Here is a 144,179-nt window from a genome sequence, read left to right as displayed (position 1 = left end):
CATGCATGCCTCATATTTGAAAAATGGTTGATGAGAGTGAACTCATTAAAAATGATGGAAGCTAGTTAAAGGGATCATTAACTACACAATGATGTACGAAAACAGGAGTAAATTTACAAGTCATTTGGTCTGATTACAAGAAAATATTAGGGAAGGTAAATATGCAAAACAGATTTCTTAAATAACATTGTTAATGTGACCCTCCTGACCTATATATCAAATCATATGTTATTCTCTTGTTGTGTAATTATCCTAGGATAATTTCCAACAAGAAAACTATTACTGATAGACTAGGCTTATTCTGTTTGTGCTGAAAGAATAATGATTTTCAGGTAAAGGATATACAATGTACTGGATTAGCATTGTATTTAGTTAAAAAAAAAAAAGCTTCTAGATATCTTGGTTTTGTTTTGTTTTTATTTTTGCCGAAGTCTAGGAGTGCATTTGGCAATGTCTTTAGAATTTTTTCAGGAAAAGAAATAATTTATAGAACTGGCTGGAAATATTTTGATCAATAATGTTTCCATTGGAAAGTGCAAATTTATCAAGATTGTAGGGAAAAAGTGAGTTTCATCAAATGTCCTGTTTAAATCTTTAAAAAAAGTTAAAATTTTCAAATATCCACTGGTGACGTTTTGAAAAAAAATGGTTCAAAGGGATTTTGTTTAATCATTTAAGTCATTTTTATATTAACACGTTAGAATAGCTGAAATCAAAGCAAAATATTTCAATTAAGCCAATATAAGTTTTTTTCCAGATTTCCAATTGACAATTTTTTAAACAATTTTGACTTTTTTGAACTGATTTAGAATGGAGAAAGTTTTCAATATATTGAAAATTCTCATGACAGAAAACCACCCATCTCTCATCATTTAGATTTCTTAGTACAAACTTTCAAAAAAAGACACCTGAATTGCATACTCAAAATATACATGAGAGCTCAAACAGGTTCATATACAAAACTCAGAGCTGAGCTATTTGTTTCGAAGGACTAGGATGTTTTCATTCTTAAGGATAAGGTTGGCAAATGGGCACTTCGTCTGTATTACTGCCGTGTAGCTCTTTCAACAATAGTGCTGGTTGTGTAAAATATTCATATAGCTATGAAACTGTCAGATTTTCAGAACTACACATTTACACTCAAAGTAATTGCATATGGAAATACTTGAAAGCAGAAATACATCTTTGCATGGTCATCTACCATATTTATGAAATGTAGATGTAAATTAGACCATAGCTGTACTTGCACAGTACTGAAAACCTCTCTAATCATCCTCAAATAAAATACATCGTTAAACTGCAACATTAAAGATCTGAATAAAACTAACACTTGTACTAGTGCTTTTAAGTGTCTGACTAATATCTAGGTTTTTTGGTCTGTTAATCATCTATATGTTTCCATATTTAGACATTGATGTTTAATTCATTTTTTCTTTGGAAACAGTGCTTTGTGTGCTCTCTGAAACTACATCCAATATACTACTCACTCATAGTTTTCATGTATCTCCATAGCATGTTTATGGCATATTCTATAATTGATTTTTTATAACTTATAGATGTAGACCTTACCAGATCTTAACATGTAGCATAGAGCTTAAAGCAACCACTTTTATTCATCTGACTACCCTTCTCTGTAGACTCCATGGGCCAAATACTAATCTCATTTACAGTGATGTAATTCACTGATGTAATTGTCTCTAATTGAGCTATTAGGCATTTATATCCACATATATGAGATCAAAATTTGGTGCATAGGGATCACACAAAGTCAGCTTTTTACAGCCTTATTTTGACATTTTGTCTATCACAGGCCATGTCATTTTACCTGGTGATTCCTGTGTCATGGCTGTTCAATTTTGATTGAGCTAAACCACACCTTTTTTGAAAAAACATCCTATCTTCAAGACTCCAAGCGATGAGAATCTATTATATCCCGGAGTAATCTTGTTCATTTACTGAATAATCTTGTTAAGTACTTTCACTGTTAAAATTTGTGTATTATCTCTAGTTTAAGTTTTTTTTTTTTACTTTTCCTTCCGGCTGCAGGATCTAATTATGCCTCTGTTTGCTACATTAAAAATCCCCATAGTACCAGATAGTTAACTCATTGCATCTGGTTCAAGACTGAAATTAAGTTCAGATGAAAACTTCTTCAGTAGCAAGCATTTCAAACATAATTATGAATAAATATTTTAATTATTTTTATGAATAGTTTTCTATATATTTTAAAAGTGGGTGATAAGAGTATGCACTCACTTGCCTAAAATCAGCTTGATGTTCTTTTTTACAAATCAGTATTGCAGGCACAAAATAGACAATGACTTGAGGAATTAGGCCGTGTCCACACTCAGGGGTTCTTTCGAAAAAAGTACCCTTTTTTCGAAAGAACTTCCCCTGCATCCAGACTCAAGCCGCGTTCTTTCGAAATTATTTCGAAAGAACGCGGCTTTTCTTTCGATGGCGGTAAACCTCGTTTCACGAGGAAGAACGCCTTCCTTCGAAAGTTCTTCTTTCGAAGGAAGGCGTTCTTCAATGTAAAGAGGCCGTCTTCGAAAGAGAGCATCGAGACTCGCTGGGTGCTCTCTTTCGAAAAAGCGGATTTCCTCTATCGAAAGATCCGCCTGCAGTCTAGACGCGATCTTTCGAAAGAGGCTCTTTCGAAAGATGCTTTCGAAAGAGCCTCTTTCGAAAGAAGCCTGCAGTCTAGACACACCCCTAATGAATTTAAAACAATCAATATACTTGTTTTCAATTACATGATAACTTATAATGGTATAAATAGACATAGCCAAATCATCATTCTAATGGCTGAGAACCAAGGACTGGCCAAAATCCATCATAATGGGTTTGAAGGAATTTCTATGATGTCATGTCAAAAAGGCATTGAAGTGTATCAAAGAGCACCCAATTCTCAGTTCACTTTGACATACCTCAAAGCAGTATTGAAGAGGATGAAAAGGACATACTTGCAAGCAATTTTATATCTGGGGAATATGTGAATTTGTGCCTCTATTTAATACTACATTTCAAAGAATGAATATTGGAAACAAAATAAATATTGTTTGTGTTCAGACTTAAACTAGCAAGCAACAAGGAGATGCTATGGTTTGTGTCTAACACGTTTGAGACTGGAAATCCTCCACACAGAGCTAAGGTTTTTGTGCTTTATTTAAACTATTTTATATTGGAAATATAACAAGAATATGCTTGTACACTGTTTCCCCCCGCCACTTTTTTCTGTAATACATCTAAATCAAATGGAGGGTTGCATTATACCTATATAATGCTAAATAGATATAAAACCATAAGGGAAGGGGTAATATGATTGCTAATTAATTTTAAAAAATTAGTTTTTTGCTACTTCCTTTTAGTCTCATCTGAGTTCTGTATAATTCTTGCTGACCCTTGCTCCATTATAAGGTTTGTTCTGAGTAGATTCAACCGTACAGTCCTTTGTAGTCCTGCTGGGTTCACCATGCCATCAGGATTGCCTTTGGGCCAGGATAATATAATGCTTATTCCAATGCTTAGATTAAGAAGCCAACAAAAAAAGCATCATCATTACCGAGAAGCCAATAACACAGTTATCTTAAAGTGACCGAGCCATAGGCCTCTGTCCAGTTACCCCAATCAAATATAATGATGATCACTGAAGATCTTATTAATCATACAGGAAAGTTTTACCAATCCCAAATGACTGGAAACATTACCTCCCAGGATAATAAATATTTCAGATATTACCCTAAATACATGTGTATACACATTTTTTATTAACTAAATTTAAATTTATTGAAAAAGAGAATTGGTTAAAAATTCATTATACATACAGATGAGTATAGTTCTGAGATCAGATTGATAGTAGAGATGGCGAGGTTTGTGGTTGCCAAAGACTTCTTTCAATGTTAGTCCATAGGTTACAATCCATCTGATGACTGGAAATCTCAATCCATGACAAAGATTTTCCTGATAAATCATCAAACATATTTTAGATAAGAAAGATCTGATCTCAACAGTTTTATACAATTTCTTAGGCTTCTCTTCACAGTTAAGTCCTATCTCCCAAAACATACAGATATGAGCATAGACCAAATAGACCTATCTCCCAAGCATCACCAGTAATTATTTTTACCAATTAACATAAGGTAATTGATTTCTATTATTCATAAATGATTTGCTATACAGTTCAAAGAGAGATGAATACAGTATAGGCAGGAACCATTTGACTACTTTGTTATCCTCTAACAATATACTTGCAAATACACAAACATCTACGAGTATGTCTCTAAGGCTGAATTTGGATAATTTATTTTTTAAACTTACTTTGCCCTTTCTGCCCATGTTCCACAGAAGTATATACAAAGGAATATAGCGCTACCACTGTTTCTGCATTGTCAATAAGAGGACAAATATCAGAAGGGTAGCTGTGTTAGTCTGAATCTGCAAAAACAATGAGAAGTCCTGTGGCACCTTATAGACTAACAGATTTATTGGAGCATAAGCTTTCATGGGCAAAGACCCACTTCATCAGATGCGTGTAGTGGAAATTCCAGAGGCAGGTATAAATATACAGGAACAAGAAAAGAGTTCCAATCAAGAATAAGAGAACAGTGCATCTTGTCATTGCCTATTTGAATCTGATTAACGGGATAAATTGTGGTATGTTAATAGTGAGATTAAATCATAAAAGTATAAGACTTCATTAGAGGTACAGTGCCCCTTGGAGATCCTGAGGTTTGCAGCTATTTTCCCTCTGCACCCCTTTTGCTTGTTGGCGCCTCTTAGAAAGTGAGTCTTGTGTGACTCTCTATTCAGATGAGCATGAGGGTGCAATTTTGACATTCATCTGAATGGCCCAAGTGGGAAAAGGCTCTCTTCCCCATGTCACATTTGACTGTTGTACTCATAATTTGACTGTTAGGCAGAACTAACCTCTCAAATAAAAAGGATTGTGATTCACTGAAAATGCAACTTTACCCTGGAATAATTTCTAATGCTTGCTGATCTTCCTTTAATTATCTAATATCCTCAGGGGTTCGAAGCAGCAATATTCCACTCTGCTTTAACTTTCTATTCTTGTACTCTTAATTTCAGCAGAACATAAGATGATGCACTAAGCCTTCAATTACAGCAGGAAGTCTCTCTAAGAAAGAATTATAGGGAAGAGATGGATGACTTGTACAAACACTGAAGGAATAAAGAGAGCTGAGATGGGCAAACTTTCAGAATGGAATGCTCTTATAGCAGAATTTTATTTTTGGATAATTACAAACAACTGCCCCTTGTTTTAGCTTCATTTTTATGCAAGTTTGAAGTTCTCTATGTTATCGTAAATTATGCATTTAAAATAGTCACATTAAAAATAGACTATACAGAGGCTCTGTCTACACTGCCGTCTTTTGCCAGCAGAGAGTATGCAAATGAAGCACTGATTATCATATTGTTGTGCTTCATTTGCATAATCTATTTGAGCTGTTTTTGCGCAAGGGGTTTTTACACAAAAAGAAGCAGTGTGGATGTTCCTTTTTGCACAAAAAATCCTTGTGCAAAAACAAGCAGTGTGGACATTTCCTTGTTGTGCAAAAACAGCTCGAATAGATTAGGCAAATGAAGTGCAACAATATGCTAATCAGCGCTTCATTTGCATACTCACTGCCGGCAAAAGCTGGCAGTATAGACATAGCCTGAATGTTGGTTACGTAATAAATCAATGTAATCTTTTCAGCATTCTGCAGCTATTATTTTTTCTTTTCCTTTTTTCCTTTTTGGTCTTTCACATATGGGCCTTGGCAGGTTAAAGTGTTTCTGACACTGATGTAATTCTCTAGGAGAGAGGATTTCTGTTTCAGTTCAAATGATTCTTTGGACTATTAGCAGTATGGCAGAGATACAAGGGATGCATCACTGCTGAGATGGGGCTAAAGGAACAGTTCTAAATAGCAGATGGGAGTTGTGTTGAACTTGGTAATTAGCCCATTTCTGGAATTTTTCAAGCTGACATCTAGCAATGCTGAAATAAAACATCATTTTAGCAGTGAAGTGAAGAGTACGTTATCTTGACATGGCAGAATAGATAATCTTTTAATTCCAATATAAACATTGCTTTCAAAATACTATACAGATATCAAACCCAGAACTGTTCTAATATACATGTCCCTTAAAATTGGGCATAACACTTGAGCTATCATAAAGTAACCACACTTAGGCAGTAGTAAGAAATATACAATGCCACTTTTCTTGTTCATGTTCCCATGAATACAGTGACAAAGTTTATAATCTAAATTTTGTAAATGCAATCTCTTGTTCGGATGGTCCCTGGCCATTCAATAGACAATTCGGACACTTCTGTCCCTAAAAAAATCTAGCACTACTGGTGTTGTGAAAATAATAAGTAGCAAATGTCATCTTGCTGTTGCTAAACAGTGTGGTCTAGAGCAATGGTTCTCAAACGGTGTGACCTTCCCCCCCACATTAAATTAAAAACACTTTTGGATATATTTAACACCACTGTAAATGCTTGAGGAAAGCAGGGTTTGGAGGTGAAGGTTGTCCTGAAATCCCCTCCCCCAGTTTGAGAACCCCTGGTCTAGAAGATGAGCTCCTGGATTCTAATAATGGTTCTATTTGTACCTCCAAATCCCTAAGGAGCCAAAAGTGTGCCTGATATATGTCATCTCAGAGGCAAGCACAGTAATAGTTTCAGCAGCTAAACCTTATAGGTGCTAGCTGTTGGTCCAACTAATCACTCAAATCACTCAGGCACATGGCTGGGGGGAGTGGGGCGTTTACTAGAAGTGTCGGGAAAGGGAAAAGGTTGTAAGTACCCTCAGTACAGAGGCTGAAACATGTAGGCCTGGTCTATGCTGGACCAGGCAGGTCGGCATAAGGTATGCCAGATAGCTATGCACAAGGTCACACAAGAAACTGCAGCAGCATCTACACTGCGTGATGCCGAAGGGAGCCCACGTTCCTGTCAGCTTCCCTTAGGGTATGTCTACACTACATGGCTCTGTCGATGGAGCAATGTAGATGAGCTTTGTGGACATAGCAAAATGAAGCATCAATTTAAATAATCGCCGCTTCATTTACATCAAAATGGCTGCCCCACTTTGCCGATCAGCTGTTAGTCAGCTCAGCGCGGTAGTCTGGGCGCTCGGCGGTCGACATCAAAAGCCTTTGTCGACCACCCCTGTAAACCTCATCCCACGAGGCATAATGGGGCAGTCAACAAAGACTTTTGATGTCAACCGCCAAGAGTCCAGACTACCACGCTGAGCTGACAAACAGCTGATCAGCACAGTAGAGCAGCCATTTTGATGTAAATGAAGCGGCGATTATTTAAATCACTGCTTCATTTTGCTATGTCCACTAAGCTCATCTACATGGCTCGGTTGACGGAGCCATGTAGTGTAGATATACCCTGACTCCTCACAGAAGGAGTGTTCAATGTGGGGGTCTACACTAGACCCGCTAAATTGAACACTAGAAGATCGACCTCCAGAGGATCGCTCTTCTCTGTAGTGTAGACATACCCGTATAGTTCAAAGGTAGCAGTAGCTCATCCAGCAGAGACTCAGGACTTCTCTCAGCCTAGTCTCTAGTCAAGTGGTTGAGCATTGTGGGATTTCAAATGTTGAATCAACATTTCCTATGGGGAACCCCTTTGCACCAGTTCCCTGCACACTTAGCTGCTCCCCTGTGTGTCAGACCTGCACTCAACTGTAATGTCTGGCACTCTCAGCCTGTTCCACATGCATCTCTCCTTTATACACAGCTCCTTAGGTCTACTTTCTAGCTCCCTGTTGCTGTATGGCTCCCACTCCCAAATGGAACACTTTGCTTCAGGAGTGTTCCCCTTAGCTGGGCAGAAGGGGCTGTACAGTAACGAGGCAGATGATGGGAACTGTAATCTCCTGTTTCACAGATCCGTTACATACCATTGATTTGCTGTGTAACAATCTAATCACTTCACCTACTTGATTGGGATGTTTCAAGGATTAGTGGGTTACAGTCATAGAACGCAAAAAAGTGTTAAGTGTGATTATTGTTAAATCTCAGCCAGTTTCAAATTCGATGGCTCCTCCCTTGCTGAAGAGGCCTCCAAAGTATTTTAAGAGCTGTATTTTCATTTGACTCAGTCTAGAAGATCAAAGATGTTCAAATGAAAAAGGACGCTGTATTGTCGGAAGGAGATTTCTGCAGACCTGTGAGACAGAGGCAGAGTCGGCGGGGAAGGGTTGGACGGAAAAGCTGCTAGTGTGTTCCAAGAGTGTATGTGTACAAAACTGCTCAGAAAGAGAACAATAGTTGGCTCTGTGACTATTTCCCATATCTTAGTTGCAGCTTGGCTATGTGGATTCCTTAGCTAGCTGGAACTGAAAGTTCAGTCCTCGGCAATGTGATGTCAAGGAAAGTCCATCTTATTCAGGTTTTGCTTAGTGTTCCAGAAACTTTCTCCACATGAACAGTGACTGCACGCTAGGCTCCCAATGTAAATCATGAGAGGGATAAACAGTTCCGTGAAAAGTTAGAGCAATCTAAATATGCTGTTTCATGGATCCAGATCCTTTCCTTCGGAACCATTGTCATACAAAATTTACTGCTACCATGTGCATCATAAACATGTCTCTATTGGGGATCTAGGGCCAAATTCAGGTGCTCACTTGCACACATGGCTTCAATGGGACTGTGAATCAGCACTGAAAAATAGCCCCTAGGATGTTAGAGGTATGCCTGCAATAACACTAACAACTGTCAATTCAATAAGATTTTTCAGGCATAGAAAAGCATCATTAACTTGCAGCCACTGGGATGTAATTTTTTAAGAATTGTTCTTAGTTTCTACAATTGAATAGCCGTGCAATGAATTAAGCTAATGTAAAAACGTTACTCCCCTCAGAATAGTCCTTTCCTGCTAAAAAGAAAGAAATGAAACATCACTTTTGCAGACTTCTTTCCAGCAGAGGAGCTCATTGCTGTGTACATTTTTGTTCTTGCTGTGGTGATACCAGTACCTGCAGAGAATATTTTCTTTAATCTCAGAGTGCTTGTAAAACCTGGAGAGTGAGGACATTGATGGATGAAGGCCTTTTAGAGGCTTGACATTCAGTTTGAGAGAGGCAGTGGAGAATGAAGCAGACTGCTATAAGGCAGGACATAGGAAGAATTACCTGTTAGCCACACTGATGAGAGCTTTCAGAATCAGAAAGTTGATTCTGAAGTTCTAATCAGGGATGAGACTAGAAAGCCTTAGAAACAAGTTCTTTGAACGCCCTCTTACATAGAGGTTTAAGCTGAGAATTTTTCCAAATCTCTTGTTGTCACAATATAAATAGACACAATCCTAATACAGAATAATTTATCTATAATTCCATATTACTTTATTTCAATAAATAAATGTCTATAAAATTATGTGATAGTTAGGTTTATGTAAGTTTCTACATGATTCTTCCTGAGTTTTGGTCACTCATATCCTTTTGAAACTTTCACCCATGGGGGCAGAATATTTCCATCCATGGTCTCTGTAGGAAGGGGTATATTTATAAGTTTGAGAAAAAGTTGTTCAGACATTTTTGATGGAAGAAGGTGGGAGGGGCAGTGGAAGTAAGATACTGTTTTTCATTATAAATAAACTCTCAAGGAGGCTACGTTTAGACTGGCATGATTTTTCAGAAATGCTTTTAACGGAAAAGTTTTCCATTAAAAGCATTTTCGGAAAAGAGCGTCTAGATTGTCATGGACGCTTTTCCGCAAAAGCACTTTTTGCGGAAAAGCTTCCTTGCCAATCTAGACACGCTTTTGCGCAAAAAAGCTCCAATCACCTGATTTGCGCAAGAGGGCTTTTGCCCGAACGGGAGCAGCATAGTATTTCCGCAAGAACACTGACGATCTTACATGAGATCGTCAGTGTTCTTGAGGAAATTCAAGCTGCCAGTGTAGACAGCTGGCAAGTTTTTCCGCAAAAGCAGATGATTTTGCGGAAAAACTTGCCAGTGTAGACACAGCCGGGCTGAACAATGTAGAACAGCTTGGAAAGAAAGGTGAAATGTGAGTATTAAGTGTTCTAGCAAGATCTTATCTTCCTTAGAAAACTCACATCACATTAGAAAGTGACCAGAGGAGTCATGTTAGCTAAAATAATATTGACCATAACTTTTAAGTTCATGTAGACAGGGCTGAATTACATTCAACAATGTATTAGCTGGTCAGTGGAGATAATGACAATCAGGTCATCTTTGTGCCAGCTGATCTTAAGTAAACTTCTCAATGTCATGTTCTGACACCAAAATCCTAGTTATGGGACTGTGCTTGTTCAGGACCTTAGCACAATGTGATTCTGCTTCATGACTGGCTGTCTGAGGTGCTATGATAATACAAACAATATAACAAGACTTCTCATGATCTTAGTCTAATTCAACATAAATGTCTTGTGGGGAAAGATATGTCCATTGGTGAGTATTATACAGCTTTGCTGTGGAAAAAACTATTTCATAAAGTATGCGCCTAAGCAAGGCTGTGTAGGCCATTCCAGCTTCGATTGTCCTTCTGTACAATCTTGCACCATTCTACCATTCAGCTTAGCAACAGGTTTAGTTTTGTTTAGTAATATGTACCTAGCAGAGATCAGACATTTGACAGAGTTTGGTATGTTCAGAAAAGATTACAAGGGTTGTGTGTATGTGTGGAGGGGACTAATACTCTATAAAAAGAACAAGTAGTCTTGTGGCACTAAAAATAAATAGAATCATGAGCTTTCGTGGGTAAAACCCACTTCATCTCAGGACTACTCCTTGTTTTTAAAGTTTCAGACTAACATGGCTATCCCTCTGGGACTAATCTATGTTGTTTCAAATTAAATGGCTCAGGTGAGAATTGTTTTTTATTCAACTTCACCTCTGTTTATAGTTATGAAATACATTTTGGGATGAAACAGCTTATCTCCTGATTTTAGCACCAAAGTTGGTTAGGCACAGTTTCTGTTGGTTTCTTGACTTTCATATGTAGATTGCCAAGCACCTCAAGTCTAGGCCTGTTTCACAGATGGGAAACTGAGGCACGGAGCAGCTAAATGACTTGCCCAAGGTCCCATAAGAAATGTATGGCAGATCAGGGACTGAACCCAGGTCTTCTGTGTCCTAGGTCATGACCTCACAGGTTATCCTTCCTTTCCCCCAAAATATTAGCCAGAGATACTAAATACCATACTCCTTCCATATCCTATCAAATTGGCCAAGATAGATTAACAAATCAGAATGATTTGGGATTGGCCCAATAGGGCTAGAAATAGAAATTTTTTATTTACATTAATCTCTCAAAGGAAGAATACAGTATATTATGTTTTAGGGATGTAACACTCTAATATGGGTAGTTGCCTTAGGGAAAGGGGGGAACTGAACCCTTTTGTGATCTTGACTGGAATACAATTCACATCAGGAACTAACCCATTTTGAATAATGTTGTGGCTGAGAAGTTAAATTATACCATTTGATGTCATCAGCTCATAGGCCTTTCCCACCTTTATTGTGACTTAAGTTAGCTACCCTCAAGCTTTTCTGTTTGCTCTCTAAATATAGTTTGAAAACAAATTTCTTTGTCTTTTAAAGTCTTTGAACACTGTGATCAGCATCAGTTGTAGAATATATAGCAAATGGGGCATAGGTGTCATTCTTAAGAGATTAATTCTCCTTACTAATGAGGAGCTTGCAGCCACCTTGACAAGTCATCCCTAACTGTGTTAATTAAGAGAGGGATGCTACATCCATACAGATAAGAGACTGTTAGGAATCCTAGTGCTGAGAACAGCTGTTTCTGTTCATTGACTTAAAATGAGGACATCCTTGTTCCTCTGGGCGTGGATGGAATCAAATAGTCTGGGAACAAGATCCTCAAAATGATCAGCATTGAACCTGAAACCAACAAGAACCAAAACATCCAACAAGAGAAGTCATACAAGGGAGAAGGCTCTGGATTTGTCATATGACTTTAATGTGCTGTACTCTTAATGTGAAACTTTCAGCATGCCTCTTCCCACTTCAATGCCTGAGATTCATTTACCTGTCTAAGGGCTTCCATTAAGAATTTCTACTTGCTAGGCAAACAGCATTGAAGGAAAGATGGTAACTTGTCTTGTTCCTTTTTCCCCAGAGCAAAATATTCAGAGCACAGAACTCTAGCTTTGGAGAACGCATGAAAGACCTGGCTCCATTTTAAATGTTGTGCCCTCAATTAAAGTGATGTACTGCTTTGAGAAGATAGCCTAATTCCTCTCTCCCTAAGACCTTCTCTTTGTTCAGCGATACCGCAGAGTGTACTACAGGTTGGAGAATTAACTACATAGAGCAATTACCTATCATGATCTGTTATGCTTATAAGAAGAACATAGGAAAAGTCAATATACTGTGTTTATTGAGAATACAATGGCAAAGCGGTTAGCATATGCTTACATAGACACACAGACAGACACACACACATTTGAGGTTATATCTCCCAGTCCATGGTTTGTGATCATGGGTGGAGAAGCAGGGTTCTATCAGTCTGGGCTAATACTCCAGTCATGGCAGGACATCTCCTCTCTTAAAGCAAATCAGTTCTCCTTTTATAGTAGTTCTTTCCCATCAGGATCAGCAGGTTTTGCATCATCCTGCTGTTTTCCTGATGGATGTTCATTAACCTCAGTTATTTCTGTTGGTCCTTATCATCTTTGTTCTGCCATGTTCAGCTAGTTTTGATCACAAGTATTTTGTTCCAGTTGGTAAATGCTTGCCTTCTTTCAGAGCCATGGATTTGCTTAATGCTTAAATGGGGATACACGGCAATCTTCAGTGTCTTTGTTCTTGGCTTCTTCCTAAAACATTTGGTTTGGTGGCCTTTGCACTTATCTCTCATTCATTCCTCACTTTCTCACACATAACCAGGTTGACTTGGTTACAGAGAAGAAGCCTTTGTTACAGAGAAGCAATATGCACATTTGAACAAGGACATCAAATTAAAAACCCAATCATCATACCCTTTTACTTCCTTTATAATACTAATTTCAAAACTTAAAACAGAATTATAAGATTCTATCCATGCCTTGGAATCAGCTTTAAATACACAATTCTGGCTGGTGCACCTTTGCTAATGGTAAGGTAAAGGTTCTTTCTGCTTTCAGAATGGGTGGCTGTCAAAGTACACCAAGGCACATTACTTTGCACAATGCTACATTTTAGCAACATGACTACAGATGAACACAGCAACTTAAACAAATGGTAGTGAAAACAACATTAGTCAGAATCTTGAAAAATAATTGACTCTGCTTTAATGAGTGAAATTAGATTAAATGTCTTACCAAAGCCAATGAATCTTAATTAGACTTTAAAATGAACAAAATGGAAAAAAAAATTCCATAACCTACAGTATGGAAATTCATCATGGCTTTGCCAGGGCTTAGTGGAACTACCAGAATTGGTCTTTTGCAGTTAGATTTGTTCATTCATCTCATTTTGGAGCCTAAGTCTAATTGAATGAGGGAAGTATCTGTTCTGCAAAGACATGAGGCATTTGTCACCACATCCTGAAATAAAGGCCTTCCTCTCACATCCCTGAGTCTCAAGCTCATATCCCTGCTTCCTTGAAGGAACTGTAGTGCTTTGTTCTGTGGAAAACTAATACTTGGTCTAAAAGCAGGGCTACATTAACCTTTGCTAACACCCCACTATTCCAAAATCTAGATCTGAATTTGACATAATTGAACTCATGGTAATAGGTTTGCAGTGGATACTGTCCCTATCTGTCCTATACTCCCCCCAACATTTGAATCCAAATTTCTGAAGATTTCAGTGGTATTCAGATTGGAAATGTCATTTTTGGTACATCTTAGATTAATATGCTATCCACTTCCATTGTTTGCTGTCCCCGTTGCTCTCTGATCTTTTCAGGTCACTTGGTACTTTGATTCTACCTTTCTCTGAGTTTGTAACTGCAGCAATGATAGTACTTTTCGAAAACATGATCACAGCTAAACTCACTTCATAGCCACACATGACAAAGTACTTAATTCACTTCTGCTGAGACACAGATGTGTCTAGCTAGCCTGGTAAATCCCCTACCCATTATTGTCCATTTCACGGGGGCTGGGCATTTTGAGACACCTTGTGCTACCTTGAACCCAGCCTCTAATTGGAATTTCAACAATAGGGGCCTGTGACAGGGCGCCTGCCCTGCACTGGCCCTTTAAGACCAGGACTCAGGCCTTGAGCCAGGGCTAGAAAGAAAGAGGCCAGCTGGAGCTGTTTGGGCCAGGGAGAGCCCAGCTGGCAACTATCTAGGGCAGCACAATTGGCTTGTGGAAGCCAGCTGAAGCCGTTAGGGCTAGTGAGAGCCCAGCAGGCAGCTATACAGAGAAGCCCGGTTGGCTTGGAGAGCTCAGCTGAAGCTGTTAGGGCAAGTGAAAGCCCAGCTGATGACTATAAATAGAGAAGCACAGTTTGCTTAAGGGGGAGCCAGTGGAGGGCTGATTGCAGAGGAAGTAGGAGCTCCTTAGAGGGGGATAAGCTGGAGAGGACCAGCCAAAACTCCCCCTGGCTAGGTGCTGGAAACAAAGCCTCTGGCTTGCGGGCAGATCATGAGACTGACTAGGTAAGCTGAGCCATTGAGACAAATGCCTATGATGAGTAACCCCAAACAGACTGTAACAGCCCCTGTGAGGGGCTATATGAGGACAGTCAAGGGGCACTGAGGCACACTGGGGGTGTGCACCCCCTGACAGGGCCTCACAACTTTGGTTTCAGTAGGCTCCATTTCTGAAATGAGTTCAGGGAGATGAAGCAGCTGTGTTGGGCTCAGTAAAGTGTTTGACATTTTCTGCTTTTTTTTCAGCTGATCCAAAAAATCCTTTAGAGTTTCCCCAAAGGGGTCTGATGTGGGCTATAATTACAGGAAACATCTGACTGGAAGCTGACAGATGCTTTACCAATGTAACAGAATCAGCTCTGTAGTCCACCTACTAGTGTTCTTCAGGCCATGGTGTGTGAAATGCTGGTCAATAGCCATCACTGATAAATTCTGCTCTGGTGTGCCTGGACTGCTCCACTGACTTCAGTGAGTCTTTATCCACAGAGCAAGTATCACTGGACCAGAGAGAATGTGTGCATACACTGAGAATGACTGACTCTCTTGCTCCCTGCTAAGGGTATTCTCCTGGGCGGGGAGACTCTTGACAATCTTTCCTCTCCCTCAGGTGGAGGGGATAATAGGATGTGGGGTCACCAACACACAGAGTTAAGATAGTCCACCCCCCCTTGTCTGGCTAGATTTTGAATGGGACCCAGATCAAAGGGCTTGCTCAGAGGCTCCCTACGTAATCATTCATCTAAGTTACATACAGGCTCGTAGTGCTTATTTTCTCCCCTCCCTGCAGTTTGTGAATCTCTCTGGAGCTTAGAGAGAAGACAGGTACTGGGGCTTAGAGGAAGGCTGCAGTGGTCATGCCCCTAAATCTAAAACATAAGGAGCTAGGAAACTTTTACAGTGGAGAGTTAGGCACAGAATGAGTTTAGAAGCTTATGAAGTGAGTCAGTAAACAAGCTGGAGTTACAGTGCTGCCGTGACTGGGGACTTAGGTGCCTAACATTGACGTTAGATAATAAATTGCTCCATGGACCACACTCCAAACTTGGTTTCTCCACTGCAAATATTGAGGGATAGTTGTACATCCCTATACAAGAGAAATGTTGAGACTAAATAAATGTGAGGTGCTCAGATGCTATAGAGATGAATGGCCTAGAATATCTATAAATACATACATCTATAGATAATATACCAATTAATGTTGTTACTCATAACTCACATTTATCCATTGCTAGAGGCACATATAAAGGTGCAATCAGTGTTATTTTTTACTTAATATCCCTAACAAATTTATTCTAATGAAAGCAACTCAAATTTGGCAGAGAAACTGGCTAATAATACATTAGAAATAAATTGTGCTGCATTAGGTGTAGATTAAGAGAACTTCTCCACTGTGCATGCAATAAAAGAGCTGAGAAAATCAACCCCCGACTGTATTGCAGTCTTATACTGATCCCAATTTTGTGCAACATGTATAAAGTTGGGATTCCACAACTTGGTATTTTATTAAATCCTCTAAACAACTTTTTCAAAGTCTTTCACCTAAAAGCCAGTGCCCAATAATTAGTGGAGTTTATAATAAAAATATTTTAAAACATAAAACCTTGATATTGTGTTAAATGGATAAGGTTCTTTGGTTTCAATGAATGAGTACAGGTAATGGCATCAGTACAGGTACATTTGCCTTTGACAGTGGCATCAATTAATAATCCTCCTAAAACATGTTCTTCTGCACCTACAAAGGGAAATTCATAAAATGTCTTCATTCTTGTTAGATGCAGCCTTACCCCAAGCATATGAAAGATGTTATAGTGAAGGTGCATAACTTCTAATGGTGGGTGAGCTTCTAAGTTTGCTTTGGCATAGCGACTGATCCAAGCTTATTCCAATCTCTTTGGTTTGGAAAAGAAAAGTCTTCCTTTATCAGACCTGAAGAGCAGCTCTGCATAGATTAGCGATCACAAATTTACGGCCTGCAGTCCCATCTACTGCTGGAGCATTTTCGCAATCAGGCTCAGGAATCCCAGTGGCACTGGAGGTGGGTATTCATACCTATTCCCCAAGTCGCACCCCTTTTTGCCACTGTCGTACCTTTCCCTCCATTGCATCCTATCCCCCACACTCCCTGTGGCTCCCACCACCATGGTGAGTGCACGGTGCCTGACCCCTGCTGACATCCTGTGCTAAGCCCCCTCAGTAATTCTCAAGGTTGCATTCCTCAGGAAGAGGGTGCAATGGGGAGGGGAAAGAAGGCGGGGTAACAGTGAAAAGGGGCAGGCTTTAGGGGACAAGGATGGACAGTTCCCTGCCCCAGTACTGCTCAAAAAAAGAAAAACAAACAAGAAACCTTCTTGTACCATCCATCAACAGAAGTTGGTCCAATAAAAGATATTATCTCACCTACCTAGTCTCTCTATTTCTGTGGCAAATAGCTGTTTTTCCCACAAGCACACCAATCTTTTTCTGAAGGAAACATATTTGCCACTTTTATTCCAAACTATCTTTTTTTAAAGCAAAATGGATGGAGGCTTAACATAAACACAACCAAATAAAATAAACACAAATACACAAAAAAAAAAAAGCCAATGGGAATGGAGGGTAAGAGAGAAGGAGACTAACTGATTTTTCAATTTTTGCTAGCATTGGCATTGTCACACAGCTCTAGTCTATAGATATACTATTCACTCTGTCAAGTTGGGGAAAAATCTTGAATGGATTGCAGCAAGAGAACAAATTGCAACAATATTGTCTAACATCAGACATTCTAGTACATTGGTTTTTTTGTGTGTGCTGTACGCTTGCGCTTCCCCTGAAACATTAAGCAAAATGTGCAGATAGAAGTACCCCACAGACCACAGGCTGGGCCTTAGCAGAAAACTTGCAGTAGTGAGACCAGGTCTACTCTAAAGGTCAAATCAAGATGTACAAGTTCAGTTACAATAATTACATAGATGAAGTCGATGTACCTTGTTTCGAGTTTCCCTGCCGTCCTCACAGTGGAAGGTCAACAGGAGCAAACACTCCCATCAGCTTCCCTTCCTCCTTGCAGAAGCAGGAATACTGGCTGCTGACAGGTGCATCCTCTGAGTTTGATATAGTGGGTCTTAACTAGATCCGCTAAATTGAATTCCAGTAGATCAATTGTGGCAGTGTCAGTCTTCCATTTAGTGAAGATGTGGCCTAAGTGAGGGTAAAAGGGGCATAATAACAGTGCCAATGGACAAGCAGGATATAACTTAATTTCAAAAACTCTTATTTTGGGTCACCTGCCCAAACTTGAATCATTACTGAGCTACAGAAAAGGCAGGTTAATCCTGTATTTTCATTCTCAAATGCTTCAGCAAATTTTAATTCCACCTGAAAACCAAAATTCTGAAATTCATAGACAGGAATAGTTTTGTAGCATTTCTTGCCTGAGCTGAAACAAGATAGGCTGAAAGTGGCTCATGCAGAGGCTCTCTTGTGATATTTCCTGTCCAATATTCCAACCTCAGGACATTTGGATGAAATTCATATAAGCATCTAGACATTGGTTGCTTCTGCAATCTAGAACTCCATATATTTGGAGGATCACTAACCACTCCTTATTAACATCAATAGAATCTACTTCCAAGAATCATTGCTCTGACTCAGTCCAGAGTTGCTTCTTTCTATTGGCTGTTTCTAGGAGGGCAAGTATGTAGATACTCTAGTCAATCTAAGATAGTTAGGCATCCATTTAATAGTGGCACTATACGTCTTTTCTATAGACAAACTGTGCTCAGCCATAATGTCCAGACAACATGTGGTATGAGAAATGCTATATCACTATAGCATGTAACTATGCTTCTGTGTCCTGTCCAGGCCTGTACAGAGGAATTTTGGTTGTATGTGCTTTTGTGTAAATGTGGACCACAAGGGTGTGAATGCACCCGCCATTGTCCCCCAAGTAAGTGGGGAAATCAGTCTCAGCTTTCCACTGGCTGTCCAGACCGTGGGGAAGGGAGGCTGCTCCTGCTTTCCCCTGGATGGGCAAAGCATGCTTACTTGGAGGACCATGGGAGAGGTGTTCTCACACCCTTTGCACTGGTAGCGTTTTAAATAATTGCATAGCTCAGGGTCATCCTTAGTTGAATGCAAGTTACATGGCTCTGTAACTCTCTTATACTGTAGGAATTCAAGAACTCAGTCAAGAGCCAAATCTAGTAGTTCATACTCAGTCTTTTCTCCCATTCATTTTATTGGGAGCTTTTCCTAAGTAAGACATGAGGACTAGTTGTATGTTGATTTCAGTGAGACAACTTACATGAATAAGATGAGTAGAGTGAGTTTCTGTGTGAAATCATTTATGAACGTGCAGAGATACTATGGGGAAGGGCTTAATAATAAGAGACAAAATACTTGATTCCTTTTTATTATTAGTGTGAATCATGGGTCATACTATAGATGTGAATGGTGTTCTACCTGTGTAAGTGAGATGAGAATCAGGCCAATAATCTATTACAGCTTTTTTTAAAGGAAACATTTGTGCTGTAGTTTATTATTGTACAGAACTAATTGTACTATTGGCAAGTAGCTGGACTGACAAGTTAATTTTATAATAAAGAGATCAAAGCAGTGTAAAACTAATTTGAAGCAACAAAACTATCTAGTCTTTGTTATTGGCTGGGTGGCAGAGAGGCAGGCTAAGTAAGAACATGAAACATGTAGTATAAATTGTTCTCTTTAGCAAAAGACAGAAAGAAAGGTAAACATATACAATTACACTGTAGGTATGTCAACAAGTTTATTTTGCTTTTATTATCTCTGATGAAAAGTAATATTGTGGAACTAAATTGAATCCTGACCATTAAACAAACAGAAGACTGATTTTATTTGACACAAGCAAACAAATATACACATGCAAACTTTTATACCACTTACCATCATTATCACAGGAATGCAGTTGTAACCCATGTTCTCTGTAAACTGAGTGATTGGGAGGTACTCCCAGGAGAGATTCAAATGCTGCCCAGCTGAGTAGCAAAGTGCCCATAGCTCCCATGACTGGCAACATGTGTTTCTACTGGTCTACATATCTGCACATTCCTGGATGCACATAACAAAATGTTTTCCACACATGCATGGAAAAAATTAGAGAGAATATTGGTTGTAATCTCTAGTTAATGTGAAATAAACATTGCCCATTAATCTAATAAATAAACAGAACTGTCACACATGAAACTGTGACTCAAATGAAAATTAGATCCAGTGTGCACAATGTATAATAGATGTGTAGAACTTTGGTACTTCAGTCTCCTTATGTTGGGCTTGAACATGCCAGATGTTCAGTGCCTCTTGTGAGATGCTAAGCACTCTTGCACTCAGAGTGTCACTGGTATTTCTTAATACCGAAGCAGCTACAAAACTACTAGTGGAACTTTTTTGCTTTTCAAGTCACATTCCAGCCTCTCTAATGCTGTGTGATTGAATAAAACCATTTATAGCATTTATATCCCCTTATTATATAGTTACAACAAATCTTGTCATGTAAGGTTTTAATGGAAAAGTTATGATTTGCTAAGCATTATTATCCTTGCATATGTGTGTATCGTTTTTGTATTTGAAGTTGTGAATACTGACTAGATAACTGGCATTAATACATATGTGCTCTATTCCTGGGCAATACCCAATAGAAAAGATGTACATTCAGGTCAGACAGGTATGTATTGATGGTCCATCCAGGACATTAAGTTCTCTCAATGGCCACAGAAGACACCCACTCTGTCAAGATACCTGTTCCTGTGGATGACTCATCAAGAATATGGGCAACAGATATCCCCTGTAAATCAAATCCTGTAAGGACATGTGATTTGCTCATGTGACCCTAGTCTCCATTTTAGGCCAGTAATTTCCCACACAGACAGTAAATTTCCAGGCACATTGTAAAGGATATAAAAGACCAATGAGATCTCCATTTTGCCTCTTTGCCGCCCTGATTCTCTGGATTGTGGATTTACAACTAAAAGGGACACTTTGAACAATGGACTGAGAACCTTCCAATCTTTAAATTACCAAAGAAACTTTACAAGCCAGCAGCCTTTTTCATCACTTCTACAAATCTGATAAAAGGACTTCACAATTATTTGTATGTATATGGTCTGTTAATGTTGGTTAACTATCTTCTTTTCTTTTATTATCAAACCTTCATCTCTTAGGGTATGTCTACACTTGCACCCTCTTTTGAGAGAGGGATGCAAATGACGACATTCAAAATTGCAAATGAAGCAAGGATTTAAATATTCCATGCTTCATTTGCATATGTGCATTTTGGCACTGTTTTGAAATAGCAGATGCTGTTAAGACGCGGTTATTTCAAGAGAAAACCCTTCTCTCGAAATAACCCTTATTCCTCATACAATGAGGTTTACCAGTTATTTCAAGAAAAGGGTTTTCTCTCGAATTAACTGCGTCTTAACAGCGTCTGTTATTTTGAAATAGCACCATAATGTGAATATGCAAATGAAGCATGGGATATTTAAATCCTGGCTTCATTTGCAATTTTGAATGACGACATTTGAATCCCTCTCTCGAAAAAGGATGCAAGTGTAGACATACCCTTAGTTACTAAAGGATTGGTAGCAGCCTAATCATTAGGTAATTGCTTGGGATTAGCAAAACCCTATATTTGATTAAATTGATTTCCAGTAAACTTCAAGAGTGTAGGTGGTGAGACAGAGGGTGAAATTGGCAAGAAGGCTGAATTTTTGACGACTTGTGGTGAGACAGAAGTTTATTTTTGTTACTGCCTGGGTGTAATCTAATGATAGCATAGCCACCAGTGTGGGGTTGGTCTGCCTTTTTTATCAGTGGTTTGCCTGAAATTGGAATCCTCAGATGTGAACCACGGATGCACTATGACACTCCCCCCCATGTGATACTGTGGCAGTTGCAATTTATCAAGGCACTTGAGTCAGCTAAACTGGAGGAGACTAGTGGCAGGGCACAATCAGTGAGGTGCTGATGATGCAGAAAGGAACCTAGTGTGATATTCAGAAATGTCTAGGCATCTAACTCCCAATGAAAAAAATCACTTCTGAAAATGGGATTTAGGTTTCTGTGTTATCTAGGTACTTCTGAAAATTTTCCCTCTATCTATTATGGCTGCTTAGAATGCTTTTAGAAATGACATAGCTGTCTGTCTGAGTTTGCAGAGAACCTGAAATAATAGTTCAAGGTGTATATTGTTTCATTCAATTCAATGGTGCAGTTCATATACTTAAGATTATTCTTAGACATCAGTGTTGTTAACTATGTCACTGCTTTTTAAAACATGAGAGACTATTTTACATGCAAATTTAACAGACCTTAAAAGCAAAAAGCACTTTAAAATGTTGGACTGTTTTTTAATTGCTATAGGCTGCCTTTGGCTGCAGAAGGTGATGTGTTGGGATGATTCTAGAAGTCCTATTTTACTATTCAATGCTTAAGAGAAAAGACAATCAAGTCACCTTTTGAGTTATAAAATTTCCCTGAAATGCAAGTCTGGTTCTACTCTAAAATATGATTCTGTAAAAATGGCCTTGTGGCATTCCATGATCATTGTTGGTGAAATCTCACTGCTTGCTTATCAAAGGTACTTAGTTTGCAAGTAAAAATGTGTGTTTTCCAGATGGTCCCACAAAGTCATCTTGGATTCTGACAATCAACCTAGGTTTTTTTTCTATCTTATTCAACACACCAATAATAGGTGTTCTACAGGACAGATCATGCTCTTTTCTTCCTTTGGCCAAGCCATTGTTTTCAGACTGTCACCAGTGACATGCATATCCAATGTTTCCCTGTTTTCGAAGTTTCTAACCTAATCAGGTGATAAAAACATCTCTTCCACCTCTTAGTTCCTCATACCAGGTTCTTGAAAATACGGTTTTCCCTTGTTCCTTCCTGGAAGTGTCTTCTATATCTTTTTGTTCTCAGAAACTGCTTACTTTAAGAACCTCTGTCTCAGACCCCAACCTCTGTCTCAGACCTCTGTCTCAGAACCCCTAGTCATGCACTTCTAGGCTGAAGCCTGGATTCCCTGGTACACTTGTCTGGATCATTCCCTTCTTTGCATCTTCTCTCAGCTAAAACAGGATGCAGCATGCATCTCATGTGAGTTCCCTTTCAATTGGTTCTGTGATTCTGTTCTTGGGGAGATTGTGTGAGGGAAACACTCGGTTTCTGTCTAGTCTATGGTTACAAACCTGAGCAGCAGTGGCATTTCCTCTGTGTGCTACTGTAGCGGTATCCAGAGAAAGAGCAAGTACATAGCACTAAACCAGGGTGAGATTTTTTTTTTAACAAAAATTAGTTTTTGAAAATGTGTTATGATTTTTTTCAAATCGGTTAGGTTGGAAAAGGAAATTCTGAAAAAATGGAAATGCTCCTTTTAACCTTTTTTACACTCAAACGTTTTGAGTCACAGCGACTTTTGGTTTTGAAATCTCCCCTATTTTTTAAAAGTGCAAAAAATGAAAGTGCTTGAAATCATAATGAAATGTTTAATTCATCCTGATTTTTTTAATTGCCTGCGAACCAAAACAGTATATTATTCACCAGCTCTACTCAGCACTGCTGCATAGAGAAGGTCCTGTCTTTCTCTTGAAATGTACACGTTTGAGGAGCCAGAGCAGGAAGGGAAAACATGAATTGCACAAAGTCGTGTGTGGCTCTGTCTAAGACATTTCTCATGCATTAGAGAAATTCACTGATTCCCTCTTTGAGGGAGGTTGTGGAAGCTCCTTTGTGGGAAGTTTTCCAAAGGAGGCTGGATGGCCTTCTGTTTTGGATAATTTGGACATAACAAATCATGTAGTTTTGCAGGAGGGGAGACCGAATGACCCTTCTGGACCCTTTTGATCCTATGATTGGACAGGAACAGTGGGTGGGAGAGTCACAAGCTGATTTGGCTGATTGGAAATAAGTGGGATCAAGTGTGGGCTTAAGCAGGAGCTAAAAGACTATTCCTTCCCTACCCCTAACATTCCTCATAAGGCAGTAATGAAGCATGTGGTCAGTGAAGTGAATTCACATAAAGGAGATGTGATTGGGAGGGGAAGCCTGAGGCAGCTGTGTAGGTGGCAGCGGCTGTTAGTGTGCTTTGAGGAAGAGTAGGGGTACGTCTAAACTACATGGCTCTGTCGACGGAGCCATGTAGATTTGTTGTTTTGGCAAAGGCAAATGAAGCCGCGATTTAAACGATTGCGGCTTCATTTACGTTTACATGGCTGCCGCGCTGAGCCAACAAACAGCTGATCAGCTGTTTGTCCGCTCAGCGCACTAGTCTGGACGCTCCCCTGCCGACATCAAAGCCCTTTGTCGGCAGCCCCGGTAAACCTCATCCCACGAGGAATAACGGGGCTGCCGACAAAGGGCTTTGATGTCGGCAGGGGAGCATCCAGACTAGCGCGCTGAGCGGACAAACAGCTGATCAGCTGTTTGTCGGCTCAGCGCGGCAGCCATGTAAACGTAAATGAAGCCGCGATCATTTAAATCGCGGCTTCATTTGCCTTTGCCTATGTGTCTAATCTACATGCCTCTGATGACAGAGGCATGTACAGGCAGTCCCCGAGTTACGCGGATCCGACTTATCCCCGATTTAAATGACTTATGTCGGATCCGCAGTTACGACTGGGGCTTTTCTCGCCCCGGAGGACTGGAGCGGCGGGACCAGGGAGATGCAGACCAGGGAGATGCGGAGCAAAGCCTTGGAGCATGCCCGCAGCGGGACAGCCCAGGCGCGCCCGGGCTGTCCTGCTGTGGGCGTGCTCCGCGGCTTTGCTCCCGGTCTCCCTGCAGACCAGGGAGATGCAGAGCAGAGCCGCAGAGCACGCCTGCAGCAGGACAGCCCGGGCGTGCCTGGGCTGTCCCACTGCGGGCGTGCTCCGCGGCTTTGCTCCCCGTCTCCCTGCAAACCACGGAGACGGAGCAAAGCCATGGAGGACGCGGGCGGTCCGCCACCCACGTCTCCCTGGTCTGCTGGAGGGGGGGTGCAGCTAGTGTCCCCCCTACCCCCCCAGCAGACCAGGCTTTTCTTGCCTACGCCTGGGGTAGAGCAGCTGGGGTGCTGGCGGGTTGGTCCCGCAGTGCCGCTCCTCAGCGCTACTGTATCAACCCGGCAGCACCCCAGCTGCTCTGCCCCAGGCGTCCCCACATCAGCCGCTGCTGAAACTGACCAGGGGCTGACTACAGGAAGCCCGAGGCAGAGTTGCTCTGCCCCGGGCTTCCTGGAATCAGCCGTTGATCAGTTTCAGCAGCAGCTGACTTGGGGACGCCTGGGTTTCTTAAGTTGAATCTGTATGTAAGTCAGAACTGGCATCCAGATTCAGCCACGGTTGAAACTGATCAGTTTCAGCAGCGGTTGATGCCAGTTCCGACTTACATACAGATTCAACTTAAGAACAAACCTACAGTCCCTATCTTGTACATAACCCGGGGACTGCCTGTAGTCTAGACACAGCCTAGATGTATGCTTAGAGCCGCTGACTGAGTTGTTGATGGGGGGAGCATGGCTATTTGGTTTCATGAGAAAGGAGAAGAGTTTCTTGGCTATTTTAGATCAACTGTTTACAGATGAGAGGAGAACTAGAGGTAGTTGAGCATGTGGTAGGTTCCATTTTGCCAGTACTGAGCCTTCCCACCTTCTGTACAACCTATAGTTACTGTCTCCTCAGGTATATTCTATCCCTTGCTCCTGGTTGTTACTCCACTGAAGCTCTCCTTTAGTGGCAGCTGCAACTGCTTCACATTCCTGTAGAATTTAGTCCCCAGTGACTAAGATCAGAATGCTAGTGTGCAATGTCTTTATAACCCATCATAGACAAAGTATAATTTATGCTTCCATTTACATCACTGCTGAATTTGACCCAGGATCATTAGCTTTGTGTAAAAATATCTCTTCCAGTTTAATACAACATGTTTGTTTGTAATGAAAGTTTCAAGAGCTCGTGCTGGGTGGCTCTTTTGTTCAATGGAGCACTGCATAATATTTTATATTATCCAATTATTTTACAATATGGGTGAAAAGCAGTACTTCTGGAAAAGAAAAGGGGGGAAGCTACAAGAGTAAGAGAACTATGAATAATTTAATTAGAAAACATCAAAGTAGAGAGAACATTAGCTTCAGCCTTTTATGCTTGAATTCACGTTAAATGCAAATGTCTGAAAAAAAAGCTAGAGGGTTAGACGGCAAGTCAAAATTGTATGGTTTCAAAAGGTTTTAATGGGATGAACAACTTGCTCTTGCTGTTGATATCAGTGGTTTACTCTTATTCTGCTTCTTAACAAAATATAGTATAACTTACATATTAATTTCAGTTCAATACCCTGAGGTTTATATGGCATAATACATAATAACAAGATGAGCATCAATTTATAGTGTTAGAAGTCAGAACAGACCTCAAGAAATGTTCTATTCTAAATGTAATAGTAGAAGGACATTTAAGCAACAGATAACAAGGTAGCACAGTAAAGCCCCAACCACTACAAAATCATGTCTAAAATGAGTTAAGAACAAAACAGACTTTGAGGGGGAAGAAAGCACTGAAAAATATTAATCCTGATTAAAAAATTTTTTTTTAGTGCATAGGTATTTGAGAAGTTATTATTTGGAAGCAAGCTGTAAAACCAGGAACTAAAGTTGTAATGTGCATAATATGGAATGGTATTTATGAGAAATGCCACTAGAAAAAGAGTCAGAGTGATTACAAAAGAGAATATGAACCATAAAATATTTTAGCAAAGTCTTGGTGATTTTTCTCCAAAGATTTTTGAAGAGTCTGTGGCGATCTGAACCAGTGTTTGGGTTTTTCCTCCTAATATTTAGCTAATTATCTATCTAAGTATCTGTTACGCAATACTCAGGTAGGTAATTTTGTACATTAATGATTTGTGGTTAAATAGCAACCTGCATCCAGTGATCTGAAATAAACTAAGTTAAAGTTGCTACAGTGTTTGTATACCAAGAGACATCACAGCTAAACAAACAACAAAAGTAAGGCTTTAAAAGTTTAACTGGTAAGGAAAGATAAGTATTCAAATTGACTCTCAGTTTACAATCTCTAAAATAACGTACTTGTGTAAAATTTCATGTTGCAAATTTTTAAAATCAACCTCATATCTACCTTTTTATCTTAGCCCAACATTTATCTACCTCAGATAAATGTACATTACCCAATGAGATTTACATGCTCTCAAAATGCCACATATTATTCACATTCATTTGCCACATATTACTCACAAATCCAGCCTTCATGGACCCAAACCCATCTATTGTTAAACTCCACAAAATTACCTTTTACCCTCCACATATACCAACTACAGATTTGCACTCCAAATCACAATTTCTGTGAAGGAGTGACCTTAGTGTCACTATGTAGAACACACAAATCATCTTGTGTATCCCCAATTAGATGTTTCATCCTCAAAATTATTCAGTTAATCTACTTATCCAGTGTATGACCCAGGGAGCTGATGGCATCACTTAAACCCAACTCTCTGCACTGTTTGGTTGCAATTGGCTTGAAGCTGTACCCATAGCTAAGGTTAGTAATAAGCTGACAGTAAGAACTGAAGCTCTTAGAAATGTGTTCCCTATTGCTGTAGGTTACTTTTTGGTAACTGACAGTCACATGAGTTATATCCTGCTGATGGCCCAGACATCATAATTGAGGACAAGATCAATTATCAAGCTGGTTGAACTGTTTGAGACAAGGGTCATTCGGTATTTGTAAAAGGTAGCATTTAATATTTTAAATGATAAAATCTGTTAAAAGTAATATGTTCCAATAGCAATATTCACACTGTTCATTTTTTAAAACAGCATGTCCAGGGCTGCCTGAGTAGCAAAATAACCCAATCTGAGGGTAGCAAGCTGCTTAAAAATTCAGATCCTTCTAGCAGGATTATGAAATGAGTTACAGCCTACTGGAAACTAAATGAAATTTGATTTGGGTCATTTGTGTTTGGGAATGTTCTAATATTAGACACCAAGGAGATATCTTCTCCATAAGAATCCCTTAGAGCTAAGCGTCCAAGTTCTTTCTAATCGAGGTCTCCTGTTTCCATTAAAAGGAATTACAGGCACTCAAGAAGGGGGAAAAAAAATCCGTATTGAGTCTGTTGGATGAGAAGATTTTAATTTGTAATTCTTAGGGACTGAAAACCCCAGTGTGTCAGTTGCATAGAACTTATGTGGTAAGTCAAATTGGGATTATGCCACCACTAATTAATCAGGTAAAAGCAGGAAGGCAAAATTCAGAGCATTAAAAAGCCTGATTCCGCCGGGCACCTTGTGTATTATTGACACCTACTCAAAATGAGGGCTGTTGTTAGAACTCTAGGGTTATGTCTACGCTGCCTTCTCTTGTGCCAAAACAATATGCAAATGAAGCAAAGCATGGAATATCGCTGTGACTAATTTGCATAATTAATGAGGCTCCGTTTTTGCACAAGAAGCTTTTGTGCAAGAGTCATTCTTCCTGAAAAAAAGCGGAAGAACGGCTATTGCGCAAGAGAGGGTTTTTGCGCAAAAAGGAGCTGTGAAGATGGCTCCTTTTTGCACAAAAGTCTCTTGCGCAAAAACGGAGCCTAATTAATTATGCAAATGAGGCATGGCAATGTTCCACGCTTTGCCTCATTTGCATATTTTTTGTGCAAGAGAGGGCAGTAGGTAGCCCAGAAGTAGGCATTATCACAGAGTACACATGCTGCTGGGAATTAGTGCCATTCAAGTCCCATACCCCTTCCGTGGTTTAATCTCATACCATGTAGCCTCTTTTTCTCCCTATGCAGTTCAGGGTGTAGTTCTGTGTTTGTGTGGCTTGGCCTTCTGCCCAGTTCATTATGTTTTATCACTTCTGGGGTCTCAAAGCCCCACAGCACAAAGTCCCACAGCACTGTGCCATTTTCCCAGTTGGGACCCAGAGTCACCCTATACTCCACATTCTACATCAGGGACCCTCTAATCCCTGCCCAGGCCTGCAAAGTCCCACCTTTCTGACATTTCCCTGAGCCTTTTTCTGCTCCATCTTTCTCAGGGTTCTGTTCTACCATCATTATTGGTGACCTTTTCTTCAGAGCCTAGATTCCTAGAGTTGGGTTTGGCCTTAGCTGGCTTACCAGCCTGCCACCTATGCTGCCTATCACACAGGGGGGTGAGATAGCTCAGTGGTTTGCACATTGGCCTGCTAAACCTAGGGTTGTGAGTTCAATTCTTGAGGGGGCCGTTTAGAGATCTGGGGCAAATCTGTCAGGGATGGTATTTGGTCCTGCTGTGAAGCTCTATGAGATGGTGAAAGTGACTACACAGATCCTTGTTGCTGCTCTTTTCTGCTGCCAACTTACTGACTTCAGACCTTCCTGTTCCTTCTCAGCTGGGCTCCATCATAGTTCAGGGTTTTTTTGGATAGCCTAATTTCCTCCAGGTGTGGCCTCCCTGGTTAATTGGCTCCACCTCAGTCTTTTAAACACTTTCCTAGCAAGTGTGGGGTACACACTCCACCACAGACTATTCAAAAGTATATGAGAACATTTTCAAATAAATCCCTTAGATCACATTGCAGTACAAACATCTGAAAATTTTCAAATATATTTTAGTTAATTACATGCAAAGGTCTTATTTTTGCCTGAATTGGTTCCTTCTGAAGAATATCTTCACTAAATAACTATTAGCTAGAAATATACAGACTGAATAGACTACCTCTTTTAAGGTCTTCTATTTCTTCTGCTGGGTTAATCCTCCAACAGCAAATAGCAGCTCCAGAACTAAGGTAGGATCTGAAGTTCTAATTTTAAGGTGTCTATAATGGACTGAATTCAAACACTGGATCTTGGAAAAATGTGGATCTGGATTTTGACATAGGAATATATTCAGGAATGTTTGGAACCAGTCTTTTGGCTCTGCCCAGCAGGTGAAATTCTGGACACATTAGAGTCAATGATAAAACTCCTACAAAATTCAAAGGACCAAGATTTTCCTCCAGGAAGTTCAGATTTGAAATCTAGATGTGAAGATTTGGTTTGGGCCCTGGTGAACAGTATTCTTCTTGCTCCACAGTAATTGATGATATTGAAGTAGGAAGGAATCTTTCTGAGATTGCTGGAGATTTGCTATAGTAGCAAATATTACCACAGATATGAAAATACCAAAAATAGGTGTGGAATATAGTGTATGTCTAGGGCCCCATCCCTGTTGCCCACCCATCAGTCTCCCTCTCTCCCTGTCCTTTCTCTGTTTTGTCTCTTCACGCCCACAAGCCCGCTTCATCTTCTACCCCACTTGGGGCATGTGCCACTTCCAGTGCTGTACAGAGAACCAGACCCTGGTCAGTGTGCTCATCTCACTAATGGCCTGGCTTGCAGGCTTCTTCCTTCCCTCACTGTCTCTGGCTAGACTGGTGCCCTGGGAAAGCTCAAGGCTCTCTGATCCTGTGTGCTAGCCAGGAGAACTTGAGCCCTTCATGAACCAAAACCCTGCACAGTGCTGGAAAGGGAAAGCCTCTCCACCCCTCAGCTAAGCTCTGGAGTGGGGAGGAACTGATTACTAGTCTGCTTGCACCTTGGCCCTCTTGGCTCCTCAGCATCTCCTGGGCAGGAGCTTAGCACCTTCTCACTCACTCCCAGGGAACATGTCTGCAGTCAGGTTTCCTCTGCCTGGGTGCACAGTGTGCCCTTAGGGATTAACTCCTTTCTGCCCATGCTGAATCCCAGGGGACGGGGAGTTGGTGGGTTATGTTGATGGCTAATGACAGCTTGGAGGTATTAGTTGCCTTTCAGCATTGTGTGGACAGGATGAAGCTGCCTCGAGGCATGGGGTGGAGGCTTGAGGGAAGAGATGAGCTCTGCAAAGACATGGATCAGGTCATCTCTTGTTAGCTCCCATCCTTTTCCTTCCACACAGCACCAAAGGTTGCTGCTGACCACATGCTGGTGTGAACCCTGACAGACATCTGGGGAGGGGATCATGTGACCCTGCTTACCCCTCCCCCCTCTGTTACCTCAGGCAGATGCAGCACCAGATACCAGGAGAGGTAGGTCTGTTCCAGAGGGTGGGAAAGTGGAGCGTGCCGGGAAGGGTGAGTCCAATCAGTTGATCACCCACCTCACTTGTGTGAGAGGTATATGGGAGTGTATGTTACCTCTCCCTGTTTTTACTCTAAAGTCTTAAAGACAAGAAGGTAAATAAAAACAGTCCAGCTACATGGGATTTCTTTTCAATGGAGGCTAGTCAACTTGATGTTAATTTGAATGTTTGTACTGCATAGTTCTAATTTGGCATTGAACTTGCTTGAATATGAGTGCTTTTTACCACATGTCCCATACTCATCATAGGGAAATATGGTCACCCTACACAGCATCGAGAACTGAAACAAGGACCTTTTGCTACAGAAAATAAGCTTATTTCATACAAGCTGTAGACTCTTTCCTATCTGTCACAATATGGATATATCCTCATATTCATGGCCACTAGAGATTGTCCTCATTACTATCCCTTGACAGTCTATGCAGCAGAGGGCAGTTATGTTTTCATTTTCATTCTTATTCTATAATGTACCTTTAATTGTTTTAAAAATTCAGAAGTAAATTCATATAAGATCCCTGCCTTTAGGAGCTTCCAGTCTAAATACGCATAAACGAATAAATTACTTCACATTATGTCAAACTACATCCACTCCTGTTATATCATGTCTGGATTTTTTTATGCTGCAAAATCTACCCATGCTTCCAAAATATAAAATATCAGCTCTTTATGAAAAAAGTAGTAGGATAAGAAAACAGGTTTGATAGAGGGAAAATAATAGTTAAAAATCCTTAAATGTTTTGGAACCATACTCTTTTTCTTTCCCAAGAGTAATTATATTTCATAATGAAGCCATAAGCTTAACTCTGAGGATAATTCAAATGTTTTAATATGAAACACATTAAAAGATTCTTGTACAGTGGAAAATGGGCACCCGGGGATGTCTCCTAAATGAGATCTTATTAAATAGTTTGTTATGTGACTAGTTAGGCAATAATTTTAGAGGTGAAGGTTTGAGAATATATAGGTTTTCATTCATAAAAATTTGCAGCTTCATTAATATAATTTTCCAGCTACACCTGTGAACTCAAACCTTTATACAGGCAGTCCCCGACTTACGAACGGGGCTTTTCTCGCCCCGGAGCTCACGGGCGGCGGGTCGACACCTGTGTCCTCCGGGGCGAAAAAAGCTTCTCTCGGTCTCCCTGGTCTGCTGGGGGGGTCCAGCAAAGCTGCTGGACCCCCCCCCCCCAGCAGACCAGGGACACCCGAGCAAAGCTGCCCAGGCGGCGGGAGTCCCGCTGCCTGGGCGGCTTTGCTCGTTTGCCCCGGAGCAAAGCCAACAAGGCAGCGGGACTCCCGCCGCCTGGGCAGCTTTGCTCCTGTCCCTCTGGTCTGTTGGGGGGGGGTCCAGCAAAGCCGCTGGACCCCACCAGAAGACCACGGGGACAAGAGCAAAGCCTTGGAGCACGCCTGCAGCGGGACAGCCCGGGCGCGCCTGGGCTGTCCTGCTGCGGGCGTGCTCCAAGGCTTTGCTCCCCATCTCCCTGCAGACCAGGGAGACGGAGAGCAAAGCCGCTGAGCACGCCCGCAGGGGGACAGCCCAGGCGCGCCCAGGCTGTCCCGCTGCGGGCATGCTCAGTGGCTTTGCTCCCCGTCTCCCTGGTCTGCAGGGAGACGGGGAGCAAAGCCTTGGAGCACGCCCACAGCGGGACAGCCTGGGCGCACTTGGGCTGTCCTGCTGCGGGCGTGCTCCACGGCTTTGCTCCTGTCCCCCTGGTCTGCTGGGGGGGGGGAGCTGCAGGTAGCACCCCCCAGCAGACCAGACTTTTCTTGCCTACCCCTGGGGTAGAGCATCTGGGGGCTGCCGGGTTGGTCCCGCAGCGCCGCTCTGGAGCAACCCGGCAGCATCCCAGCTGCTCTGCCCCAGGCGTCCTGATTCAGCCACTGCTGGTCAGTTTCAGCAGCGGCTGAATCAGGACTCCTGGGGCAGAGCAGCTGGGGTGCTGCTGGGTTGCTCCAGTAGCGCTGAGGAGCCGCGCTACTGGAGCAACCCAGCAGCACCCCAGCTGCTCTGCCCCAGGTGTCCCCAAGTCAGCCGCTGCTGAAACTGACCAGCGGCTGACTACAGGAAGCCCGAGGCAGAGTTGCTGTGCCCCAGGCTTCCTGGAATCAGCCGCTGATCAGTTTCAGCAGCAGCTGACTTGGGGACGCCTGGGTTTCTTAAGTTGAATCTGTATGTAAGTCAGAACTGGCATCCAGATTCAGCCGCGGTTGAAACTGATCAGTTTCAGCAGCGGCTGACGCCAGTTCCGACTTACATTCAGATTCAACTTAAGAACAAACCTACAGTCCCTATCTTGTACGTAACCTGGGGACTGCCTGTAATGTGTGCATGTTTTAATAAAATGTCTGCACTTCATTTCCTTTGCAAAGCATTATATATAGCAACAGTTTAATGACATAAAATCAGGCCTAAACAACCTACTTAACTATGTGCAGTTCCTGGAATATGTCACTAACAGCACTTACTGCTTTCCACCTGCTGTTCAAGTACGTGGATTGTGGTGTGTTTGTGTGTTCCAGAAAGAGACAGTGCATAATCAATGGAAGAGAAAAAAAATCTCAAAAAAGGGATGATATAATCTGTTTAAAACATACTTTATTATTCCTTACTAAATTTAGATTCAGCTAAATCAAGGGGAAGAAAGGAAATTAGGGTAAGTTGGAAACTAACAATATCGGGGAAAGGCTGTTCAGTGTGCTACCTGTAGATTTAGCTAAGCAACTGTGAATGTAAATGAGAGTTGTGTATGATAAATTCCACCTCAACACACTGAAAATTATTCATTACACCTTCGAGGCCCATAGGAGCTCTAGCACCAGATTCTGGTCTCAGTTAGTGTAAATAAAGGGTAATTCAATTCATGATAATGGATTTACACCATCTAACTAAAATCAGAATCTTGTAGGTATTTGAAGGGTGACATTTAAAATAAAACTAAGAACACTCATGATCCGGAAAGATTGTTAGTAATAGCTGGTTCCTTCTAAATAAAATTAACTGAAGATGGAAATAATAATTAAAGTGTTTTTCTCTGAACTTCAGATTTATAATTGGTAAAGAACTGCATTAATTGCTAGCTTCGCTACAATAAAATGTTGTGATCCCATGAGCTTTTCATATCTACTATCTATTTGAGTGAGTTTATGTGTCTGTCTGTGTCTGTGGTTCTGTGAATCCATTTGTTCAAGAACTGCACCTAAATGGTAAGAGCTAGGACCACCAAATTTGGTAAGCAGCTTCTTGTCATAACTTAAACCAAGGTAAGGGCTTAGTTGTGCCAGGAAAATAGTGTGTGCTTGGAATGTGATTGTTCCTCCCTTAGCATTTTATGAGAAACAGTTATACTGCAGAATGACCATTGTGGGATGGAGGGTGCACCTGTAAGACTGTGGCCATCTGGGGGGAGGAGCTCTGGATGTTGCCAGCCACTGTCTATGGGTAAGATTCCAATGCTGACGCTGGACATGGTTGCTCCATCCTGTGCCGGTTCTTGTGCCTCACAAGTGGCGCCAAAGCGCTCCCACTTGACCCTAGTATTGGACACTGGGGAAGGGGGAGCCCAGGCAGGCATTGCATCCCCTGCCACCCCTGCCAGTTCAGGGGAGCAAGCACCAACCAGGCAGCACAGCTCCTGCCTCCACAAGTAGCCCTAGGGAGCCACCGCTGGTTGGCCAGCTTGGCCCCTGCCACTGAGGGTTGGGCCTGGGGAGTCACCACTGTCCAGCTAGTGTGGTGCTGGGGAGCTGCCATTGGCTAAGCAGCATGGTCCCCAACCCTGCACTGCCCTGGGTGGCCCTGTAGAGCTGCCACTGCCTGGACACCAAGGATCCTGCTGCTGAGGGCAGTCCCAGGAAGACACTGTTGGCTGGCCAGCACAGCTCCAGTGGCCTTGGGGAGTTGCCAGTGGTCAGGCACTGTGGCCCCAGGCAGCTGCAAGGAGCCACCTCAAGCTGGGCAGGGCAGCTCTCTCCCACCCCTGCCTCAGGTGGCCCCAGCGAGCTGCCACTGACAAGCCATTGTGGCCCCAGGCAGCTCTCATGTACCTCCCAACCCCCAGTCTTGAGTAACCCAACCCCTGCCCTGAGCCCCCCCATATCTCAGGCCCTCTACACCCTGTACCTGCACACCCTGCTCTTAGCCTCCCACCACCTTTCCTGACTCCTGCACCCCCAATCCTTGACTTCACTCTTGCACCCCTTATACCTCCAACCTCCTGCCCTGACTCCTGCATTCCCCACCCCTGTCCTGAACCCCCTCCCAATGTCCTGCCTGACTACTGCATCCACCACCCCTTGGCATGAGCCCCCACAAGGACCCAAGCAACACTGGGTAAATCTTCTAGTGAGTATATATAAATAAGATCATGACGATGATTAGGGATGGATATAAACATGCAGGTTTTGCACATAGACTCCAGTTTCCTCATTCCCTGCCCAAGATCTTCATTTTTGCTTTCTGCAAGAGTGATAGAGAAAGAACTATTCAGGTGTGGTATGACACAAATGATATTCCCTGATCACTTCCTAGTGGACACCATTAATATACACAGAGATTGGAAACATCTTCCTCTACACAAGAATTAATATTTGACTATACCTACAATGCATGAAAGAAGAGATTTTCCAGCTAGCCCTGTTGAGAATGAGTGCAATTTTGACTGCTTTTGAAATATCTTCCCCTGGGCTGGTTTAAATCATGCTAATCCCTTGAGACTGTCTTGCTTCTGTTGAGAATATTCACAAGTATTTGAGTTTTGGAGTAAAAAACATTTTATTATGTCGTTGGGATTTTTTTGGGGGGTGGAGGGAGAGAGGAAGAACAAGGGTGCCTTCAAAAGAACCCTTCCCCCCCCTTACTATACTGTATCTTCCTCCTCTGATTTCACTAGGCAACTTTCAGACTATAAAAGGAGTGAAAACAATTAAGCTGTTTACCACATTATCCCTGTGTTTGCACTATCCATGTTTGGGCAATTAGGATATATAAATTAATGGTAATATTTATTACACTAATTTGGAAGCTGTGGAGCCATTCTACTTAGGAAGTGATAGGATTGTATTCTTTGTTTCATTACTTCACAGGCATAGGGATATATCACTGGTCAAAATTACTCTGGGGACAAAGTTAAGCAGAATGTTTTAAAATGAATAAAAATTCTTGTGCTTCTTTTATAGGCTTTCAGGTTTGTACAAAGAAATACTGAGAGATAAATAAAGAAGCACAGACAGTGTAAGAAAATAAAAGCTTATAGTGAATCTTCAGTCAACCAGAATTCTGATGTGATGTGTACAACAGCAAGGTGCCTAGATCACAACACAACCCTATCCAGGTGGAAGGAGGTATTGGAGGGTCACTGAGTACTGTGAATTGCCCTCCACATACCACAATTATAGAAACAGCTTCTGCCAAATAACGTTAAGCTGATCTACTGTGAACATGTGAAGATTGTTCAAAAATTGGCTATTTCTCATTTGCTATGATGTGATCTAATGGTTCCTCGTGGGAGGTGAGTTTTCTTTTCTGTATCTGGGTGCATTTCCTTTGTGCATTTCCATTGTATCTAACTTACTTTAAGGAAGGATCAAATAGATTTTACAGTCATGCTGAAACAATCATAGTCAAGAATGTGCCCTGGGTTCCCTCTCCTGTGCTGGAAGGGATGCTGAGGGTGAGCATTATTTTGGAACATCCAGGATGAAATCTGACCAGCCACAATTCCTGCTGGATCTTCTCAGCCAGCCTGTGTTGGCTCAATAGCTCTGCCACTCTGTGTGCCAAACCCAGCCAGTTCTGCTAGTGAGGGACGTGGACCTGCTGTCACCTGTTTCCTTTTCAGATATTAGTAGCCACAAGGGTTGTTAACCAGGAAGAAGGGATCACACTCCTGGTCAAGATTCTGGACAGCCCTTGTACTCCCTATTACCCATTTGTTCAAGGACTGGACAGATTTTTGGTTTATATGGCTATCAGCACTTCTTTTATTTCCCCTTCAGTTTTACTTTACTGCTTTAATTGGTGAGGAAAGCAAACTTGAAATTGGTCGCACCCAGGAGAATATGGCTAGCAGAGCTGGCCAAACAATTTCTGATGTAATGATTTTCTGTCAGAAAATGCCGATTTGTTGAAATTGAAACATTCAGTGGAATAGTGTCAATTAAGATGAAATTTTGTTATGGAAAAAAATTCAAACACAGTATTTCAGTCAAGGATGTGGTCCTGTTGGAATGTTTTTGTTTTTCATTTCAAAATCACTTGTCATGGAGAAATGCATTTTATAAACAAAATAAAATAACGGGAGAGTTGCACACGCCTACACTTTTCTTCTGTATGCAGTGCATATTGCACACAGAAGAGGGTCCTTGTTCCCTTTCGTTTCTCCCCTTAACCCCAACACAAGCTACCTGTATGCCATCTTTCACCTCTCTTTATTTGAAGAACTGCAAACCCTAGCCTCCTCCCTTATGCTAGGGACTCAGTGTGTTACCTCACTTCCTCCATGGTCCCCATTCTCCTTCCTGCCAGGGACACCCTGTACCTCCTTCCCTTTTCCTTGTGCCAGGCTTGAGAATGCCGGGGGGTTATCAGGAAGGTGAAAGCAAAAATGGAATTGCGACTGGCTAAGGATGTGAAGGATAACAAGAAAGGTTTCTACAGGCATGTTAACAAGAAGTTAACAAGAAGAAGGTGATCAGAGAGGGTGTACAGCCCCAAATGGATGAAGGAGGTAACCTAGTGACAGATGACGTGGGGAAAGTTGAAGTACTCAATGCTTTCTTTGCCTCTGTATTCACAGATAAGGTGGGCTCCCTCACTAATGCGTTAAGTGATGTAAGATGGGATGAAGATGGACAGCCCTTGGTGGGTAAAGAACAGGTTAGGAACTGTTTAAAAAAGCTAAACATACACAAATTCATGGGGCCAGACTTAATGCAGCCAAGGGTACTGAGGGAGTTGGCAAATGTTATTGAGGAGCTTTTGGCCATTATCTTTGAAAAGTCATGGAGATCGGGAGAAATCCCGGATGACTGGAAAAAGGCAAATGTAGTGCCCATCTTCAAAAAAAGGAAAAAGAACGATCCAGGGAACTATAGGCCGGTCAGTCTTACCTCAGTTCCTGGAAAAATCATGGAAGGGAACCTTAAGGAATCCATTTTGAGGCACTTGGAAGAGAGGAAAGTGATTAGGAATAGTCAGCATGGATTCACAAAGGGCAAGTCGTGCCTGACCAATCTGATTAGCTTCTATGATGAGTTAACAGGCTCTGTGGATGTGGGAAAGTCAGTGGATGTGATATATCTTGACTTTAGCAAGGCTTTTGATAGTCTCCCACAATATTCTTGCCAGCAAGTTAAGGGAATGTGGATTGCATAAATGGACGGTAAGATGGGTAGAAGGTTGGGCCCAGCAGGTAGTGATCAATGGCTCGATGTCAGGATGGCAGTCGGTTTGTAGCGGAGTGCCCCAAAGTTCGGTTCTAGGACTGGTTTGGTTCAATATCTTTATTAATGATGGATTGCACCCTCAGCAAGTTCATGGATGATACTAAGCTAGGGGGAGTGGTAGATACGCTTGAGGGCAGAGATAGGGTCCAGAGTGACTTAGACAAATTGGAGGATTGGGCCACAAGAAATCTGATGAGGTTCAACAAGGACAAGTGCAGAGTCCTGCACTTGGGATGGAAGAATCCCAAGTATAGTTACAAGCTGGGGACCAACCAATTAAGTAGTAGTTCTGCAGAAAAGGACCTGGGGATTACAGTGGATGAGAAGCTGGATATGAGTCAACAGTGTGCCCTTGTAGCCAAGAAGGCTAATGGCATATTACGTTGCATTAAGAGGAGCATTGCCAGCAGATCCAGAGATGTCATTATTCTCCTTTATTTGGCTTTGGTGAGGCCACATTTGGAGTATTGTGTCCAGTTCTGGGCCCCCCACTACAAAAAGGATGTGGACTCATTGGAGAGGGTCCAGCGGAGGGCAACCAAAATGATTAGGGGGCTGGAGCATATGACCTACAAGGAGAGGCTGAGGAAGTTGGGTCTGTTTAGTCTGCAGAAGCAAAGAGTGAGGGGGGATTTGATAGCGGCCTTCAACTTCCTGAAGGGAGGTTCCAAAGAGGATGGAGAGAGGCTGTTCTCAGTAGTGACAGATGGCAGAACAAGGAGCAATGGTCTCAAGTTGTGGTGGGAGAGGTCGAGGTTGGATATTAGGAAAAATTATTTCACTAGGAGGGTAGTGAAGCACTGGAATGGGTTACCTAGGGAAGTAGTGGAGTCTCCATCCCTAGAGGTGTTTAAGTCTCGGCTTGACAAAGCCCTGGCCGGGTTCATTTAGTTGGGATTGGTCCTGCCTAGAGCAGGGGGCTGGACTTGATGACCTTCTGAGCTCTCTTCCAGCTCTATGGTTCTATGATTCTATGATTCTAGGCTCTCCCTTCCCCCCCTTCTATATTCCACTCTATTCCTCATTCTTCTTAATCCCCTTCCCCCACCATTCTTATTTCTCTTTCTGTCTGAGAGATAAGGCATGCAAGGTGTTGACTTTATAAGGAGGGTGAGATTGAGGGGAGGATATTGGGCTGCCAATCTGAATGTCAGACTTCACTTCACCAGCCAAAATAAACAAGCATACTACCAAACCCTCAAAGTTGAAATCAAAATTAAACTTTTCAGTTGACCTTTCTTTTTGGAAATTTCATTATTTGACTTTTTGTTCTAATTTGTAACTATATTTTTTAATGTCAGAATTTCTCACAGAATGGAAATGGCAAAGTTCAAGCATTTCTAATGGCTGACTTTGTCTTGGGAGTCTGTCACAATATAGGAGAACAAGAAGAGGAGGGGATCAATCTACCTTGTGGCAAATTTGCTTTTTGTGTGAAGTCTTATACACTGTCCAGCAACACTCGCCCTTGAAAGGAAAGGACTCTTGAAGAAGAAATGACATAGGCAGGCCTACTCTGGGAATTAAACTTTGTGAAATATTCTTGGGCCAGATTCTTGAGAGAGGCAGGAAGCTGTTTTAACAAGCTATTTGCAGGTTACAAAGGAGTTCTCCTTCTGACTGAATATCCCTTTTGGTTTTTCTGCCTTGTGCTGAAGAATGACACCATTTTTGACTGGTTGCATACGTAACTTAGAGCCACATTTGCTTGCCCCAAGCATGCAGCTCTTTGAGGATTCTAGGGATATGCCCACACCAGGGATGTTAAATATTGGTTAATTGAATAATCAATTAACCTCATGAATTCTTATCGGTTCATCAACTATTCTATAGTCCCCGGGTGTGGGGCCAGCAGCACACTGGTAGGTGGATGGAGGAATGCATGTAGTCTTTAGCGCTAACATAGAGGCTTTTGCTTATCGGTTAATTGACTACACTATAACATCCCTAGTCCACACTGCACGCTAAACCTGGCATCTGACTCAGTTTTGAGCCTAAGCCCCCATTCTATCTACACAGAAATCAGTCTGACTTGGGTTAGCTAGCACTCAGAATCCAAGTTGGACCCCTGCTAGATGGTTGGTCAGAGTCCTTGTCCTTCTGTGATTTTGGTCCAAACTGTCATTCATTGTCATTTTTTAAATTGTGGCCATAGCTGAAGTCTCAGGCCTGAATAAGGAAGTCTGTTTAATGCAGTAGGAACACATTAATGTGGCTGTGAGATGCAGCTGTTTTAAGCCCCAGCTTGCAACACCATGGTTTTGGAAACTCTGAGTCTATAGACACACCATTGGTTTCTATTTACTGGAGGAGAAAAAGAACAATGTTGCTGTTTATTATTAGAATTCTTATAGCAACTAGGAGCCTTAGACATGGATCAGCACCCCATTTTGCTAGGTACTGTATAAACACAGAACAAAAAAGACTACCTTTGCTCAAATGACCTCACCATCGCAGTACAAGACAACACAGAGATACAGACAGATCAGGGGAGTACAAGGAAATAATGAGCAATATTTATCAACATGATAGTCTGTGGTGTCAGCATGCCAACAGCCTAGCCATTATCAAGATTTTTGTAGGCCTCACAGCTAAGGAGAATTTAAAGGAGCATTTTGGAAAAGGATAATGAGGTAGCTGTATGAATGTTTATAGGGAACTTCTATCAGGGATGAAGGGCAACACGGGACAAAGCATGTAGATGCTTGTTTAAAAGTTTAACAAGTGAGTGATGGAGGCTGACAACATGGGCCTATTGGAGGCAGAAATCAATCTTTTGAGATTGCTTGAGAAATGATAGATAGAATGGTAACAGGTCACGAAGGGCTTGAAAGCAAAGACATGCTGCATATGCGTGGTATGTTAGAAAAGTGGGAGTTAGTGTAGACATCCAAAGAAAGTGGTGATGTGCTCAAAATGACAGGCTAGGAAAATGAACTTTTCAGCAGTGTTCTGAAAAATTTAGAATCTTGCGACTGAAGAGTTTAGTTTTGCTTGTTTTGAAAAGAGAGAACTTCCCAGAAAAAAAATAGTCAGGAAAGTGAAGGGGAATCTAACATTTTGGTCCAAAACAAAGGCAATTAGAGCGAACAGGAATTTTCATGTTGTGGGAAATTACAACATGTTGACATTTTTTCATCCCAAAGCAGGACAATGAGTTGAAGCAGCAACATATTTTTAAACAACCACAAGATCTTGATTCAAAAATTTTGAAACATTTCATTTTGGGTCAGTTTAGAATTGAGCTATGTCCATATGAATTTGCACAGTGCTTTCTGGGAGCTGTGGTTTGAATGTCTCATGTGTCTATTCAACTTTATGGTTCAGTCTTCCAGGCTGGACTACATTTCCCAGGCTGTACTGCAAACATGGGCTCGTATATGGTCACACTGACTGTGGCAGTTTAGCCAGAGGAGAAATCACCATGCAATCTGGTAAGGAGCCCACCTCACATGCTATGTCTAGACTGAAGAGCTTTTCCTGGAAAAGCAAAATGTGTTCTTTTGGCAACCCTGTATTCTCCTTGGTGAGATGAATAAGGGATGTTCCTAAAGTGGAGTTTTTTCTGAAGTTTGACCCTGTGTAGAGGGGCCAAATTTCAGAAAAGCCTCTTTTGGAAAAAAAGATACACAATTTACGTATCTTTTTCTGACTTTTCTCTGCAGTGTAGACATAGCTCCAGAGGAAAACTAGGGCATAAACCATCTGACCTTCATCTCTCTTGTGGCATTGTGGCACTTCAGGCAGACAAGTTTTACAGTGCTGTATTATTTTTAACACAAAAATTCAGTTTTCTCCAAATTTCAGTTGTGTTGACATTCCGCCCAGACTGCTCTCGAGTATCCTTAAGGGTACTTGTATCACTGTTTGAGAAACACTGGGCTAAGGAATCCATGTTCCTTTGCCTCTGATGGGCATGCTTCAGCTGGAAGCTCAGTGTAAAAGGGAGCAGTGCAGCTAAGTTTTTGGGGATGGTTGGTGAGAGAAAGGATGTATGATTTTTGTTTCCTGCTGATGTCCCAGAGATCAGACATATCAAGACCTAGGCAAATATATGGTTGGTTTTGGAAGCCTGTGAGGAGCAGGAGTTGTCAGGAGCTTTGCTATGGAGAAGGCTTATAAACCACAGTGTATGAAGAAAGGGAAGGAACTAGCCCAGATAAACCAGACACTGATCTGGTTGTGGAACTGGGGACTGTGTCAGGGTGTTTCAGATGAATCCTTGTAACCCAGTGGCAGAAATGTTTGTTACTGTTAGGACTTTGGTCTGGGACCCAGTGGAGTTAAGAAGGCTGAGGTCCCCTTACCCTGGTTGCTAACTCACTCCTGAATGGCAGTGCACTCTTCCTTGGGCCTTAAGTCATTCTGCCTTACATCCAAGGTCAGCTAGGCCACTAGAACTCACTGCCCTGCATATAAAGGCAATCCCAATTATTCTGGCCACTAGGCTTCCCTATCCTGCATATAAGGACAATTCTAGGCCTTACCATCTTGCAGCAATGGGTGATCATATTGACTCTAGCTGTTAAGCCATGCTGCCCTGAAGCTAAGGGCAGCCCTAATAACTCTGGCTACAGGGCCCTAATGCCTTTCATGGAAGGATAGTCTTGTTGACTCTGACCAAAAAGGGCATTTATTTGGACTTGTTTGTAGGGCAATACCACCCCAAGGAACTTGCCCTCCACCACCACCACCACACAACTCTTGACATTTATCTTCAGCATGTAGAGTTCCTTACACAGAGGGAACTTACACCTGAAATGCTTTTCGTACACATGGATGTTTTTCTTGGGTTAGTTTTTGAATAATCCTATGTGTGTTGACTAGAGATTTGTGTGTGGGGGATGCAGAGATTTCAAGAAGTCTGTCCTATCTTTCTAACTACTGTGCCTGTATTTGAGGTTAATGCCAATGGAGACTCTTAACTTCCTGTGTGGGGAATAGAATGAGAGTGCACAACCTTGGTCCTGATTCTTTCTTAACAGCTAGCAAAGGGCACTGCTGCACTGCTTTACCAAAATGAAACATGCCACAATTTTTCCAGTTACAGGCCTGATTCAAAGCCCATTGAAGTCAATGGGTGTCATTTCATTTACATCAGTGGGCTTTAGACCAGGCCTTTTGTGCAAAGACTGCAGCACACAAAAGTTTATTTACCCATAAAACTGGCATCCCAATTAATCTGTACCTTTAGTTGTGTCAGTTATTTGAATGATTCCAGGTTTGTTTGTGCAACTGAAAGTCTATGCTGTGGCTGTCAAATAGAACTCTGATCTGACTGGTGAAGTTGCATCTGCTACAGACATAGGCTTGTGGGTAGTAGACCTAATACCTACATTCTTCCACAAGACCTCAAACTTCACTCTCAGGCCAGTTCAGGGAAGGGGATCACTTATGGTACACTGAGAACTGAACATATGCAAATGAATATTTCCAAACATTTGCAAGCTCAGTACCACAACCTATCAGCTGCTATTAGAACACTGGGCAGTGTTGGTCAGTCTTATTGAGTGGCTGGTGTTTCTAGCTTCATTTGATGAAGTTTTCCTGAATCTCAAGCCCCATGTATCTGCTTTTATAATGCAAGTCTTTCTTGGGCCCCTCAAATAAAGTGTTTTATGCTGAAAATCTGTTTAATGAGTGTGGTAGAGGGGTAAAAGTACAATTGCTTACTGGACACAGGATACGATAAACATGATGCTGGCGTCTTTACTGTTATCTTTTGTGCAGGGAGAAATAATTTACAAATGAGTGGTGGGGAAGAAGATGAAAGGTATGGGGTAGATGGACACAATATTTTAAGTGTTAAGTAGGTAAAATGTACTAAGTATCAGAAAAAAGCATGGCTATGTCTAGATTGCATCCCTTTTTCGTAAAAGGGATGCAAATTAGACTTATCGCAATTGCTAATGAAGCAGGGATTTAAATCTCCCCCTCTTCATTAGCATAAAAATGGCTGCCGCTTTTTTTCTGCACGGAGCTTTGCCGGAAGAAAGCGCCAGTCCAGATGCAGATCTTTCGGAAAATAAAGCCTTTTCCGAAAGATCTCTTATCCCTCTTAAAATAAAAAAAAGGCTTTATTTTCCGAAAGATCCGCGTCTAGACTGGAGCTTTTTTCCGGAAAAGCTCCGTGCAGAGAAAAAGCGGCAGCCATTTTTATGCTAATGAAGTGGGGGAGATTTAAATCCCCGCTTCATTTTCAATTATGATATGTCTAATTTGCATCCCTTTTACGGAAAAGGGATGCAGTCTAGACACAGCCCATGTGTGTTATGCTGAGCAAAATCTTCTGGGATCAGCATCTATAGTTATAAACACAGCTATAGAGAGTAGTTTAGGCAGATCATGATAACAAGAGGGAATTTAACTTCCAAAATCTCCAATTCATGCAAATGGCATGTTGGCATGCCAAAGGAAATTTGCGGACAGAAAATGATGCACAAGTTACCATCAGACACTCAGCGTGGAGGAAGATTTCAAGAATGTTTTGTTCAGCAGGAAAATGTGCTTCCAAATGACATGTTGGGAGGTAAAACACAAAGCGTTTAGCAAGGCAGTGTTAGAGAGACCTAGTCATGAAACAATGATGAGCTTTACTCATCATTTACTTTAAGCCATTACTACTTTAACTTTTTCTTATCAACTTCTTGCTTTGATAACCCTGGGAGTGAGGTGAAGACTCATTTTATCTGAAAAGATTAACCTTGGGACTTATATCTTGTGAATAATTGTGAACATTTTCCTTCTTTTTTTCTATTCTCTTTACAGTGTGGACTAAGTGGTAGATTTCTTGCTTACTGTTTACTTGGAGAAGTTTTGTCTTGAGATCTTTAACTATTTGTTCTTAAAATCTCCTCTTTGCCCTCATAATAGCCATGGTACATTTTACAGTACTATCTTGAGGATAATACATTCTTGAGGCATAAACAGGCTCAACACTATTTATTGGCAGCGCTCCAGGAATCTGCCTTGAAGTTGGTGACAGTTGTAGAGATGCTACCAGCAATAGCAGAATGTGTTGAGGGGTTACAGGTTTATAGTGACCATACAGGAACACACAATTCTACTCACTGGCCAGAGTATGTTCTGTTCTATAACCATTACTTAGCCTTGATTTACATACTAGGAAAGATACTATTTTGGGGCTGAATGCATTAATGTTGTTTAATTGTTTCAGTTGCATATGGCGGGTTTCCTTTTTAAAAGCTTTTCTTTTTTTATAAAATCAAAGAAAGATTAGGAAACAAGACTGTAGTAGTAGTGCTACCTGCAAGTATCTTTGCAGGTTTGTGAAAATATGAAATCATGAAGTGCTATATTGTAGGCTTGTCCTCTGCCCTGAGTGGGGAGCAGTATGTACTTGTGCTTCCTCAGGAATGAACTGTGACAATTCACTCACACAGGTGAGTTCCATAGTGATAGAAATGTAGCCGTGTTAATCTGGTGTAGCTGAAGAAAAACAGGACTATGTAGCACTTTAAAGTGGTTTTAATAAACCATCTTGTTAGTCTTCAAAGTGCTACATAGTCCTGTTTTTTGTTTCAGGTGAATTCCAGTGTTTCTTCCTAGGCTAAGGGGGTTGTCTTGTGAATCTGCCTTGTACCAGGTGGAGAATGCTTCCCTTTTGGTGTTTGCTCAGTAGCACTATCTGGGATGCTGAGGTTGATGTCAAATCTTTTCCTTACTCTCTGCTCACTTGTGCAAGTAGCAGCCCTGCAAGGAGGAGGACTGGAAACTTGCCTCTGGTAGCGGGAAACAAGTAGAGGGAGCTGATCTTCAGTTAACTGCCACCGCAATGGTTTTGTGGGAGGCTGCAGTGAAGAGGAAGTTACTCTATGGATACGTCTAGTCTGGCATGATTTTCCGCAAATGCTTTTAACGGAAAAGTTTTTCCGTTAAAAGCATTTGTGGAAAAGAGCATCTAGATTGTCACGGATCCTTTTCCGCAAAACCACTTTTTGCGGAAAAGCATCCGTGCCAATCTTGACGCGGTTTTGTGCAAGAAAGCCCCGATCGCCATTTTCACCATCGGGGCTTTTTTGCGCAAAACGCTTCTCAGCTGTCTACACTGGCTCTCTTGCGCAAAAGCATTTGCGCAAGAGGGCTTTTTCCCAAATGAGAGAGTCATTATATTTGCGGAAGAACACAGACAATCTTACATTAGATCGTCAGTGTTCTTGCGCAAATTCAAAGCGGCCAGTTTAGACAGCTGGCCAATTTTTTCACAAAAGCGGGGGCTTTTGCGGAAAAACTTGCCAGTCTAGACTCGCCTATGTGTTGTATTCAAAAGCCTGGTGACTTGGCTGTAATAGGGCAGAGCTGCCACAGCCCTTTCTTATCCTAGTTCTGAGACTTAAACTTATTGCGAGGGCCATTCCATGTGCTACTTGTACCTTTATCTTAGCCCAGCAGGAGAAACTGAGAGTTTTGGCCTTTGATGGAAGCGTATATGTTGGAGCCAAAAATATGTTCCCTTCCATCATGGACTCTTCTGTACCAGTAGTACTGGGAACAGCAAGATGCTTCTGCTTCCAAATTGACTGATGCTGAGCATCATTGGAATCTCAGCTCCAGTCTCAAATCTGTTGCTTGGATTTACAAGCATGTGGCTATTGTAGCTCTGTACCCCTGGCCATGCAACATCAGTAGTGCAGGTTGCTGAGTGTTTCAGGTACCACTAACAAAATGGTATTTGGAAGATATATTTTTAAATAAACTTGTTATTTCTCCTTGCTCCTCCCTCTCAGTTCAGGGTTCCTTCTCCCTCACTTCAGGCTTCCTTGTATCAGCTGACTTTTTTTTTTTTGTATCCCTTCTGCTGGGTAGGCCTGGCAGTAACCAGGGCTGGGTTCAATATCTTGGGGTCCATCTCACACAGAACCGGCTCGAGCCCCCACCCAGTAATCTGGGAAATTCACACACCCCTGGGTCCCTCTGAGAGGCAATGCTTCTTCCCCTCTCGCAAGCACTGAGTCTGAGTGTAGGAAAGAAACATTTAATGAGACACAGAGAGAAGTCATATGGCATTAACTTGGGGAAAACACCACACACAGAGTTCATAACCCAACCATGAGCTAAGCCCCCCACCCCAGCCAAGAATCACCTGAAGTCCAAAGAGTCCAACACCCCAAAAGTCTGTCTCTGGTCTGTGCCACCCAGAGTCCCAAAGTTCACCCACAGGGTTTCACCTCCCAACTTGGATAGAATTGGGGGTGGGGGGATATATAGGGGGCACCTTACGACACTCCGCCACGCTCCACCAACTGTCTCGTCCCATGCTACTGGATGCTCTGCTGGTCGCCTGCCTCTGCTCCATGCCACGCTGCTGGTCGCTGCTCCTTGCCTGCCACTGCTCCACGCCACACCATGCCATGCCACGCCACGCCACTGGTCATCACGCCACACCTCTGGTTGCTGCTCCTCACCTGTCGCCGCTCCATGCCACACCGCTGGTCACTGCTCCTCGCCAGCCACCACTCCTACCGGCCGCATTACACCACCAGCCAATGATTCCCACCAGCCACTCTGCTGGCCGCTGCTGCTTCGGGCTGCAATGGGTCTAGCTGCAATGGGTCTGGCTCTCAGCCAAAGTAGTGATTTCAGCTCTTGGTGATTTCAACTCTTTAGCCACCAGCTGGACTGGCAAATGAATCCAGCTTTCACTGGACTAGCAAAAGAAAAGACTCCTCAGGGAGTCTGCTTTAGGTCTGTCCTTAAAACCAAGGGGGGAAAGGGCAGGTTGGGCCAGTCTTACAGCTCACACCTGGCAGGTGTGAAGCAGGCTGACTCAAGCCCTTTAACCCTTCCCCCTGGCTCTGTTCACTCAACTCTGGAAGGGGGGAGGCTTGTTCCTCCGAGATGATGGTGGTGTCTCTCCTGTAAGCACTGGTGGCATGTTTTACAGTTCCCACATTTAGGGGTAGCATGATTAGTGACCTCCATAACAGTCCCAAATTATTTACAGTTCTCTACATTCCATTCCAACCCTGACCCTCCATCAGCCATGGCTGAACGGGATTTACATAGCCACACCTCGTATTCTCTCCTGAGCTATATTTACATATCAACAGTTAACAGTTAATTACCTTGCAAAGCTAAACAATTATAGCGGGCACACCCACTCCTCCTTTTAGCTGGCTGATAGCAAGCAGCAGTTCAGCCCCTGCTTACATAAGGTTTTTCTCTATCACACTTCAATACAACTTTATGATATTGGGTGACTCTTGTGTTTGTAGATTGGCTGACTGGTTTCTATGGCCCTGAGCAAAAGTTAGATCATCCTCAAGGTGGCTCCAACTTCCACTTTGTGGCCCCACAGCCCTGTTGCCATTCATCAACCTAGAATAGCTAGAATGCACTGCACTCTTCTGCATCTTCTTCTTGCCCAACTTTGGCATGCCCATGTGCCTGGGCTGACATTGGGTGGCAGTGTAGCACCACTGAAGCAGCTCTTTGCTGCACAGGGATTCCTCTTTTGAAGAGGTATTCCTGGGGGGCTGTTGGTGCCCCCTTTATAGGACCTTTTTGCTAACACATAGATGTAAAGGATCTGAAATGGAAGTGAGAATCAGTTAAAAAATGTAGTAAACTGTCAATGTACCATTCAGTAGAGTTTCTGTTGTGTGCAAACAGGAGCAAAATGTCCACTTATTTTCTCAGTATACTCGAGGGCTGGGGGGGGGGGGAGGCACATTTCTGGTCCATATGTGTATTTGTTTACAATGTCATTTGCAAGCTCTGTGGCATGCAGATGGTATAAAGTAAAGCAAATAAAAATCAATAGATTCCTATTAGTCCCCTATTTTCTTTAATTCTACATTTTATTACAAAATCCATTTATGTCTAGAAATAGTTTAGACATCAGAAGAATGCTCAGCAACTATTAAATGTAGATTGCATCCCGAGTACTAAAGCAAAGTAATTGTATGTAATTTAATAGCCACTCAAATTGATGAAGATAAGTCACCAAATTGTTTAATCAAAAATTCTTAATTGTTTGCTCCATTCATCTTATATTAAAACATCAATAGTCTCTTCTATTTTTCTTTATTGAAGTTTTTAAAAAGTTCTCAGAAGTGCAATGATTATAATATCAAGAATCCCTTGCAGTACCACGCTGTAATTTTTCTAGGGATGGATCATTACATTTCAGGTGAAGTTAATGGCACATGTGGCAGAAGCTTTCTGCAGGTATTAAGTACATCTGACGGAAAATACAAATGTAGCTTGAAGCTTTTTGTGAGGGTGTTTGTAGCTGTGAGCTTTTGCAAAGGGTGATCTTTATTGAGGAACATAATGTAAGTCAGGCCATTAAAATGTCCATCAAACATGTGAAGCAGAAAGCCAGAGAATGTTTAAATTACAGCCCTCCAGTAATTTACATTGACCTCGTATGCATCATGTACATTATCAAGAAAAACCCACAAATTGTAGCACCCATGAAACCTTTGATAACCATGTTGTGTAATAATGAGTGCTCAAAGAAACATTTTTCAGTTGCATGCAAAATGTGATCTCAAAGAAAGCTGAAAGTATGCATTAGAAAAATCAGCAGGGATCAAAAGATGAACAAAATCTTATATTCTGACCCATTCACCTCAGTGATTTGCATTCTGCACCACACCATGGTTGTAAACACAAGGATGCATGGTGTCCACTTGGGGACAATTCTAAAATAAAAATAAAAAGGAAAGCAACATCCAAAGCTGGCATATGAGGAACATATCTGCAGGATCAGAATAGTTCACAAAAAGTTAAGTATGATGACAAAAAAAGACGACTGTATCAAAAAGCCCCAGTTATTCCCTGAACATTGGATTGGAGAACTTTAATATGTTCTAGGCTTAAAATCTATCATTAAAAAGTTTGCTAATATATGGCTAATCCAGGAAGTCCTTTTCTTTTGTTTAATAACCAGTAGGGCAAAAATACCATAATCCAAAGAGTATACATATTAGAGTCTGCTGATATAACAAAGAAGTCCATATAGATAAAAATGATGTTTGCTCTGCTTGGTGACAGAATCCTAATTGCCTTGCTCAGTTTCCCAAGAAAGGAAGCAGAATATTGATCTGTGGATACCTATTTCCCTTTTCACTAGTGGTACATTTAAAAAAAAACACCAAAAAACTAACAACTTCCTACAGTCTTCCCACACATCAGTAACCTGAGATTGCCTATAATATTTTAATAGTGGTTGACTAGTCACCGTTCCAGATGTGAAAGGGCTGGTTTTAAGGGTAAAATCCTCATTCAGTTTCTAGGACCACTCATTTAATAGCCTCTTTGCTGAATCTGCAAAACAAGGTGTCAGTTACTTGCGGGATTGTGTGATATCAACAGGGAATGATTGAGAAAATGATCTCCTTTTATGTATAGAAAGATGCTGTAGCCAGCAGATGGCGATGATCTTTGGAAACAACCCATGAAGGTCATGGCCTATTAATCTGTCTGAAAAATACTGGCATGCTGATGCTATTCAATAATAATAATGGCCTGATTACAAATCTGTGTTTTAGGGGTAGTCCTCTCAAGCATTGAGTCCTTTAAGATATACTGCTTATCCTGTGATTTAACTGTAAGTTTTATTCAAACCAATAAATATTTTATAAATCAGATATAAAAAAGTTACCTCGTCTTTTCTCCATATTAAGAACACTGATGCCACTACAGGTTGAACCTCTCTAGTCCAGCACACTCTGGTCCGGCAACATCTGTGATCCAGAATGATTTTCGTTAGCCAGATGTCCACTTCTCATGCATGTGGCCAAGATTCCTGCCATCCCATAAAGTTTGTACAGACACCAGTGTTCGCTTTCAGTGTTCTGTGCTACTGTTTATCTCTAATGTATCCTGAAATGTCTAACAGCCCAGTAAGCAGTGGAAGTGTTGGTAATGCTGCTAGAAAATATTGATTTCCTGTGGTCTGGCAAATTATGTAGTTTGGCAGCAGCCAGGTCCCAAAGGTGCTGGACTGGAGAGGTTTAACTTGTAGTGAAGTTAGGCATTCACGTAGGATAACAAACACTGAAATTAAAAATTAGTGTACTTTCTCACTTTTAAATTCATGCAGATCCTGTTATAAAGCACAGCTATTTATTTATCCTTGAACCTCTCTGCCTCAGTTTCCCATCTTTAAAATGGGAGCGCTTCTGCTTATCTCTTAGAGCAATTTGAAATAAATTGATGAAATGCTCTATGCAAGAGCTAGGTATTAATATTTATTTGGATTTAAATATAAATCTTTAAAGTGCTTCCTGGATCATATTGTAGGTGCCTTCAATGGATCTGAAAAACAACAATCAAGACAACAAATGGTTCATGTCTTTCAAGGCCAGAAGGGAAAACTCTTATTACTTAGTCTGAACTCCTATAAACACAGGCCAGAGAACTCCCTCAAAATAAATCCTAGAGGATATCTTTTAGAAAAATCATCAATCATTATTTAAAATTGTTAGTGATGGAGAATTGACCATCTTGGTAAATTTTGTTCCAATAGTTAATTATTCTTACCATTTAAGATTTATGCCTTGCTTCCCAGTATGAATTTTGTCTAGCTGTAGCTTTCATCGTTGGTTCATATTAGACCTTTCTCTGCTACATGGAAGGGAGCATAAATGCATGTTTCTTCCCTAGGTAGACACTTACAGACTGTTATCACTGCACCCTTTTACCTTTTCTTTGTTAAGCTAAATAAATAGAGCTTTTTGAGTCTTATCACTTCAAGGCATGTTTCCTAATCCTTTAAGTATTCTTGTGGCTTTTTTTCTTAACCTGCTCCAATTTATCAACATTCTTCTTGAATTGTGGGCACCAGAACTAGACACAGTGTTCCAGCGGAGGTTGCACCAGTGCCAAATATATAGTAAAAAAAAAAACCCCTCTCTACTCCTACTCAAGATTCCCTGTTTATGCAAATGTATCATTCCTTATATTTTTCACTTTGCTTGCTTGCATGGTGTGTGTGTGTATATTTTTGACTGCTTGCTCTATTAGAGTACATCTAAACTACAGAGATGATTGAAGCTGCCACTGTTGATCTTCCAGGGTTCGAATTAGTGGTCTAGTTAAGACAGCTGATTCTAAGTGAGAGAAGCACTCCAGTTGATGTCAGTAACCCTGCTTTAATATGGAGTAAGGGAAGTTGAAGGAAGAGAGTTCTCCCTTCAAATTCCTACAGTGTGGATAGTGCCAAAAGTCGAGGTAAGCTACTTCAACTTCAGCTATGCAGTTAACGTTGCTGAAGTTGTGTATCTTAATTTGACTTTGTCCCATAGTGTAGACATAGGTTTAGTGTGGAGACCCTGTCCTTTTTTTATCTTGTGCATCTCTATGTACTTTTTTGTCTTTCTGTTTTGATAGTTGTAGCATCTTTGGAACTTTTAAAATATGCTGGATGCTAATGTTGAAGAAAACAGTGAAATAATGTCTCCAAAAAATCAAGTTGTGCTATTTGCTTCCATGGGATCAGGATATTACCCAAAAATGGCACCTTCCTTTATAATGATCTTCAGGAGCAAGGCTTCCAGATGGTGGGAGGAGATCTCTCTCTCTGAAGCCACTTTTACTGTCATTAAGTTTAGTAAGATACACAGCAGAGCTGACTGCCTATGCAGGCCCCCAGAGAAGATGGAGGGAGGCCCCAGCTCTTTGTTCTGGAAGGGGCGGGGCGGGGTTAAGGGCAACTGACTCTCCATGCCACCTTGAGTGTGTGCACTTCCCTGCCCTTAGCGCTGCCAGAGTGCATGGCCCAGTGCTCTGGTGGTGATTTAAAGAGCATAGGGTTCCAGACACCACTGCTACATGAATCGCCAGGTCCTTGGGCAATTGTTCTCTTTGCTCCCCTCCTCCCTCTGTGGTCCTGCAGATACAGGTATGCTTTAGACCAGGGGGGTTTCAAACTCTGAGTCATGGCTTGTAAGGGCAAGCTGCTAGCTGGCTTCAGGATGCTTTGTTTACAGGATCTTTCAAAAAGCACCCCATTTTCAAAGGAACTGCGTCTAGACTACAGTTTCAATTTTGAAATAGCACTTTTTTGAAAGAGCGCCATTATGTGATTATGCAAATGAAGTGTGGGATATTTAAATCCTGGCTTCATTTGCACTTTCGAAGTGTTTCATTTATATCCCTCTGCCAACAGAGGGATACAGTCTAGACCTAGTCTAAGGACTCACACAGAAAGCAGGAAGCAGTAGTAATGTCTGCTGTAGGAAGTGAAGTAGCTGGAGAGGTTCTGCTCACTGAAAGTTTCTTTCTAAATAAAGCCCCTTCTGACAAATGGCTGAGGAGACACATCTCATAATTCCAGTCAATGTCATGTTCTGTTGCACATAAAAATAAATTATGTGCCGTTCAAATTTTGTGTGCAGGTAACTCACGCTAAGAAAATGTGTGACATTTGACAGGCATGTCAGCTGGGCTTCACAAACATGGCAATTTTTTTCTAACGAAAAGACAAGGTCAGGTCAAGTAGAGGTAAATTTAAAGATACTAGCATTGCTACAGCAACAATGCAGAAGCAAACATACAATATTCAGATTATAATCCTTTTTGATTGTATCCTTAAGATGGACACATAGCTCACCATAATTACCGCATGACTTTGCTATATAATCCTCATCCTCTGCTGTATTAATTTAGGTGGAATATATGGGCTCAAGGTATTAACATGACCCTGAAACTGTTTAACATTAAAAAGTTTAAACAAGCTTCGGGGTTTAGTATTCAGAGGCGTCAGACTGCTTAGTACAATGACAAATGCACCATTCAAAATCCTTTAAATTTCAAATGTTTTAACTGGTTTTCATTCTTTTCTGTATCTTCAACAAAAAAAATAAAGTATGGAATGAGGCTTTCATTGTTAACATCCCTTGTTCTTTGTCCTACTTGCTGGAGAGAGTTTTAGAAAGAGAGGGGAAAACAACCCTTCATTTCTGACAGTCTTTTATATAGGATCAGCAATGGAAATGTCCCTTTTTGTGGAAAACAGAAATTGATTGAGGTAGACTGTTCCTGCTGTTATTGCTGCGGCTGTTAAACTCCAATCCTGTTCCTTAAGACTGCAAAGCAAGACAAACATACACATGCAGAGAGAAAACAAAAGCCAGTATTTCTTTTTTTAAAAAAGCACAGCTTCTGTTTCTGGTATGGACTTTCACTTGCAGCCTCATTGCTGGAAAAACCAAGACATGACATATGGTCTCATCAGCCACTATTGAGACCAGGCAAACTTGTACAGCATCATGCATTGCTTATAGTTGCGTCAGACAGTGACCAACCAGAGTGACATAGAGCTGTTATTGCTCATGAATTGAATCAGTTTAACATCGATATTGCTGCTTTGTCCAAAACTAGAAAAGTTGATGGACAGATGAGGGAGGAAAATGGAGGATACGCCTATTTCTGGAATGGAAAATCTTTAGATGAACTGTGACTGTATGGAGTAAGCTTTGCTCTAAAGAATTAGCTCATAAGGTGCCTCTCTGAGCTGACTGTAAACATCAGTGAGCAGCTTTTGACACTGTGAGGCTCACCAGAAACCAACCTATGCACCAACAATGGATGCCGATAAGAATGTAAAGGAAGATTTCTACTCTCAGCTGGAAATCATTTTATTGGAGACCCCCAAAGAAGATAAGATCATTCTTCTTGGGGATTTTAATGCACATGTTGGATGAGACTCAGACCTGTGGAAAAGAAGTATCAGGAAAGAAGGAGTTGGCAAAAGCAATTCAAATGGAATCCTGTTCCTCACCAGATGTGCTTATCATTACATGAACTTATCATCACAAACACCCTTTTCCAACAAAAGGACAAGTTCAAAACACCTTGGAGATATCCACATTCAAAGCACTTCTCAACTATCTCATCATTCATGCTCAAGATCACAATGTCGTACTTCCCACAAGAGCCACGACAAGTGTTGATGACTGCTGGACTGATCAACACCTCATTCAATACACAATGAAAATGGAGACTGCGAAAGAAGCAGATCAAGTGCAAACTGAAGGTTCAATATCTGAAGGACACCAATTAAGTACGACCACTTCCAAGCAGTCTTAGAAGAAAAGCTTCCATCAGAGTTTCTAGAAGAAACTGAGGAACATTGGTGCCAGCTGAAAGCAGCAATCATCAATACCAGTGAGTAAACCATAGGCTACCACACCAGAAAGCATCAGGACTGGTTTGATGAGAATGAGGTTGAAATCAAACAACTCTTCAATGAGAAGAGAATGGTGTTTTGTGATTGGCAGAATGATATAAATTGCAATATAAAGAGGGAAGAGCATGCTAAAGCAAGGGCGGAAGTCCAACATGAAACCAGAAAACTCAAAACAAATGGTGGACTTAGAGAGCGCAAGAACTCCAACATTTTGTAGATACCTATAATACACGTGGTTTCGTTAGTGCCATTAAGGTTCTTTATGGGTCAGCAAGTCATGGCATGAACCCTTTTTGCTCTAAGGATGGAACCACATTTTTGAAGGACAACAAAGCCATTAATTTTTGCTGGAAGGAACATTTTGAAGATCTTCTTAATCATAACTCCAAAGATCTTCTTAATCTCTCAATAATCTTCTAGGGATAAGCTCAGACAGCCTCCCAATTTGCATGAAGTATACAGTGCCATCAAGCAGATGAAAAACAAAGCAGCTAGTCGAGATGGGATCCCTGCTAAAATCTTTACAGACGGTGGGCCAGAGTTAATTTGGCAGTTTAGCCTGCATGTACTTAAAATCTGGATAAAGGAGGAGATACGCTGTGAAATGAGGGATGCCTTGATTGTAAACCTCTTTAAGAAAGGGGATAAATCAGACTGTGGAAACTCTCATGGTATCTCTCTACTTGTTGTTACAGGCAAAGTCTGGTGTGAATACTTACAACCCATCTTCTGCCTCGTCAGAAGAAATTTTACTGGAGTCACAGAGTGGCTTCTGACCATGTTGCAGAACTGCAGGTATGATCTTCATTACATGGCAGCTGCAAGAAAGTGTTGGGAGCAAAACCAACCACAGTACATGGCTTTTACTGATCTAACTAAAGCCTTTGACTCAGTGAATCACCGTGCCATTTAGACCGTACTTTCAAAGCTTGGATGTCCTGATAAACACATCAATATCCTAAACTTGCTTCTGACAACATTAAAGTGACTGTTCTGAGCAGCACTGGCTCCCAGAGTGAACCTTTCAAAGTACAAACTGGAGCCAAACAGGGCTGCATTATTGCCCCAATCATGTTTGCAGACTTTTATTGCCATCATTTTCTACCTAATTGTTGGGAAGCTCCCAGCTGGCATTGAAATCATCTGCAGAATGGATGGAAAGCTACTTAGACTTAGCAGGCTGAAAGTTAGAATAAGATTTTCACCACATCTATCATGGAACTTCAGTAAGCTGATGACAATGCAGTTTCGGCCTACACTGAGAGAGATCTTCAAACTATTGAGAATGTGTTTGCTGATGTTTACGCATGTCTTGGTGTTACCCTCAATATCAAGAAGACCAAAGTGCTCCATCAGCTCTCTCCAAATGAGGTACCATACACCCCATCTATTAAAATCAACGGAGAGGCACTGGAGAATGTCAATCATTTTCCCTATGTTGGAAGTTATCTTTCATCCAAGGCAGATATTTATGTAGGAATTCAACTTCTTCTGAGCTGTTCCAGTGCAGCCTTTGCTTGTTTATGGCATGGGGCTTTTGATGATCATGATATTGGAATAGACACCAAAGTTCTTATTATTCAAGCTGTCATTCTCTCAACACTATTGTATGGATCTGAAACCTGGACAGCCTACAGATGTCACTTGAAAGTCCTTGAGAGGTATCACCAACACTGCCTCTGCAAGATCTTGAAGATAAAATGGGAAGACAGGTGCACTAACATCAGTGTAATGGAAGAGGCAAAGACCACCACTATCGAGACAGTGATCTTCCATCAGCAACTTCACTGGACTGATCACGATGCCAGACCATTACCTCCCAAACCTGTTTTCTCAGCTGAAAAAAAGGGTACTGTAACATGGGAAGACAATGGAAGCATCATAACAACTTGCTCAAGGATAATTTTAAAAAGTGCAACATTGACATTGACACTTTGGAGACACTCCCCAGGTTCACTCAAAATGGAGAGAAGCTCTACTCTACTCTCCTTGCATTTTGAAGTTGCCTGCTGACAAGTTGAGGAGGAGAAGATGTTCAGGAGGAAGGGGAGACTGGCTTCTAGTCATGGTCAACAGCCTCCTGCTGTACCTTGACACATCTATCCTCATTGTAACAGAACTTGTGGTTCAAGGATTGGCCTTATCAGCTACCTGCAGCTCCACAACTCCCATGGAAGATGATCATACTCAGCAGCAAGTGATCGCCCATCATCATACTTTTGAGACTAAACAAATTATCTATGTAGAAAATGTTTCCAGCTCATGTTTGGGTTGAGTAAGTTGATGAGGATAACCAAACTAAGTGACTGGGCAACAAAATGGATATCATTTTAAACTTTTATTGAAAGGCTTCCACGTGTAACTTATTATTCTGTCAATTTCTTACATAAGTGGGTGTCATAACTGCTAGCAATAGGAATAAGTATAATAGGAATAAGTGGGACTAAAAGATCCTCTGGAAAAGGGTTTATTTTCTGGAGAATCACTCTAGACTGGCGCTTTTCTCCAGCTTATCCCCAAGCCGGAAAAAAGCGGCAGCCATGTTAATGCAAATACCGCGGGGGATATTTAAATCCCCCGCGGATTTTGCTATTCCAAAGTGTCTAATCTGCATCCCTTTTCTGGAAAAGGGATGCAGTGTAGACACAGCCTTAATGTCTGAGAAATTATTTTGTGACCCTATAAATGTGTTGAACTAGATCATTCAGCGTCATGAGTAATCTAGCCAGTAGCTGTGTGGATGGCATGAAAGGAAAATATGAATAGTTCTGGAGTTACAGCCTTAAGCATGTAGACAATAGGGAATCCTCACCCCATATCAACAAATCTTTCCCAACAAATCCTTTCTTGTCTGAATAGGGAGAGACTTAAACTCAATACCAGTTCAAAATGAAGCCATCAGAAAGGCTCCCATTGACTTTAGTGGGAGATGGATTAAGCCATGGGACCAGATTAAGCAAGGTACTTAAGCACCTAATTTGAAGCATATTAATAATCCTGTGGAAATCAGTTGACCTACTTATGAAATTAGATTTTAAAAAAACACCCTATCCTATTCATACCTGGTCTGAACATTGCTGAATGATCTTGTAAATAATATGCAGCCTGGTATCCTTGTATCCTGGAAACTGTTTTGTTGTAAATTTTGGAGATTTGCAAAATGAATTTAAAAAAACCAGCCTGAGTTGAAGGGTACAAATTATATTGCAAAAACTGTTTTTCAGATGTTTCTTCGATGAAAAATTGAAAAATTCTATGACAAATTTGGTTCACTCACCCTTCCCTCCCCCCCCTCTCAATTTTCTGTTGGAAAAACTGCTTCAAAGGAAAAAAAAACTCACCTGCCTACTTATTTGCATAATTTTAAACTAAACTTTGGCAAATTTCATTTGTATGCATAGTTCAAAGAAACTGCCATTTAATTGGCAATACTTTTCCTGTCTTAACTGTTCTAATCTTAACTTGAATGTTTCTAATGTCATCTTGGTAATACAAAAATTACTAGAAGTTAAATGAACTTTGGATGACATTTTGAAAAGGGAAAGCACCATAGAAGTACTAAGTGGTGTTGCTATTATTAAGAAAAATGCTGTAATGTAAAAATGTCATGGTAATATATTTTGGCAACTTAATTATTGAACTGAGCTAAATTACAAAAACATTGTATATTCAACACATGGATCTCCATACTCTTAAGGAGCAGATTTGCTGTTTGTCATCCCATTTGGATGCTTGGCTTTGGACTCATTTGCAAGAGCTATGGACTGCTTGCCTTGAGCTGGATCCATGGTCCTATCCAGCTCTAACTAAAGGAATTTGATTCTTTCCTTTGACTTGAGGGAGAGCTGTAATGGACCTTTAAAACAGAAACATTTTGTGCTTTAATATCAATAGACTTGGCAATGCAAACTAGGGATGTTAAATATCGATTAATTGAATAGTTGATTAACCACATAAATTCTTAGCTGTTAGTCGACTATTCTATAGTACCCGGGGTATAGCCGGCAGCCAGTGCACTCCCGGAAAGCGTCCTGCTACCCCATGCTGCTGATACAGAAGCAGCAGTGCTGGGTGACAGCAATCCCTGTCGGGGGAGTGGGAGGGAATTCTCAGCTCCTGAACCTGTCCTGAGTTGGGCTGCCTGCCTGCCCGTCTCCTAATACACTTTAAATGCAGAGTCGCAGCGGTGGTAGGTCCCAGACCTGATTTGAGCAGGGCTGCTGAACAGCCTGCTAAAAAATTTACTGGAGGGGAGGTGGGAATGTGTGTAGTCTATAGCATTAACCTACATGCTTTTTCTTATTGGTTAATCGGTTAATTGACTATACCATTACATCCATAATACAAACACCACACTTCATCCATTATTATATATCGTATTGCCCAGAGTGCATGTTTGTTCATTTAATTGATATGAAATAACCAAGACCTGTCAGAGGGACATCAAATACAATTATAGGACATTTAGCACACTATGCCATGAGAAAATGGTTTCAGAATAACTAGTAATTTATTCTGTGCAAATTGTTCCAACTCCATAGTGCAGAAAGTATAATTGACAGCAGTGTACATCATACCAATCTGAATGGAATTACACTAAATGGAAGACAAATTTAGCACTCCCTTATTTCAACAGAATAAAATTTCATGTTTTGTTTGATAATCAAAAAGAACTCTCCATGAAACCCACTGAATTATGAAGTCAGGAGATTTTAAAGCATGGGTGTTTTTCTGTTCTGTCATATGCACAATTTACCTATTATAGGTTGAATCTCTCTAAACTGGGACTCTCTGGTCTGGCAACATTCCATGATATAGCAGGCAGCTTAATACACAGATTTACCCTCTAAGCCTGGGATCAGACTCTTCAGTTCATGTCTTTGTCTTCCAAGTGTTCCTGTTGCTTCCAGACTAGTTAGGGGGAAAGAGAGGTAAAAGCATGTTGCCATTATTTTATACTCTTAAGCCTTGTCTACAGTTAAGTTGACTTAAATTATGCTGATGTACAGTCACCCCTGTAATTGAACTGCTTTTGCAAGTCCACATTATGCTCCCTGTGCCTGTGAAATGCATCCACAATAGCAGCTCTTGCATTGACACAGTGCTCAGCGCACCGTGGGTAGCTATCCCAGTATGCAGCTGGCCATAAGGTGCTTTGGGAAGGGCTTGCAAGGTGTCATGGCTAGAGGTAGAGTGTCACAAATGAAGGTTTCTTAATCCCAGTGTGCCATGGATATCCTATTAGATTGCCAGCCACTTGTCAGCTACCTTAGTAACCTGCAACCCAGCTATCTCAGTAAGAAAGCCTGGATCCTGCACTGTTCTTCAGCATTGTGCTGTGTGCTACGAATACAGGGCTCCAAGAGATGCTCAGCAGAGGGGCTATTCAGCTGGGGAAGGCCTTTGAGGGGCATAACTCTGCACCAAGTAGTAGGTGCTGCTGTTACACGTGGAGGCTGGCGTTGTTTGTTTGCACCAGACTCTGAACCTTGCAACCATTGCAGTGTGTGCCTGAAAAGTAATATTTTTCAATCACTTTTTAAAGTAGTAATATGACTAAAACTGATATTGCTCAATACTAACACAAGAAGCCCACAGAAGTAAGGAGGGAGAATTTGGTCACTCACCATCCTGAACTCTTTTTCAGACAACAGCCAGAAACAACTAATACTCAAGCAGAAGCTGGTGTACAGATAACAGATTTCCCTACACCCCAACATCCAGACATCAGCTCCTGCCTCCTTCCCTGGCTCTGCATGGCCCAGCAGAAGTCTCTCTCTTCCTTTCTGCCCACCAGCAGCAACCTGCCCTGTTTGCCTTTGAGGTTCTAGTGTTGGGGAGAGAAGGATTCCATGTTATTGTTTTGATTCCATGATTCCCTATGAGTCCCCCAACAATCTCCTCTCCCCACAGACCAAGGAGATCCACCACCCTTCTCAGTAGTCCAGATAGGGGTGTGTGTGCAGCAAGGAACTGGCATGTTCAACTGAGTAGTAGCTATGTGAGCTCCCAACTCTGAGCAATTTCAAAACTTCGTGTGGCTGTGAGGCAAGGGGTGCATGCCTGTGTAGCTGGACGCAAGGCATCAGAGTTCAAAACAGTGAGCAGAGCGCGCTTGGTGGGCATTGTGGGCTACTTCCTGGAGGCCAGATACAATCATGTAACTAAGAATATGTCTACAATGACATGTGCTGGATCTAACTTTGCACTCTTGTTGAGGTGGTTTTATTTTGTCAGCAAAGCAGGAGAGTTTTGTGGGTAGGAGGAGCATTGAAGTATGCACACCTCCATTGTTTTGTCAACAAAAACTGCCTTTTTCTGACAAAAATGTGTAGTGTAGACAAATCCTACCATGTCCCTGGAAAGATATTAGCCAAGGCATGCCTGGTGGGTCTTGCTGAGTAATCACTATAGAGAGGTGTTTCTCTTAATCCCTTGTTTAAACTGATTAGTGGTTGTTTAACAGCTGCCTGAGTGTGGATCACTCCTTTTGTTATCACTGGAGAACTAGCAATGGACAACTCCCAAATGTACAATATATTTAAAAAATAGCCATACAATAAAATCTCATAACTACATAAACACTAATAAGGCACAGATTTTGACAGAATAGTGGTTTTCAGCACTTCAGTATGATATTGTACATGGCATGCTTTGTATGAACTATTGCATCTATATATGAATGATGAATATGGACGTTATAGGTGTTACTTTGAGGTATGGTGCCAAATATGGTGTATGTGCTGTCCACATTTTGAAAAGGGTGTGGAGAAACTGCAGAGAGTGTAAGAAATGAGCCACACAAATGATGACGGTTGGAAATAATGTCTCACAGTGCCTTATCATATCAAAGAGAAGATTGAAATGTGACTTGATTCAGAGCATAAGTGCCTTCATATGAAGAAAATAGGGAGTACTAAAGGGCTCTTTAATCTATGGAAAAGGGAAGAATGAGAACCTGTATGTGGAAGTAGAAGCCAGAGAAATTAAATTAGAAATTAGCCATAATTTTTTTTTATCGGTGAGCATGATTTGCCATTAGAACAAACTACTCAGGGAGTTGGTGGTTTCTTCGTCTTGTGATGCCATCAGATGAAGGCTAGAAAATATGCTTTAGGTAAACACAAGTTATTGTGTTTAATACAAGGGTAACACTATGAAATGTAATGGCATGTGACATATAGGAGGTCAAACTAGATAATCCTCCTAGCCTTAAATGCTGAACGTGTGGCAAGGGAGCTTTCTGTTGCATGGAGCTCTCTTCTTCTCATGAAGAAGGAAGGTTAACTGCTTCCACAAAAATATCTCTTCTCTGCCTTAGCCTCAGGGCCACTCAGTATATCTACACATGGGGAAGGAGATGGCTCTGAGGATTGGTCAAACCACCATTTTCTTTAAAAGATAAACTTGAAAAACAACAAGTAGTCTGGTAGCACCTTAAAGACTAACAGAACATGTAAATGGTATCACGAGCTTTTGTGAGCACAACCCACTTCTTCAGATGACTGGAGGGAGTGAAGAAGGGAAGGGGGGAGAAAAAAAAAATGGAGGGGAGGAACAAAAAAAGAGACTGTGAGTAGATAAACTTCAGAGGGATAGCCAGTTAGTCTGTAACAGAAAAGAATTGAAAAAACAACAAATAGCATCTTAAAGACTAAACACCTATAAGAGGCTGATAACAGGACTATGTAGCACTTTAAAGACTAACAAGATGGTTTATTAGGTGATGAGCTTTCGTGGGCCAGACCCACTTCCTCAGATCAAATAGTGGAAGAAAATTGTCACAAAAATTTTCACAAAAGCTCATCACCTAACAAACCATCTTGTTAGTCTTTAAAGTGCTACATAGTCCTGTTTTTTGTTTTAGCTACACCAGACTAACACGGCTACATTTCTATCACTAAGAGGCTGATAAAAAACATTAGTTTGCACATGAGAAGGAAGATGATCAACACCAGATTCTACACAGACATCAAGAACCATTAGCACCTTCATTGGTTGGTTGGTTGATAATGTGCGAGCCATTCAATAAAACATTCCGTTATTTGTGTGGTGAGAGATTCTGTGCCAAACCATATGTAGAAAGTTGTCTGACATCACATTTACAGGTATGTCACTTCACATACCTGTAAATCACTCATCAGTATTCATGGAAATGACTTGTAGTCACTATTGGCTAATAGTGGATTTGAATCAGTGACCTGTGGGGTGAAAAACCATAGTCCAAAGACAACCAGTCTCCCAGATATAATCATTTTACTACTGGATAACAGATTTTGGAAAGGGCACATAGATAGTGAGTTGATGCTTTTTAAAAGGGCATAAAAACAGAACACATTTCCCATGGTAAAGGCATACTGATAAGAAATTTTGCAGAGAGAGAGACATTGATTTATTTTTTAACAAAACAGAACTCTTTGAGATTAAGGAACCATCAGCATAACGGTTGAAATCACTCTAAAAAGCATATCCACTAGCTACAGACCTTAGTGGTGAAATTAAGTGTGTCACTCCAGGAAAGTTAGTGATTGACTAAGCAACTTGATGGACTAAGTGTCCCCATCTATAAAGAATTAAGAGCAGATTCCAAAAGCCTGAAGCAGAACAATTGTTATTGAATGCAGAGCCCAAATGATTTAAGGTTTTAAAGTTGTCAATATAATCCTGGCTCCTGAGATGAAAACTGCAGCACTGGAACTGCAGGATTTAAGGTTGGAATAACTCATGATTCTGAAATTAACAGGAAATATTCATTTTTTTGAAATTTTGGTCTCCTAAAATGTTTTTTTAAATCTATTTCTTCATGTATTAATAGTCTATCCTATTTAGGGAATGGCTTCAGTGTACATTGGACTTGTTTACATGGGGGCTACGTCTAGACTGGCACGATTTTCCACAAATGCTTTTAACAGAAAAGTGCAGATTGGCACGGACGCTTTTCCGCAAAAGCACTTTTTGCGGAAAAGCGTCCATGCGAATCTAGACGCGCTTTTCTGCAAAAAAGCCCCAATCGCCATTTTCGCGATTGGGGCTTTTTTGCGCAAAACAAATCTGAGCTGTCTTTTGCCCGAATGGGAGCAGCATAGTATTTCCGCAAGAAGCACTGATTTTAGACAGTAGGAAGTCAGTGTTCTTGAGGAAATTCAAGCAGCCAGTGTAGACAGCTGGCAAGATTTCCTCAAAAGCAGCTGCTTTTGCGGAAAAACTTGCCAGTCTAGACACAGCTGGGGGGATTAACCTGGATCAAGATTGTTGGCAAGAGTGGGGGCAAAGAGAGCAGAATCCTGGGGCCCAGTAATTTAAAAGGTCCCTTTGTTCCCTGCTGCTACAGCAGCCATGGTCAGATCTCTGGGCTCTTTTAAATTGCTGCTGGAGTTCCTTGCCATGTGGTTTGGGCAGCAGAGAATGGTTGGTAGGTGGATGCTAGTCTCCACCAAACATCCTATCTCTTCTGGGAGGGCCTGGAGCCAGCCCTCCCTCTTCCCCGAACTTTCCCAAGGGCCCAGCATTTTGTCCTCAGCTTTCACCTGAATTAACTAAAAGTGTGATTTTAAACTAAATTGTTTAAACCACCACGAGGACACTCTAATTTGGAATAAAATTGGCCTTCAATTTATCTTCATTCAATCCCAAAGCTGAATAATAGTTCTGGAACAGATTCTCCATATGGGGAGCTGTTTTAGAATGGCTGTTGAGGAATAGTTAATTCCATACTACCTATTCTTGTAAATTTCCTCATATAGACAAGTGGGTACATTAATCTTTACTTCCTGTTCAACATGATAGTGTTATTCTGTATTGTAAACCAGTCCCCACCTTGTGTAATGAAGAGATTGCTCAGTAGCATGTGCTGGTGAAGTGAAGCTTTGTAAATACCTAAACCAGAATTTCTACATTTAATTCAAAGTGGTTTGAGATCCTATGAAAAAGAGTGCTATAAACATGGATGACATTTACCAATATCACAAACCTTAAGTCAATATTAAATGATAAACATTGCCTTGTATTCTTTTTTTTTTTTAAATGATTCATCTGTTGTTTTTGTGTGCTGATATGGTAGATGTTATCACAGAATCTAAGTGTGGATTCAAACATATACTGTAAAACCATCACGAACGAACTCAGAGTGTTTCTGAGTTTCTAAATGAAACACAAGAGCTTTTGTTCCTTCAGAGTCAGTCCCCTACTATCTTTGCCCATCCAATTAATAGCATTAATATGAAATAGGCTAAATAAAATGAAACATTTCAATGACTGCTGACCTGAAGTAAATCAGAAGTTAAGTTCCATAGGCTCTTACAAAGGCAAATAAAAGTGAAGTTAGAAACACTCACCTGGTTTATGTATAGGTTTAGACTTAGAGGCTGATTCAGTATGGCAGTTAAACAAACACTTAATCTTAATTTGTAGTTAATGAGACTTAATTACATGCTTTAACTTTAACTGCATCAGGATTTTAACATGGAGATGAAGTTTTATTATGGTGTTTTGGGTGCCAAGACATTATGGTATAAATGAACAAAAGGATCACATCAGTCTAGACACAGAAGTAATTTATTACTTAACATAGTACAGCAACCATTTCCTCAGCTGTCTATTGTACAAGTGTCTCTATAGTGGCAACATAGTGATTAAATCCACAGGATAGTTATTGACCTGTGGCATGTGTATTTTCTTCAAAATAACATCCATGCTAATGAAACCTGCTCAGTGTAATTATTTTCTCTGAAGAAACTTTTTAAGCACTAGTATCTTTATTAATCTACTCAGCTCAACAACTGTTTCTCTCTTCTCCAATAACAATATTGATTTTCTAAAATCAATTAATCAACCAATCATTGCTCACTGTGTTCCTGGTGTGGAAAAATAGTTACCCCAAGGCAACCTCAAGTTCAAAATGGTGTCCCCAGAATTAATTTGTAATGGCATTGTATTTATGTGATGGTAAGCACATACTTTGTGTCTTTCCACTATTGATTCAAAAACTATTTAAACTTGATTCCATAAAATCACCCAAAGATATTGCAGGAAATTGCCATATTTGTCACAAAATCAACTACATTTAAAACCTCGCATCATGTGATAAGTGCATAATGATGAAAGCTTATTTTAAAACACACGATTTCTTTCTCTATCTTTCTGATGAGCATTCTTTACTTTTTCTAGTATTTTTTTTTCTCTTGTTTCAGAGATGCCAGGGAAATCTTCTCCTTAAATTCTCTTTTTCTTTTCCTTTAAATTTTTAATGCATTCTCAACCAGGACTCTGAGTTGCCATTCCTATTTATTTTTCTTTGGTTTGTGTTATTTGCTGGTTTATACTGAAGAATAATTTTCTTCAGTTTTGATTCCTTACAGGATTTTACTCGGGCTTCTAGTAAAGATTTTCTTAGTAAAGACTCTTCTGCATCTAGACTCAAACAGGGCCAAACACTTTAGAGAAAGAAACACTTTGTCGCCTTCTAATTGCTGCTAACTGGATGCCTCCCTTCTCCACCCCCCAAGACCCTACCCTGGTTTCACCTCTTCTCCAGGGTCCCATCATCATTGCTTATTCCTCTCTTTCCCTCCTCTCTGTGCTTTCTAGATCAACTCAATGAGCCTGCCTATGGATAGGAGGTAATCCCTGCTGAGCCTCTCTAAGCATTGAGGTAACCGGGCTTTTGGTTTAGGTGCTATTTAGGGTTGCCAGATCCCCCTTTTTGACCAGCCTTTCTGGTTGAAAACCAGGTACCTGGCAACACGAAATGGCACCTAGACACAGAAGCCAAAATCTGGACTATTGGGTAAAATTTGGATGGGTGGCAGCCCTATACTGGTGTTTTCACTTCTATCACTAAAACTATTTGACACATTGTGGTCAGCTAATAAGAAAACCCAGAAGACACACGAGCACACGCAGACAAACTCTCTCTCCCTCCCTCCCCCTCTGCCCCTCAGCTAACAAAAATTAGAGGCTTGCTGATTTCATAGTCCCTCTGGCTTCGTTAATTTCAAAGCAGATTTCCAGTTGCCTATATAGGGATGAGTGTAATAGAACCCCTTGAATTATATTTACTAAAAATTGACTTTCTCTCAGACATCGTCCATTCATGGTTTTGTGAGAGTTCTTCTAAGAGATATTGTAGATCAGCTGAACTAGTTGCAGCTAGCTATGACTAATCGTTGTGACTTCCCTTCTTTCCTTTTTCTAAATGTGAGTGAATTTAGTATCCATGAGAGTAAGAGACTATTCACAGTGGCTTGGGGAAGTCACAATGGAAGCAGAATACTCCCCCTGCCCAAACTTTGCTAGCACACCTCAATACTATCCAGTAATACCTCCTGTGCTATTCTGTTCTTGGGTGTGTCTTGAGCTGCCAATCATGCTAAATTATAGTAAATTATGGCTTTATGTTGCAGATAAATGGAGACCCAGATGGAATCACAAACAAATTTTCTCTTTGGCCCTTCCTTGTTTTGGTCTGCTTTACACAAATAGAAATTTACCAGCTAACACACTTACAGGTTTAAGAAACTGGCTTAGGACTTTTCAAAGACTATTTTAATGTTCACTTCACCGTTTCCCCTGACAGCAGGCACAAATGTTGCCTGCCTTGAAAATGTCATCCCTTCACTTTGCTTTTAGTAGTTGAAGCAAGCAGGCATTGATAGTAGTAGGTAGCAGAATGTTAACAGGTTAAGCTGATAGAAGCATCAACTTCATGAGAAAAGACTGAAAGAAAAATCTCTGCAGAGAGTTTCCCCGTCTCCCTTCTAAAATGTGAGTCCCCTGCTGTTCCGTACTGTTATTTCTGAAGTGAGGCTAATATCCTGTCCTACTGATTGTCTGTGGCAGCCCTCAAGCTGGTATTATATTTAAACAAAGATGTTTCTTATTAGAGATGTATTGAACTACTGGGGATGGCTCAGATGCCTCAGAAAGGAAGTTAATGGGGTAGAGAGGATATTTCTATACCCACATCTGCTATCTATAATTGATAGCGGATAGCTGAAAAGCCATGAATGTGAATGTTTAGAGTATTTTTGATGCTTCTTGCCTTGTTGTGTCACTTTTTATGAGTGCCATGCAGTTAAAACTAGTAAACAAGGTCCATGATACTTTTGAAAGCACTGTCTTACAAGTGAAAATAACTGTTGGCCATCAGCCCCTGCATACTTCAGTCAGGCAGATTTCTCAGGTAACACAAAAAAAATATTTTTAAAATAAAAATAACTGGCATAATATTAAGAAGTTACCCCAGGTCCTGATCCATCACATTTACCTATGTGAGAAGACCAGTTTAAATCAGTGGGTTCATTCCCATGTGCAAGGGATGGAGGACTGAGTGCACAACTCAGTTTATCTGTGTTCAGTATTTTTCAATAGACTAACAAAGAAAGATATGCAATTAAATGCCACTGCTATTCAAGCCTACCTGCACCTTTGCGATATCTGAGTGTTTCTCCTCAAGTGTTAGGCCTTGTGGCTTTTACTTCACTTCAGGTAGAATTGTATGGTTCCCCCTTCTCTCAGGGTATGGACCTGAAGAATCCTGTGTACCGGTCATTCTTCCCTACAGGTCTGCCTGTGTATATATATGTGTAGTTCTAGTTCCCTTTTGGGAGCTTATGATCAGTGTATTTCAAAGAGCAGTACAGCCTTCTTGAAACTAATGTATTTCTGAGAGAGAATGGAAACAACAAAAGGTCTCCATGCAATTCTAATTGACATCAAAGTCCTATTAATGTAGATGACCAAGGTAAGCCCACTTCGTCAGCCACCCTAGTAGGTCTAAGGTCTCAGCCTCAGTTTCCTTCCATCTTGCCTGTCGTCTTCTGTCAAATAAGCCATCTCATCCTCCTTCAAAACCTATTTTCCTGTGCTTCAGGCAGAATCATTTTTTTTTAAAACAGGCAAATTCCTTTATTCTCTGAATACACAAAGTTAGGCCTCCTCATTTGCCAAACTTATCCCACCCTTTTTCTCTTCTGCTGTGAAAGAGCTTATGGTTGAATCCTGGAATGTGATATTAGAATTCAACTTGTTTTCCTTATGACAGACAGACATACGTGCTGCTCTCCTTTTTCCTCCCTCTTTCCTGTCCTACTTCCTTTCTCTCCTCTCCTCTCTATTCTTGCCACCCTATATGCTAAATATTACTGTGTGGATCAACTGTGATCTCAGAGATAGGGTTAAAATAAACAAGGTAACTCGCCTCTCTGTATGAGTTTATAGGACCAGTTCCTCAGCCTCTATTAAAGGGGCACAAAGAGTGTTCAAAGCTACTTTAAACTAACAGCTGTGAATCTCAATAGTGTAGCAAAATCCTAGGTTGTACTGGCAAACTGTACGCTCAATGGCCCTTCTTGGTGCACTTATATGGGTGCATTCTTTGTCAGAATGTGGGGTCTTCTAGGATAGGGATGGAGCTAGCTATTTGGCTCCATGCAAACATGGCATGGTTTACTTGCCCAACCCAGACAACATCAAAATATAAAAGAACTTAAATATGCGTAGGAAGGAGGATGGTTGAATGGGATGTTAGCAAACTGATACTGGTGCCTAAAATAATTGAGACTCAGAAAGAGAGCACATGCTTTGAGAAGGCTGGTTCTGCCAGTTCAGAGATGGTAATAAACTGGATTTACCTAAATTATAGATAGAAAGGTTTAGTTTAGATAAGGGAATAGATATATTAGAATCATTGTTGTGTTAAATACATTTTCGTAAATGTTGTTGTGTTCCCTTTTGCAATTGAATAATGCTTGGTTTTGAAGAATAGTGGTAGAAATGTAGCCGTGTTAGTCTAGAGCCTCATTTGCATATGTTCTTGCGCAAGAGAGCACCATGTAGACATAGTAAACCACCAGGGAATTGGTATAGTCTGTACAGTAGAATGGAAGATTACCTGAGACAGATCATCTAGGGGATCTCTGACATCTTAAAATCTCCTTCCATATTGGGGGGGGGGGTCAAGAAGCAAAATGTGGGGGCCGCTTACATTTTTTCCCTTCATTGCTCATTCAGGATCTGCTGCTTTAAACGGATTAATCTTGACAACTGATGCTGTTTTTATTTTCAGCCCTCCTCCTTTGGCATTGATAAATAGAAAAGGTTTGAGGGGTGTTTGTTTGAAAGTGCAACTTCTGTGTAAGGTGAACATGTTGTGAGAGAAGCTTTGTTTCCCAGAAGGAGGCTATGTGTAGTTCCTTCTTCATCTTGTACTACTTTATCGTAGATGATAAAATTGGCTACATTTGGTTGTTTGGCATGAAATATTATTGATAATGAACTGCATGTGTAGTCAGTTAATGTGCTATACTTTTAGCAACAGCTTGTTCTAGTCTTTCAGTGCTGATCAGTCTGTGTATTGGCCTGTTCTACAGACAGCTAAGGTGCTCTGTCCCCCTCCCAGCTCCTCTGTGTGAGTGGACAGCATCTTTCCTCCTATAACAACAGAACATGCTTTAGGCCAGGATTACATAGGGCATCTGCTTCATTCAGTGCACAGTATGGATCTCCTCAGAGCACGAAGCAGGGTTGTGTTGTAAAGATGGTGGTTGTCTTTTTGACTCCTGCTTCATCTGAGGCAGAAATTGGAAAGTGTGTAGTGAAAGAAGTGGCAGATTGCTAGAAGAGAAATTAGTTACGTGGTTAAGGCAATTGAATGCTTCCTTAGAGAACTGGATTCAATCCCTTACTCTTCCACAGAGTTACAATGTGATTGCTAGTATGAATCACTTCACTTGTATGTGTTCTTGTTTTCTGGGCACCTAATGTGGATTCTGGACCTTCAGAAGTCCTGAGCACTCTGAGCTGCAGCTAAAATCAATGGGAGCTGTTCTTTGAACATATAAGGGCTATATAATATTACTTTGCAAAATTAGATCCTTAGTGTCTAAAACTGGGTACCCAGAATTAGGAGATACTTTTTAATCTTAATTTCTCATTTATAAAATGGCTATAATAGCATTTCTTGCTTCACAGATGTGTTGTGAATGTAAATTTTGTGAAGCTATTAGATACTCACATCTGTAGTAATATTAAATAAATTACCCTATCTTCGGAGCAGGTTTTTAATAGTGTGCAGGCAGAAAAACCTAGGCTATTCATTGAACATTGGGGATAAAACAAAATGTTGTATAACCTCTCCTTTGGTTTAATGAATGAGGAAAGAGTGCTGTAAGACAAATTGTATAAGATCCTGCAATTAAAGACTATATCACAATACATACCTGGGCTTAAGTAAGGTTGAATAGACAACTTTAATTGTGGCACTTTGCAAAACTAAATGTTTTTTTATCATAGTTTTTTGTGTGTAATACTTTAAAGGTGCTTTATACCTGTCTACCATTCACTTTCACGTACAAGAATAAACTATAGCACTGTAAGGACCTTATATCAATGCAAGAGCATCCACTCTAGCATATTGTACTGCTTTAACTGTATAACTTTATTCTAAGTGGTTCAGCTTTTGTATGGGTTAATCCTGCCCATTGTTCATATTTGCTTTGCTTTGAATTATATAAAAAAGTACAAGAATTTGGCAGGATTCAAAGAAATCAGGTGAATTGCAGTTTGCTGCATAACATGTAAAATGTTCACCTCCGCCACGCCTCAAATTTATTCGGAGGTGTGAGTTGCAAGTAAAATGGCAGGCTAGAATTCAAAGTGACCATTTTTTATTTTCACTTGGTATGAGCCAAGATACCTGCTGAGAGCACAACAGAGTGAGAAAACTTTAGGCAATCAAGTAAAAGAAAATAGTTCTATTTCCCCTTTTCCCAAGGAGAAAGCAAAACTGAGCTGCCGCTGGTAAAAAATAAATAAATAAATTTCTTGAAGCAGTACATTGAATACTTATCTAGAAAAAGCAGTATTTTATTTGGACTTAATTTTCCGTTACAAAGACCACAGTGAATGAAGTTGCTGCTCGAGGAAATTCATGCTACTGAATGTAGTTTCTGAGATTTGAACAGGTTGCTTTTACTTGGAGGGGAGAGAGGGGGGGTTCAAGTTTCTCATTTGCTTCAGAAATGGTAAGGGAGAAGGAACAGGGAAGGGATGTGCATTTTGTTTGGTTTTCTTCTCTTATTATTATTGCAGTGTTAGCTACACTCTGTCAGATACTGTTAAAGCACATCGAATTATGCCTGGTATGATGTGACAAGGCATTGAGACACAAATGCAAAGAAGGTTAAAATAACAAACACTCAAAAAACAAACGTCTTTTGTCACTACTCTTGCTGATCACTTCAAGGAGCAATACCTCAAATGCTAAGAAGCTGATCTCTTCACTAAAATAGCCTACAGCGCCTATCAGAATTAGAAGCCATCTTTGAAATCCATAGTGACGTGCATTTTCTGTATGGAAAACAAAGTCTCCCGTGTATTTAAGTTTGAGGCACTCTAAGTTCTCTCACAAATGTATTGGCATGTGGCCACCTGAGGGGAACAGATGTCCTGATAAGCCTGGAAAGTACAAATATTGAAATTATCATACCAGCTTAGATGTTTCGTCCATTTAGCCAGTAGGCATCCTGTCTTTCTGGTCACTAGCCAATACCTGATGCTTCAGAGGAAGCACCTCACAAAGTGCTTGTACGCTTTTGTAATGATAAACATTGTTTGCTTCAATATAAAAAAGGCAGCTTCTAAAAATAAAAATGAGAGAGACTAGAACTTGGGTAGTAGGGATGTGCTGAATATTTAGCCTGTGTTTGATTTGTACAAAACGGCAGCCTCTGAAATTATTTGGAATATCTTGTATAGTGACTGGGAAAATATACAAGCTTCAGATGGTTTAATTCAGCTTAACTTGTTCCAAGTCACATTAAGGAGTTCATGGTGTGATTTCCTAATGCATGGAGTAGCAGGTGCTCATAATCATTTCTTCTTTCTTGTTTAAAAAAAAAAAAAAAAAGTCAGACCATCAGATACTTTCAGAAACTAAGCCATCTTAACTCTAAATGGTTAAAACGACTTAATCCTCAAAGGAGCTTTAACACAGCTTAGCACTTAAAGCAGCTTAAATTGTTAAACTACTTAAAGGAGGTAAGGCAGTTGAAGAGTTTAAGTTCTTAAATCAGGTTATTATTCTTTTTACCTGGGTCACTATAGGGATTCAGCCAAATGACTTTCCAATCAGTGCTGACTGAACAACAACAGTGCTGACTAGATGGCAAGAGCTAAAAGGTGGAAATATCGATAAATTATTGGGAGTTTCAACTAATTGACAGGATTTGACCTTAATGGGACAATAATGAAAACAAGCTGTATAGCTCATCCTGTTAGTTTTCTTATTACAGCACATTCAGATTTTGATTAGTGTGTGAAGGTTGAAAAGGAGAACTGATGTCAATAAAAATTCTAAGCTAAGTATAAAATATCATTCTTTCTTTTCATTGCAAATTGCTTTGCTTTTGTTCACAGAAATGAGACCAGTGGTAGGTAAACTGCATAAGTTATAGAATGTACACTTCTCTTGTATAGTCAATTTTGGTTTTATTCCATTGTTGTATTTGCAGTTGAAATTGTGTTTGATCATATTATTCATTGAAACATGTATGTTTTTAAATGCTTGTGAGTCACTCTGTTTTGATAAACCTTTAAAGTTTTTAAACTTAAACATTAAAATAATGAGCTTTATTCATATCATATGAAATAAAGTGAATGAAAACACTAGCATATTAAATAATACACCATTATATTACTGAATACTGAATACTACTCCCAAATTAAAGATGTAATTAGGGTATAATGTTGATGACAGAACAGTTTCCCATGCAACAAAGTGGTTTTTGAATGAAGGTAAATAAAACCAAACAGAGATGTATAATTCACAAGTAACTTAGCATGGGACTATAGTCACAATAAGTTTAATCCTTATGTTCCTAAAGCACAAAATAAAATATATTTTTTTGTTTGTCAAGGTTGACGGTGTAGAAATAGATCAATTGCTGTACTGGATCAGATGTAAAAACTTAAAAAACAACGAATAGTTTAGTAGAACCTTAAAGACTAACAAAACATGTAGATGGTATCATGTGCTTTGGTGGGCATGACCCACTTTTTTCTGAGTGGCTTACACCAGACTCTTTAGAAGAAGGTGTAAAAGTTCTGTAGTGGGCTGTTATCTACTTTCCTTTTGAAACTGGACTACAAAGGAAAATTCAGAGGCTTTATCTGCTTGTATAAGTACCTGGAAGGAGATAGATATGCTTTATGGTTCTAAGCGTGACTAATAACAAACTCCTTTAACTAACTCAGCCATCTAGTTGTTGTTAGTAATATAAGTGAAAACAAGCATATCACTTGCCCAGTTATGCTTCTAAATCACTACTCACTGAAATGTCCACTTGCATTAGGTTCTCAACCCCCTCAATAGAAAGTTGTCGTTTTCCCCTCTTGCTTTTTATTAAACAGTCATCCCCTATGTATCCTCACTTACATTTATATAGAGATGTCACCGCATTTTAGGTATTGCTTGCTCTGACGTGTCAGAGATCTCCTGGCCAAAGCCTCCCACTTAACTGCATGTTCTCACTTGGATGCACAGAGACTTTTTATGATCTTAAATCCTTGCTAAAAGTATTGGGCTGTATAAATGCAATTGTGCCCTATTGCTGTAAGAGCCATAAGATGTTTCAGGGCCATGTGTAGACTAAGGGGTTTGAAAAACTGAGGGACCATTCATGCTCTCCTGCAAAACTCAGGCCAGAGAATTTAGTCTGGAAGGATTAAGTCTTTGAAGCTGTATCAGTAGTGTTGAAAACAAGTGATTTCTGAAAGCCATATTTCTTTTCTAGGTCATGACTGACTAAAATCTCCTTTTGCTTTTTTATTTGCGGTATGAAATGTATGTATGAGGCCCTTTTTAGAAATGAGAGATTGCATCTCCTTAATTTGCTTCCTCTTGTGGAATAAATAATTATTTTTAATGGATGCTTTTATTTCAGATTAGCTCTGGTATGAATTGGGACAATTTATGTTGACCTCAATAGGTGCTTGAATTTTGAGGGTTGAATTTAGTCTAAAGCATCTTTATGGAATAACTTTATCCACATAAAACCACGTTTTAGTTACTTCTGTAGATCCACTTTTCCTGTGTATGCTCAAGTAAGCAGTGTCCTCTATGAATAATTTATACAGAAAACGTTTGAAATGTGAACTAGTGCCATAGTCAAAACAATAACAAATAAAAGCAAAATCTGCATGGGTTTATCTACATGCAGATAAGTGAGATGCTGTTTCTGTTGAACCTCTAGCATTGCAATTTGAAAACTCAATGATACCACAGGTTCAAAATGTCTCATTTTTTTAAAATCAAAGATCTTTGTTGAGCAAAGAGAACAAAAAGCAAATGGAAATGTTGGAAAAGCTTTTAGTCTTTTCCTATTCTTAGTACCTGTACTTCATGCAGTATTCAATACATCTTGTTATCCGCTCACAATGGCAACTAACTACTTCAAAGAAATCTATTTTTAATCACCACAGAGCCTTACAGTCCTGGAACTTAGGCTTTAAGAGCACCTGTTGCTCTGTGCTTGCTGTTATCTACACTCATGAATTTGATGGTCAAATGTTTGAATCATAATTACTGATGGTTATCAATGATAACCAAACTGTCAATTTGATTGTGAATTTGTCTCTGTCAGCCTGGAGCTTAATAGGTCTTTGGATTGACTTGAGTACTTCCTTGGTTTTTAACTATTCTGCATAATGCTGCATCATATGAAGTGTCTTACAACCCAAGGGAAAAATGATAAAAATTGATGTTTAATACATTTTTGTAGAAGCTTTTATTTAAAGTCTTGACTTGAGTTTCAAGCGTCTTAGTCACACAGAACAAATTGTGAGGGAAGTTAAAAAGAAGCACAGCCTGAGAGATTATTTGAAATAGCAGGCAGTTTTGTATTTGACTAAATATCTTGAAGTGGACTTTTCAGAAATAATAAAAATTAAGCAGCAGAACTATAGAAATGCAAGGAACAGTAACTTCATGATCTTATGTCATAAAACTTGTTGAGCGTCTGTGTTCCATCATAGGAATGAAAGCTTAGGTATAGTCACATGGAACACATACAGCTGTTGATTTGAGACTTACCAACTTACAGTCAAAATTTCACGCTCCTATCTGCACTAGAGTTTGTACATAATTTTTTTATGTACAAAAAATCAAACAGGGAGGCAATATGAGATGAGAGCCATTTTATGCTGCATTTTGTCCCAAATTTTTGACATTCAGAAATACGTTCTGATCCATTATTAGTTGAAAATGGTGATATTTTCAATAATTCAGGGAAGGAAAGATTGGATGTTATTTCTAAAAAGATACTCCAATGAAAAAAATCATTTTGGGGATGTTCTATGTCCTGAATTATAGAGGTCAGTCTAGACAATCAGAGGTTCCTTCAGGCTTTGGAACCTATGAAATATAGTAAACTATGCTGAAAACAGAATAAGCCAGTACATTTTCCCTGATCAATTTATTGAACTTTTTGTGTTTTCTGTAATGGCATCATTTATTTGAATATTTAAAGCAGGAGGTATTGTAAATTAACTTAATTGACTGGCATGAATCAGGCTAGATTACCTGATTAATAAAGGAATATATTGGAAGCTATTCCATCTGTAGCACTCATATAAAAGTAAAACTTTTCAGATTTAAAATGAAAAAAATATTAGAAAAGTATAGTAGAATGGATGTGTTAAAAAGAAATGAAGAAAGATCTGATCAGATACTGTACTTGTAGCAAAGTTGTGGTCTGCAGCAGGTCTCTCTCTCTCTCTCTGTCTCTCTGCAAGGAATTCTCAGCTTCATATTTTCTCTTAATATTAGGTGCCTGTGCTATTTTATCAAGAAGTGGGGTAGAGGTGGAGAGAAAACCTCCGTCCTGAATTTTTTGCCTAGTGGTTAGGGCTGCAAACAGTTCCAGACACTCCAATCTATGAACTATTTGCAAGAGTGGTGGAGTCAATAGCAACTCAGGACAAAGCGTGGGAAAAGATGCCATTTCTCATATCCGTATCCAAATCATAATAGTCTTTACAGATCAAAATAAACACTTTAAATGGTAAATGTTTGCATTTCTGTCAGTGGCTTCATGTTTGCATTGCAAAGGATGAGTGCTGGAGTAGATTATGCAACATGGCCACTTCCAGGAAGAATATACTGTACATTGATTTATAACCTTGTTGTATGTAGTGGTTGATCTAGATCCTTTCTGATTAGTCTTTTGTGTGCACAGCACAATGGGAGCATTTTGGGGTGTCTGTTTGGGCAGCCACTGTATGATTGAGGGTGCTGTTGAAGATCACTTTAAGCCGGCTTTGCCCTCGCTCTTTCTGTACACAGCATATGTACTCCAAGATCTATCCTGTGAAATCTATGGAAGGCATTAAAAGAGACAAAGGGAGGCTTGATATAGTTGCACTTCTGGAAAGTGAGAATCTGAGGCCAAGTCTCCACTTGCAGGAAGATCAACACTGCAGCAGTTGACCTTCTCCCATTTAGGTTAGCGAGTCTAGTAAAAACCTGCTAAACTGAATGCTGAGGGTGCCCTCGTAAGTGCCAGTACTCCTAGCTATCGGCATTGTACTTTCTGGTTTCTCCTGTTGACACCCACTGTGAAGAAGGTGTCAAAGGTCGGCTACATTTTTACATAGACAACCTTCCCCCTTAGTGTGGACCTAGCCTAAGATTATGAAATGTAGTCTGTGAATGACTTTAATGTTCTAATGGAAAGTTAGATCAATTATAGTAGATTTAACCAGTTTGAATATAAAACATCAAGCAGCTTTGACAGTCCCATTTTATCTTAGGGAATGCCTCTCCCACTCACATATTGCTACCAGACACTCAATCAATTCTCCAACTAGGCTTTTCCTGCCAGTATATGGAGCCAGGTGTTCATTTTTCTGAAAGTTACAGCTGTTCTCTCTATGTAACATTTTAAATACATGGTTTGTATCCGATCACAGTTCACTCCAGGGTAGATGCATAAAGAAGATTTCACCTCACTTATTCCTTTGTACAGAGATCGGCAACAATTGCAAACTTATTATGCAATTAAGTGCTCCTTGTTATCGTGCCCTGACACCTAATCACTTGAAGAAGGCATAAAGTCAAGAAGGAAGAACTATGGCCCTGCCCCCCTCTTTCACCACTCCAAGTGCACCATCTAGAGTTAGCTGGCCACAGAAGGCAGCACATGCTGCACACTTGTAAGGCGTGAAGGAAGGAGCGCAAATCCTCTGTACACTAGGGACTCCCAGGCAGCATTACACTTCCTAAATAAGCATTCCCTGCCAATACACCCATAGGAGAGGTATAGCTCTGCAATGTCCCAGTGCAGGTCTGAGGATAAAAACTGGAATAAAAGTAATAATTTTGAACACATATGTATGTTCAAATACACACAGCAGGGTAAAACCAGTGTCTACAGTAACAGATTTTTAAAGATGTATAGGGGAATCGTAGAAAAATGTACTTACAGAAAGAGTTACCGGGCTCTGATATGGACAGGCACATGTACAAGCTATTGCTATACTCTTTGGTTTGCACAGACTATGTTATCTGTGGTATGCAGGACTCCATTGACTTTCATTCCTCAGAGTGCCTGACTTGGAGACTCCAAAAACGTCAAGATAACTTTTTGTGCAAAACCCTGGTAAACATGTTTATATTGTATTAAAAGATTTAACCCCAACATTGCTTACTCAAGAGGTCCTTTAAAATCTGCTAAATACAAATGCATTAAGTTGTTCAACAACATTTATGTATATTGGACTTGCTTTGTCTGTCATGTGCTTGTCCTGAGGAATTTATAATCTAGTACTGTCTTGACGACAAACACACATTGTAATATTTTAGCTATTCCAGTATTTTTAACTCTCCTAGCAGAGACACAGCTCTATTGGTTTAAAGGTTCTTTTATCAGTATGGAAGGAATATAAAGTATATCAGAATAAGGCACCTTTATACCAGAAGAGCTGTTCCCACACTAGGAATTATAACTTTCTTTGAGGCTTAAAAAAGCCACCTCTTTCTGATATAGTTTCTGTTCCAGTATAACAACATATAGGTCAGGCCTTGGGCCTTGATGCTGAGATCTAAGTAGCACACATTCAGGCTATGAGCAGTTGATTTGTGGGATTCTTTGTAGGCATAAGCATCTGGCTGCAAGGATCAGACCGCAGACTTTAGGTTTAAACTAAAGCAGGGTGTAATGCGAGATGGTGACAGACATGTGGGGAAGAGGAGATGAGGGTCAGAAAGCAGAGGGATAATGATGACAACAATAAGGTCATAGGTTGTTTGAGTTACATAGATGTTTCACTAAATATAAGGTTAAGGGAAGATTAAGCTATACATGCATCATTGAAGCAGTGAGGTTTTTAAGGAGAGATTCAGAGAGGGTAGGAGCATAGCAAGCTGTTAGGTACAGTCTAATCAAATAAAAGAAACACATACCAGCAAAAGGAAAAACCTAGCTTATATCGTTAGTGTAATGAAAGATTTTAATTCATCTTGAAATATTGTCTCTACATGCTTCTGCTATTAGGACCTGATTTAAAACCCACTAAAGTCAATGTAAGGACTCCTATTCAACTAAGTGGGCTTTGGCTTAAATCCTACTTGACAAGTTTGAATTATTGTGTCTACATTTATTGTGTAAATCTTGTTACTGATGTGTTTTAAGCAGTTCAGACTCTTGGAGGCTAGTTATACTTAACGTATATATTACGATTACTTTATTGCTCCAAATATTCAGTAACCCTGGTAATCACATGGCCTTCCTTTTCTCCACACAGCTGTGTTCCCTGTCTCCTGAAATATTAAGATGCTTACCCTTCTCAGAGCTAGCTAGGCTTCTGATTTTCTTCACCAACATTTTATATATGTATTTCACATTGCTTGCGATTTATGTTAAAATGTGCTAATGTAGACACTATTACTGTAACGAGACAACCAAATTAAAATAAGATGATCCATTGCCACACAAAGACAATAGATTAAAGTTTTGTACTGATTACTTTTGAACAGATCCATTCAGGTGTGAGTGAGCCCCAGGAGATGTACAAAGTAGACCAAATCAGGTATAAATCAAACACTCCATGCTCAGCTTAAAACAATACATTCAGTGAAACAGCTGCAACTGGTACTTTTTTTACATAGCATATCAAATTAAGTAATCATGAGATGCTGCAATGCAACTGAGGAACTGGGCATGGAGGTTGCCAGTAAAGAGGACAAGAGAAGAGTTGCTGCAAAAGGTCCTTCAAGATAAAGATCAAGGGAAGATGAAACTTCTGTTTATAGCTGGGGTAAAACAGGAGGGGAAAAAAGTGGAAACCATCCAATTGTAAAATTTTGTAGGTGAAAGAGGTGTAAATTCACTTGAACCAAGCTCTGTCATACAGCAGTGAGGATCAGTTGCACAGTAGCAAAAATTCCATCAGTTACTTTGTTAGAGCAGCTTCAGGGTCAAATGTAAGAGGGATCTTCTCCACCTCCTTGCGTTGAACAAGAAGTAGTTGTTAAAGGGACACTATTCTGAGATGAAATAATATCGGGCATGTCCAGACAAATCCTCTACTAGTCTCTGCAGCTATCGAGATCTTAGCCAGCTCTGCCTTCCTTCCCGGTTATTTATGCCCTTGCCATACTTTTCATTAGCAGAAACTAAAGTGGAGTCAAATTGTCAGTTCATCCAACTTCTGTTTCCTTCATTGTTGTCATTAAAATGTGTTGCAGTTCTTGCTCAGTCCCACATCTCTCAATTACTTGGTCACGCCGTTAGTGAGCTTCATCTTCTCCTGCTCCATCAGATTTCCACCCACTCATTGCAGATCCCTTTATTACTTCCACTTCTCTGGATTCATACCCACTTCATACCTTTTTCTCTCCCTCCTCCCCTCACTCCAATCTGCAGGTGTGAGCTCGCACACACATTTTACAGAGTGGTCAGTCCAGTGTAGTTTTGAACATTTGATCATTTAAATATAAATCTGTATATTGCATGAATTAGATTGTTTGAGATTTGAAATAATGTTCCAAGCTCAGCTCACTTTTTTTCCTCCCTTATAACTGGTAGTGGGTATGTCCTACTTCCTATCCCTACAGGTAATTTTCCTTTGAAAACATCTCTACTCATAGGAGTTCTGACCTATTATCAAATAATATCATGCCAGTGTTGAATGTCAGACATGAACTTAATGCTTTGGGGAACTGCACTGTTCCAGAGCATGGCATGCACCAGTTCAGAAGTAGGCAAAATCTTTTTCTAATTCACAGGCCTGAGAGTAACCTACAGCTGAGCTAAAAGTATCCTGAAGCAAGGAACATCCGTTTTTATTTCTAGTTACAATTATATTTGATTCTAGGTGCTTTAAAAAAGTATCAACTAGGAAGTAGTAATGCTGTGTGTATTCCAATAGTCTCTAATATTTTCTATAAAAATTCTGGGGAAAAAAATCGGAGTTGTACAGCAGTGAAAGATGGAGGTGTAAAAGGACGTGTCCTCTCAAAAAATGAGGAGAGACTGAATTCTTGAAAGTTTAATGCATCAAAAGGGAACGGGGGAGTGATTGACTGAAAGTGAAATAGTGAATGAGTGAATCATTCATTGAGCATTTCTATGCATGAGTGGGTCTCTGTGACTGTGTGAATGGGCTGGGCAATGGTTGAATGAGTTGTGAAATGGTGCATATTGAATTACTTGAATTGAAATATTTCTATTTCAGTACTTCTATCATTTGAAATGAGGTTTACATTCCCTTGTCATGTGGAACTGTGGTATGACTGTGTGCATGTAGACAGTGTAGTTACAGTCTGCTTAAAACCATCTGACGAAAGGTTTGACAAGATGACTAGCTAATGGTTGCAATGGGTGGTACATATATTGTGGTGCCTTTTGTGTGGTTCTCCCAGCCCTGATTCACCCCATCCGTCCCTTTTTCCTCTCTTATATTGCTGTGATATCAACTTAGGCATTGGGCTGGGAGAACACCAGGGATGCTCAGATCCAAGAGTTTTTCATGGAATGCTTTGAAAGTCAGAGAACCCTGAATATCCTTTCTGAGAATCTCTTATAAAACAAAGATAGCTGTACTATATTGCAAATAGAGATCTTATAAAGAGTATCTAAAGAATGAGAGCTGATGGAACACATCCACGCATCTGGGGCAAGCTCAAGGGAAATCTACTTGGAGACACCTGGGACTTGCACAAAACATACAGTACAGAAATTATTTCTTCTATATACCTTAGTTCAGTGTTTCTCAGCTGGTGGTTCTTCACCCCCACTGAGTCACAAAGGGCAATTAGGCAGGTTGTGAAGTAATGAAAATTTTATTTCCTTTTTTAAGACTAAGAAAATAAACTTTCCAGAATAACTTTAGGGAATCCAAAATCTTCAAAGCTTGAGAGTCCACAAAGTGATTCTCTCCCATTATCTTGCTCTTGACCTTCATTTCAAGATCAAGTGTTCTCTATCAGCCTCTGTGCTTACACACACAATTTTATTCTATGCTTATCACTGGGGGTATGTCTACACTACCCCGCTAGTTCGAACTAGCGGGGGTAATGTAGTCATCCGCAGTTGCAAATGAAGCCTGGGATTTGAATTTCCCGGGCTTCATTTACATGAAGCCGGCCGGCGCCATTTTTAAATGCCAGCTAGTTCGGACTCCGTGCCATGCTGCTACGCACGGCACGGACTAGCTAGTTTGGATTAGGCTACAGCTAGTTTGGATTAGAAGCCTAATCCGAACTAGCTAGTCTGTGCCGCTTGTAGCCGCGCGTCACGGAGTCCGAACTAGCTGGCATTTAAAAATGGCGCCGGCCGGCTTCCTGCAAATGAAGCCTGGGAAATTCAAATCCCAGGCTTCATTTGCAACTGCGGATGACTACATTACCCCCGCTAGTTCGAACTAGCGGGGTAGTGTAGACATACCCTATCAGTGCATCATTTAGCAATAGTAAAATATAAGAGCATAATTTTTTTAAAACTTGAAATTAGGAGGTAACCATCCTGAAATGTTTGAGACTCACTGATTTGGTTTTATAAAGGAACTACACCACAGGCACTGGGCAGGACATTGGAGTTTGACTGACTTTGTTTTAAATAACTTCAAAACAAATAACCTTTTTAAAAGAGAGTCAATTTTCCCTCTGAAATGGTTGTTGGGAACAGACACTGGGATTAGTTACACAGGGTATCCCCAAAATAAGGCAAGATTATTTCATTTTTGAGTGACTCACCTATCACTGGTTTCTATTCTCTTAAGGTATGTCTACACTACCCCGCTAGTTCGAACTAGCGGGGTAATGTAGGCATACCGCACAGGCAAATGAAGCCCGGGATTTGAATTTCCCGGGCTTCATTTGCATAAGCCGGGCGCCGCCATTTTTAAATCCCGGCTAGTTCGAACCCCGTGCCGCGCGGCTACACGCGGCACGGAGTAGCTAGTTCGGATTAGGCTTGAACGCCGGTCTTGAACCCTGTCAGCTGGGCAGGGTCTCGTTTGATCCTAGCCCTTAGGGCCCTGGGCTGGGGCCCGTCAGTGGGGGTGGGCCCGGGCCCCCCTTCCCCTCCCTTCATACCAAGGGTGTGGAAAACGAAGGCGGGCCACCAAACTTCACAGTATGGATTTAATTAACTGCTCGCGGAACTGTCACGCGGGAAACGTCACACTCTCTCTTTTCTCCCTCACCATTGTGCCACAATATCTGCCTCTTGTCTTTTCCTACCCGTCTTTCCTCCCTAAGTCAACAAATGTCTTATCAAAAGCCTAGCTCTTACCATATCAGATTTTGAACTGGATGATGTTCATGCTCTGTACCTTTTCTTCCTAAACTCAAGCTTTAGGATTTGTAATAAATGCCATTTAAGACAATTATGTAATAAGCATTTAATAATAAAACCTCCTTTTAACCACTAACCTTTGCATCCTATTTTATTTTATTCTTGATGTTGATATCAAGTGATGTGAGTATCAAAAATTAAATTGACCAATCTTTTTATGAATACCACTAAATGATTGAGTCTGGATTTTCAGCCAATGTAAATGAGCATATATCAGTTAATTTAATTCTCATTCTGATGATTTACACCAACTATGCAGCTGAACCATATTCTATATGTAGTTATTAAATACAGAATAATTGTAGCATATATTTGTTTACATTTTATTTAACATCTGAGTTACAAACACTTTTGGCTTACACAGAAGCTAGGAAGCATGACGTTAAGCTGCCTAAAAATATATTATCTCTACTCCTTAATCTTCAGTACTGTAATAACCTTAACATGCACTTTGGATGTCAGCGTTCTAGTACATATTTTACCAAACCTCATGTTGTTAGAGAAAGAAACTATCCTATAACTTTCCCTTCCATGTATCTATTTCAAAATTCTACCTCCTTTATAAATCATGGATCTTTGGTGCAGTAAGGTGGGCAGAATTAAGGTTGTGGTTGTTTTCCCCCCACTTCACCAGTTTCTCTTGTACCTTCTATTTACTCACCCCAGCCCAGTTTACTTCCCTTCTCCATGTAATTTCAAGCACTCCTCTCCCAATGTGTTTACTTGAGCCCCACACAACACCCTATTATGCCTCCTAACAGCATACTGCAATCTTCATTGATTTTTACTCCTGGGACAATGAAATGGTACCCATCTTTTAAGGATAGTCAAAATATTCTTCTGCACTGTCTGTTGGGAAATGGTAGCTATCATAACTGAGGGTAGCTAATGGCCCAGTGAAAAGAGTGGGAGATGGCAGCCTTTAATAAAAAAAAAAAAAAAGATAATTCTAAGAGTTTCTTAGAAGAAATTGTATGTGCTAGTCTGCCAACAGTAAAATTTCAGTCATGGAGAAGGATAGTAACAATTGAGACTCAGTCCTACATATTTCTTATTAAAATCTATCCACTGTACCAGATCTACTCAAGAAACCATCCCCACCCTGCAACTTTTGATGCACAAAGTTGTTCTAAAGCTTCACAGCAGTAATGAAATATTAGAAATGTAGACAACTTGATACATGCCCAATTTCAAACACGTGTAAAAATATTGCACAAAACCAAATAAAAATTATATAGAATATTCACATGAAAACTGTATCTGAAATTTCACACAGGAAAGCTATGTGTGGTAGGAAGGTGGGAACAGGACTTTAGGGTCAATTTTAAGTTTGTTTCAGAACAGCCTTAACTATGGAATGGATCGTTTAGAGGATGTTTTTAAACTTGAAGACAGAGGGCAGTGTTATTCATAAAAAATCTTGCCAATGTATATCCGAATAACATCTGAGTGAAAAAGAAAACCAGACCTCTTAAAGTCACCAATTAAATTACACACACAAAGTCTGAAGAAGAGACTTTAGGATTAGGGTTCTGTGCATGTTAGCTCAGTGTTAGTTTTGCTATGACTCTGCATCTCCATGTAAAATCTGACACATCTCAGAGATGTGCCAAGCTGGACTGGACACTTCCTTCTTTTTTAAATAGCTGTTAAAATGGGCTACATTTATTTGACCATGTCACATGTACTTTAGGAAATATTATGAACCTATTCATCTTCTCATTGTTCCTGCCTTATACTAGTATAACTTTAATCTATGGAGTTACACTGGGGTAAGATTGGAGTAACTCGCTTGTTAATTAGGTGCTACACCTCCAAAATGTGGTGTCCTGGGGAGGAGGAGGTGCATCATCTAAGTGGATTTTGCATGATTTATATCTGTCTTCCTGTTGTTAACGTCTGAAAATGATGTACCTGACTTTCTGGTGTCTCTGCAGTTACAATGAAAAATACATGAATAGGTATTGGACTGTCACATTCCCATTTATTGATAGTGAAAAGTAAATGGCACTTTTGAGCAAGAACTGATATGTTCTAAGCAACATTTCTTGCACTTTGGCTTTATGTATTGGGACTTGGAGATGCATTTTGTACATCTGGCAGTTACATTTTAAGAAGCAAGGGATTCAGATTTGAGGATCATGCCATATTTGGGCACAATTAAGCAGCCCTCTTTGTGGTGTTGATATTGGTCTGTAGGCTGAATTACTAATTTGAAATGCCTACAGGCAGTGGTTTTGAGAAGCTTTGCTCCTGGCTGCTTATTCACGCACTGCTATGATTGACATAAGGTGAAAAAGTAACAACCCTAGGGAGAAACCATTTCTGCATAATTCTGTGAAGTGAAAAATTATGGAAGGTCTATGAAACATTTTATAGTAAAATGGAGCAATTTTGCTTCAGCTTTTATACTCATTAAAAAGCTACATTATCACAGAACTGATTCATAAACTGTCAATAGCAGTCTTATAGTATACCCAACAAAGCTAACTTCATGTTCTTCCATTATCTCTATATCAAGAGAATCCAATCCTCTGAGAATAACAAATTGGGTATGTGATGACACACCGAAGAGAAGATCTACTACAGGAGACTGTTCTTGGTTATAAGAACCTTTTGTTCACCCAATCCCCAATTCAGTTCCCTCTAATGCACACCATCAAAATCGTTATTAACAGAGATAATTGAAACATCAAGAAATGGTCAGAACTCAACTGAATAGTATCTCAAATGTTGCTGAAGCATTTTAATTAACCCCTAGTACACCAGGGGAATTTGCAAATGAGTTTGCTTATTTCCTTGATTCCTTATTGGGGTTGTTTAATTAACATATTTTTGAAAAGTGTGTAGGCTTCACAAGTGATTCCAAAGTTAAGGTTGTATAGAGAATTTGTGCTTAGGGATGGACTAAATTCCCTCTCTTTTACTCTTTAATGATTGCATTTGTTCTTCAAATTAGGCACAATAAATCTTCAGAGCACAATTGCATTTTATGTACATTTTTAATGAAACATTCAATAACTTTAGCAAAGGGAACATTTGAATTGCTTCCTTTTTATAATTCTTCTGTTTCCAAAAAGAGGTTGTATCAGAGAATGTTTTTGTGCATGGGTGAAGCTAGAATTTGTGGAGATTGTGGTTGGTGAATTACTGGAAACTAAAGAAATATGGGGGTGAGAGGGAATAAAGCAGTGGTTTGCGTCCCAAATACTGAACATTTCCCAGATTAGCTTTTGCTTGATAGAGAGTCTCAAAAAAGACACTAGCTGAGTACCAGGAAATATATCTCCTGTGAATAAATTACTTGACTATTGTTGGTATTCTGTGAATAATTTACCAATATATAGTGTTTGGCCAGCTATAGAACTACATGAATATATATCCTTTCCTCCCCCTTAATTAAAAAAGATATTTGATGGGAAAAAAACATAGTATTTGCTGACTAATATACTTGGAGAATATTATTTAAACAGCTCTACTAAATAGTGACTAGATGGCCACAGATTACTGCTGTGAAATAACATCTGTGCATTTTAAGTAGTGGGAAGTCTAGAACTTGTACTTTTTCCTAATTAGTCTCTCTCTTTCTCTTCACCTCATCCATCTCTCTAAATGTCCCACTTGTGCAGGGAGCCTTTTTAACAGTTGCCTCACAATGAATGCTTCCCTACATAAAGTGCACACTTCCTATAATGAGCATGCATATTTTTCTGGGGTTTTCAATGACAAGATCTCTGCCACACATCATTGACAGCTGATACACAGTTATGACCATCCGTGCTGGAACTAGGGATGCTGCTGGTGGTGTTGCATACTGTGGCTTGAAGTGGATTTCATTATTTATATTCGGGCTTTACTGTTTGAGTGGCTCTACCCACGCTCACTATAAAAAAAGTTCCAGACCCTCTGCTGCTGAAATCAAAATGAGCCCACTTGTCAATCAGACTAGGGCTTTGACAAGCAGTTTCTTTACTCAGAAATGAATATTTGAGCACAATTCCTATTCCCACTCATAGAGCAGAAATTTCAGCAAAGAGGTTAGGCTCATACCCAACTCTGAGTGTGTGAGATGTATTGTTGAAGTCAATGGAGTTAGTATGGCACTTAAGCTAGACATTAAATATAAGCATTTGTTAGTGCTGGTAATTATCCATCAGAATATTTTACCTAGGAATGTTGCATATTCTCTAGTTAGTCTTTTAAATAAAAAATAATCTCCTTCTGAAACAGATTATCTAGGTCAATCAGAAGGTATGGCCTTGATTTAGGAACCACTTGGTAAAATTCTATGAGACTGTGTTATGTAGAGATCAGATTAAAATGGTGCCTTCTGGACATATAATCTGTGACTAGCCATAGCTTCTGGCACTTACTTTTATTTTGCCAGTTGCTGGTGTTCTTTAATTTACACCATTGGTTTTAGACTTGGCTGTTTTCCATCTAAAGAAGATCCTAGGAATTTTTTTATTCTCTTTGAAACTCATTATTCTTTGATACAGTTAACTTCTTATGGAGCTATTGGTACGTATTATTAAATACTTAGATGATGGAACAGCTTTATAAATTGAAATGAAATTAAGGTTATAATGAGGCTTTTGATTTAGGTTCTATTTTTCCCCCACTTCATTTCCTAGTGTTTCTCACTGTCAGGCCAATGGTGACACTAGTGAAATATTTACCATGTGTTGTTCAAAGTGTCATATAACTGCATGGGTATTCATACATGCTATTTCCTAAACCTGAGGTCAGAATAATAGCTGATATTAGGGTCCTTTTGGATGCTTCAAGACCACACTCCATTTAATTTGGTATGCTACAGGGCTGAAAAAAAGTTGTACCTTAAAAGAAAGATTTTTATTAGGAAACAGGGATCAAAAATACTGGAAACCAAAGCTAAAGCACTGAAGAGCAGGAAGATGAGATGCAGTATATGACATTAACTGAAGTGCAGCCTTGAAGCATCCTTTGGTAAATGATTAGCTACACTGGATGACTGCATAGGGATATTGCATAGTACTTTAGGGTGACTAAGGTTACACTAGGATAGACTTATTTTTATGAAACCACTAAAAGTAGATGCATTTTTTGCTAAACTGCTGTTGTATAATCTCTTCATTAGCTTTTTTCTCCCTTTTAAAGGCATGTGGCAGGCAACTACTCTAGGATTTAATCAAGAAATAAGTGATCACTGAAAATCTGGACTAGTTATGTTTAATTATCAGAGCATTTCTTCAGTTATTTAAATTGTGCTGTGAATGGTTTCTTTATAAGGGGTTGCTGTTTAATGTTGTTAAGAATTTAAACTTTTCCAAAGTAAAACTGCAGTGAAGAAAGGGTAACAATATTCAAGTCACCATAAGGAAAAGTGACAGGCAAACTTCATAAAAATGCCAACAAATGTAAGCCAAGGGCACTTGCAATTTATCTGCCAAGGCTCTAAGCAATCATCTAAAATAGCTTTGTGATTTTACTTTCAAAGCTATTATCTCTGAACCTAAATAAGTATCTGTCAATAACTATCAGCTAGGAGGCTGACCTTTCTCAGGCTGACACAGAATCTGCACAATGTTCTGAGAAGGTTGGAATACATGTCTGAGACTGCTGATTCCAACTTAGCAGATGCCCTTAGCTGGCACTTCTTGACTCAGCTATGAGGTCAGCCTTCCTGTCATTGCTTTTATGACAGTTCTGCAGAGCTTTAATGGAGATATTCTCAGCTGGTAATTGCTACTTGCTTCTATCCATGGCTAAAGTGAAATTACCCACAAAGATATGGGTGATAATAAATGGCAAACTTAAATCTTTTTACAGGTAATAAGACCTCATTTTTAAAAAAGTTGTCATGAGCTTATCACCTAAGAGTATTCATAGAATCAGTTCTGAGTGACATTATTGCTAATATACCAGCAGGCATATAAAGAATCACCTCAGGTTATCAGTTATGTAACACTGTCAAGTTATATTATGTAATGCAAAAAAGGCTGAGACAAGCTGCTGATTTTGGACATGTACAGAATGATGCTCTCTGGGAGACCTTAATCAAACTGGGTTTCTCAATGTCAATTTCAGGCTGAAACTCTCTCTCTTTCTAGGAATCAAATACAGGACTATGCAGTGATTTGTTATAACTAGATGGACCAAAACTTCTCTGGGTTTGGATTTGAATCCATAGCTCAAATCTGCTTCTGGGATTTTGGTTCCAAATAGGATCAAAAAAATAAATTGGCCTTTTCTCTAGCTCTGGGTTAGATGCAGCTGAAATCTCCTGAGAACTGCTTGTCAGACTTAGGCACTGCTGAATCCAAATATGAACTCTGGCTCTGATTTATCCACCAACAGTGATCCTCCCCCAGCCTTTAACCTGATCCTGATTTAAATACATTTCCTGGTACATCTTTGGCTATAACATTTTGTACAGTTAAATTAATTTTCTTTTTTCCTGGTTGTTAGTTTTGGGGGGCCTTGCAACAGCTTAGTTTCTATATGAAAAGAAATTTTGCCACAGTAAAGTCTGATGTAGCTTATTTCCATGTGTCCAAGTTCTCATGTGATATGCACTTGTCTTGTTACTCTTAAACCAGGTTCTACTCCATTGCACACAGACAGGCCTTGAAACCCCTGTTTAGTCACACTGAGTTACCACTAGGAACAGCTGCCTTCATCACTATCTGCAAGGTCTCTAGCAGTCCTTACTGCTGCAGAACCTTCCCCTCTTAGATGCCCTATTTCCCTCCTGTGAAGGCCCAGAAGAATAGCAACAAGTTTATCCTCAGCACATCTATTGCACTGACCTGTTGCTTAATAGATTAATTTAACAAGGCTCATCCTGGGTTAACTGTGCAAAGACAAAGCAAACAAGCTTTGGAGGAGAGGGAGCAAGGGAACCTGTGGAAGAGCTTCTAGGACAGAATATTTATCTCTCCAGTTGGGGATTGATAAATAGAACACAAAATGGTGGCAACCTTTCTGCAGCCATCACCAGAGCACCAGTTCTCCCAACATCCATGCTTTGATACGTGGGGATATTCATCAGTGGATTCATGTCTCTTACCTGATATTTTTTAATGAAAGAATGGTAGTATTTACAGAAATAGACCATCAGAGCAGGGAAATGGAGTAGATTTAATTTATTTGAATTGCAGTGAAGTATTCGATAGAGTACCACCAGAAAAACTGCTAGTGTTTTGAGTTCGAGAATTAAGGCTTTAGAACAAAAATTATATGCTGGGAAAGGCAACTGGCTTAAGGAGACAACAGATTGTGCAGAAAAGAGAACTATCGGCGGCTTCTAGTACACTTTTGTCAAGGATTGGTCTTGGAACCAATTTATTGATCTTCACAAAAGAAGGAGGAGGATGTGGGTAGGCTCAGGAGCATCTATGTCCATGAAAAATTCCCTGAGGAGACATGTAGAAACATCCAAGGCTAAAGAAGCTCATTCAGCTACACAGGACTGCTGGCACACCACTGTGGGAGGAGGAGGAGATGGCTCTGTCACAAGGGAGGACATTGACAGCTGGTTACTTCTGGAGAACCATTATGCTGTCCAGGCAATGAGAGCTGAAGAAACACCCCCTAAGATGAAGGAATACTGCCTCCCAAGGCTTGGAGGTCTGCATTCTCCACTCCCAAGAGTACAGCCTCCACTGCAGCCTCCACTCCCAAGGTACAGTAGGTCTGTCTGTCTATGTGTCTGCATGTCTCAGACTGAGGGGTCAGCTACTAGAGACTGCAGCTTGTTTTTCTCTTTTCTTTTTTCAAGCTCTCTTGTGGCAGAAGAGCTTTGGGTACCCTGGGGGTGGGTCCAAGTGTTTGCCCCCAGTTTTAAGGATAAAAATCACTTGATGGTGGCAGTGACCCCCCAAATCTATGTATTATGATTCGGGGGAAGTTTTTGTAACCAGTGCCTGTAGTGGTAAGGTATATTTAAAGTCATTGTGAGCTCCCTCCTTCTGTACTCAGAGTGCCAGAGTGGGGAACAGCCTTGACAGCTTCAATGTTTTCAGCCAAAAGTAGAAGTCTAGGCAGTTACCGATGCAGGTGAATGCCTGGCTACAAAGATGGTGTCACTAGGGATACGTCTACACTGCTGGGCAAAAGTCAACTTAAGATGCACAACTTCAGCTACATCAATTGTGTAACTGAAGGCACTGTCTGCACAGCAGGAAGTCGAATGAAGAACACCTTCTTCATCTTCCTTTATTCCTTGTAAAATGAGGTTCACAGAAGTCAAAGAAAGAAGTTCTCTATCTCAACATTATTTCGAAATAACGGCTTGCTGTGTAGACGTGCACTATGTTATTTTGAAATAACATCAGTTATGCCAAAATAACGCTGCTGTGTAGACATACCCATAAAGTTGGGCGGCATTCTCAGTACAGAAGAGGATCAGACTTTTCTGCAGGAGGAATTGGATGACTTTGAAGATGGGAGTAATAGAAGTGAGATGAAATTTAATAGTACAAATTCCAAGGTTGTGCACTTAGCAGAAATTCTTCTTAGTGTCTAAATGTTGAGGACTTAGGAACAGTGAGATTGGCAGATTAAAGGATCACTAGATAACTATGAATCACCAATGGGATTGGCCTGTGGGGAAAAAACCAGATACCTCACTTGCTACATCCTAGGAATTTATTTTATTAAAAAGTATTAATTTGATTGTAAACGATACTAGTAAGGCCACACACCTGAAGTACTGTGTATAATTCAGATCATTCATGCTCAAGAATGATGGATTCAAACTGGAAGAGCTGCAGAAAAGGGATGCTAGGATAATCGGTGGTATGGAAAGCATATTTTATGACAGGAGACGAAAAGAGCTTGCCTTGTTTAGCTTAGAGAGATATGAGAGGGGATATGATTGCTCTCAATAAATAATTTGAGGGGTAAACAGCAGAGAAGTTGAAAAGTGATTTAAGCTAAAGGACAACGTTGGCCCAAGGGCAAATAAATATAAACTGGCCATGAATAAATATAGACTGGAAATTAGAAAGCTGCTACTCACTAGAGAAGGAAGGCTTTGGAACATCATTTCAGTAGGAGTAATGAGGGGCAAATAGCCTAAGTGGATTCCAAATGGAGTCTGATAAATTTATGGATGGGATTATATGACGGGATTGCCTGTGATAGCAGTGGATTGGAATCAGTGCCCCAGGAGGTCATGTCTCCTCCTATATCCGTATGTTATGGCAGGTGGCATCATCAATGTAGTCTGCCAAGTTTTTGTGAGCAATTATTCAGTCACAGAGAGATTTGTGTTTTTTTTTTAAAGTATTGCAAGTTTCTAAACACAAGGAGCTTTGTAAGTACTAGTTGTATTTGCTCTCTGCCTTGGTCTCTGATTCTTAAGAATTGCTTTAGTCACTACCTGGCAATCAGGCATTAATGTTCATTTGAGATTCCTAAAAGAGAGGATTTCCTGCATGCTCTTTTGTGGCCTCTTCTCTGAGTACAGAAGTGTATATGTATAAATACAATAAATTACAGTTAGAATGTATTAACTCAGAATCCGCCACTGGTTTTACTTCCTCTGGGAAACTGACTTTCAGGACTCTGGTCATTTGCTATAGCTTGGCACAGGGCACTTTTTAAATGAAATATTCCCCCTGTCTGCTGCTCTTTCTCACCCCCTTCTAACCATAGTGCTATGGAGTATTTTGCACTCCCTACACAGCTTGCTTCACTGTATTTACAATTATGAATGGTGGTAGGATCTTTTTGATAAGAGTGAGCATTTTACTGACATGTCTCAGAATGTAGTTCTGTCTGATGTAGTTGTCTCACTTCAGAGCGAGTGCCCCTGAATTCCTCCTCCCTGGTGCAGTAAAAGCACCCACTATAGGCTCCCACTCTTCTCCGCTATCACCAGTCTTGGGTCCAGACCTGTGTGTCTTCCCCACACTGAAGGGGGTATTCAAAACTTCACAGCTCCCTGCCTTCCTTGTAAATTCCTCAGTACTCCAGGCTGCCTAAAGAGTCCAGAGACTGTGCGCTTTGTGTGCTCTCTCTTCTCCAAAACTTATAAAGTGTGACTTCCCCTGTTCATAAATTACCACACAACCCTTTCTAACAAGCACATTTATTCATAAGGGGAAAGCATTAAAGTGAAAATATATTAAAACCACAAAAAAGCTACACTCAGGCTGATAAGCTTACCAGTGATCCCTTCCCAGCTTCAGCAAGGGCTGTGCAAAGAGTCAGTGCTTCAAACCCACAAAAAGGTTTTTTTCTGTGATTACAGATTCATATGTTTTTATTGCTTCACTTTTTCCTTTATATAGGTTGGGCCTCTTATCTTGTCCTCCTGTAAAAGGTGATCAGTAGACAAAGGACCCCTTCTTGGGGGCATAGCTTCAAAAGGTTGAATCTTGCACAACTAGAAGTAGTACATTTGTATTCACCCCCCTCCCCGCTGGAGATTTCCTAGGATCCTACTTAACTTTGTCCTAAATGTTTATTCTTGTTTGGCACACAGTTTCAAACACTCCTTTGAAGTTCATAACACTTCCCAGGGTTTACAATGGTCATATCTTTCCCTACAGATATAACACTCAATTCTACAATAGTACATAAACTTTGATTTTTTTAAAAATACTTAGCTACTTAAATTTGATTGAATAACAGCTTTCAAGGATATTGCAGAAAATTGCCATATGTGTCACAGTAGTCTAAGATACAAGAAATACAACTCAGCTTTTGAGTTCACGGGAAAGGCACGGGAAGCTTTAGTGAGGTTCAGTACATCTAAAGTATACATTAACCATAACATTTAAAAATAATGGTTTTGTTGTTGGTGTTAAACACCCACCATGTGAGACAGCCCATCAGCCAGATTCTGCAAAAGGCAATTTTTTAAATTAAAATAACTGCCTGTATCACATGATTACGAAGGTTTCCTTCTGAATGTCAACTATCAGAACTAAAATACTTTGTCTCAAAGAGATGTTAATTCTAAAGCTTAATTATATATAATTTTAAGGACTATATTTTCCAATAGCTTTTTTATGGAAAAAACCAAGAGTAGTTAGGTTATTGTGTGTGCCAAATGTGAGCAAAATAAACTAATAAACTGCCCTTACCCATTTTGTTCCAATTCAGCAATAGTTAGTAGAAGAGCAACTTAACTAGCTTAAAAATGTAATTACTACATATTACTACATGTGATACCTTTAGTATTTGTACAAATCTTATATTAACATCAGTGTAAAGTCCAGGGAAGTATTCAGTTTATATGCAATACTATGTTATTATATGTATAATAAGGTGATACAACATGTACTGTAAATTAGAGGTTCTCTATATAAACGATGTAAGAGGAATTGCTGTAATTGACACGGAGACATTATGCTCCATGAATTTCCAGGAGAAAAACCCTTCTCAAACTGTGGTTTACAATATTAAAATAAAGGTTAATTATAATAGCACACTTTAGGAAGCTGTAAAAATTGATATCATAGAAGCAAATTAATAAATTGATTTAACACATTCACTAACTCTTTTTTCCTGTCTTACAGCAATTCCAGTTAGCAATTCTCAAAAGATACAATTGTAGTGAAACATGTGGTTCCATAGAAAATTTCCCTGAGTAGTCAGAGCTGAAGACTGGGTGGACTTGACTTTTTTCAAAACATTTATACAATGTGTTTATTCTTGGTCTCATAAACATATGCATCATCAAATACTTTCAGGTGTGTGCTCAGAGAACATGATAGAGGCTCTATAAGTGTCCAGATGGACAAAGGTTAATAGAACACAAAACTTTAAGCTAAATAATTGTCACTAACCCTTTGCAGGAGCATTAAGGGAGAAGCTTTCAACCAAAGCTATGTCTAGACTGAAGGCTTCTTTTAGACAAAGATTTTCTGGAAGAGATCTGAAAAAACTTCTTCTGAAAGAGTGTGTCCACATTGCCAAAGTGCATCGAAAAGCGATCTGCTTTTTCGAAAGATAGCATTCACACTGAATGGACACTATCTTGAATTTAAATTGTGATTACTATGGATGGAGGGGCCAGCCAGGAACCTGTGCTTTTTCCTCTTTCCTCTTCTTTTGAAAGAACTCCCTCTTCCCTGTCCACACACACCTTTTTCCAAAAGAGCTCTTTCGCAAAAAGGCTTCTTCCTCATAGAAAGAGGTTTACCAATGCCGGAAAAATCCCTCTCTTCATTCGATTTTCTTTCAAAAGAACATGATTGCAATGTGGACATAACTGAAGCTTTTTCGGAAAAATGGCTGTTTTTCCAAAATAAACTCTGTAATGTAGACATACCCTTGCAAGAAAATGCTAAGGCATTCAACAATCTCCTTAGCTGCTGTTAAGGAAGTGAAGAGATTGTTTACTAACCACTTTAACATTTCCTTTAAATCTTGCTGTGGAAATGGCTTATAATTTCACTATATTAACTATTCTTTCTTCACACAATAACACACTCTCCACCAGGCTGAGTAAAAAGCACAGAAGTGATATTTAGAACATATTTATAAACCTGCAACTTGAGAATAAACATTCCTTTTTTAACCTAGGAAGATCTCTTACTTATTAGATGGCAGGTTGGGGTCTTAGTGACTATTTTGGGAGATGTTTAAAGATACAACGTATGGACTCACATGGAGGCTGAGTATTTAGTACATCTCCCATATGCCTCTTAAGAATAACAAAGAAAAGTTTATGCTACTTCCCTGGCTATGTCTACAGCTAGAGTTGGAGTAGACATGGTTGTGGTAGCGCAAGCTGCAGTGAGCGATGCTACCATCTTCAGTGCAACCCTCCCAGATCTTGTGGGTATATTCTCGAGGTGGCTCCATTCTACTGCCATTTGCTAGTGTCTGTGCTACCAAAGCTGTGCTATGGTTTGCTAGTTTGATAAAAGCTGGTGCTGTATGTCTACTGAAGCTGGGAATTACATCTCCATTTCCAAGCGTAGAGTGTTGTTTCCAAGTGTTGTTTCTTTTTATTTTTGACTCTTAGTACTGTTGTTCAGGTGAAATCAGGTGATTTGTAGCAGGTGACTTGTGTTCTTAGCTTTACATATGTGGTGATCCCTCTCTTGGTTGCAGACTTCAGGCTTCATATAGCTGTAAGTCAGTCTTTCATCTTTTCTTCCACTGATGACCTGTCAGGGAGACGATGGAATGTCTTTGCATATTGATCATGTTACACAAGAAGGGGAGCCATACATAATTTTTCTCTGCATAGTACAGTCTGAATCTCTCTGGTCCGGCAACATCTGTGGTTCAACATGATTTTGGTTAGGCAGATGTCTACTTATCATGAATTTGGCAAGTTTCCCATGGTCCCATAAAATTTGTTTATAGACACCAGTCCTTGCTGTTGGTGTTTGTGCTATTACTTAGCTCTAATTTACCCCTAAATGTCTAAGAGCCCGGTAAGCAGTGGAAGTGCTGGTAATACTGCTAGACAATATTGACCTTTCTGTGGTTCAGCAATTCTCTGGTTTAGCACCAGCTTGGCCCTGAGGTGCCGGACTAGAGGTTCAACCGGGGACTTATTGTCCCCTTTATTGCACCTCAGGGGCCAACTGTGTACATTTAAATTAGGGGGTTCCAGCATACTGACTATCTTAACTTGTCCCAGTCCTTTGGCAAGGGGTAGTCTCTGTGTTAGGCCACTAAAAGATTCCATTCCATGTTGGTGGTTATCTTGCCCTACTTGATGGAGGTGACCATACACAGATGTCCCTTCTTGAATAAGAAGTCTGAAGTCCTATGCTAGGAGTTTGGTAACAGGCTTCAGTAGAGACTAACAAACGTGCAAGTCACATTTGCTCTTTGTCATAATTAATGACTGTTAGCTACTCTTCACTCATGCTCTCTGGTACTAGGGAAGACACTGCACAGTCAGGGTACAAGTTTATAATCTCCCTCACTAACCTAAGGAAATAGCTTTTTTTGACATTTCTGTGAAGCTAATTTCAGTTAGCATAGAACCATTAGTTATCCAGCTCCACTCAAATATGCATCATATCCCTAACACGTGATAAGGCTCTTCATGTGTTTTCCTGATGGTCGAACCTCTGGCTGTCCATTAAGCCCCTTCATGGTTATTAAGCGTTCTTCCTAGCTATGCAATGTAAGGAACTGCTCTTTAAAGGAATACACACAAATCAATAAACATATCATGAGACTCTTGATTATCTTTCCCCCATAAATCAGGGCACATGACAGGAAAACACAGAGCATTGCTGAAAAGCTGTCCCTGAGTGGTGGCATCCAACATCCTCACACTGGTTACTGCACTGTTATTCAGTGAATTTTTAGCCTTCAGAATGTTGAGTGCTACAGTACAATACAATTTCTCATACATATCTTAACCTCTAGCTCTGATCATACAAAGAACTCTGTGGTTTATAATCCAATAAGGGCAGGAGAGTATTTTTTCCTATTGTAAAATGCAGACTGAGTTTAAAAATTAAAATTTAGAGGAAGATTGCTTTAGTTTTCTATTGAAATCAGGATGAATAACTTTCACAGAAGGGTTGAGCTGATTACTTGCTTTACATCTAAAGAACTCTCATCAGATGAAAGCATAGATAGTGGCTAGTGTTTCATCTTGGCTACACTAATATACATTTTAAGTAACCCCATGGAGGTCTTTTGATCACAGAGCAAATGCAAGATGACTGATTTTTCCCAAAAGGGTGAGATGATTAAGGCACTTGCATCACCTTTAATAAGTTTTGGGCTATAATTGGTCACATCTAGGTCCTCAAATGAGCCGAACTCTGACAAGAGACATTGGACCAAATTTTGCCCTTACTTTTGCCTATGCAAATCTAGAGTATTGAAGTTTCATTGCAATCAATCAGCAAAACATATCAATAGAGTTCTGAAACTGAGACTGTTTGCCAACAACTGTAATTCAAGGAAAAGAATACTCTTGACTTGCGAAAGGGTTATTTTTTACATGAAATGTTAACAGAATGATAAAAGTATTTTGGTCAATATAAGATTAATATATGTACCCTTATGTTTTCATGTTGTTTTAAAAATCCAACTTCCACAGTAACTGTAGGGATAAACTGAGGTAGTCCATGGTATTCTGCTAAGAACTCTTTCAAATCCTAAATTTGAGGCAAGGCCTGGGAACGCACAGAACAAGCAGTTAACATGACCCTGGTCACCCTAGCAACCACATTCCAAGAGGGCCTCACTCCAATAAGACCCTGGCTGGTACCAAAATAAACTTCACGGAAGTTGTTCTCACTGTCTCCTTAATTCTAGATAATAAACCTGGATCCCAAGGACCACACCAACATGAGGAAGTAATCATCCTACAGTAGATGCACCATAATTTCAGCAAATAAAGTTGCCATCAACATATCTTTTGTTTATGTTGGCTTATTTAGCTTGTTAGGAATCACTACCTGTATCATTGATAAGATGTTTAATTGGCGGTGGGCGGAGATACTGTGTAACCTTTGAAGTTTATTGGCTTATGTGCTCATTACGTCTTGTCGCCAGGACCTATGAATTTGCTTCCACTCTGCCCACCTGCTGCCTATATAATTCATTGTAATGTTTTGATTAACTACTGCTCTCCAGGTTAACCCCTGGTTGGTACTCTACCAGCGCTGGTTTACAATAAATCCTCAGTTTGTTTTCACCTGCATCCAGAGTGTCCAGAATTATTCCCTACGGTAACATAGACAAAACATATTGAATTGCTTTGGCATTTGTTCTGATACTTGTCCAGTATACTGTCTGAAAAATCTGTCTAGTCTTCAGTCATCAGCCCTCACCATTAGGTTTATATAATATCTGAATGAAGAAGGTATTATACTTTTATATTTGCTATCCCTTTTATATAATAGTTTAACTGGAGAAAAAAATCTCTTTGCTTTTAACTTATGGTGCTGTGCTTACTAAGGTTGCAATTTATGACCACTTTTTAAAAAGTGAAAAATAAACTAGTGCTTCCTTTCTGTGTTTGATGCAAATTTGCATACATAAATCTGTAAATGATAGCTCATGTGTATACATACATAAAACAGTATACACAAGGGAAAATGTGGATAAATATAAATGTCTTACTCATGTTTTTAAAGTATTTCTACTCAGTATTTTTACCACTATGAAAAGAAACAAAAGCCAATGGAAGACAATAAAGATATGCAGTTAGTACTATAAAATAGTTGCTAATGTCTATTGAACAACATCTGTTAATATTCTAAAGACCAGTAATATAGTTATGGAACATTTCCTCCCTTCCACCTTCTTTCCACCGTGAGGGAATGGGGAGATGAAGGGGTTTGAGGCTAGAGTCCTGGCTTGCCACTTAGTACTGGATGGAAGAGTGATTGGCAAAGTGAAAGTAATGCATAACTTTTCAAGGTCTTCAGCAACTAGCTTCCCACCTAGAGCAAGAGAGAAGTAGAACAAGAACTGAGATTGTGTTGTCATAATTCTTTTTCCTGTTCTCTCCCAAGGCAGAGCAATTAAATGCTGTTGCTTACTGGGTTGTAAAGGGCTCAGTCAGGTCTTTGCCCTGAGCCATGCACAAGGGGCAAGATGATCTTGTGCTCTCCAGGATGCAAACCATTTTGTTTTCCTCCAGGGCCTAATATGGACTTTGAACTTCATTCACACTTGGAAGCACAATGTTCATTTATAAAAATCATAACCCTTTTCTTTCCCAACTTCCTGCCACCTACATGCATGCAGAGAAGTACATTTTTGTAAATGGGCTTGTTGATTTTACTGAGCTGCCTCTTGAAGTAAATTGCTATTCACTGCAGAATCTGAACCATAGTGGCTAATTTCACGTTAATGCTGTTTCCATTAAACCTATATAGGCAGTCCCTGGGTTACGTACAAGATAGGGACTGTAGGTTTGTTCTTAAGTTGAATCTGTATGTAAGTTGGAACTGGCATCCAGATTCAGCCGCTGCTGAAACTGATCAGTTTCAACAGCGGCTGAATCTGGACACCAGTTCCGACTTACATACAGATTCAACTTAAGAACCCCAGGCATCCCCAAGTCAGCTGCTGCTGAAACTGATCAGCAGCTGATTCCAGGAAGCCCGGGGCAGAGCAACTCTGCCTCGGGCTTCCTGTAGTCAGCCGCTGGTCAGTTTCAGCAGCGGCTGACTTGAGGACACCTGGGGCAGAGCAGCTCGGGTGCTGCTGGGTTGGTCCAGTAGCGTGGCCGCTCCTCGGCGCTACTGGAGCAACCCAGCAGCACCCCAGCTGCTCTGCCCCAGGCATCCTGATTCAGCCACTGCTGAAACTGATCAGCAGCGGCTGAATCAGGACTTCTGGGGCAGAGCAGCTGGGGTGCTGCCGGGTTGGTCCAGTAGCGCCAAGGAGCGGTGCTACGGGACCAACCGGCAGTGCCCCACCTGCTCTACCACAGGCCCTGGGCTTTGCTCCACATCTCCCTGGTCTGCTGGGGGGGGGCACTAGCTGCATCCCCCCCCAGAAGACCAGAGAGACGTGGAGCAAAGTGGAGGAGGACCCGGGCCGGACCGCGGCGCTTCCAGATCAGCTGGAAGCGCCGCGGGTCCGGCCGGGTCCTCCGCGGCTTTGCTCAGCGTCTCCCTGGTCTGCTGCCTCCCCCAGCAGAACAGGGAGACGGGGAGCAGCTTTTCTCGCCCCGGAGGAGGCGGGCGGCAGGACCAGGCGTCCTGCCGCTCCAATCCTCCGGGGCGAGAAAATCCCCGTTCGTAACTGCGGATCCGATGTAAGTAGGATCCGCGTAACTCGGGGACTGCCTGTATCAGTGCTTTTTCAATAGCATATTTTATTGTGTCTGTCTTCTGCAGTAATTTTATATTGTACTCATTTGGTCTTGCGGTAAAACTCAGAGAGTCATAGGATATGTCTACATAGCAGCATATTCTAAGAAGGAATAATTCTTAGCATGGATAAAAACATACATGCATTACCTCTGTTTTAGTGGATTCCACACAACGAAGTTTTAGTAAAAAGTGTTCCATCCTGAAAATTAGTGAGCAACTGGCTTGTTTGTATAGATCAAATGCTGTCTTTTCTCTAGAGTTCATTTCTTTAATAGAAATTCTTCTAGTGCTAAAACTAGCAGATGTCCCTGCTTAAATTGGTGGTGGCTTAGGCTAGCTGCCTGAGCTACTGCCCCTGTCACCATGGCTACCCTAAATTTAGACATTAGCTTGAGGTGTGTGTCTGTTGCTGTGCAGACATACCATGTTTTATTATTTTTTCAGCTTCTCCTGTGGCATAATAATTGTCGCTACTGGTCTGGATTACTCATTTACTACCTCTTCTGTACTGGTTTAGCTTTGTTCACTGGCATGCTGGATGTTGAATTCTCCACACTTGCTTAATGAAGAGTAGTAGGCACAGAGCACTTGCTTATCATAGCATGCCCAGGTCTAACATTCAGGAAGACTTTACAAGAGGTTTTACGGTCTCTTTTATCTTTGTGCACTCATGTAATCTGACCCAATATCTAGCCCTCTGTGTTTCTCAGCCAAATATTTTATTAAATCTACTCTAAGAACATCAAGTCCACACAGTGCATTATGTTTTAAATATAACATACTGGAGTTTTCCACTTGGTAAGCTGTTGTGGAGATCTAAATGACAAGAAGAAAATTGATAACACAAAGCTACAGAGGTCTCCTGTCATTTTGAGACAAGCAGTTTTGTAAGTGTGCACAAAATGTTTGACTAATCCAATTGATGCTGGTGATAAGCATGCTGTATGTGCTATTTAACAGATTTTTTTTCCTGAGGAATGTTTAGACCATTATCTGAAGTGATCTCTTCAAGTAACATAGATATAGAACACATATATTTTGTATGCCTCAAAAGTCATAGCTGTAAAATTTGTTGTATGCACTACTTGAACAATTGGAATAAATATCAACCACATGGAAGTACATTAGCTTTTTCTTTCTGCAAAATCAATATGTAGTATTTTTTAGTACCTCATGACCCACTTATATAGATGAGGAGTCATTGCTAACATATTTAGGTGACTGATACATAATTCATATTAGCTCCTTTTCCTTTCTTTGGTCTGGTTTAAGTCTAGTCATAAAAATAACTCCCTATCTCAATTTTCATTTTCAGTGGTATAGCAATGTTCATGATATGCACATGACTACAGGGGGAGGGGGAGAAATTGTTCTGAGATGTTGACTAAAGCATTAGAAATAGGTTTTGTTGTGTGGGTCTGATAAATGCTAACTGTTGACTACTGAGATTACGCCTCCCTCCTTGCTTGTGTTTACTTAACAGGCTGATTTCTATTGAAGATATGATCTCCAGAGAAAAGACAGCATTTGATCTGTACAAACAAACCAGTTATTCACTAGTTTTCAGGAGGGAACCTTTTTATTAAAACTTCATTGTGTAGAGTCCATGTTTTAAGTGTTCTACACTTTTCCACTGCTGCTATCCATGAACTCTGGCGCTCTGTAACCTTGTAGGAGCAAACATTTTTCCATTTTAACGTAGGCCATCCTCTCCCCATTGCTGGTGGAAAGGCATTTTTCCTTGTCGGCTACGACACTAGCTGTGTGCTTAAGAACTTAAACTATGGAGGAGAGATGGTGCAGGTGTTGGACAATAGTTAGGCTGTTGATGTGCTGAGAATGCAGCCTATCCTGATGGTCTATACTGTCTCATTGTTTCCTTGCATGTCCCCATTGGGCTGTCTGTTTGGCTATTGCCTCTTGACTTATACTTAGTCCCTGATCCAAAAAGCTTATACAGGTTGGATCTCTCTGTTCTGGCACCCTCGGGATCTGACCAGTCCTGAACGAAGGGATTTGCCGGACCAGAGGATGTCTTTCTCCTAATGGCCCTTGCTGTCCTGCACCCCCTGGCTAGGGCCCCAGCCAAGCCCTGCTACTACTCCATGCCCTTGGGGCTCTCTAGCTGCCCTGGTTCACCTGTGCCCTGGGCTGGAGCTCCAGCTGTGTTCTGGCCCCAGCAGCTGGGGAGCTTCAGCCTCTGTGGCAGGCAGGAAACTCTGGCCCCAGCCCCAGCAGTGTGGCTGTAGCCCCAAAGCCAGGTAGCTGCAGCGCTCCCTGGCTGCTGTTGTAGCTGGATCTTCCCAGCCAGTTGAGCCAGAACTCTCTGCTTCACCATGTTGCACTGCCTGCCTCCCCCCTGCCCCCCACAACTCAGGACTCCCAGCTGAGTCCCCTCTCTTGCTGCACTTCTGCCCCACCTCTAGGCTCTGTCCAGGAACATCCATGCTCCTGCCAGACCAGAGAGTCCTTGTTCAGGGAAGTACAACCTGTAATCTTTTCATTCTTTGTTCAGTGCTTAGCACAATACATTCTCATCCATAACTAGAACTAGTAGGTGCTGTAGCAGTGTAAATAATCACAGACACCTGAAATAGGGATTGAGTGACCAGTACAGTAAAGGGTCTCTATAAGGAAACACAATAATTAAGTTCCTGGATCCTCTGTATAACATTATCATGGAGCTCAAGGTTAATGCTGACAATGCCAAAACACTTTAAGGGTGTGTCTCAATTACAGGTTTTTTTTTTTTTAAAGTGGCTTTTTTTGAAAATACTTCCCCTGCATCTAGACTGCTGCTGCGTTCTTTCAAAAGTAAATTGAAAGAACGCAGCAGTTTTTTCGACTACGGAAAACCTTGTTTTATGAGGAATAATGCCTTTTTTCGAAAGTGCCCTTTCAAAAAAAATGGCTCTATGCAATGCAAACTGTGCTTTTTTGAAAGAGAGCATCCAGACTGCCTGGGTGCTCTCTTTCGAAAAAACAACTTGCTTTTTCGAAAGTACTGGTTGTAGTCTAGATGCTCTTTTTCTAAAGAGGCTTTTTCGAAAGTATCTTTCGAAAAAGCCTTTCGAAAGAGGCTTGCAGTCTAGCCGTAGACCTAAGCTGTCCCACATCTAGGTTTGCTAGAAAACAAGAATTCTGCTTTGGAAGGGGAACATATTTTTATTTCTCCATCAGAACGAAGCCAAGCCTGAAGTCCATTTGGAATTTCAAGTTATCGCGCTAAGTGTGTATGTGGAGTTATGGAGGGTGGGGGGTGGCAAGGTGCTTCCTGGTCTGCTTGCAGACGAGGAGGTGCTATTATTAAGCACATGATCTGGTAACATTCCTCCTGCTAATACATCCCAGAATAATATTTGCTTTTTTGCAACAGTGTTAAACGGTTGACTCATGTTTAGCTGGCGATCCAATATGACCTCAGATCCCTTTCTACAGTTATCCTTCTTAGGCTGTCACTTCCCATTTTGTATGTGTGCAACTGATTGTTCCTTCCTCGCTGGTGTACTTTGCATTTGTATATATTGAGATTCATACTATTTACTTCAGGCTATTTTTCCAGTATTGTCAAAATAATTTTGAACTATAATTCTATCCTCCAAAGCGCTTGCAATCCCTCTTTAGCCTAGTGTCATCCACAAACTTACTCTATACCATTGTCAAACCATTGATAATTATATTTGACAGAACTGGACATGGAACTGATGCCTGTGAAGTCCCACTTGATGTACTCTTGCAGCTTGATTGTGAAGCACTGATGATTACTCTCTGGGAATGATTTCCCAACCAGTTATGCTCACAACTTTATAGTAACTCCATCTAGGTTGTATTTCCCTAAATGGTTTATGAGAAGGACATGAGACAGTATCAAAACCCTTACTAAAGTCAAGATACACCACATCTCTACCACTTTCCTCTTATCCCTGCATCTCCCTCTCCAATGCTTGAGCTTTTTTCCTTTCTGCCTTCTTTCTTCATACAGTCTGCAGGACTAATCCCCCAGGCTCTCAGCTGAAGATCTGATGCAGCACTGTCTTACAGGATCTTGCTAAAAATGTCATCCTGAGTCCTCTTTTTTTCTGGCTGAGGCATTCCTAGATATGAAGAGAATACCTCAAAGTGGCAACAACTGCAGATGCAGGTAAAACATAGAGGTACCATTGCCATAATGGAAAGTGAAAATTAAGTTTCAGTATTCCTTTCCCTTGATCTCCTAAAATATTAATGAGCAGATCTTCTTTGAAATATCTGCCTAGGAGTGCTTGTGCACAGTGGTAGTTGTGCTGAGCATGGTCTGCCAGGGAGGAGGGAAATGAGGAGGAAATTGCTTGATTGCATGAAACTGAATATATGGCAAAGATCCTAAATTTTGGCACCACATTTTCCAGAGATGGTGGTAACTTCAGCTGGTATCTCACTCCTGAGCATAACAGTGGTATACAGCACAGCTGCTGCCAGTGTCCAAAAGCTGCCCAATCTGGTATGCCATTAGCCTGTTTAATTCTGACAGGCACCAATGTAATAATTGCTGACTAGTGGTGGGAAAGTGTCCTTTAGCAAAGGAAGAAATAAGGCTACCATCTCTAGAAATCTTCAGGAGAGAATTGCAGAGTATCTCCAAGAGAGTTTCATTAAGATCTCTTGGAAGGATTCAAGGGGCATCCCTGTGTATATAAATTGCTTTGCATGACCTCCAACCCCATCTAACTGTACAGGGGATTAAAAGCAGACAACACTCCATGTCTTGTTATGCTGCTAACTCTTCTAGTATGAGTAAGTTAATGAAGAGTTAATAGTAGTCTCCTGCTATGGGGCTGCCATCACTGTAATAGGGAATAAACGTATCTCTGTGGGATTCCTTCCCCTGCATCGGTCTGGCTTATGTTTGACGACGTCTGACTGACAGTTGTTACTTTACGGCCCTTAAATTCTGTTCTTGTTTTTGCTCCCCATGCGTTCAGACCACCATTCTGAAAACAACAGATTATGGGAAAGCACCTCCTTAATTCATGACCTTTTGATCAAAATTCAGAGCAGAATTTAGCCTCTCAGCATCCTTCCTTCACTACTACTATTTGAAGGTTTTTCTTCGCTTTAGGACAGTCTGCATGAAATTCCCAGACAGTTTTCAGACCCATGTGAGCCAATTAGAAAGAAAGCTATTAAGCACAATGGGACACAGACTCAAAACAAACTGCAAACATTTGGAAAACAGTTCATTTCACACAAGGCAACAGTTAAGTAAGGTACATGCTCTTACAGGAAGAAACAATCTTATATATTTCTAGAGGCTGCATTCCCTTTTCACCAGTTTGTCCTGTTCTCTCTGTCCACTGGAAGGCACCATGGTAGATCTACCATTTTTCAGGTAAGGGAAACCTATTCTTCCCTGATGATTCTTCAATTAAAGTTCCAGACTGCTTTGTTTTATGCCCTGGTGAATTTGCCACAGAGGTAATTGCATTTTGGGAAGAGATTGCAGTGTATTTTCTAAGAGATCCATTTGAGGCCATGGACCATTTTCAGATTGTATTAGTTACTTTAGAGGGACTGTTTTTCCTGCATAACTTAGTCTTTTTGAAGGTGTGAATGCACAGTACTTATTTCCCAGCTCTGTTTCACTTTTGAATAAACAACCCTTTCTCCAGGAGTTGTCTGCTTTTTTTTTGTTTTGTTTTGCATAATATGCCTTTGCATATCATTGATCTTTGCTGGAGGTAACCCCCAGGGTGATCTTTTTGTTTTTAAAAAGATGAGGTTACTAGAATTCCTTTTTAACATTAATCCCACTGAGTATCAAACATGGACAGATTTCTTTTTAGTCAGTTACAGCAACTAATTGTTTTTCAGATTTGCATGTATTCAAAACGTATTATAGGTTGGACCTCCCTTATTTGGAACTCAGGGAACCTGACCTGTCCCAAATGAGGGCATTTGCCAATATGGGGAGGTCCCCTGCTACCTGTCTCCCAGACCACTCCCGCTCCCTGCAGTTGGCTCCACTCCAGCCCCACTGCCACTAGACTCCAGCCTGCAGGGCTTGGACTAGGGCTCAGTTCTGCTAGTGCCCCCCAGGACAGAGCTCCCCAGCTGCTGCGGCCCCACTTCTTCCCCAGCTGACCAGGGATCCCCAGGGATGGGGCTTCCTGGCTGCCCTGTTTCTGCAGCTCACCGATTCTGCTGCTGCTCTGCCCAGACAGGGCTCTCTGGGGATGGAGCTCCCCAGCAGCCATAGCCCCTCTTCTCCCCCGCCTGACCAGGGCTCCCCGGTGCTGGGGCTCTTTTGTTTCAGCAGTGTCCATGGTTCCACCAGACCATGGACAATGTTGGGCCAGAGAATCCTGGATTTTGGAGGGTCAGCCTGTAGCATGGTCGATATTGACTCATTGTTAGCTAACACATTAGTAGTTTCTTCAGTGGTCCTCATGTCTGTGGACACTTCCTACATCTCTTCCAATCACGTATACTGTGTATGCAGCAGAAGCACACCAATTTATGGTGCCAAAGGACCACTGCAACTAGAGAAGAGATGGTGGATTTACCATTTTGTTCTGGACTACACTAAAAATCTTTGTACCTTCTAGCATCTATATAGATGCATCTATGCGGTACTAATATAGACAGAACTTAGCATCATAATGAACACCATAACACATAATGTGTGTGGAAAACATGTTGTATTGGTACTGTCATATCTTCCCCAAGTCCTAAAGAAAAGCTAGAGAAACACTTAGTCTTAGCAGGAACAATTTTCATTCCTTAATTTCTATAACTTATTCTGTATAGTAACTGGAAACTATTGAACATTGCCAACTGATGATCTCCCTCTCCTAGGGTACGTCTAGACTACATGCCTCTGGCGACAGAGGCATGTAGATTAGACTACCTGGCATAGGAAAATGAAGCGTCGATTTAAATAATCGCCACTTCATTTAAATTTACATGGCTGCCGTGCTGAGCCGATCAGCTGTTTGTCAGCTCAGCGCGGTAGTCTGGATGCTCCACAGTCAACATCAAAGGCAGTTGTCAACCTCCCAGGTATGCCTCATCCCAGGAGGTCGATTATCCCAGGAGGGCGATTATTTAAATCGACGCTTCATTTTCCTATGCCAGGTAGTCTAATCTACATGCCTCTGTCGCCAGAGGCATGTAGTCTAGACGTACCCCTAGTTCCACACCAGCCCTAAACCCACTATAATGTTAGAGAACCAAAACTTGGTCCTTTGTAGGTCTTCCTGCCTCTCTCAGCTGCACTCATAAAAACTCCTACTGTAGGATAAGATGTGATGGGTTAAATTTTGAGGAGATTGTGGCTCTTTGTGTGGGTGTGTATGTGTTTTGAAAATTGGTCTTATAATGAAAGTCAGTCTTTACTATTGATTTTTATTTTTGCAAGCATTATTTTACTAAATCATAGGATTGCATAGTAATCTTGCATTTCATTATGAAGTTGAAAAAAATGTAGAAAATATTTTTCATTAGTATGGTCCATAATATTCCCATTTTAGCAACTCTCATCTATAGCATTCTCTCTCTTCTTAATATTTCTATATTACTAGAAAGGAGAATTAATTTTCGTTCCTGATGGGCATTATGTTTATTTCATATAGTAATTCTATTTCACAATGTAAGTTCTTGACCTTTCCTCAGGTACAAGAAATATATCATTTTGCCTTACTCTTTTATAAAGGGAGGTATAATCCAGATTTAGCAGTGTTTGCTGAATAATACAGCTATACCCTGTCTGAATTACCCTCTTGATCTCTATTCTTTTCCAAAATTACTTGAGGTTCATACTGAATATCTGCATCTCATAGTGCTATACTAAATTGGGCATGTCCAACAAGTAGCTTAAATAGCTTTAAAAATTGAAATGGGAATAAATATATTTTTTTCAGAAAAAGCAGTTTGGTTTCATAAACATTTTATGAGTCCACTAGAGATCGTATTAAAATGCTTACAGACCAAATTTAACACCATGCACATTGGTTAGCAGCCTGTCTAAAATGGTATAGATTATCAGCACTGTTAAAGATGTAAAGAAAATTAAAAATTGGCATTGTACAGTTAGGCAAAGATTATAGAATATAATGAAACAGCAATATCTAAAGTAATAACAAGGTCCTCCAAACTTATTTTACTGCATGATTACAGTGGAATACTAAGTGTGAGTATTCTTTATAAAAGAGAATAGAAATATCAATATATTGTTTGCTTGACAGAAAAATCCTCTGCAAACATTCTAGCACTTGGCTTTATCTGGTGTCACGGTGGCTTTTGAAGAGATCAGGCACAATGAATGACACATTTTTATAATGTGTGTAGAGTTATAAGTGTATTATATGCATGTAAACAAATGCAGAGACATATGCACTGATATTATTAGAAGCTGAGGATGAATAATATTGGATCATATGGGAGCCCTTTCCATACATCATGTCAAATAAGAGACTGGGTGAATTAGGGGGGATTTTTGGAGTATTGTCAATCTGCTTATTTATGTTGACTTCCTGTGAACCTAGTAAAATCAAGTATAGTGTGTGTATTCAACTTTGGAGTTTATTATTTAATTGATGATAGTCAATGTAAACTTTGATACTTAGTGTTTGTAGGTGCCCAAAGATATGATATGTCACAGAATTTAAATAATCAAGGAGGAGAATACTGTATATAAAGCCAGTGACTCAGATCCATTGCTAGGAAATACGGGGCGAAATCCTGGTTCCATGGAAGTCAATGGCAAAATTCCTGTTGGCTTTCGTGGAACCAGAATATTACCCTGTGTTTTGCATCTGACAGTTAAGTACCCAAATACTAAGTGAGTCTTTTGGGTGTTCAAGAAACTCAATGCCAGGGCTTAAAGTAACTGCAGCACTAAAAACAATTGGGTTGTGAAGATATAAGAATCTTCAAATTCATAGCTGACAGTTTATTTTCCATTTTGAATGCATCCCAGAGAGACCTGCTGTGGTCTGGCACAAATAAAGTATAGATAATAATGAAGACAGGTGACCACTCATTTCAGTCTATACAAAGGTTGTAGTAGTCCATTATGGGCCAGGGCCCAAGTTTTTTTTAAGTTGTAAATTACTATGCTCAGTGTTACAGCATCTAGCTAACAAGGAGTCTGCATCTTCATTTTTCAAAAGAGATGTAGTCAGTTAGGAGCCAAAAAAATCTCATGGCACCTAATTACCTAAATCCCTTAAAAGGGAGTTTTAGGCTCCTTGTTAGGTGTTTTAATGATGAATACAGAAATGCTTAAATATCTTTGTACCAGGACCCTTTTTGAAGCTCACTGAAGTCAACATCTTCTAGTGAGTGTTGGATTACTTTTAAAAAAGGGTGACTGCACAATATACATTTTAGGCAGGTGTGTGTGTGTGTGTGTGTGTGTGTGTGTGTGTGTGTGTGTGTGTGTGTGTGTGTGTGTGTGTGTGTGTGAGAGATTTAGCTTCTTATCCTGATTGCACTCTCATTTAATACTATTGTATAATAATGTAACACTGACCTCAATAGTTATTTGGAATTATACATGTATAACAATGATCCAAATCAGGTCCATAGCAGAGTTATTAGAAGAATCTTTAGAAACTCTTGACTTCAAATGGTGATTCTCAATCACTGGAAATTTTTACATGAAAATGGATGGCTTTCTGGTTTAAAAACTGGAATTCTTGGAAATCCTATGGTCTTAGCTATGCAGGTCAGACTAGATAATCACAACAATCTCCTCTGTCTTTATAATCTAGGAATCTATAAAGAGATTTGTGAACACAACTCTCCTGTAACTTGAAAATCTACACATACTTTCGGAAATGAATATTCGTGTATATTTATGGGTTGCCTTGTTAATTAGTCCCCAGGTTGCCTTCTACTTTCATTTTTTAAAAAGAAGAGCAATAATTTAAAATGCTGTAACTTATAACATCTGCTTTCTAATTGTTCTTCAGATAAGACCATGCTGTATCACATAACAGCACAAAAAGGCAGCAGAATTCACTTCCCCATATTGTGAGGTTCAGTCTGCTATTCTGTGTGCAGGTGAAATTAGAGTAATCAAAGTGAGTCCTTTTGTTGTTGGTATTTTTGCTGTCATCAATGAATAGAAAAATGTAACAGATGTTAATAGCATTTTGGAGTTTTATAGCACATTGTAGTAATTAAAGCTGTGTGTAATTTAGTATGAATACTTTTTTCCCCAAATTTATGTGAGATAATTTAACACAATGAGTAAATGCACTCAAAGATAAATTGCTATGGGTTCTATGGTCCCTTAACTGTGGTGAGTACACTACCAACAGTCTGCAGTGAACTTGCTGGTGATCCACAGAAAGCTGGCTGGTCAGATGGTGCTGGCAGGTTTCCTTTTGTTTTCAGGTGTTAATTGCATTAAAACCTAGCACAGCTGAGCCAGCGCTCCCATAACAGCAGCCTTTGTGTTGCCTGTACTCTGGATACTCAGGCATCAGGATACTAGAAAGGGGATGTTAAGAGGATGGGATTATTGTCCAGCCCTCCCTCTGCTCTTGCACAATTTTCCCAGCGTTCCCCTTGGAAGTGCCGTTCCATAAAACTCCCTACCTCTGTCAAGGGCTAAATGCCACAATCTAGCTCTTATTGCTGTCCTAATATTGGCTGAATTTCTTCAAAAGGGACTAGTGATTTTGGGCACCTTAACTCTCTGGTTTTGTAAATAAAATCCATAGTTTTAAGTGTCTCTGACATTTGCTTCCACAAAGTTAGGACAGATGCAAAAAGGAGGTGTCTTCCCAAAATGATGCTATCTATCTGACAGACCAGAGTAAAGTTGTCACAATAAAAGTAAGTTATCTACATAATGATTGGGGGATAATTGACTAAGCACAACAGAGGCCTATGGATGTGTGTGGTTTTTCTACACATTGTCTTCCCTCAAACCTATTCAGGTCACAAAGTACAGTTAATTAATCAACCTATTTTCTTTGCTGGAAGCTCTACAGCAGATTGTGTTCATTTTAATTATTTCCCCATCCAAAGTTTGAAGGAGGAAAAATAATTAAATTCTGTATAATAATCCTACTTCCTGGCAATTATCTATCTTATTATGCTATTGGTTCATCGTGCATGCTAGCAATGGACAATAAAGATGGCATACAATACTACTAGCCACATTTTTGTTGAAAATCAATCATGAGTGAGACTCATATCAATGATTCATATTGAATTCTGGAACAACCCCTTCAAATGTAACCATTTTGTTTTCTTGAATATAAAGCATGGTAACACTTTTGGCCAGACTGTAACCTACTGATCTGTGCATAGAAGGGAGTCACTCTTCTCTTTGTGGAAAGATGGCTGAAGAGCCTCTGAGGCACTCCTGTTCCTGGACACTGCACAAGAAGAAAGGAAAAAAGATGATGCAGAAGAGAGAAGAGGTCAGGTTGTGGAGAACTTAGTAAATGAGGGAGGGGGATGGATTTTGAAGCAACTCCATTGGAGAAGGCACAATGAGTCAATTAGCATGAGTTGACTAGTATCTATGATCAGGGCTCGAGAATATAATGAAGATTTTAAATGAATACAGATAAAAGACCATATGGCCTAGAGAAATGGAGAAATGATATTTGATTTAATATAAAATGTCACTTGTTGAGGTAGGCGTTAGTGACTCAAAGATGTGCTGACTGATGGCTAGCCAGTGAGTTGGAGGACTCAATCCAATACCTGCATCACAAAAAACATAACCACACTAATCAGCCCCTTTTAAATGCCTTAGCTGTACAGCTGGGCCAAGTCTTGATGAGGCACAGAGTTTCAGTTGCTCTCACTTCTAGAAGTGGCCATCTCAGGCCAAGAGTTAGGTTTGAGAGGTCACTAGAGGGAAGCTTTAGTGTAAATCCACTTTTATTGTATTTGACAAGAAAGTTCCTTAATGTATCATTGTTTAAAATATACATCAGTGATGTAAGATTGAGGGGAGAGAATATTTGTTGAATTCTTACTGCTGAGTTACAATTATTCCCAGACGATATTTGTTGTTTCTAATCAGCTGGACAGACTGGAATTTCAGGGAAGTAGTCACATAGTGAAAAATAAATAGGTAACATTTCTGTACCGAAAACGGTAATTTATGCTTCCATAGCTGTTACTGTTATGATTAAATACACAACCTCCTAGGTTAACAAGGAGAGATTCATTTAAAAAAGCATCTCTTATGCTCACAGCTGTGGATTTCATTACATGTTGTTTATCCTGGGTTGTAGTAAATTCCCAAGAAAGTGGCTGCTTCAGGATAGAGTAATCAATTGTACTTAATAGCCCAGGGACTGTTTTATTGAATCAGAGTAGTTCAAAGGTCTAGAAACATAGATGGGCAACAGAATGCAGAGCTGGAAGAATTGGAAGAATTAAAAAGGATATTATTTATTTAGAGGGACATTTAGAACAATTATTGGAATGAGGCTCAGGCAGGGATGTTGTTCAGACATATGTTGCATAAGAATATCTTGATTTTGCTAGAATAGAGGCAGGGAACCTTTTTTGGTCAGGGGCTGCGGACCCACAGAACCATCAGTTGGGGCTGCACTCAAGTGAGAAGTGCAAAATAAAAAAAAAAACCAAACCCTGACTGAGAAGGAGAAAGACACTCCCCACATTTCCCTCACGCACCGGAGCCTAAGGGGACTGGGCAGGTAGATTTTGTGTGCTGTGGGACAGTGAAGGGTTCTGGAACACCAGCACACGCTCCCTTAATGCTGGGGGGGGGGGGGGGGGGGAGCCTGGATCGAAGTAAGCTGGGAGCTGCATCTGATCCACTGGCCCGAGGTTCCCCATCCTTGAGATAGAAGATATGTCCATTTGCCCATTAATCTCACCCCCATTTGGTTTGCCTATAATCACTACATAAAATAATTACTCTTTAACTCCATTAAAATTACCTGATTTACCATGCTGCAACCAGATATAGTAACTCATCACTACCCTTTTATATACAAATCTAAATAAATGTGCTTTCACTGAAGAATTTAAGAATTAATTAAAGAAAGTAAGTACAAAATGGCTCCTGCCATTCCCAAATGAATGGAAGTCTAAGTTAGATGTCCAAATTCTAGATGTCTTTTCCCTAAAGGAGTGCCAGAGAATGAGATGAATTCCCAAGGTAAATATTAGTTTCCTACATCTCCCAGGCATGTTGTGCACAAATAAACTGAAGCACAGGTTATCTTTTTAGTAATTACAAGTCTTAGTTTCCCAAATAGGCTAAGATTGTTACAAAACCTGGGCACTTCAAATCAAGTAAATCAATAGTTGAGAACTTACTGAGTCCATCCTTGACTGACACAAATGGAAGCTACACCTATTTATATCACCTGAGATCTAGCCCAATATCTTACTCTGCCTAATTTAAACAAAATTGTTATCAGGTACAAACTGAAAAGTATTGACAATGTTCCTGTGGAGCTTTCTTGGTCAATACACACTTGAGAAGTTTCATATATTATGCTTGTGCAGGTTGAATCTCTCTAGTCCAGCACTCTCTGGTCTGGCAACATCCATAGACCAGCATGGTTTTAATTAGCTGGATGTCCATATATCATGGGTGTGACCAAGTTTCCAATGATCCCATAAAGTTTCTTTACAGCCACCAGTCCTGGCTTTCAGGTTTTTTTTTTTGCTGTTTAGCTCTAATTTACTCCCAAATGTCTTCTAAAAGCAAGCAGTGGAAGTGGTGGCAATGCTGCTAGACAATATTGACCTCCTGTGGTTTGACAAATTTTCTAGCTTGGAACCAGTGCCGGACTAGAGAGGTTCATCTTGTAGCTAAATCAAGCCCTCATGCCTAACAACCTGAATGATAGCAAAATAAATTGGACCCAGGACTGGAATACACAGGCAGTACCCTCTCTAGTCATATCACTGGACCTTACTGTTCCTCATTTCCATTGCTTTCTGTCCCCCCAGTAATATAAATTTGAGTAAAGTGAAGTGAGGTTAGGTTGTCACAAGATAAGAGGGAAAATCCGTTTGTGGAATAACTGTTAGAAGACAGGGGGCTGGAGCGCATGACCTATGTGGAGAGACGGAGGGATTTGGGTTTCATTTGCAGAAAGTTTTCCGTTAAAAGCATTTTCGGAACAGTGTGTCTAGATTGGCACGGACACTTTTCCGCAAAAGCACTTTTTGTGAAAAAGCATCCATGCCAATCTAGACGTGCTTTTCCGCAAAAAAGCCCTGATTGCCATTTTCGCAATCGGGACTTCTTGCGGAAAACAAATCTGAGCTGTCTACATTGGCCCTTTTGCGCAAAAGCTTTGTGCAAAAGGGACTTTTGCCTGAACGAGAGCAGAATAGTATTTCCGCAAGAAGCACTGACAATCTTACATGAGATCGTCAGTGCTTTTGTGGAAATTCAAGCGGCCAGTGTAGACAGCTGGCAAGTTTTTCCGGAAAAGCGGCTGATTTTCCGGAAAAACTGGCCAGTCTGGACACAACCTATATTTTTATTTAGGCTGCCAGAAGTGCAGATAAAGAGTCTGAGGGCTTAAGTTATGGGATCCTTGTGCTACTAGTTGGGTGGCTGCACTGTGCATTTTCTGCAGCAGTCTTTGCTGAGAATATTAAGGACCATTAAGATACAGCTTGCTTTCACTTGTCAGTCCGGCTTTGATGTGAAGCCAGCTGGTCCAGTTTTGTGACATAAGTTCTGTTGCTGCTGGCCTGCTCAGGCTTATTGTGAAGGTTGAGCTCCACGTCCTCCCCTCACACTTCTCCAATCTTCTTTATTTTCTTTCCAGAAGTCCTTTTAGTAACTGCAATTCAGCTTGAGAGGTAAAGTTGCTTTTAGCTCAGAAGAATACTGATTGAGAACCAAAAAAGGAGAGACGTGAGAGAGTATGTGAAACACTACTTTGTGAACGACTCCTGTGCTACTGAATTTCAAATCTGGCCATAGTTGATTTACTGAGGTAAATGAGTCCCTTTCTCAGCGCAGAGATTTATAAGATTATACGTTTTCATCTTCTGATATAGATTCAGATTGCTGCTGTCTTTACAGTGCTTCTGGAACTCCCGGGCATCAAGTGTCTCATGCTGTTCATATGTTCTCATGTCCTTCAGAAAAAAATGACTAACGCTTCTTTTAAGTGTTGTTGCTGCCACTGTAACTTTACCAAGCAGCTTTTGCAGCTTGTTACTTGACAGAAACTTGTATACATTCCAAGCCAGACTTCAACATTTCTTCAATATAGCAGTGTTTGGCTTGTCACATGTAAAAGAGAAAGGAAGTCGGAGTGAGAATTTGATCAGTTGCTGCTCCCTATTAAGCAACTTTGAATTTGAATAATTTCAGAACTTTCTGGAGGTTTTTAGATTGCTCAGATGAGTTACAGTCAGCACACCCAGGCAATGAGCTCACTAAACAGAATTCTCACAATACTAACAATATTGTTGGAAAGGAGACATGTGACTAAAAGGCAAAGTAATTGCCAATTTCTTTAATGTGCATTCTTAATGAGTTTTATCAGAAGCCTGACTCAGATGAACATGCACGATTAGCTCTGCCCAAGTTTAATGCATCACTTTTGCCACATTAGTCTTGGTTTCATTACCTTTTGGAAATAGTTTTCTCTAATGCGTATTGTTCAGTCGGGTAATCCCTTAAGTATTAAGTACAGCCCAAGCCTTAACTGTTCATGTCCAACAAATAAAGCAGAGATGTTCAGATAGCATGCTGATTTCATTTCACCAGATGGTTTCTGAGAGTATGAACAGGTCACATTGCATTTATTTCATGGCAGAAAACAAACCAACAGATTTGACTATGGGCCCTGATTAATTGTTGAAAATGCAAAAACAAAAAAAACCCAACATAGATTTTAAATACATAAATTTACATGAAAGTAAAACAAAATACAGGACTATGTAGCACTTTAAAGACTAACAAGATGGTTTATTAGATGATGAGCTTTTGTGGGCCAGACCCACTTCCTCAGATCAAATAGTGGAAGAAAATAGTCACAACCATATATACCAAAGGATACAATTAAAAAAGTGAACACATACGAAAAGGACAAATCACATTTCAGAACAGCTTTGTCCACATATTCACTCTGCTGACACCATTATTGGGCCTAACCAAGTGAGTTATGAGATCAAGAATACATATTCCTGCGCCTCCAGAAATATAATCTATGCTATCATGTGCCGAAAGTGTCCGTCTGCTATGTACATTGGACAAACGTCTCAGACGCTTCGCCAAAGAATCAATGCCCACAAAACAGACATTAGACAGGATCACAAAGAAAAAACAGTTGCTTGCCATTTCAACCAGAAAGGACATTGTCTCAATGACCTACTCACCTGCATCCTACTTCAGAAGACATTCAAATCTGCACTTGAAAGAGAATCCTCTGAACTGGCATTCATGCTAAAATTCGACACTCTCTGTGGAGGCCTGAACAAAGACTCCAGCTATCTTACCCATTACAAAGATAGCTTCCCTAATTATCACCTCTAATACTATTAACTCACAGACATCTACCCTTCCCCACCTCTAATATCATTAAATCACAGGCAATTCACCTTTCTCCCCTCCCCCCCCCGCATTCCCCTTCTGTTCTGAAATGTGATTTGTCCTTTTCATATGTGTTCACTTTTTTTAAATTGTATCCTTTGGTATATAGGGCTGTGACTATTTTCTTCCACTATTTGATCTGAGGAAGTGGGTCTGGCCCACGAAGATCATCATCTAATAAACCATCTTGTTAGTCTTTAAAGTGCTACATAGTCCTGTATTTTGTTTTAGCTACACCAGACTAACACGGCTACATTTCTATCACTATTTTACATGAAAGTAGTATTAGTTATGATGCCATATCTTAAGCTCATATAGTAAAATATAATTAATCTATTGTTATATTGTTATATTTGATTCTATTGATCCTATTTTACGGTCACATTTTGTAAATATAGAATAAACTCTTTTGCTAAACTAGAAGCATGATTATTTCTTTTTTTTTAAAAGAAAACCTAGTTTTTTGTTAGTTTGTTTTTTGATGTCCCATTCCCTGTTTCTGGTCTTAGATGATTGCACAAAAAACTAAGTAGTCCAGTAAAGCACTTTTCCCCTACAGTAAGTTCAGGTGTTAAGTATTTCAGCTCTCTTTTTTTCAGGGAATCTCTAGTGAGGGGTAAAAATAATCTACTTCCCATCACACTTTAGATAAAGGAATTAATAATTTATTGACCACTTTAATAGGGAGCTATAATGTGTCAGGGACTGGCTCTACTTTTGCCAACTTCTGCATTCCTTTTATATGTACAAACTGAAACAGTTGAGTTGTGTATTTTGAGGGTTGATTAACATATTTGTTTGGTTTTAACATCCTGTATAGAAGACTATCTGAAGTTGGAGTAATATTAGATAGTGTCAATAAGTAGAGCTGATTAAGAGATTTGCACAACTTTTTCCAAAGAAGGAAGGAAGGAGGGAAAGAGAGACACATTTTTTTTCAAATTTTGACAATATTTGACTGAAAGTTCTGGTTTTCCAGTTTTGAAATGACTATGAAATTTAAATTAATTTTAGTAAAAATGGTTGAACCATTTCAGTGATGTTGGAACCTTTATCTCAGTTTCAATTTGCCTGACCAATTTTTTTAATTTATGATTTTTTTTTTTTTTTTTAGATTGGCTTATTCCCAATTTAGGATGACAAAATTTGTTCAGAATGTGGAAACCTGTTTTTGTCCAGCTCTCTAATAAATAAGAGTAAATTACAGAACAACTATCTTTTTGAGTTTATACTATGGCATGACCCCCAAATATGTCTCTAAATAGTTTCATAGTAAGACCATATATAAAATGTGTATGCGTGTGTTCATGCATGGGGAGGCACTTGGAAAAGGCTAAATATACATATAGCTCTCTTTGGCCAGGTGCCATTTGAAACAACAAGTGCTGGGTTCAACTGGTCCTTACCTAAAGTAAATAAAAGAATGGCCCTACCCAGAACTGAATTTCTAGCTTCGAAAAGGTAAAATTGAACTTTCCTGGTCACTTTTGCAGGTGGTTCTCCATCCCTCCCTGTTAGAAGCCTTAGGGCATGTAGAAACCAAAGTATTTGGGGCAAGAAGAAACCCAATCCTATATATATACATGAGCAGGAAAATGAACAAAGCCCAATCAGTGTGGCATTAGTGCAGCTATTTCCACAGCTCTTATTATTTAGTTGGTTGAAATCCAGAACTCTTAGTCAAACAACTTCTACCTACACAAGCCACACCTGGATTTGGTACTCAGGAGCATTCAGATATGGCTCTTCTCCACCCATCAGTGGAGCTGGCCCAGTTCTATGGCATGAGCACTATTGCTGCTGGCCTGCTCAGGTATCACTTCTGGTTGGAATGAGCTCAGTTAATCTCAGCGTCACTTCACACCTGCCCTGTTCCATCTCACCCTCATCACTCCCCCTTTTTGTTTATCCCCTTTTTAATATTTCTGCTTCCTTCCCCCCAAGTCCAGGGAACTAACATGATGTTTGTTGTGGTCAAATGGTGTATGGGGACCACTCTTAGGTAGTTCTTAGGCACTACTATATGGACCATGTTCATAGTAATGCAGAGTTCACATCTAATTTTGTCCCATCATGTTCACACAAAGGCTTATGTAGTACAATTTACAAGGAATATGGTAAGATACTTGTCTGAATTATTTTAATTGCCTCTACGTCAAGGCTTTGGTGTGGGATTTTGGCAATCTGCCTATGCTATCTACAATATACCACTCATGGTGCCAGTGTTAATGCTTGCAAGTTTGTTATATGTGAGAACTCCAGTGGCAAACCAATTATACATGAACTGCATGCAGTCTTGTGAGGAACACTGTTCCACTTAAATGTCCATAGAAGGTCAACACTCAGGGAATACAAGCTCAGCTGAAGCAAATTCATCTTTAAACACTAGTGACTACTGTTGGGAAAACATTTGGTGGTTGTCAACCCAATTCTAGCAGTCAGTAGTTCTGGGAAAGGAAGAGGGCATGATGTTAACAGCTACTGTTGTATTTTAAAAATATATAACTCACTATTGAACAGGATTCATGGATTTCCATTTCATTGTGAAATTACACATCATAAGGACAAAAATTGCACTTTACATGAGAGTTGGACAAACAACTTTCTGAATAAATAATCTAGAAATAAGGTTTTGTTTACCAAACTTTGAACAACCAATGTAGTCATTTGCTATATCTTTAACCAAAAATAAATAGGCTTTTGTTCAATCTTTTTTTATTTGTCTTTGTTTGCTACTTTGAACTACAAATGAGAGCGAGAGAGAGAGAAAGAGACAGAGAGAGGGGAAATATATGCACATTGTGGCTAGTTTCATTTTTAGAAAAATAGCAGTTTCATAAGTGACCTGCGATATGATGTGCAGTTTTTTGGGATGCATCTTTTCAGTTTGTGTTGTGGCAGTTTGTTTTTTTGTGTCTTATCAGCCACCAAAATACTTCCTCTTTTATTTACTTCAGCTTTTTAGTGTATTACATAACCTCCAAAAATCTTGAAGGCCTAGAGGTATGTTGGTGCTTGCACTAATAAAAGCTATCCATTCTTCTTCCCCCTCTCCCACATACTTTGGGTTGAAGTACTGATAGAAATTTTTTCCCCTGTTGATAATGAAAAATGAGAGTCTATTAACACTGATTATTTCCATGACATCAATTCATTACTTTTCCTGGATAATCAAATCAAAATTCATCATACAAAATGACTATTCTTTTTCATGTGGCAATGATCCATTTTTCTTTGTAATTACTGTCTTAATTCTCTGCAAGCTGTGCACCATACTATTTAAAAATCTTTTCTTCCCCTTTGATGATTAAAAAAATGTTAGAACAAAAAAATCCTTAGAGAAGGAGAGGATTAGAATGCAACAGTTTATGGGAAAGAAGCTCATTTAAAATCAGACAGAACTATTTTATTTTCCACTAATAGACTGATAATAATCTATAATCACCAAATTGGTATTTTGATAAAAATTACATTTTTAAAATTATGACATACTTTATTTTAAAAAAATGCTTAGTGTCTCAAGAATTAAATAATATTACTAAACTAAATGAGAATTTTGAAACAATTGTTTGAAATATTTCTTTTATAGAAGAGGATGAATGATATGCCCAGGATACAATCTAGACTAGTGAGTAGTTGTGTCACCCTTGCCTTCCAATCTAGGGTGCCCTTGACACTGGTTTGATGTTACTACCTCTCCTGGATTGCCCACAAACAGCAAGTAAGTCACTCCCAGCTTTGTTTGTGTGCACTTATGTGCACACACTAGTCACACTCAGGCTTTCATCAGTATGAATTACACCGCTTCATGACCCCAGTACACTCCCAGTCCCTGATTTTTCACAGAAACGCATGTCATATACTGCTCATATAAAGTCTGCCATGTTATTAATGGAAATTATGTGCACGAAACTTGTTAACCAAAATGGAGTTTCCCAACCACTTGAATTTAAATACACTGGTTGAGGGGGGAAAAAACTCTAATAAAACGAGAGAGAGATTTTAAGAATACTAGTATTGAGGCATAAAAGTCAGAAATAGTTACAGGAAAACAGGATACCCTCATGAATTGAGGAATCAATATTTGTGATTTTGTGGGTCTCTTCCATCCTCCTGCCACTGCACTTAATCACCCATATTGGGTGGGGGATATGGCCTCGAGGATTAGGGGGCTGTTGCTGGATAGCAGCAGTGGTCAAGAGCCGCCTGCACTCATGGCAGCAGCTGGAAGCTGCAGGGAGCTCACCATGTCTTCTGGCCCTCACGGTGAGTTTCCTCACCTCTCCCAGCAGCCTGGCTGAGTTCAGGAACTGCAGAGAGATAACTGTAGTGGCCAGGCACTACTGCCTCCAATGTTCATGGATTTTGCCATTCATGGTGGTGCCAGGAACTTACTCACTGCAAATGGTGAGGGTTTACTGTAATGGTAAAACATAACTAATGCCTAACACAAATGATAAGTGAACTATGTGAACTAGTGAACTATGATAAGTTCATTGCAAAGTTTTTCTTACCACATGTTCTCAGAAATATTACTGCCCAAACTTCTTCAGGTGAGGACCCCTTCTTCTGAATAACGGCTGCTTTCTTTGTTCCTTCTGGTGTAGTAATTCAATTGACAGAGTGTGAGACCAGATGAGGTGAGGGTTTGGAGTATTTGTCCCCCTTTTTTATAGTGTCTGTCAATGAAGCCTCTGGGCAAGGCCTCTGGGCTGTGCATTCCTGGAAGGGGTGGGGCTATGGGCAGGACTGCTATGTACCCCCCCCCCCCCCCCGCCCCACCTCTTAGTGCTGTCTGCAGTCATTTAAACTCCTCTGGGGCAGTAGTGATGGCAGTTGGGACTCCAGGCCCTTTGTATTGTTGGACTCTGGGGCAATTGTCCTATTTGCTCCCCTCTGTTGGTGGGCCTGCTGTCCATTCCTTCCTTGTAAAACATGTCCAGCTGAGATTCAAGAGACAGATAATCCACAAGAGAGGATGTTTCTTGCAGTTTTTCCTCATCTGTTTGAGGTTTCTTTTAGCTACCCTTCCTGCTTAATGACTTGTTTACTGTTTAAATGCAAATTAAGCAGATCACACATTCTCTTGTTTGAGATGGACCATGTTCTGTTTGGGCAGGTCTGTGATTTGGAACCACCACAATGGAATCTTTTAACTTGATACACAATGTTGCCATACATTATTCTGGTAAAATGATGACCGCTCACAAGGTATACTTTGCACAGAGATTATTACAGTAGGTTGGGAAATATTTACCAAAAACGAGATCAGCTTTCTGAAAGACTAAAAAGCCTTATTAGGAGACTTATTAATAGTAACCAGGGTGCCTGGTGGACTTCATGCCCGTCATCCCTTTAGCTGCAGAGTCCCTTTCACCCATCTCCATTGGGTACTCAGATGCTGTTGTGATGGACAGCTTACAAATAATGAGCTTGGATATTTGCCAGTTTTGTTGCCACTTGCAGACTGTAAATGATGGCCTAAGAGGAACATTTTTATACTTCTTTGAAGGGACATTTCAATTTGTCAAAGCCGCTGAAAAGGAAACATCTATCTTTCCCTTCTACTGCATAGTACTAATTTGTTGCCATGTCAGATTCAGGATATTAGAGAGGGAAGGGTGGTGAGGTAATCTTTTATTGAACATAAGCTTCTCCAGTAAAAGATATTTAACTCCGCCACAGAGCACTATTGTTATGTTTACTCTGGTTAAATATTTGAAAAGCTCTGCCCTCAAAATATTTAAGAAAACCGGCCAGGATTGCCACAATATTTCAGATATGAGCTCAGGGGGGAAAGAAAGGCTCTGCCAGTAACCCAAATATGTTGGTGTTGACTAACTTGGGGTCCAGGAAGGTGTTGTGACAGCTTACCTCAGCACAAAGTGGCCATTTAGCAGTTACACGCTCCATGGAGGTTGAGGTTAGGAGTCACCAATGACAGTTATACTTCCAGTTATACTTCTAGGGCATAAGCATTTTTACAACTTCATTTTCTGCATATTAATTGTGCTTCTTTTCCAGGATTAAATGAAAAATCTATACTCCAGAATTTAGGATTTTGTGATGATGTGGTACTTCAATTACAGCTGGATGTTGGGAAAGTAATATAAAGGGCACAGATTATCCAACAAGTTCTTGGAATGTACTGGAGGCAACTTTTTAGTACAGAAGATTGACAGTTACTGTCAGTTAAACATTACAACCAATTACCCAGGGAGATTGTGGAATCTCTGTCATTAGAGGTTTTTAAGAAAAGGTTAGACAGATACCTGTCAGGAATAAGCTAGATAACACTTAGTCCTGCCTCAGTGCAAGGGACTGGACTGATGACCTATCAAGGTTCTCTTCAGTCCTACATTTCTATGATAAAAGCATGCATAGATCAAAGCATGACAATACTTTTAGGGACAGAATCTTTGAATACAGAGAGGAGTTGGATTTATCTAATGCTTGATTAATTCTAGCTATCAGAACACCTCACGTTCAATAAAACATACACGCAAGTCTATAAAAGCAATAGCGTAGAACTCCTCCCTCCCCGCTCTCTTTGGCTTTCTATGGCTCTGATTTTTCTTAATCTAAACGGACACCATGTCAGTGTGCCAGCCTACATAGGAAATGTTATACCTTATATATAAAGACTAAAATAGAATGCACAATTAGAAGTATCTCAAATGGAGAAAACATCTTCAAGGTTAGGAGAAATTTTATAACCATTCTTGGGTGGAAAAATAATTAAAATGTGGTGACAGGAAAAAAAATCTTTGAAAAAAATTAGAAAAGATGACAACAAGAGACACAGAGGGGGTTTATTTATTAAAACAAAACAAAAAATGACACTATGAAGTAGAGATTTCTAATGCTTAGTATGATTATCAAGGGGAAGAGTGTGATGTCTAACCACTATAGCCTAGTGGTGCACACTATCTAATTTAACTCCTATGTTCTTTGTAAAATATCTTTTAAAGCTGTGACTTGTCTAGAACAGTAAAATATCTGATTTTGTTTAAAAAAGAAACTTATAAGAAAATAGTTTACATTAGTCTAGGACTGCATTGCAAGATCTTGGTGGCAAAGCTATCTTAAAGTGTGTTGCACCACACTAGGCATGCTGTCAACATCAAATTAAAAATAATGTGGTATATTCTATTTTTTATAAAATTAACACTTTATAGGCCATAAGTAAATTGACCAAAATACATTGTTGCAAATAATGTTCTAGGCTGGAGACTCATTTTTTTCATTACATTTTAAGAGGATGCTTCGGGATTCTTTAGTACGGACAAGGGGATATTTGGCACTGAAGATGGACTTCAGATAGCATCAATTAAATTATTCCCAATTTTGTTTCAGATGAGACAGTTGTAGACTGGCTCCACAGACCAAAAAAATCAGCAAGTCCACAGAATGACTCTTTACATAGGTATATTTGGCATAAATAAGGACTTTGATTTTAGAAACACAAAGAGAACTTTTCAGGTATATAAGAATCAACTCGAATAGCATTTTATTGCTCAGGGATGGCAGTTTTGTGTCCAACAGGAGAAGAAAAACTCAGCTGGTTTAAAAAAACAAAACCAATGGACAAAACATCCTACCGGAGAGAGAAATCACAAAAGCCAAAGGAAAAATCTTTTCAGGACTTGATATTTTAAGGAATTATTGAGTTCCCAGTACAAGTTATAGCATGGAAGTTGGCTATAAAGGAAAAGTTTGAATACCGGGTATATTTTTTAAATGGCAAGAATGTATAATTTTATACAATTCCTAGCTGAAATATTGCATGGCAGGATTGTTTGTGTTATATGATTCCTTGAGCTTATGGAATGTTTTGCTGCAAGGAAATGTTTTGCTGGTTTTTTTTAAACACAACGAATAGCCATGCAGCAAAGAATATCCAATAAAGCAATTCAGATATACAGTTTGACAGAGGTACACTTTGCCTGTGGTTAAACTGAGAAGTTTTAAAATAACCTTAAACATGATTGTGCAATAGGCTGCAATCTCTTATACATAATCTAGCACAGGTAATTAATAATACATTTTGAGAGTATTTAAACACTGATCATCATAAAGTTTATATAGCTCAAAATTTTTTACTTTGGGGATGGTGGAAATCTGTGTTCAGTGGTCCCTAAGATCATTGTTCTCCCTGTGGGGTGGATGTGTTGCTACTGACGTAGTCATCTGGGGATGATTGGTCTTATTAAAATTCTAGAGTGCGAATCTGGATATTGGGATTTAAGTTTGGGCTCCAGCATGGATTACTATGTGGCCTGTCACAAACCACTTAACATTTCTTTGCCTCATTTCCTTCATGTGTAAAGTGTGTGTGTGTGTGTGTGTGTGTGTGTGTGTGTGTGTGTGTGTGTGTGTGTGTGTGTGTGAAATGACCTACCACATAGACTTGGAGTGAGACTTTTTTTTTTTTGGTGACTATTTGTACAACATTATGAAATTGTTGGAAATAATTCTGGATGTGGTGAAAACAGGAAGAGGGTTTATTACACACAGCGCCAGTGGAGTGCTACCAGGGGTTAAGCTGGTTAACACTATTTAAGGAAAACATTGCAATAGATTATATAGGGGGCTGATGGACGGAGGAGAAGCAATTCAATAGGTTCTAGCAGCAAAACAAAATGAGCACTTAAGTCAATAAGCTAAGAAAGATTACATAGCATCTCCGCCCATTGTCAAACAAACACCTTATCTCTAATACAAGTAGTTTTCCTTAACAAGCTAAATAAGCCAACATCAACAAACAGTAAAACATTAACTGGCAACTTTTGTCTAGTTAAATTATGATGCATCTGTGGTGGCGCCTCGCACTGATGTGATCCATGAGTTTATGGGCCCATTATCTAGGATTAAAGCAAAATATGCTAGGAAGGTCTCACCAGTGATGAGTAAAGATGAACAATTACCGTCTGTTTTCCAATTGCATCATATTGTTTGGTTCATATTCAATTTGTGATCCACTATAACTGTCAAATTCTTTTTAGAAATATTATTGATTGGTCAGTTATTCCCATTTTGTGCTTGTGCATTTGATTTTTCCTTCAAAAGTATAGTATTTTGCACCTAACGTTATTGAATTTCATCTTGATTATTGTAATAGAAGTCATTTTGAATTCTAATCCTGTCCTCCAAAGTGTTTGCTATCCCTCCCTATTTGGTGTCCTCCTCAGAGGTGATGAGCATTCTCTACACTCCATTATCCAGGTCATTAATTGGCTCACTCTGAAATACAATCAGAAAAACACAGAACCATCAGAAATTAATATAATTTGACAGCATACCATTGATAACTGCTCTTTGAGTATGGTCTTTCAACTAGTTATGTGCACCCTTCTTATAGTAATTTAATCCGGAACACATTTGACTAGTTTGATTATGAGAATTTCAGGTGAGACTGTCAAAAACCTTACTAAAATAAAGATATATCATGTTTACTGTGTTCCCATGCTCCAGGATTGTAACGCTGTCTAAGAAGAAAATTAGGTTGGTCTGGCATGGCTTGTTCTTGTAAATCCATGTTGGCTATTACTACTTATCCTCTAGGTCAGTGGTTCCTAGAGTGGGGTTTCCAGATCTCTAGGGGTTCACTATGGTTCATGTGGGGGCCCATCTCTCGAGACAGAGCCAGAATACATGGGAAGAGCATTCAAACATGTTTGAAGCATGGAGTGATCTATTTTGTTCTCAGAATGGCATCTTCAAGGATGGGGATATTCTGGCACAGTTTAATGGCTGTAATGAATAAATAACTTGTAAATGATCTGCAATTATTTTTCATTCCTTTTTGAGTATCTTATTTTAATTAGAAATTTTGTTTGTTTAAATAATAAACTAATCTAATTGAATAAGAACCTGAAATTTCTATATAAAAACAGAAAAGGAATCCTTGGAAGGAAAGAAACTGGGGAACCACTACTCTAGGTACTTATGAATTGATGATTACTTGTTTCAGTATCTTTCTAGATTCTTAAATTAGGTTAACCAGTTTATAATTCCCCAGGTCCTTTTTATATCCACTTTTTAAGGTGGGTACTAGGTTTCCTCTTTTCCAGTTGCCTGGGACTTCACCTGTCCTCCAGAAGTTCTCAAAATAATTGCTAATGGTTCCAAAATTGTTTCAGCTAGTTTCTTAAACAACTTAGGGTGAATTTCATCAGGTTCTGCTGATGGGATACATCTAACCTGTCTAAATATTTTTAACCTGTTATTTCCCTATTCAAGCTTGTGTTCCTTTCCTTCACTTGAAAATATTATATTAACTAGTCACAATTAACTCTTTTTTGTCAAGACTGCCGCAAACCAGGCTTTGAACTCCTCAACCTTCTTGATATCATCAGTTATAAGTTTTCTCTTCCTGCTAAATAGTGAACCTACATTTTCCTTCACCTTTCTTTTGCTCCTAATATATTTGTAAAATCTCGTCTTATTGCCATCTGAGACTAGTTGTAACTGATTTTGTACCTTAGCCTTTCTGATTTCATCCCTACATGCATTTACTAGTCTTCTGTACTCATCTTCAATGACTTGTAACTGTTGTCACTTTTTTATAGGATTCCTTTTTGATGTTCAGGTTATCAAAGTGCTCCCAATGAAGGCTTACTATTCTTCCTATCTGTCTATCAAAACTTGACCTATCTCAGAAGAGTTGCTGGGATTTAATCCATTAATATGTGTGCAGCATTTTGAAATTGACAGGGAAATGTGTTCAAAATATTTCTTGTCATGGCTATTGCAACTGCCTCCTCAGGTTACCCTGTTCAGCTTACTCACAATGTTGATTCAAGTACAAACCCCTTTCTTGTCTACTGCTCCTCCCTTATCTAATTAAATTCATTGCCATCAATCTCAAAGGTGATTGAGGCTTCTAGGTGCTACTTTCATACATATTATTGATAAGAAAATATTACTATTATTCTTCCTCCTTTTGATATTTTAGAGGCATTTGATATAGATTTGCATTTGATATTCACATTCACATTTTGTTTTAAGAATACCCATTCATGGTCCCACCATGGGCCTATCAAGTTGGGAAGTTTTTTCCCCCATCAAAGGAAGATAATCTCAACACACACATCCTAATTATGTATGTAAAGGTGGAAAATTATTTCTTGAAACTTACACTGATCAATTCATATGCTGAACCATGAGATTTTACTCCTCTTATCTAACCCTGCAAAACCATAATACTTCTATTTAATTATATCTTATTTACTTCTTTGTATTTGACATTTTGGTGCTTTATTACTTCCTGTGGAACTAGAGCAATTTATGATATACTGCAGAACCTTGTTCCAAAATTCTTTCATCATCCTTTCTTTTTTGAAGATGTGATTTTTGTCTTTTTTTCCCTTGAGATGTGTAATCAATTTGAAATTCAGCCAAAGTAAGATTGCTTTGGCATGGAAATAGAAATCCTTTTGTATTTTTGTCACTATTTTTTATACATCTTTCGTCATGACAACAGATGACAAATCTGTGTTTGTTGCATACTTTACATTATTTATAGAACTAATAGGAAAAAATGTAAATGACCTCATACTTGGCATTGACTTTTGTGACTGCCTGATGGTAATATGTTTCAAGACTACAAATGCTAATTTATCACAAATTTTGTATTCCATTTAGTCAGTGTTCATTTTTATAAATGTACCACTTTCCATTCGTGATCAATATTTTTGTACCTTAGCTATATTGAGCCAAAGTTTAACTTTGTCAAATCTATATTATTCCATCTGCCACATTTTCACTGTTTGCTATGTCTCACTTCACCTTTTCCTAAATCTCTTAAATGTTCTGAATTAAGTCACATCCCTCAGTATTTCTTTCCATATGATGTGTGCACATCTGTATTTTATCTAACTGTTAATAGCATTCACATGTAGCTGAGAATGACCTAGCTGCTATAGTGCATTAGAAATATCTGCAAATCTAATGACCTTTTAAAACCTACTGGCAAATCTAATGACCTTTTAAGACCTATTGGCAAGGATGTGCAAAGCAGTTACAGGTCTCTCTTGAGTTTGGTATCTATATGCTAGGTCACCAAAAAGTGTCATGTGGTGTCTTAAACAAAAGTTTGTGTCACTCTTCTGATCAAAATAATGGCAAAATTTATGTACAAATAAAATGTAAGGAGATGTGTATAAATACAGAAAATATATTCTTAAAGACTAGAGGTCAGGAGTGAGCAATAAGCAGCCTATGGGCCAGAGGTGGTTTGTCAGAGTTAGCCCAGGGAAGGCCACTAGTGCTTTATTTACCTGGGCATCCATAGTTATGCCGTTTGCAGCTGCCACTGGCCATGAATCGCTGTTCCTGTCCAATGGGAACTTCAGGATTCAGAGTCCTAATCCACGCTGCTAGCTAGAAAAAATTATAGCTAGATTCCTCACAGCTTTTGCCAGCAATTTCATTTTTGAAAAACAATTTATAAAACAAATCTCAGCTCCTATTGTTGGAAAAACAAAAGGCAGTTATTTGTGGGTAACAAACTGACTTGTCACCATGACAAGATGATATACGGCAAAATAGTTACTTTACTCTGTTAAAATGGCAAATGTTTACTTGTTAGAACTCCACAATGCATTTAGACAAATCTCTGTTTGGAAGGGATTGAATTCTGAACTGACTTCTATATACATACCCCCCCAAACATAATGGTAGTGCTATGCCCCTTGCTGCTGTCAAAATGAGATTGTCAGATAGATAAGAGATGAGCTAAAGGAAGCGATGTCCCCAGTTATGCTCTCCCTGGAAATGATGGACATACTCATCTGAAGAAGTGGGTTGTACCCATGAAAGCTCATGACACCATCTACATGTTTTGTCAGTCTATAAGGTGCTGCAGGACTATTCATTGTGTTTTAAGTTTTTTCATATTACTAGGATATGGTTCTAGAATCTCCTCTGAAATAACTATTGCATCAGCTTTTTTAACAAACTCTAAGTTATACCTAGCTGAAGAAAGAAAGCACATGTCAATTGAGAGTGCTTGCAATAAATATATCTAGTTATTTAAAGTAAAGTGCTGACAATCTTTTTCAGAATAAAAATGCTTTTAACTGTAGAGAAAACAGTTAATACTTTCAAAATAAAGTCCTCTCTAAAAGTGCTCTCCCTGCCCTCCTCAGAAAGATCAATCTACATTGCTTTTAAACGTCTGTGTGCACGCACACACATACACATTCAAATTTGTGTTAATTCTCCAGTAAGCTATAGCACAAGTACAAACAGCATATACAGCACCACCCTTACTCTCTGCCAGTTCAGTCTTTCTGTAAAAATATATACACTTTTTATCTAGCAGAAAGGCTTTACCAGTTTTGGTACCCTAACCTATTTCAGTATTTTAGACTGTATATTCTCACTCCCTCAAAACACGTCCGAACACCAACATCAAATTGGATAAATTCCTGTGCTCCTGTTTATGGATATTTGAACATACATATGCAGAAAAACATATGTATAGCCTATACACATTCATATGTGGGTTTATAACAATTTCAGAGAACTAAAATAAGTCCAGCTATCCCACTACACACACATGTAAAGTCTGTATATGGCATGCTACAAGCAATCAGTATATGTACAAACACACATCATGTTACAGAGAAACATTCGTACTTTGTTTTTCTATGTTCTTTTACAGAAAAATCACACACAACCTTGCTTAAATGAAATCTGACTGCATGCAAAGTATGACTACACTTTTACTTACTTTATATTAATTCATCAAAGTTACAAATTAACTTTTGAGTAATGTCTTATAATTAAGCATCAAACAGCTGGTCTTGATTCTGGAGTCAGCAAATGGAGTCTTTAATAGAAAACATTTGCACTCTTTGGTTTTTTAATATATTCTCTTTTAATATGTACTCTTAGGGAGCATGGAACTGTGTGCATTTTAGCAAAAAGGGCTATATTCCTAGGGGATCCCCACAGGGTGGACAGTCTGTCCTTTGATAAGGGCTGTTTGATTGTTGCAGATGTTGGTTATTGTAGATATAGGGGTGATGTTCCATCTGGGACAGTGCAAAGTGATGCTGAGTAGTGCTCAAGGTATGTGTTCTTCAAAGGGCAACATCAGTTAGTTAGTTACGGAAGGTTTCATTAGCAGGACTGTCTTCTCTCTAGTGCCTTATATTTTAATGTAGTCAGGAAAAAATAAATTTAATTCCAGGGAAACTAATTACAGCAGAAATATGGGAATAATTCCTGCTTGCATAAGACAAACAGTTCCATGGACTTCAGCAAAACTACATGTCTCAGTAAGAAGATCAGGATTTGGCTGGGGGATGGGGTGAATGGACAGAAGAGTTGTTGAAAACAGGCAAAGTGCTCAGAATTTCTATAGGAAACTATTGCAGAACTATTACGCCATCACCACATGTTTTCTATGTATAGAAACAGGAGATAGATGTCATTATATGCTCGAAGTGGAGAGACAGAGAGGCCACATCAGCATAGTCCATAGATCAAGGACTAGGGTACTCACTCAAGAGACTGAAAACCAATCTTTGAATCCTTTCTCATCAGGCAGAGGCAGGAATTGAGCCAAGGTCTCCCACACTGTAGGTGATTTCAATAACCACATGGCCAAAATATATATGGGAGGCTACTAGTCCTGAATATCTATATTTCCACTCTTTAAACTTCTCTTTTTAATGAACTCCTAGCATTATTTCTTCCTATTTAATAATTTTCTTTCCTTTGAATTCCTGTCTATGCAAACTTGACAGTTCTTTGTTTTTGCTTAAGAGTGTATAGCTAAGGTTATATGTGTGTGAGTATTATAATTATAAGGTTTGCCAAATTCTTCCTGGATGATATAAGATTAAAGATATGTATGGCATATTTGTGCTTATAAACTGCAGTTTTGTGATAGGACACTCACTGAACTTATTGAGAGAGATTTTACTGTTTACAGATGGCAGTAGGGAAATCTGAACTATGTGTTTAGCTGCAACATTTTTTATTTTATTTTAATCTGTTCCCATCTGACTTTATCTCTGTAATCCATTTAATCACATTCCATAATTAGCCCTTTCAGAAATTATGGAACATTCACTAGTGATTTCAAAACCTGTCACTGTGTTGCCTTCACATCTCACTGCAAGAGATGCATTAAAGTTTTCCCCTTATAACAGCATCTTTCTGAGCTGAAAAAGAAATAGAAAGGAATATGTTAATTATAGATGCATGAACTAGTTTGAATAAAATAAGAAAAGTCTGAACTGGACACAATCCATACTTCTCCCTTGAAAGGGGCTGGATTAGTGGAATCCCTTAAGCAGATTGGGGGTACAGTTGGTGGTGGTGTGGTACAGTAAAAACAGTGCAATCTAAATGAAAGTTGACAAAGAGCAAAGCCCTCCCTCCCCTCAAAAAAAAAAGCAAGGTAGGGGGAAAAAATAAAGAAATGACACCAGAAACCTGAAGACCAATAGGAGATTTATTCATAGGAAATTTTTAAGGTTCTCAACAAAAATGCAAGAAGCATTATCTGGCAAAAAGGGGCTAGAAATCTATGAAAACAAAAAGTATTCATGTATCATGGATTTCACCTAGCAGCTCCAGCTGAAGGAGGTGGATAATAAATGAAAATTGAGTACAGTATTGAGGGTGTGAGTCTTTAGGAAAGATCGAACAAACTGGAATGGAAGCAAAGGAAAGAAGATATTTCCATATATTTTATAAATTTTAAGGGAAGATTGAAAATATCTGAGCTGTGAGCCTTGAGGGTAGCTGGAAATGGGTTTGAATCATGGCTCAAATTAAAGTTTAAAAATGAATGTATTGAGAAAATGAATGTACTGATGAAGAGGAGAAAAAGGCAATTAAAAAAGACTTGAGGGAAGGATATACTAACTGTAATGCGATATTTAAATGGCCATACCCAGACATGAATTAAAATATTAAGCTAATCAATGTGACAACAATGTGTTGGTGTACACGAGTTAGGAAACAAAGTAATCATAGGTAAGACATCCTCGGAAGAAGAAGACTTAACCTTGAGAATGTAAAAAGAATATATTAAAAATTGTCATATAAGAAAAAGTAAGGAAATTCGAAGATGTTTTTTAAGTCTGTAAGGAACAAGAGGTCAGAAAGCAGAGAGTGTGGGTTTTCACAGCTGGAAGTCTCATTTATTGGCTGATCATTTAAAAAAAAGTAAGTGTAAGCGGGGGAATGGTCCCGCTATTGTGGGGAACTTTCCTGGCTTCTATACACCCCGGTGAAATGGACCAGCGAAAGGATCTGAGTCCCCGCTCCCACTTCCTTTACCCCACGGCCTCCCTGATCCTGAGGGCTCCCCCTCTACTCTCCTGAGTAGCAGAGCCCTCGAAACCCCAACAAGGCTGGGCCCAGGTTTCCTGGGGCTTAATCCCCGACCTTGTAGTCACTAGGGGCAGGAGTTAGGGTGTCCCCACTCTGAGGTGCTCTCTTTACACTGCATGCTTTCTTGGCCCAGTGATCACTTCATAAGGTTCAAAGCAAATACAATTTATTAAACATCAACTGATTAAAGAGAAAAGAATAAGAAAAAAATGAGAATGGTTAAATGAGAACACTCAGCCCTGCTCTGTAGCACAGGGACATCAAAACAGCAGCCTGCAGAGTGTAAGGACAGTCCACAGTCTCTTCCTTAGAGGCCCCTTAGAGGCCTTGGATGTGCTGCAGGGGGGGGGCTGCAGGCTGGACATGCTTGCTCTGGCAGTGACCACACAGCCTCAAGCTCTAAGTGGCCAGACCTCTCTCCCAGTCCAGAGCCTCTCCCCATACTTTGCAGTTCCCAGCTGCTCACCACATCCAGCTGCAGGCTGTGCTGCGTGGCCAGTCTCTAGCTTCTTGCGTTGCTTCTCTGTTCCTTTTGGCTCTCTGAGCACTGCCAGTCTGCTGCTCAACACAGGGTCTGCGCTCTTTGAGCTGTGTGTGTCAGGCTCAGCTGCTGCAAAAACTGCCCCTCAGCACACAGCTTGCTTTGCTTGGGCTGTCTTTCAGCTCCCTGTTTTTAGCAGGACTTCTTCTGCACACAGCTTGCACTCCTTGGGCAGTGTCTCAGCTCTCTGTTTGCTCAGAGAGCCAGAACAATCCCAGCTCACAGGGTGGACTGGTCCTGGCCTCTTGCTTTTCTCACTGGCCTGTCCAACTTGTCAATCAGGCTGAGCTGGAGTGTTGGCTGCTTTCCATTGTCTCTGGGGTCTGTCAGTCTCATGGACCCTTCCCCTGTTGATACTGGGAGCTGGCAAGCCAAAAAACTCCCACAGAGTTTCAGTAAGGGGCTAACAGTCCCCTTACATAAGGAAACCTATCTCCCACAGTTTACAAAGAATGAATAGAGTTGGGGGAATCAGATGTTAGAAACAAATGTGTTGTAGGAGTGTAACTTGAACACAGTAAAAAAAAAAAGGACAGATTTGATAAACTGTATTGGTCAAAGTGCAAATAAACAAGAGTTTAGTGATTATAAAAGTAATGTTCAGAATATTTGTTTGTGTTCAGTATTGTCAGTGCAACTCAGGATTCCACATCAAGATCAGTCCTCTGGAGCTATTATCAGTAGAATTTCTTCTTTCACTGGGCTCAGGTGATTCTTGGGATTCTCTATACAGGCAGTCCCCAGGTTATGCACAAGATAGGGACTGTAGGTTTGTTCTTAAGTTGAATTTGTATGTAAGTCAGAACTGGTACATATTGTAGGGGAAACTCTAGCCAAACATTTCTTCAGAGCTCAGGTTTATTCTCCCACACCTCACTTCCCTCAGTCTTTTATTCTCAAGCTGAGGTGTCTGTTGAGAAAAGCTGCTCCGCGTCTCCCTGGTCTGCTGGGGGGAAACAGCTAGTGCGGGGTTGCCTCACCCCGTTTGTAAGTAGGGATCCTATGTAAGTCGGATCCATGTAACCCGGGGACTGCCTGTATTGAGAATTAAGATTAATTTTCACTAAATGAAATATTGCAGAATTTATATCTTTGAACTTTGTGTTCAGGTTCTTCATGTTTCTTTGGCACTGAGGAATTAACAGACGAGTTCTCCTATAGCTAATTTAACACTATCTAAAATCCCACTAATGGTAACAAAAATTCTTCTGGTAAACAAACTTGGCCTCATGCTCTAAGGGGCTTGACTTTCAAATTGCTGGTGTGGGGAACCTTTTTGCGGTCCAGTGTCATTGACCCACAGGCAAGTAGATTTTGTGTGCTCCAGCCCCATGATAGGAGGAGGGAGGGGCTGGAGCACCAGCACAGGGTCCCCAGTTCTGGGTGGGGAAACCCTTAGCCTTAGTGGCTGGATCCAGGCAAGCTGGGGGCTGCAGATTCCCCACCCCTGCTCTATGGTCTGTGGCTATTGTTTTCCAGCAGAGTGCAAAATTATTTTTATCACTTATCTAGAAAACTAAGTATATAATATCAATTAAAATATTGTTGTGCAGGGGTGGATTAAATACACTGCAGAGAACAGCTGTAGCAGTATGTATAATATATTCAAAGCTGTCTGTGCTGTGCTCCCCAATTCTAAACCTGTCACTTGTTGCAGGTTAGAATCCTGAACTGCTGCAGTCTCAAGGGGTGATTGTAGCAGCCAGGGATCACTGGGGCATGCCAAAGCTTGGTCCATGCTCCATTTCTGGTAGCCTCACTTCCTGTGTTGACAGCTGAGAAAGGGGTGGCATAGAATCTACTACATGGAGTTCATACCACCCAAAGGTGCCCCTTATGCATAGCACCTGCTTCTAGGGTCGATCCAATTGGGTTTAGTCTTCTTTGTGCTGTTTGAGCACACATACCATCCAGAGCATAGCCAACAGACTCTGTCTCTGTCTCTCAAAAAGAAGCAACAAACTGCCACAGGCTTCTTTGCTTCATTCTGTCTTGCTCAGTGGGTAGAATTGCAGCTTAGCAAACACAGTATGTAGATCCACGAACTACATGAAAGAATTTCCTGGTGTAACAGAGCCTAATTTTCAGATTTTGTAATAGTGATGAATCCATTTGTTTTTGTATAAACCAAAATCTTTCTTCTGTGAGGCTTATATTTACACCAAATATGACTCATATTTTTAGTCATTCATCCTTTTTTTCTGCTCTTCCTTAAGTTCATGGAAGAATGGCTTCATATACCTTGGTTATATGTAATTCTCAGTGTAATGCTGCACAAAGCATTGTGGCAGTCCATTTAGGATAGTAGGGGTGAAGAGGCTTAGATCTGGAGCATTGAAAGATCAATATTTCTATTGATAGAATTAATGAAAACTCGCAAGGTGCAAACAACTGGGAAATTATTGGCGCAAATGATTGGGTAAAAGTGGAAAAAAAAAACTCCTTTTGCAGTAGTAGGGCATTTAACAGTCACTGTTATGAAAATGAATGAAAATAGTCTCTCCTTTATCCTGCGCAACAGTAGGAAGACAAAATAAAGTTGACAAAGCAGAGTTAAATACAAGTAAAGCATTTGGTTATTTAATAATTGTCATTCTGGCTGTGACAAAAGATGGAAATAAAAACAGCCAGCAGAAAGAGGGGGTAGGAAAGGAGAGAGAGAGAGAGAGAGAGAGAGAGAGGTGCATTAAGATGTGTTTAAAAGGAGTGAAAAAGTCTAAAACAATTTCCATACAATTTTATCTATTCATCAGTGAGCACTGACGTGGTAAAAACAGTTTCTTGTACTTTTAACACCATTTCTGCCTTCAAATAAAAGTGAAGGAAGAAATGAGATGAAAGGAAATAATATTTGAAAGCAATATAGAAAAAGAATAACGTATTTGGAAGTCTTTCTTGAAAATGGTAGTTTTATGCAGCATTAAATAGGTGTGTTCTGTATTCTCCCTCTCTTTAACATAAACAGAATATCGTATTTTCTGAGTCCATTATAGGACTGCATTTGAAAATTTTAAAAAAAGCTGTAATACATAATCAGTGTTCCCACTGCCTAGCTGGACAGATGGGAACAAGTGCAGTGTCAATTTATATTCAAATGAAAGACTGCTTTTGGCCAATGTTTACTTAATTTGTCAGCAGACTGTCACCATCATTTGAGTGAAATTGCACATTATATGAAATACTGTATGGTATTTTATCATTTTTGCTTTGTTAGCTGTGTGCATGATTATTAAATGTGATTTAGAAAACAAGGCTTATAACAGCATGTGAATACTGAGGTTTGGAATAAGTCGGTATAAACGCCAACAAGAGAGCTAAATTCTCTACGAGGAAATCTCAGAACTTAGTTAAGAGTTCAGTGGGTAATAATGAAAAGTTAATGGCTAGAATCCTAAAACCAAAACCATACTTCACTATATATGCATTCTGAATGGACTTCTTTGTTATTTATATAATTTGAATATATGTTTTGTGATTTCCTGTCATCCTATTTCAAGCATCTAATAGAACATGCTCAGTGCCCACTAAAACTGATTTTTGCTTACTATGTCAAAGAATGCAGTTTCATTTTGCAAGCCAAAATACATGTGAATGGCTTGCACTGACAGCAACAGGACTTTTCTTGCATAATTCTGAGCAGAATTCAGCACTTAGGGCTCAGTGCTCTGTCAGATTTATGTTCCAAGGAATTAATGAGTAAGTGCACGTTTTAGACCAAAGAAATAGGTCTGTGGGCAGAATACATATTTTACTACTAATTTATTCTGGAAGCACAAATGTCAGTACTAATACAGAGAATTCCACTCATTTGTGTCTTCAAATAGAAACATCGTTCATTTCATTTTTTTAAGACTTTAGAACACGTGGCTTCCAAAAGGTTAGTAGGATTTGGGATTTTTTTTTCAAGGTGTGTAAAGCACATCTTTATACAAAATTCATAGAAACTACGAAGAATGCACTTGTTCTGTATTGTGTACCTGTAAAACTGTTTGCTAAGGATTTAATATGAGGCTTCCATTTTGTTTCATCTATTCGTGCTATAGTCTCTTAAAGTACAACTACACTGTATTCCTCTTTCGGGAGAGGAATGCAAATGCAGCTGAGTGAAATTGCAAACGAAGCACGGATTTGAATTTCCCGTGCCTCATTTGCATAAAGCCTTCCAGGCGCTTTTTCGAAATACCCTATTTAGAGAGAAAAAATGCAGTCTAGATGGGGTTATTTTGAGAAAAAACCCTTCTTTCAAAATAACACTTACTCCTTAAAAATGAGATTTAATGTCAAGCTGGAGGACTTCTTACTCCAAATCCTATTGCCCTAATTTTACAAGGAGTAAGGGAAGTCAGAGGAGGAGTGCTTCCTGCTGTGTAGACAGCCCCAAAAGCCGAAATAAATGATTTTGACTTCATATACACAATTGAAGTAGCTCAAGTTGTGTAGCTTATTTCAGTTTTAGCCCTGCTGTGTGGATGTACCCTTAGACATAGATATTGCAGGAATAGGTTATTATATCAGGATGCTGCTGAAAAGCAATTTGATGAATAGGCACCCTCTCCCTCCCAAATTACAGAAGGAATTTTGATTCTGCCTTTAAATTTAGTGTGTGAAATGTACACATGGCATCTCAGTCATATTTTCACATTTAGATGGATTTTTAAAAAAAAGAATCCTTTTACTCTCTAGAACAGAATGCTATTTTAAAAACACTAGCAAAAAGAGAGTGAATGAGATTCCCTACAATTTACTGTACAATAAAAATGGAAAAAGTAAAAACAAAATGTTGCTATGAGTATTACCAGAGTTGAGTATTTGGAGGAAAAAAGGCAATTTGAAGGTATAGGGAGAGAGCAGAAAAACAGGCGCATTAGTAGTAGAAAAGACCAACCAGGTTTAGATTGATTATACATATAGAGGACTTGGATAATGCAGGGGCTTGTTATTGGGTCATGAATCTTCAATCCATATTCAATTTTTTCTAAATCTGAGTTAGTAGAGACCTATTATTGTTACTTCCTAATGGCTATTTGATGATCAATACGAAAGGATGTAATGAGCGGAACACAGTTAATAAGAGACATATATCTATATCACAAATGACAGCAACTGGCCTCTTTAGTGACTGCCTTAACAGAAAAGAAAATGATCACTACAAAAGATGACTTCACCAGATAATCACTGAAGCACGCTAATGGGGTGAGAAATCTTGCATTGACTACCAGTTTTCTAGCACATCTGGGCGTGCAGAGCTCTCATTCTAGCACCTTTCAGAACCAGTACATTCAGATATGGAAAAGTAATATGTATCTACTTTTTTGTAGGGGACATTAGTACTGAAACTTGTGTTTTTTAATTTTTTATGTGCTTTGGATTATGGGATTCCTATTAGGTCTATTTTCAGCTCTCTGAAGTTTATTAATTTGTAATATCTACAACAGTAGTTAATAGTAAATCAACGAGTAATTGAAATAAATTTGCCACTCCAGATGTTCTGTTAGAACATTTTATAGCAGTAATTACATTTTTAATAAATAACGGTCAAATCCCATGGACTGCAGCATTCATTAGGTGACTTCTGATAGCACTCAGAAGAACTACATCTAGACTATGCTCTAAAATTGAAAAAAGACATGCAATTTGCATTATGCAAATTGTATATTTTTTTTATTTAATTTTGAAAGAGACTATTTCAAAATTTAGAGTATCTACATGGTGCCATATTTTGAAATAAAGTGCTCTTTTGAGATATCCCTTATTCCTCCTAGAATAAGGTTTAAAGGGATGGCAAAAGAGCGCTTCCATTATTTCGATTTTTTTTTTAATATTGGCACGTCTCTTGGATACGGCTATTTTGGGATACTTCTGGTATCCGGAAATAGCAATGCTGTCTAGACATACCCAAGGTGCATTGCCCTGCTATCCCCCTGCCAAGATGTTAATTGCTAAGTATGGTGCCCCCACATGCCTCCCCTGACACTGGGGTGGCTCTCTATGCACCTCTCTGCTGACACCAGTCGCCCCCACACTATGTATGTCAGGGCATTTTTTTCTTTTCCACTCCTCTGTATCACTTGCTCACCCCTTATTTTCTATTTTAATGTGTTGAGAGGAAGTGTGTATTTAGAGGCTTTGTCACTAGCTCATCTTATAGTATTTCATTTGCCCCTTTGTTTATAATAAGCTTTGTTATACAAAGGGGGTTCATTATTTTTATTAATGGAGGCTTGTTCTGATTTGGAATGATTTTTGTGAATCTCTTCTCCATCTGCTAAATCAAGGGTGGGGAACCTTTTTTTTTGGGTTGGTGGGCTGCTGACCCACAGAAAAATCCATTGGGGGCTGCACACAAGAAAGAAGCAAAATGAGAAGCCCCTGATTGAGAAGGAAAAAGGTACTTTTCACATTCCCCTTGCACACCAGAGCCTAGGGGGGTCCAGGCTAGTAGATAGTACATGTTCCAATCCTGTGGATGGGTGGCAGGTGCTGGAGCACCAGTGCGGGTTCCCCACTATGGGAGGGATTGTTGCCGGCAAGAGTAAGTCTCAGATCTGACACTGAGTTCTTTAAGTACAAAAACATGCTGCACAAGTATCTGTCAAACACAAGCAGCTTATTTCCTGACAGTTTTCAGCTGTGCCCCTTAACTAAAAGAACAACATGACAGGAAAGTGGCATCTTACGTCCCTTCTGCAAGCTGGGAAACCCATTTCAGCTGTGGATGAGGCGGAAAGTTGTCTATTTTCTGAGGCACCAGTACCAGGTCCAAATTGCTGTACAGTGGTGCAGCTTAAATTACAGTGTCTCTACCTTGTTTTGCAGTTTGGAAATTTCTGTGGTTTACTCATTACTTGCTGATGTATGGCTTAGCTGTTAACTATTGATCTGGTACTGATCTGGTACTACTTGTCCTTTGACCTTGTTTATATGATCAGTACATCTGGGTAAACAAGATTGTTATGTGTTCCGGTCTTTATCTATAACTTGTTTTTACTACACTAGTACCATTACTTATCTTAAATGACGTGTGTTCCTAGAGGCTTGCTTCTGACTCATCAGATATATGGGAAGGGGGAAATGCAGGCCTCACCACCCCTATACTTCGCATGTACAAAGTTCTTCTGCAATTAACCCCTACAGGGATCCCCGAGACTCAGAGGCTGGCTCCAGACAAACTGGGGACCACATCCAGCCCCTGGGCCTAAGGTTTCCCACTCCTGTTCTAAATATAGTGTGTTTTTCATTTTTTCTCCCTTCAGTTTGGTAAGATGAAACCCTGATGTGTTTTGAGGGAATATAATTTATTGGTTCCCACTTCCTGTTTACTAATGAAATACAATTTTCAAATGAAAAAGCATAAAATAATTGCATATGTTTTGAAAATTGGTTGAAAACTAACAACTTCTATGTAGAGATTAGTGCACTGACTACAGGAGCCGAACGTGTGTGGGGTTTTTTTTGGTTTTGTTTTTTACTGTTTAAAGGGTTGTCTTAGAAGAACAAATAAACTATCTTTCTCAGAAAAAACTGAGGTAATGGTAGGACTAATATTGAGCAAGCAATTGTTAGTGATGCATACAGCTCTCCCTGTTGATAAACCATAGTAAATCATATCTTCATTTGGCAATATAAACCAATGAGGATAGAAAAGTATCATAAATATTTTAGACTGTAAAACCCAAGCAGAATTATGCTCTGTTACCTTTGAAAAACACCTTGTAGTTAATCAGCTAATATTCAATTACAATGATGTGAGAATGGAAAAGAAAACAAACCTCCCCATCTTTGAATATTAAAACTTTCACAATGACTTAGTTTACTCAGGGATGTGCTCAGGTCAAATTGTACATATGGCAGAAGAAAACAATACATATTTCCATATAACATTGATTAAATGACATACATGAGCCCACGTTATGCACTCCTAAGTTACTGAAGGTGAAATTTAAATGTTACTAATTTGAAAGGATAGGTATAAACTTTGAACATATACCAGAAACTTATAAACTAAAGGCTCAGTGTAAGGAAATTGAAAGCAAACCATTCAAAACATAGTTACCTCAGATTTCACCCAAGTAGCTATCCTAATCCTACATAGTAACATCTCCATATTTGTAGAGCTGGGGATATGCATTTAAAGAAAAATAAATTTTCATTCTTCTTTACATTTTTCATACCACTCTTTTCTGTATGTTAACTTTCAAATTTGAAAGTTGTTGTTGCATATTTTGTTTCAGAGAGAGTTTCTTGTGTGCCCAGGACTACCAACAGAAGAGAGAGGGGGCAAAGGGTCAGCTGCCCTAGGGCCCAGAGATTTAAAAGGGGATCGTGATCCTAAATGCCTCTGCTTCATCAGCAGCTGGAACCTTGGGTTCCTTTAAGTCACTGCCAGAGGCCCAGAGGGATGCCCGGAGGTGTTGAAGGGCTGGCTATTTCTCAGCCCTACCTCTTCTGCCCAAAGCCTGTCTTGGTCTTCATGAAGTCCATTCTTAGCCTTGTGTGTGCCTTAGGTTGTTTTAAACAGCCACCAAAGCTGGGGCCTGCTTTATCAGCAAACTTTGTTGGGTCAAGGAGGACAAAGTAGCTCTACGTCAGGCCATATGCAGCCAAAGATAGCAAAAAAGACCCTCCACATTACCTCACTGCTATTGACTCTGTACCTTGCTTCTGTAATTTCTTGTTCTTTCTTGCATGGAACAGAAAATTTTCATCACACAGAAACAAGTGCAAATCATTATGCCATAGTTGGAGATGAGTTGGGATGGATGAGAGCAAATTGACAAACTCCATCTGAACCAAATCACTCCAGACAAACAACTAACTCCTGTG

This window comes from Pelodiscus sinensis, chromosome 6 (assembly GCF_049634645.1).
Source record: "Pelodiscus sinensis isolate JC-2024 chromosome 6, ASM4963464v1, whole genome shotgun sequence".
NCBI classification, from domain to species: Eukaryota; Metazoa; Chordata; order Testudines; family Trionychidae; genus Pelodiscus; species Pelodiscus sinensis.
This window is presented reverse-complemented; position numbering follows the sequence as displayed.